This window comes from Manihot esculenta, chromosome 4 (assembly GCF_001659605.2).
Source record: "Manihot esculenta cultivar AM560-2 chromosome 4, M.esculenta_v8, whole genome shotgun sequence".
In the NCBI taxonomy this organism is placed as follows: Eukaryota; Viridiplantae; Streptophyta; class Magnoliopsida; order Malpighiales; family Euphorbiaceae; genus Manihot; species Manihot esculenta.
Genome location: NC_035164.2, coordinates 874,583 through 995,365, shown reverse-complemented (window position 1 = coordinate 995,365; position 120,783 = coordinate 874,583). Strand labels below are relative to the sequence as shown.

The following is a 120,783-nucleotide window of genomic DNA, read 5'->3' as shown; positions in this document are numbered from 1 at the left end:
TCATTATTTTCTTCTATTTTCTTTCTTTTTTTATTTCTCTTTTGTATCTCATTTTTTTCCTTTCTCTCACATTTTTTCATTTTTTTAGATTTTTCTCATGTAATTTTATAATATTTTTCTCACAAAATTAATAAGATTTAAAATATTAATAAGATTTAAAATATTAAAATAAATATTTAATGTAAAATACAATGAAAAAAATAATAGTTACCATAATTAAATTATTATTTAATGTAAAATATAATGAAATAAATTAAAATTTTAATATAATTTTTTAAATATTTTTTAAATATTAACAAAAAATTTAATATGAAATAATTTAATATCTTTTTTATTTCATCAAATTAGTAACGGATTTCTATCCTCTACTAAATTTAGTAACGGATTTAATTTATATATATATTTATATATTTTTTTAAAATTTTATTAAATTAGTAACAGATTTTAAATCCGTTACTAAATTTCATTATAAATCCGTTACTAAATTTCATTATAAATCCATTACTAAATCCGTTACTGAATCCATTACAAAATTAGTAACGGATTGCTAATCGGTTATTATTGCATTAGCAACGAGATTCATAGTAACAGATGTAAATCCGTTACTAATCCATTACTAAACCGGTTAGTAACGGATTTTTCATTGATTAGTAACGAAAAAATCCGTTACTAATCCGGAAAAATCTTGTAGTGTAGTATGAAAACGAAAGAGACTTTATTATTACCAAAATTTTCAAACCAGCCCATTAAAGTCCACAGGATAATTTTAAAAAATTATATGATTGTTTTGAGGTGTTTTAGGGGGTTTTTGGGGGATGTTTTTAGAGTCATGTTATAGTATGTTTGGTCCCTCATTTGAGTCCACCTGTGCAGGTTCGGACCCGAGGAACCGATGACCCCAGCAGTGAGTCAGCTGCTCCAGGTTATCTTCAGAGCTAGCCAGAGGTGAGTAGAATAAACCTTTATGTTTTAAAGCGAATAAAGTATTAAGTTTGAGCATGTTCATGCATATAAATGCCATGTGATATCCTAGGTTGTTTGCATTAGAATTCACGAATATGCTGCATTGCATAATTCTATGATGGATGTGGATGGATGTTGGATGATCCTTAGTCCTCGATATGATGCGATGTGATATGATACGCTATGGTATGGTATGGAAGTCCGGTTGACCCATTCTACGTCCCGGCACTATGTAAGAGAAAGACCGGTTGACCCATTATACGTCCCGGCATCTTGGAATGTTATGCTACGTTATGTTTAAGAGAAACACCGGTTGACCCATTCTACGTCCCGGCACTTTGGAATGTAGAGGACTATAGGTGACAACACTATCCTTGATGTGATTTGTTTGTGATGTGTTGCATTCCATGAAAGCATGAGAATTTAATATATGATTTAAATGTTTTATTATTCTGCTCACTGGGCTCTAGTAGCTTACCCCTTTCCCTAATCCCCCAGGTTTGTAGGTACAGGGTAGACCAGGAGGTCAGCAAGAGTAATGAAGTCATGGTCATATAATAATTAGTGTGGACATGATAAATGTTGATATGTTATGTTGAGTACAGTTATGTATAAGTTTAGTATGAAAATGTAATGTAATGAGATCTATTGAGGTTAATAGTTGTGCTTGACCCTAGTATGTTGTTAATCCCTTTGATTACATGATTTTAATGATACTTATGTAACCAAACTCAATATATGTGATGTCACCCCATTGGGGCACTGTTGAGACTCCAAAGAGGAGTTAATATTTATGATCATGTTATGTATAGTGCATGCACAGGTTGAGTTTGGTGAATGAATGAAAGAATGAATGAATGTAAAGGAAAGTTCAAATTTTTAAGTATGTTATTGATCATATATGGGATTAAACAGGTTTACAGGTTGTATGTTAGGCTTGCTACGGGTCCCGGCGGCCTTATGCCGATCTGGATCCTAACGCCGGTAACGGTCCGATTTTCGGGTCGTTACATTCTTCGACTTCTTTATTTGCTGTAGGCCAATAGTATTCCTATCAGAAAATCTTGTTTACCAATGTAGTTGCTCCCTCATGAATTCTATAAACCTCTTAGTGTATTTCTTGGATTACCTTGGTTGCCTCTTCCGGGCCTACACATTTCAACCACGGGGCTGAACTTCCCCCTCCGATATAGGATTCCTCTTACCTCTTGATAATTGATAGCCTTAGCTGTAATTTTTCGAGCTTCTGCTTTATCTTCGGGCAATCTCCCAGTTTCGAGATACTCTAGGTATAGGGTCATCCAGCTTTATTCTTTATCAATTTGCATGATGGAGGCTGACTTTTCGAAGGTGGGGCTGTTAATTTGCTGCACATACACTTCATTCGAGAACTATTCTAACTCTTCCAAAGACAATTTGTTGAACAAGTCTGCCTCTTCATTCTCTTCTCGAGATATTCTCTAGTATTTCATAATGACTCCTTGCTCACCGAGCTCGGCTTCCAGAGCTTGCACTTTGGCTAAGTTTCTCTGCGTGGCGGGATCCTTTGCTTGATACACTCCTGTTACTTGGTTCACTAATAGTTGAGAATCGTTGTTTATTTTGAGGTCGGTTACCCTACTCATGAGGCTATCTGCATTCTATTCAGAAGAGTTTCATATTCTACCATATTATTAGACGCCGGAAACCCAAAGTGCAGGGTATAGCCTTTTCAGTAGAATTCCTGTCCCACTACCTGTGGAGCTCGATACTCTATCTACAAATATATTCCACAAATTCATGTTGGTGCTGACTCCCCCTCTCTTCCATTGAACTCGGTAGTGCATTATTCTGCTCTTTTTTATCTGAGCTGAAGGAACATTCAACTATAAAATTAGCTAAGATTTGGGCTTTGATTACAGTCTGAGGTCGATAAATGAGGCAGTACGGGCTGATTTCTACTGACCATATTAGCATCCGTCCCGAAATTTTAAGTCTTTGTAAGATCTTTTTCAAGAGCTGATCAGTTATCACTACTCCCTGGTAGGCTTCCAAATACATCATGAATTTCCTCACTGCCAATAATAGTGCAAATGCTAGTTTCTCAATATTCATATACCTGATCTCGGTATCTTTAATTGTATTTGTCATGAAGTTGATATTTGTTTAATTCTATTTGTATTATTAATTATAAAACTCCTATTTAGAATAAAAATTTTTATAAAAATTTAATTCAATTAAATTTTTTTAATAATTTTTGTTTGGAATTGAAAATTTTAATTTTTTTAATTTAAAAAATTTTCATTAAAAAATTAATTTTTTACATAATTTTATAAAAAATTATTTAATGACATTAAACGGAGAGTATGAGAAGTGATATGTTTAATTTGATTCATAATTAATACTCCAAATTGATTTTTTGTCTATATAAAACTAATTAATTTGATTCAAAAAAAAAAACTAATTAATGATAATTTAAAATAAAAATAAATGATTAAATTTTTATTAATTATTAAATCAATATACCATAGTATTTGATATAAAAATAACAAAATTAAACAACAAATATAAGTACGTTGAGAAGATTAAATTTATATAAACATAAATGACCAAATTATGTATTTAATCCTCTTAAATTATACAAGATAAGCCTCTATCATTATATTATCAATTTAAATTATTAAGATCAATTATTTTAATTGGAAAAACAACAAATAATTTAATTTTATAATTTCAAATCATGAAAATTTAAAGAATAAAAATTTTAAAAATTATAAATTATAAATTTTTTAATATAAATTATAATAATTCAATTAAAATAAATTAAATAACTATTGGATCCATATTCCATTATACAACATAATTTAAGGTAAGATTAAACTAAAATTTTAAATGAGAAAGAAAACAACATTATGATGATGGTGAAGTTCTAAAAAAATGATTTTTATAAAATAATTATTTAAAGTAATAATTTCACAATTTTCATAAAAAAATAATTTCCTTCAAAAAGATACTTGTATTTTTTTAAGAAAAAACGTGAAATTCTGATTTTTTTTTTTAAAAAAAAAAATCATATTTTTTACTTAAAAAACATTATCTTCTTACTTTTTAATTCAATTAAAATATAATTTTTCTATTAATGGATGCAAAAATTTAATTCAAGAACTTAATTTAAATAAGTGATCAACGGATAAAACACAATAAATATACATTTCAATATAAATCATCAATCCATCATTTGTTATTTTATCTCTCATTTTATTATAAAGTTTAATTTTAATATTATTTATTATAAAAAAATAACTATACTATTGTAGTTATGACATATAAATTTATATAAAATAATAATATTAAAATGCATAATAATTTAATATATGATTTACTATTAAAAATTATTTTTTTAATTTAAATATTTTAACTTATTACACATAAAAATAATATTTTATTTTTATTTTTTCTAAAATTAAATAGTTTAGTCTATTATTCATAAAAATAATATTTAATTTATATTTGAAATAATTTATTCTATTATCTATTAAAATTATGTATTATAATGGTCCACAAAATCTATTAATAATTCAACTCCTTTTTTTTTTTCCAGAAAAATCTAACTTTACTCATAAAACTTGTCTCTAAAAACTTAAAATTTATTTTTCTAAATTTAAATAATTTAATATATAATTTTGAATCACATAAATAGCTTAATAATAAAAATAAAATATAAAATTAAATTAAATAATAAATGAGTAGCTTAAAAAAATATTACATGGAGACTATAACAAATTTTTTGGATTAAAAAAAATAGAGTTGAAGGAATTAAATTGTATAATATGTATCCACAGTTAAAATTACATAAACTAAATACTATAAATATTTAAAATTGCTAAGAATTTATGGAATAAAAAATTAAAAAAAATTAATTTTGTAAAATATAAAATATTTTAATTAAATAATTTTAAAATAAACACTAATTAATAAATTTTTTAAACATACAGAAATGTTCCTGTAATTGGTAGACAATATAAATTGTATACACGTTAAAAAATTAGTTTCTAATAAATGTATAGAATGAGTTTAAATAACTAGCTATAGTATTTTTTTTTTCATTAAGCTTTTCGTGATTATTTAAAATTAATAAAATATATACTAAAAGAGTAAGGCTAATTATCATTTGATAAAAATATATAATTTATAAATTTTTACAAATTTTAATTATTATATAATTATTTACTAAATTATTTTCTAAGTAATAAATTTAAATAAATATATTAATTTGAATAATATTATTATAAACGTATTATATATAAATTACTATCTAAATAAGTTTTAGATCCATTTTTAAATTCTGTTTTGAGTTGTGCATGGTTTTGTAGAGTTTTAAATAGAATTGAACAATTATATCGAACTGAAAAATTATATTTAATTGAATCAAATCGTAGATGAAAATAAACGAATAGTATACGAATTAAATTATACCCAATTGAATTTATTTAATTATTTAATTTTCATTCTGATTTTATCAAGTACTGTACTAGAATCGAACTTGAACCATACAGTGGTTTTATAATTTAATGTAGTATTCTAATAATATATTTTATATATTATATAATTTCAATAAAATTATACAAATATAATTATAATATTGTTTAATTATTAAATACTTTTTATCATTTTATTTTGATAATTTAATTAATTGATTATAATTTATTCTATTTAAATATGTTACGTGTATATATATATATATAGAATTATAGTATTAGAATATAAATTATTAAAATAATTATATATATAATTATAATGGTTATTATTATTAATATACATATATAAATAATAATAATATAAAATTATTATACCTTTTAATTATTAAATATTTATAGTAATATAATTTAATTAGTTAATTAAAGTTCATTATATTTAAATGGATTATATATACACTAATAGAATATAAATTATTAAAATAATTATATATAAATTGATATGTGTATATTTACTTATAATTGTTATTAATATATATATATATAATTATTATATATTTTAGTCACTAACCAATTCAACTAATTTAATTAGTTAATTATACTTTGTTTTATTTAAATTAATTATATATATACATAAGAATTTATATTAATAGAATATAAATATGTATTTATAATTTTTATTATTATTCCTATATATATAATTATTAACTAGATTATATAAAATAAAATATAATTTAATAAAAATTAAAAATAAATTAAATTAAAATAATTGTAACTATTTAAAAAATATACTATTACATTTATTATAAAATTTTAGATATTACGTAATTTTATCTTAATTTTGTTATAAAAATAAAAAAATTAAATACATTTATAATGTAAAGCTGCTTAGTTAAAATTTATTTCTTGTGGAACATTATAATAAAGTTTTTGGAAACTCTATTTTAAATTTATTATTATTATTTTAAGAATTTAAAAATTATAATAGAAAAAAGTATATGATGTTGGATTATTTAGTATTTTTTTACGCTCATTAATTTCACAAAAATTTTTTACACTCAAATATTATTTATTAATTTTTGCCCAACTGTTATATATTCTTACAACTTTAAAACTCGATGTAGATACCACACTGATAAATTAAAAATATTTTTATGTTTTAAAAAATTAATTTTTAATATAATTATTATATATATAACAATTAAATATTAATTATTAAATATTATAAAATATTGCATAATAATTAATAATTATAATAAAATTCTTATATATATCGGCTCATAAAATTTCACCTATAAAAACATATCATAGACAATGTGCTAAGCAATATCTCTCCCACTTTCTTCTTGGATGCTTTGTAAGTAATGAAACCTTTCTCTATCTTCATTTTTTTTTTTTATTAGTTTAAAAGTTTGCAGTACTATTTATATTAATTATTTTTTATGACATATATTATGTTAATGGAGTGCAGCAGCTTATCAGATCTTAAAATTTCTATGGAGATTAGAAAAATTGTGTTTTTCTTTTTCCAATTATAGTTGAATTTCTTTTTATAGTAGAGATTAAATTATTTAAATTTTATTTATATATTTTTTTAAAAATTATATTTATAAATATTTTAATTATGTTCACATATCAGAGAGATTGTCAAGTAAATCCATTCGATATTATATTTTATTTTCTAGGTCCATTTTCAAAAAAACGTAATATAAACAATATCAATTATAGAGCTAAATTATGGCATATTTCTCTCGAGAGTTCTATCATGATATTTTTCTAATTTTTCTTTTAGTAATATTTTGCTGGTTTAGGGGGAGAAGAATATTTATAATATTGAATAAACGAAAAATAATTTTCATATTTTTTTTTGAAATTTGTAATATTTGATAAAATTAAATAATAAAAAAAATTTTTTTTATTAAAGAAAAATTAAGTTATATTTCTAAAAAAATGACTTCTCTTTTTTTAAAAAATGGAATCTGTTTTCTGAATTTTGATAAATTGCTTACCTTTTCTATATATAAATCTATTAACATCTTTTATTTTTTTTAAAATTACAACTAAATATTAAAAAAATAAATTATTTTGTTGAAATTTTTTTAAATAATGTGTTTTTTGGGAAAAATAAATTAGTTGAGCTATTATCACACATCTGGTATGAGTAGATAGAATTTACGGTGAATCTCGAAAAACAAATAATTTTTGCCTGGACTTTATACTTTTTAAGTTCATTGAAATTTTTATAGGTTGAAATTAAGAAATTTATATTTATTTCCGTCTCACATAAATATTTTTATTTGAAGGCTTGTTTTTAAATTTTCTTTTTTGTCAAATTTAAACTCTTGTTCAATTGTTCTGACAGGAGGAATTTGAACAATATTTTCTACAGTTGATTGGCAATGGAAGCAAACATGAACTTGTGGGTTTTAGTATTAACATGGTTTTGCTGGACTTCTCTATTTGGATGGGCTAGAGATTGCCCCCTAACATCAGATCAACAACATACAACACTTGGGTATCCAGCAGTGAGCTTCTACACTGAATCTGCAACTCCAGAAACCTACTCCCAATTCATAACGAATCTCCGAAGTCAATTGAAAAGTGGAGCTGAGAGCTATTCGATCCCATTGCTGCGTCAAGAATCCAAAGTTACCAGTTCCCAGAGATTTGTTCTGGTGACTCTTTCAAACTCCAAGAATTCTGCAACAATAGCAATAGATGTTGTTAACGTCTATGTGGTGGCTTATCAAGTTGGAGCTAATTCATACTTCTTTGAAGAAGCTTCTACTGCTGCCTTTAATGATCTTTTCAAAGGGACAACAAAAACCAGGTTTAAATTCGGTGGTGGGTATCCTGATCTCAAAAACTTAGGTGCCGACAGAGAGAATGTCGACTTGGGAATCTATCCACTTGATAATGCGATATATTCGCTTAACAAATATAGCACAGATCCTAGAAAGATTGCTGCTCCTTTAGTAGTTATTATCCAAATGCTTTCAGAAGCATCAAGAATCTCACATATTGAGAGGAAGATTGTGGCTAATTTTCACCAAAGATTTCGACCTCTTGCTGATGTTCTTAGCCTCGAAAACCAATGGGGTACTCTTTCATCTGAAATCCAGAGATCTAATAAAGGAGTTTTTAAAAAACCAGTTGTGCTACAGAAATCAGATGGTAGTTTTTTCAACGTGACTGACGTTAAACAGATAAAAGCCTACTTAGCACTGTTGCTGTTCGTATCCCCAAACTCCATATCAAGCCTTGGACATGAAATTAGCAGCTATCTTTCTATTGAAAACCTTCAGAATTGGCTTTGATTGCTTATGCTCTCATGCAGAGACCGGAGCTCAGTGCTTTATATATACGTACCTTAAATAATGGACAAGCTTCGAGAGCTAATGCCCAGCTTTTATTTTCTATGTAAATTTGCTGCTGAAGTGTTTCTCTGTCCCCTATCTTCTCACTGTGTATGATGATGAATCAAGTGAGGAATAAAAATGTTACTATCTTTTCTCTATTTTATAAACTTTCCCTCACCACACTGCAATCCTTGTTGTAAGGCAACAAGTTTCCGATAATCACTAATGAAGGCTAAAATTGGTTCTTGCTATAATTCAGAAGTAAATTTGACCTTTTACTCATCTTAGAATTATCTTTAAAGACACATGAAAATTTTTTAAAAAATATCTTGAATGCAACCTAGTCCTTTCCATCACTAGTGCTTGATGAGACACTGTCTCCTCCTCCTCCTCCACCGCGGGTGCCGCCACCAGCACCACGCAACTCAAACGTTTTAACTTTGAAGAGCTCTAGCTTCAACTTAGACTCTTCATCATTATCGTATTCCATTAGTTCGTATTCAAACGACATTTTAGCATTGGGCAAATCGACAAACTCAACACCTTTGAGAACTTTGAAGAGCTCCGGGTTCAACTCAGACTCTTCATCACCATCGTATGCCATTACTTCGAACTCGAACGACCTTCTAGCATCATTGTTATCGGGTAACTCAATAACTTGGAAGTCCTCGAGCTCCAACTTGGACTCTTCATCATCATGATCAGCACTATCAGACAGTGGAAATGAAGAACATGAGACAACAAATGATCCATAATGTAAGGAGACATTAAGTATCGAAGTATAAAGCCAACGGATTTTCTTCTTAAATAAGTCCTCACTCGAAACTTTTATGAGTAGCTGCGCAAAACATCTTAGCCTGTAATTCTCTTCCTTCTCACTTGGGAATTTCTGGATTGAAATGCTTGGAAATTCCCTGCAGAGTTCCTTTATCAGTGCTTCTTGCTCGTTAATGGGGAGTTTGTGGAACAGATTGATGAGGTATGCATGATCTGTGACGTGATGCGTGGATCCATTGAAGCAGTGTGGACTATGAGATGAAAAAATGGGTTGATTTTTATCAATAACTCTGTTCATCAAATTGCTGTGTTTGTGCTGCAATTTTTTCATTTTGCCTTCTCCTTCTTACAAATCCTGTGGCCTTGTCTTACGCACTAGGCAATGTTGTTATACACACTTGTTTAGTACATGAAAAAAACATTATTTAATAAAGTTTATATGCTTAAGAAATTACCCATGAACATGCTGTCTTCTTGGTGTTTTACAGATGTCAATGAAGAGTCCAAGATCATTAATTTCTTGTTGTGCTGCCATAGGAATTGGCTCTAGATTTAGACTTTTCACTTTGCCTCTTCCTGATAAAAATTTCTGACAACTTTCTAAGAAATTCGTAGTTATATATTATATTATATCTTTTTATTTATCAAGATGTATTTAAAAAAATAAATTTTTATAAAATTATATAAAACTTTAATTTATTTTAAATATTTTTTTAAATTAAAAATATATTTACACTAACAATTAAACATACTTCAAAGTGACAAAGAAGCAATATATTTACACTAACAAAGAGTTACCCTCAAGCAGAATAAGTGAGCAGCGCAGCCTCTACATTTAAGAAGTATTTATATTTAAGTAGAAGGAAAGTATATTTCAACAAGTTTAAATTCAATTTTATGTTAAATTAATTATAATTTAATTAAAATTAGATTTAATAAAAATATAATTTTAACTTATTATTTTTTTAATTAGTCCAATAAAAAAATCAACTTTCTAATTTTTTTTAAAAAAATAAAAAAGTTAAATATAACAATATATTAAAAATAAATTCACATCTAATCTATGTCTATTTAAAAATTAAAATTTCTACCTCCCTAGCTCCACATTTTAAGTGCAAAATCAAAACAATTTTGTCCAATAATCATTTGACTGGATTCATAACAATTAACTATTTCTGTTATTTATTAATTATTTCTGTTAAGAAACCTAAATATACTGCTAGGTTTTACTAATTTTTGAATGCAATAATCAATAAGTTGTGGAATAAATAATTCAACATTTTTCTCCTTAAATAAAGTTAAAGAATTCAATTTTTATAAATAAAATAAATATTTATTGAAATATTTTCCGATGTAAATATGATAATACTAATAGTTGTAAATTAAAAAAAAAAATCTGAGTACAATAAAAAAGTATTTTTTTCATTTAAATATGAAAAAGATTTTTCAAAATTTATAAAAGCTAACACTTTGTTCAATCCCTTTCTCTACATTTTTTTATCTCTCAAATTGTTCTCATTTGCCTCACCAGTTTCGATTCTTTCGCTTCCAAAAATTAACAATTATAACAAAATGAAATTTAATTGGAAAATAAAATAAAAAACTATAATTCATTTTTTAGTCTCTCAAATCTTAAATAATTAAAAATTAAAACAATTTTTTTAATAAAAATTCAATAATTTCAACATCTTTTTTTTCTTTTAAAAGTATTTTTTTTGAAATTGATGCTATCGGAATGAAACTGTACTGTGATTGGTCAATCATGCAATAAAGAGAACGTAAAGTGGTCGGTACTTATAGCAGCCACTCTGATATTTAAGTCAATAAACTGATGAAAAGGGTGAATGTATGGAATTGCTCTGAACTCAAGAGTAATTATATAAGAATTACATACATTTGTCTCTGTGATCAATAGTTTTTATACTGTAAAAGAATGGGGTTAAATATAAGTATCTCCTGAAATTCCGGTAATGATGTGTCCGGCTGTTTGATAAGGGATCTCGCTAGTTAATCAGTCGGTGATCTTGCGATTACCGGCGTAATAGAGATATGCTGGACTGTGCCTGCTAATTATAACTTTATGTGAAGACTTGGCCTCTTCGAGAAAGAGTGAGTCTTTATGAAGAGCTGAATGCTCTGGTATCTGAGTCTTTCTTTCCATAGGTCGAACCGCACCCTATAATTGAGGGGGCGAGTCTTGACGAAGAGCTGACCTGAAGCGTCCAGGTTTTCTCTTCTTTCGGTTGGATCGAGTATCACCTGATCAGATGCTTGCCACGTGACCCTATCTTCGAGTACTAGCACATGGCCCGCTTTGAACTATTATTATATAATATCAAAAGTCCCCCGCCAGTCTTTAATGCTTTAGATTCAAATGTGACAGTTATCTTCACGATTTGTGGCATACGAATTGTTTAGATTGACCTTCCATACTCACATCGTTTTGCTTATTCCTGCCCATAAATAACAATTGCCTTGTGGCCATGAAATAAAATGACAAACTAAACTTAATAACTGACCACGATAATGACTTGAGAATTTTATTAATCAAGACTGACACATGGTCGTTAGCCTTGTGGATACCCTTCTAGTGGTCTAGTCGTGAAATATGTCACAGTCTAGAGTATAAATCATACTAATTGTCCCAAGTGGAACCGTGCAGCCTTCGTTCAATCCGTCAAACTAAGTTAGCTTCCATCTAGGCTGAACGCGCGCTGTCTTTGCTTTTTTCTTACTTGTGCTACTGACTAGTCTGATCCAAGATCTTGTCCATCTTCTGGTCAAAATTGATCCGAGCGATATGGTAATGCCCTAACGAGTTTTCGAGCTTCCCTCTTGCCTCAACTAGCCCTGGCAAGCTTCCAGGCATTTTTCAGCCACAACGAGCCTATGGTTATTTTCATGCCCTGACCATTCCTGACGATCTTTCGGGCATTTTCCAATCCTGGCAAGCTTTCGATCATTTTTCAGCCCTGACGGGCTTCCGTGCATTTTTCAGATCTGACGGGCTTCCGTGCATTTTCCAGATCTGACGGGCTTCCGGGCCTTAACTAGCCCTGGTGAGCTTCTGGTTATTTTCCAGCCCTGATCGGCTTTTGTGCATTTTCTTGCCCTTTCCAGTCCTGATGAGCTTCCGACTTTAAGCCCTATGAGGTGGATTAAAAGTATCCCACATCGGAAAGAGGTAAGGAGGGGGGGAAGCCTTATAAGGGCAAGCCCCAAGAGACCTCAGTGGACGCATTTTGGGAAGACAGGGTAGTAAATCTCTTGACCCAGAAACAAAACCGTGAGGGGAAGGACGCTAGGCGTGAACCCAAAGCGGACAATATTCACTGGTGTGGGCCCATGGGCTGTTAGGACGCTAGGCGTGAACCCAAAGCGGACAATATTCACTGGTGTGGGCCCATGGGCTGTTACAATTTTCCTCTTTGCGGACTTCATTCGCTTGCTTAGCAGTCCGTTGTAAGAGTAGTGACAAATGCCTTAGAGACTTTTTGAGAAATGGGACCTGTAATACCCGGCTAGACTCCGGTATCGGAATTCCTACCGTCCGGTGGAATTTGGGTGTCGGAAACCTCTAGAAGGGTAAAAGCATGTTTTTATAAAATGTTTTCATGTATTTTAATGTTTTAAGTATGATTTTAAATAAGTTTTTGCATGAAAATTCTTTAAGGAAAAACCCAGGTTCGGCCGCCGAAACTCACTTTCGGCCGCCGAACATGCATGGACTTTGGGAGGCACGTTAGGCCCCCGAAAGTCTAAGTGAGGGAAGTGCAGGTTCGGCCGCCGAACCTTATGTTCGGCCGCCGAACATTGCATGGATGCGGAGGCACATTCGGCCCCCGAACGTGGCCTGGCCAGCCACTATAAAAGGGTCCCCTTGGTCCGCACGGGCGAGCTTTTTCTCTCCCATTGTCGGCCAAGGTGAGTCTCCACCGTTCCTCCCTCGATCTTGAGTGTTTCCTCTAGATCTTTCATGGTTTTAACAAGTTTATAACTTTGTTTTGAAGATTTGTGAGTTTTGAACAAGTTTTGAGCTTGGAGGCCCAAGGAGCTAGATTTCTCCCAACTCCAAGTTAGATCGCCTCTACTCTCGATCTTCAAGAGGTAAGGGTCGATCTTGAACTCTTTTTATGCTTGACACAAGTTTTATGAAGATCTTTGGGGGTTAAAGGCATGTTTAGTTCATGTGTAGGTTTATGGGTTTTAAGTTGTGATTTTTGAGCAATGTAGCTTGTTTGTGTGTGAATGAAGTGTTGTAGATGGGGTATATGCATGTTTGAGGCCCCTAGGAACTTGTATGTGTGTTTTAGTTGAGAAATATGCATGATTTATGGTTTTGGGAGGCAGGAGGTTCATTTGAACCAAGTTTCTGCCATTTGGCAGAAACCAGGTTCGGCAGCCGAAGGGAGTTTCGGCCGCCGAACCCCTCTTGTGGAGGCAGCTTTCGGCTGCCGAAGGTGCCCCCGAAAAGAGACTTTCGTCTCTGTCTGGCACTTTCGGCCGCCGAAGGTGCCGCCGAACCTAGCTGAGTTTCGTCTCTGTCCAGGACTTTCGGCCGCCGAAGGTGCCGCCGAAGGTGCCCTGTTCAGCCATTTCATGCATATTTTCTGTGATGTTTTCATGATGTTTTAGGGGGTTTTTGGGGGATATATTAGAGTTGTGTTTACATATGTTTGGTCCCTCATTGGAGTCCACCTGTGTAGGTTCGGACCCGAGGAACCGAGGACCCCAGCAGTGAGTGAGCTGCTTCAGTGTCTGGTCAGAGCTAGCCAGAGGTGAGTGGAAACAAGCTTAATGTTTTAAATCAAGCAATTAAATGTTTTGAGCATGTTTCATGCATCATGATGACATGTAATAGGCTGATTGCATTAGTTCACGAATATGTCGCATTGCATTTTATTTTGTGGTTGTGGGTGAATGCTGTATGATCCAATTAGTCCACGAGACTTTATGTATGTTATGACAGGAAGACCAGGACCCCATGCTACGGCCTGGCACGAGGCTTTATATATGATATGACAGGAAGACCAGGACCCCATGCTACGGCCTGGCACGAGGCTTTATATATGATATGACAGGAAGACCAGGACCCCATGCTACGGCCTGGCACGAGACTTTATGTATGTTATGACAGGAAGACCAGGACCCCATGTTATGGCCTGGCACGAGACTATGTTGGGACTAATTGGTGACAGGTTCACCCTTGATGTGGATTGTCTGTGATATGATGCATTCCATGAAAGCATGACTTTTAATATAATGTTTTTAGTTTCTGCTCACTGGGCTTTTAGCTCACCCCTCTCCCCTAACCCCAGGTTTGCAGGTACGGGATTGATAGAGAAGAAAAGAAGAGAAAAGTCATATGTATGTAATAGCTAGAGTATGTGGACATGACAATGATAAGAATGTAATGTAAAGTTTGAACAGTTATGTTTATGTAACTATGTTATTGAGGATAGAGTTGTGCTTGACCATAGTAGATGTTAATCCCTTGGTACGTACATGATCTTATTTTATGATGTATATGTGAACCAACTCAACACAGAATATATATTGCCCATTGAGGCTTTGATGACGTCCCACAGAGGGATTAATGTTTATGTATATGATGAATACAGTGCATGCACAGGTTGAGTTTGGTGTATGAAGAAAAAGAAAAGTTTTTAATTCTTATGTATGTTTGTTGATCATGTATGGGATTAAACAGGTAAACAGGATGTATGTTAGGCTTGCTACGGGTCCCGGCGGCCTTACGCCGATCTGGATCCTAGCGCCGGTAGCGGTCCGGATTTTCGGGGCGTTACAGAGTGGTATCAGAGCCCTAGGTTCATATGGTCGGACCTAGAGTGTCGGGCTCATAGAAGTTATAGAAGGTCAAGCACAATAGGCAAAAATCATGTCCACTAGGATAGGATGTAGAGTCCTGTCTTGCTATGATTGTATGATATGCTATGTGTGTAATGTAGCTGTGAGGTTCATGCTTGCCGACATGAACCATTTAATGCTAATGTTTATGGGATGTTTACTGTTTCTCAGAAAACAGGATGAGAGGAACCCGTCGATCTGCACGATTGACTGGAATACCACCTCAGGACGAGGGCATTGATGCCCGTCCTTCAACATTGCCTAGGGCAATGTCAAGTAGGTCCAACAGGGACCGAGCAGTGAGAGACCCTAGAAGGTCTTTAGATCTGGGAAGAAGCAGATCAGTCAGAGGAACAGTGCAGGGAGGTATGTCAGAGGATATGGGGGATCAGATGGATGTTGATCAAAGGAGGGATGGCAGTTTGGGCGTCAGTATGTCAGAAGAGGGTATGGGAGAATCCCAAGGAGGCACTCAGGCCTCGGGATTTGTTCAGCCACCTCACTATCCGCCCTACACCCAAAATCCCGGGTATTCGATGGGAGGTACATCGGATTACCCTAGTTTTAACCCCTACCCCACACAGATGCCATACCCACCATACTACCCACCATATCCACAGTACCCAGTGTACCCACCTCCACCATACTATCCAAATCCAGCAAACCCCACTCCGGGGGATGCTGTACCTCCACCACCACCAGCACCTACATGCCCAGATACCCAGATACCTCAGCCTAGCTCATCTGGGGGAAGTAAGGCTAAAATGACAGATTACATGAAGTTGGGTGCTCCCCAGTTTGAGTCAGGTGATGACCCGTTCGTATATTTGGAGAAGGTCAAGATGATCACAGAGGAGATCGGAGCTGATGATAATAGAGCCATTCAGATGGCTGGTTTCACCTTGAAATGCAAAAAGGCCCGTGAGTGGTTCAAAAACTATGTGAAGCCGAGGGTGGATAGCCTATCGTGGGAGGAGTTCGCTAATGAATTTGCAGGATGGGCTTTCCCTGATAGTTCAAGGGAATTAAAGATGATAGAATTCGAACAGTTGAGGCAAACCGATGACATGAGTGTAGACGAATATACTGACAGGTTTATGGAGTTGCTGCCTTTTGCTGGGCAAGACCTTAGCACAGACCAGAAGAAGTCGAGGAGGTATATCATGAAGCTCCATCCCAGGTATTCCTCCTTGGTACAGTCAGCAGATAGAGAGAGTTTTCACGCCATAGTAGACATGGCTAGGAGAATGGAGGCTAGTGCCATCGTTCAGGGGACAGTCAAACAGACAGTGGCACAAGCTTCTGGTTCTAAAACTCCGGGTGGGGGAAGGTTAGATCCCTCTACCTTGAGTGCAGCAGCTTCAGGCAGTAAGAGATGGGGTAAGCCCAAGGGTAAGAAGAATAAGTTCTGGAACAAGGTCAAGTCTAGTCTGGGATTTGGCAGTGGTTCTAGTTCTGGGGCAGATAATGCAGCTTGTGCGAAGTGTGGTAGGCCACACAGGGGTTTATGCCGGTTTGGGACAACGACCTGCTACAGATGTGGGCAAGAGGGGCATATGTCGTGGCAATGTCCTAAAGCAGTTCCTACGGCACAGACACAGCAGACAGCTTCAGGAAGTGTGGCACAGCCAGTAGCTCCAGCTGCTACACAGGCCAGTGGCAGAGGCAGAGGGAGAGGGTCAGCTTCTTCCTCAGCAGGATTCAGAGGTGAAGGTCCATCAGCTCCAGCCAGGATCTTCACCATGACGCAGCAGGAGGCTAACACATCCAACACCGTGGTGTCAGGTAATCTCATCATTGGGTGTTCTGATGTGTATGCATTAATGGACCCGGGTGCATCTCACTCTTTTATTGCACCGAGAGCCGTTCAGAGGTTAGGATTGATGGTCTCTGAGTTAGAGTGTCCCCTATGGGTCAGTGGACCCAAGTGTGACCCGTCAGTTGCAGAGTCAGTCTGCCAGTGTAGTCCAGTTTTTATAGAGGGAAGATGCTTGTCCGCCGACCTTGTGGTTCTAGATTTGACAGACTTTGACGTCATTCTAGGGATGGATTGGCTATCTACCCATGGTGCTACCTTGGACTGCAGGGACAAAGTAGTTAAGTTCAGATGTCAGGATGGGTCAGAGGTCGTCTTCAGAGGAGACAAGAGGGGTACACCTAGAGGTCTAATTTCAGCTCTTCAGGCTCGTAGGTTGCTTAGGAGGGGATGTCAGGGGTTTCTAGCTCATGTGAGGGAGTTGGATAGTCATGTTAGAGAGCCCGCCTCAGTGCCTGTGGTGAGTGAGTTCTTAGATGTTTTACCAGACGAGCTGCCAGGGTTACCACCTGTTAGGGAGATAGAGTTCGAAATTGAGTTAATGCCTGGTACCAGACCAATCTCTATCCCTCCCTACAGGATGGCACCAGCCGAGATGAAAGAGTTAAAAGAACAGTTGCAGGAACTGGTAGACAAGGGTTTCATCCGACCGAGTACCTCACCTTGGGGTGCTCCAGTACTCTTTGTGAAGAAAAAGGATGGATCCCTCAGGCTTTGTATCGACTACAGGCAGTTGAACAAAGCCACCATCAAGAATAAGTACCCATTGCCAAGGATCGACGATCTATTCGACCAGCTAGCAGGAGCGGGTTGTTTCTCCAAAATAGATCTGAGATCCGGGTACCATCAGTTGAGAATCAGGGAAGAGGACGTACCAAAGACAGCATTCAGGACCAGATATGGGCACTATGAGTTCCTTGTAATGCCGTTTGGGTTAACTAACGCCCCTGCAGCATTCATGGACCTCATGAACAGAGTATTCAGACCATACCTGGATCACTTCGTTATTGTCTTCATAGATGATATCCTAGTGTATTCCAGGAATGCAGAGGAGCATGCCCATCATCTGAGGATAGTTCTGCAGACCTTGAGGGAACATGGCTTGTATGCCAAGTTCTCCAAGTGTGAGTTCTGGTTAAGGAGCATATCATTCTTGGGGCATATAGTGTCAGAGAATGGAATAGAGGTAGACCCCAAGAAAGTAGAGGCTGTGACTAACTGGCCCAGACCCACCTCAGTGACAGAGATCAGAAGTTTCTTGGGTTTGGCTGGTTATTACAGGAGGTTCGTACAGGACTTCTCCAAGATTGCAGCTCCTCTAACCAGATTGACCAGAAAGAATCAGAGGTTCGATTGGACCGACCAGTGTGAGGAAAGTTTCGAAGAGCTCAAGAAGAGGTTGACTTCAGCACCAGTGTTAGCTCTGCCAACCAGCAATGAGGACTTCACAGTGTTCTGTGATGCATCCAGAGTAGGCTTGGGTTGTGTGTTGATGCAGAATGGTAGGGTGATCGCTTATGCTTCTAGACAGCTAAAGAGGCATGAGATGAATTACCCCACACACGATCTGGAGATGGCAGCAGTTATCTTTGCCCTCAAGATGTGGAGGCATTACCTCTATGGGGTAAAATGTGAGATCTTCACAGATCATAAGAGCCTGCAGCACATCTTGAGTCAGAGAGATTTGAACTTGAGGCAGAGGAGATGGGTAGAACTGCTCAGTGACTATGATTGTAAGATACAGTACCATCCGGGTAGGGCTAATGTAGTAGCTGATGCCTTAAGCCGGAAATCACTTGGCAGTCTATCCCACGTCACGGCAGAGAGGAGACCGGTGGTGAAGGAATTTTATAAGCTCATTGAGGAAGGTCTACAGATGGAGTTGTCTGGTACAGGTGCTTTGATTGCACAGATGAAAGTAACACCCGTGTTTCTAGAGCAGGTAGCTCAGAAACAGCATGAGGACCCAGAGTTAGTGAAGATTGCCAGGACTGTTCAGTCAGGCAGAGACAGTGAGTTCAGATTCGATAGTAAGGGGATCCTCCGCTATGGGAATAGACTATGTGTACCAGATGACTTCGGGCTAAAAGGAGACATTATGAGAGAGGCTCATAATGCAAGATACAGTGTTCACCCTGGAGCCACCAAGATGTATCAAGATCTGAAGAGAGGGTATTGGTGGCCAGCTATGAAGAGGGAAGTGGCACAATTCGTGTCAGCCTGCGAAATATGTCAGAGGGTGAAGCTGGAACATCAGAAGCCGGCTGGAATGCTTAACCCGCTACCTATTCCAGAATGGAAATGGGAGAACATAGCTATGGACTTTGTAGTGGGGTTACCGGCAACATCCAACAGACTAGACTCCATATGGGTGATTGTGGACAGACTCACCAAATCTGCTCACTTCATTCCAGTTAGGAGCAACTACTCTGTGGATAAGTTAGCGCAGGTGTATGTTGAGGAGATTGTCAGACTACATGGGGTCCCGGTATCTATAGTGTCAGATAGAGGGCCCCAGTTTACCTCCAGGTTTTGGCGGAGTCTGCAGAGTGCTATGGGTACTAGGTTGGATTTTAGCACTGCCTTCCATCCACAGACAGACGGACAGTCAGAGAGGACCATCCAGACCATAGAAGATATGCTCAGAATGTGTGTGCTAGATTTTGGCGGTTCTTGGAAGCAACATCTACCTTTGGTGGAGTTTGCCTACAATAACAGCTATCATGCTAGCATAGGGATGGCTCCATATGAAGCTTTGTATGGGAGGAAGTGCAGGTCACCCGTTTGCTGGGAAGAGGTTGGAGAGAGGTCCTTAGCAGGGCCTGAGCTTGTTGAGATCACCAGCAGGGTGGTGCCCATTATCAGAGAAAGGATAAAGACTGCCACCAGCAGGCAGAAAAGTTATGCAGACATCCGCAGGAAACAGGTAGAGTTTCAGGAGGGGGATCTAGTATTGCTCAAGGTGTCTCCGATGAAAGGGGTGGTTCGATTTGGTAAGAAGGGTAAGCTAGCTCCGCGGTACATTGGACCCTTTGAAGTCCTGCAAAGGATTGGGAATGTATCGTACAAGCTGGACTTGCCTGCTTCTATGGAGAGAATCCATCCGGTTTTCCATGTTTCCATGTTGAGGAAGTTCGTGTCAGATCCGGGCAAGGTTCTTAGCGAGCCTGATGTGGAGATCCAAGAGGATCTCACTTATGTTGAACAGCCAGTGCGGATTCTTGACACTCAGATCAGAAAGTTGAGGAACAAGGAAATCCCGATGGTGAAAGTCCTTTGGAACCACCACAATTTGGAAGAATGCACTTGGGAGACCCGGGAGTCCATACTCCAGCAGTACCCCCACCTCTTCTAAGGTTAGTTGAGATGTGTTCCATGTGCTATATGTGTGTATGTTATGTTTGTTTCGCTATGCATGTACTAGTTGAGGAACATTCGGGGACGAATGTTCTTAAGGGGGGGAGAATGTAATACCCGGCTAGACTCCGGTATCGGAATTCCTACCGTCCGGTGGAATTTGGGTGTCGGAAACCTCTAGAAGGGTAAAAGCATGTTTTTATAAAATGTTTTCATGTATTTTAATGTTTTAAGTATGATTTTAAATAAGTTTTTGCATGAAAATTCTTTAAGGAAAAACCCAGGTTCGGCCGCCGAAACTCACTTTCGGCCGCCGAACATGCATGGACTTTGGGAGGCACGTTAGGCCCCCGAAAGTCTAAGTGAGGGAAGTGCAGGTTCGGCCGCCGAACCTTATGTTCGGCCGCCGAACATTGCATGGATGCGGAGGCACATTCGGCCCCCGAACGTGGCCTGGCCAGCCACTATAAAAGGGTCCCCTTGGTCCGCACGGGCGAGCTTTTTCTCTCCCATTGTCGGCCAAGGTGAGTCTCCACCGTTCCTCCCTCGATCTTGAGTGTTTCCTCTAGATCTTTCATGGTTTTAACAAGTTTATAACTTTGTTTTGAAGATTTGTGAGTTTTGAACAAGTTTTGAGCTTGGAGGCCCAAGGAGCTAGATTTCTCCCAACTCCAAGTTAGATCGCCTCTACTCTCGATCTTCAAGAGGTAAGGGTCGATCTTGAACTCTTTTTATGCTTGACACAAGTTTTATGAAGATCTTTGGGGGTTAAAGGCATGTTTAGTTCATGTGTAGGTTTATGGGTTTTAAGTTGTGATTTTTGAGCAATGTAGCTTGTTTGTGTGTGAATGAAGTGTTGTAGATGGGGTATATGCATGTTTGAGGCCCCTAGGAACTTGTATGTGTGTTTTAGTTGAGAAATATGCATGATTTATGGTTTTGGGAGGCAGGAGGTTCATTTGAACCAAGTTTCTGCCATTTGGCAGAAACCAGGTTCGGCAGCCGAAGGGAGTTTCGGCCGCCGAACCCCTCTTGTGGAGGCAGCTTTCGGCTGCCGAAGGTGCCCCCGAAAAGAGACTTTCGTCTCTGTCTGGCACTTTCGGCCGCCGAAGGTGCCGCCGAACCTAGCTGAGTTTCGTCTCTGTCCAGGACTTTCGGCCGCCGAAGGTGCCGCCGAAGGTGCCCTGTTCAGCCATTTCATGCATATTTTCTGTGATGTTTTCATGATGTTTTAGGGGGTTTTTGGGGGATATATTAGAGTTGTGTTTACATATGTTTGGTCCCTCATTGGAGTCCACCTGTGTAGGTTCGGACCCGAGGAACCGAGGACCCCAGCAGTGAGTGAGCTGCTTCAGTGTCTGGTCAGAGCTAGCCAGAGGTGAGTGGAAACAAGCTTAATGTTTTAAATCAAGCAATTAAATGTTTTGAGCATGTTTCATGCATCATGATGACATGTAATAGGCTGATTGCATTAGTTCACGAATATGTCGCATTGCATTTTATTTTGTGGTTGTGGGTGAATGCTGTATGATCCAATTAGTCCACGAAACTTTATGTATGTTATGACAGGAAGACCAGGACCCCATGCTACGGCCTGGCACGAGGCTTTATATATGATATGACAGGAAGACCAGGACCCCATGCTACGGCCTGGCACGAGGCTTTATATATGATATGACAGGAAGACCAGGACCCCATGCTACGGCCTGGCACGAGACTTTATGTATGTTATGACAGGAAGACCAGGACCCCATGTTACGGCCTGGCACGAGACTATGTTGGGACTAATTGGTGACAGGTTCACCCTTGATGTGGATTGTCTGTGATATGATGCATTCCATGAAAGCATGACTTTTAATATAATGTTTTTAGTTTCTGCTCACTGGGCTTTTAGCTCACCCCTCTCCCCTAACCCCAGGTTTGCAGGTACGGGATTGATAGAGAAGAAAAGAAGAGAAAAGTCATATGTATGTAATAGCTAGAGTATGTGGACATGACAATGATAAGAATGTAATGTAAAGTTTGAACAGTTATGTTTATGTAACTATGTTATTGAGGATAGAGTTGTGCTTGACCATAGTAGATGTTAATCCCTTGGTACGTACATGATCTTATTTTATGATGTATATGTGAACCAACTCAACACAGAATATATATTGCCCATTGAGGCTTTGATGACGTCCCACAGAGGGATTAATGTTTATGTATATGATGAATACAGTGCATGCACAGGTTGAGTTTGGTGTATGAAGAAAAAGAAAAGTTTTTAATTCTTATGTATGTTTGTTGATCATGTATGGGATTAAACAGGTAAACAGGATGTATGTTAGGCTTGCTACGGGTCCCGGCGGCCTTACGCCGATCTGGATCCTAGCGCCGGTAGCGGTCCGGATTTCCGGGGCGTTACAGGACCAATACCTGGTTGGTCTGCTTGGCGTAACTCGCCTTGTGGTCTGGGCATGAAATGCCTTAGAAACTTCTTGTGAAGCGGGACTAACACCCAATTGGTAGGCCTGGCGTGTACCCGCCTTATGGCCTAAGTATGAAATGCCTTAGAAACTTCTTGTGAAGCGAGACTAACACCCGGTTGGTCGGGTTGTTGGGATCTACTTTGCTGACCCTAAAAGGTGTGTTTTGTCTACTGCCAGAAGTGGAAGAAATAATAGCGTTCTCATTGGTAGCAACCTTAGCAGTAGCTTATAAATTATCGGCCAATTTGAGAGAAAAAAGAGATATTTCTTTTTAAGAGAAAAAGGGATAAGAGACCGGTTTTAATCTAAATGAACAGAGAGAATTCAATGGATATCCTAGCAATGGAACCAAACGATGCGGCCAAAATGAAATTATACTATGATTAGTCAATCCTGTAAAAAAGAAAACGTGAGGCGGTCGGCGCCTATGGCAGCTACTCTGACACTCAAGTCAGTAAACTAATGAAAAGGGCAAATGTATGAAATTGCTCTGAACTCAAAAGTGGTTGTGTAAGAATTGCGTACCTTTGTCTCTGTGATCGTTAGCTCTTATACTATAAGAGGATAAAGTTTAATATAGTATCTCCTAAAAATTCGATAATGATATGATTGACTGCTTGATAAGGGATCTTGCCAGCTAATCAATCGGTGATCCTGCTATTACTAGCATAATGGAGATATGTTGGACCGTACCTGCTAATGGTAACTTTATGTGAAGACTCAGGCTCTTTAGAGGAGAGCGAGTCTTGAAGAAGAGCTAGATACTCTAGTGTCTGGGTCTTTCTTTCTATAGGTCAGACCGTATCCTATAGTTAAGGGGGCGAGTCTTGACGAAGAACCGACCTGAAGCGTCCGAGTCTTCTCTTATCTGGTGAGACCGAGTGTCACTTGATCAATTTTTTACTACGTGACCCTATCTTCGAGTGCTAACACATTGTCTTCTTTAAGTTATTATTATATAATATCAAAAATTTATTTTTTAAAAAATATATATATTTTTTAAATTTTTTATTAACCTGTTGGAAGACAATTACATGTCTTCCTTTGAAACACAAGTTTATTCCTGCCTTTCCAAATATTTTAATAGCACATACAAGTTCCGATTTAAGAACTTTGCAGTCTTAATTTTGGTGTGTATTACAAAATCCGAATTATTTATTCTTTGTTTATGATGATTTTGCTGTTGAGAATTACCATATTTCGATGTATTGGCAAAACACAAAGTGACAATACTTGCATCAATTAATGGACTGAGAAACTCATTCAGTTTTAAAAATAATACAATTAAAATGTTTTTATATTTTAAAAAATATATTAATTAATAAAAAAACTTGTTTACTTGATACTTATTATTAATAAAATAAATTAAATATCATTTTTATCCACACTAAAATATATAAATATCTTGTTATAGATTATAGGAAGTAAATATGTTAATATAAGAAATAAATATTGATAAATGGATGAGATTATATAATCATAAATTTGATTTTCCTTCGTGTTTAGATATCGTGTTTTTGTAATTTCTATTATAAATTAAATGCAATAAATATTATCCTTTTAAATATCTAAATAATAATAAATTATCAACTCATTTTTATAAGTGGGATCTATCATAATAACTATTGAATTATTTTTAATAATAATGTATTAATTTTTTTTAAAGTTAAATTTTAATCCAAAAAAAACTTAACAAGTTAGGTCCAAGCTAACCCAAGACCAATAGGTATTCCTATAATCCCAATATAGGATTCAAAATTTTTAGTAAAAAAATTTGGAACAACCTTTTAAATAAAATGTCAACAATAACTAAAAAGAGAGCACTCCACACCCAGAAACTATCTTATAAATAGGCGCCTTAGTCAAAGCATGAGCCACTAAATTACCTTACGTTATAGACCACATAATAGACTAAGAAAGTCCTTGTGAAAATAAAAGTCTATAGTCCTTAATAACCTGTATGAATTCTGAGATCATATCCTCTGAGTGAATGACACAAATATCCTCTCGACAATCCATCTCCACTATCACATTTGTTATATGGGATTCCTTAAGCCAACTAAGAACCTTTCGCAACCTCAATGCTTTTGTTAAATTTGGCGACTAAGCTCTTTCTCTATACCTAGAATATCCAGTCACAAACTGTCTAGAAGCATCTAATAATGGCTCCAAAAGTAGTCTTATTATGAACTCTAGGTGGTGTCTTCCAAACAATAGGATCCTGTCCACTCCCACTCTCTACTTCAGTAGATTCACTAACCTGTAACATCTTCCGAGCAACCAACATTGATTGAGCATAATGGATCAAAATTGCAGCCTGACGTTGCCTATATCGCCATAACATGTTATTCCTCTCATTCCACAATTTTAAGTGGATAGCACAATGATATGCACATATATCATCACCAGTAGACTCTACAAAAAAAGAAAATAACTGAATAAAATGTTTAAACTAACGATTACTGGCTATAACCAACACCCAAACAATCCCAATAATCCTTTGCAAACCGACATCCTATAAATACATGCAACTCATACTCAATAGCACCACACACATGCCATGCAAAATCTACACTTAGCGCGTTTTAATTTTTGGCGGCACATGCAGCTTCCAAATTCACGTCTAATCACCCGACAAGCTCCATTGAGATAAAATGAGAGCATGAATCACATGCCTAACAACCTCGCAACAACCGTCTCCATTTACATGGTGCAAGCTTAGCTAAGATTTGCAACTTGCATAACAGCCTAATAACAACCTTTTCTTAACTAGCTAACTCTTCTTGTAACGACCCGAGAATCGGACCGCTACCGGCGCTAGGATCCAGATCGGCTTAAAGCCGCCGGGACCCGTAGCAAGCCTGACATGTAACCTGTAAACCTGCTTAATCCCATACATGATCAACAAACATACATAAAAATTTAAAACTTTTCTTTCATACATTCTATCATACACCAAACTCAACCTGTGCATGCACTGAACATAGCCATAATCATAAACTTGACCCCTCTGTGGGATCTCATCAATGCCCCCAATGGGTGGTATAACAAGTGTTGAGTTGGCTAAACATAGTCATCAATAAACATTAAGATCATGTATCAAAAAGGGATTACAATATACTATGGTCAAGCACACTTCTAACCTTAATACCGTTACATTACATATCTATACATCATTATACAATTGTCATGTCCATATTCTAACTATTACATACATAAGACTTCATTACTCTTCTTGACTTCTCTGTCTAACCCGTACCTGCAAACCTGGGGAATTTGGGAGAGGGGTGAGCTACTAAAGCCCAGTGAGCAGAATCATAAAGCATTTAAAACACATGCTATCATGGAATACATCACATCACAACTAATCATATCAAGGATGAACTTGTCACCATTCAGCCCTCTACATATTCCAATCATGCCGGGGGCGTAGTGCAGGCCACACCTGGTCTTTCCCTTATATATAACATAATATACATAATCCATGATGCCGGGGCGTAGTGCAGGCCACGTCCGGTCTTTCTCTTTCATAGTGCAAGGGGCGTAGTGCAGGCCACACCTGGACTTCCATATCATATCATCATGTCATAACATATGAGGGCTAATGGATCATTCAACATTCATCCACATCAACAACATATTATGCAATGCAACATATTCGTGATTTCTAATGCAAACAACCTAAAATATCACATGGCATCCGTGATGCATGAATATGCTCAAAACTGATTTATTTATTTATTTAAAAGCATAAGAGTTATTCCACTCACCTCTGGCTAGCTCTGACACTGACTGAAGCAACTGACTCACTGTTGAGGTCCTCGATTCCTCGAGTCCGAACCTACACAGGTGAACTCAAATGAGGGACCAAACAACTAGAACATAACTCTAAAAACATCCCCCAAAAACCCCCTAAAACATCTCAAAACATCCATGCAAGAACATGCAAAGGAGGTCTGGACAGGGCACTTTCAGTGGCAGGTTCGGCGGCCGAAAGTCCCTCCAGAGCCGAAAGTCAGGCAGGTTCGGCGGCACCTTCGGCGGCCGAAACTCCCAGACAGAGGCGAAACTCATGCATGTTCGGCGGCACTTTCGGCTGCCGAAACTCCCAGACAGAGACGAAAGTCTCCTTTCGGGGGCAAGCTTCGGCAGCCGAAGGCTGCCTCCACAAGAGGGTTCGGAGGCCGAAAGTCCCTTCGGCTGCCGAACCTGGTTTCTCCCAAAGGGCAGAAACTTGGTTCAAACATGCACAAATGCCTCCAAACTCAAACCATCATGCATTTAGCTCAACCAAAACATGCATACAAGCTCCTAGGGGTCTCAAACTACCTTAAACCCCAACTACAACACATCAAACACACATTACAAGCCACATTGCTCAAAAACTCATCAAAAACCCATAAACATAACTATAACCTAAACATGCATTCTACCCCCATAGATCTACTTAAAACTTACTTAAAACATACAATGAGCTTAAGATCGGCTCTTACCTCTTGAAGATCGAGAGAGAGACGACCTAAAACTCGGAGGTGGGAGAGATTGGGTTCTTGAACCTCCAAGCTCCAAAACTTTGCTCAAAAGCTCAAATCTTCAAAACAAAGTTAAAACAAATGAAAAACTTGAAAGATCTAGAGGAAAAACATCAAAGATCGGTGAGGGACGGCGGAGAGCTCACCTTGGCCGAAAATGGAGAAAAAGCTCGCCCGTTTTCGGCTAAGGGACCCTTTTGTAGTGGCCGGCCAGGCCACATTCGGGGGCCGAATGTGCCTCCGCATGCATGTCATGTTCGGCGGCCGAACCTGGGCTCCCCTCACTTATGCCTTCGGGGGCCTAAGGCTCACCCGAAATGCATACATGTTCGGCGGCTGAACTTTAAGTTTCGGCGGTCGAACCTGAACTTTCTTCCAAGGTTGTTTTTATTCAAAAACTCATTTCCTCTTTATTTAAAATCATCAAAAACATTAAAACATTTCATGAAAACGTGGTTTTACCCTTCTAGAGGTCTCCGACATCCGAGATTCCACCGGACGGTAGGAATTCCGATACCGGAGTCTAGCCGGGTATTACACTTCTGCTCAATTAAGTTTGATCTAGACATATTACTCACTTAGCTAGATTCGAATCTCCACTTTTTTAATCCATTTCTCAAAAGAATAAAAAATTTAAATAAATGATGATATTATTAATTAAATAATATCAACAAATATTTAGATGAGTAATTTAATATATTGAAATTAAAATGAAGTAAATATCATTGATACGGTGGGAATAGTATTCTTATAATTTAACCAATAAAAAATAGATAAAACCTAAAAAAAATATTATAAAGAAGTCCATTTCGAATGACTCATTATCTTAAATTAATTAATTAATTAAACATTATCTTAATATATACTCCCACGTTCTACGTATGTCACTTTCAAATTTTATTTTTTCTGAAATTATCTATTTCTTTAAAAATTAAGAAGTATTTTTAAAAAAAAGTATTATTTTCTTTTATTTTACCCTTATCTTTATTGATCATAATAAGTATTTATACAATTTATTAATAGAAAGAATTATTAATATTATAATAATACAATGAGATAAAAATATAACTTAATCAAATTAAGAAGTATTTTATTATATTTTAAGTTATTTAAATATTTCTTTAATTAACATACAAAAATCTGAAACTATAATTATTTTCTTTTCGCGGTCGGCCTGCTGCTCACATTTCCTTCATTAATAAAATTTTTTCTTATTAAAAAAATTTTAGCACGAGAAAATTTTTCTTATTAATTATTCCTGACGTAAAGAATTAAAAGACTTGATGGATTTAAAAAAGAAAAATAAATAAATGAATAAATGTTATTTCCCCTATAAAAGCATATCATATGATGTACAATGCTCATCAACATTGCTCTCTCGCTTTCTTGCTGGCTTCTTTGTAAGTAATGAAGCCTTAATTTCTCAATCTTCATTTTGATTTATTCATTTGTTTATATTTTGTAATATTAAACTCATTTTCAATTGTCTTGACAGGTGGAATTTCAATAATTTCTTCAGCTGATTGGCAATGAAAGCAAACAAGAACCTGTGGGTTGTAGCAGCAACATGGTTTTGCTGGACAGTTGCATTTGGATTGGCGAGAGTTTGCCCCATAACTTCAGATGACAAACACACACTTGGGTTTCCCACCGTGAGCTTCACCACCGCCGGTGCAACTCCCGACACCTACTCCCAATTCGTGCAGGCTCTACGAAAAGAGTTGATAAGTGGAGCTGAGAGCTACTCGATACCATTGCTGCGTCAAGAATCCAAAGTTTCCAATGCTCAGAGATTTGTTCTGGTGAAGCTTTCAAATGCCAAGGCTTCTACCACATTAGCAATAGATGTTGTCAACGTCTACCTGGTGGCTTATCAAGTTGAAGCTAGTTCTTACTTCTTTAACGATACTTCTGCTGCTGCATTTTCTGATCTTTTCAAAGGCACAACCAAAACCAGGTTTAAATTCAGTGGTGGGTATCCTGATCTCAAAAACTTGGGAGCCGACAGAGAGAATGTCGACTTGGGAGCCATTTCATTAGACAATGCTATCTTTTCTCTTAACAAATACAGCTCAGATCCTAATAAAATTGCTGCTCCTCTACTGGTTGTTATCCAAATGGTTTCAGAAGCGTCAAGAATCTCACACATTGAGAGAAAGATTATGACTAATTTCTACCAAAGATTTCGCCCTCTTGGCGACGTGATTAGCCTCGAAAACAAGTGGAGTGCACTGTCTTCTGCAATCCAGAAATCTAATGGAGGAGTGTTTCAAGAACCTGTTCAGTTGCAAAAATCAGACTATACTTTTTTCGATGTGACCAACGTTAAACAGATAAGACCTTACTTAGCACTGCTGCTGTTTGATTCCAAGAACTCTGTATCAAGCCTCGGACAAGATATAGATGTGGCTTAAATAATGGGCAAGCATCGAGCTGATTAATGGCCAACTTGTCTGTGTAGTCCCACTTCCCCATCCTAATTCTCAGTGTGTGTGACAATGAATAAAAGAGAGGAATATATATTTTCCTAAAACTCGTTCATGTAGATCCAAGAACGTATAGTTATGGTGAGATCCCCGTAAATATGAACCATGTTTCTTTGTCCTGAATCTCTCATGGATGCAAGAAATTATTCCTTATATATATACATAAAAGCACACAAAGTATAAAAATTGATTTAAAATAATAGTTAAAAATTATTATTCATGATATTAACCGTACCGGTTTAAAATCTACTACTTCTACCTCTGTTGATATAGTATAAAATAATAGTTTTTTTTTTTTTTTTAGAACAGATAAAAATTTTAATTAAAATTATAATTTTATTAAATATAAAATAAATTATTTATTATAATATATTATTATGTATAGTGAAAAATTAAAATTTTTTTAACAATTTTAAATTATTGACACTTTAGTAATATTAAAACAATAATTTTGTAACTGTTGTTATAAAATTACTGTATAAACTATTTTAGTAGAGGCAATAGAAATTATTTTAGAATTAAATAAATTTAAGAAAAACTTAATATATTGCACTAATCTAATCTAAGCTATCATACTTTCTCAATACATCCCACTATATATAGGCACTGCATTTTAAGTCAAAAAATCTTGGATCCAAATGATTCAATGATCAACTATTTCTCCATGTAAACTACTTTCAAGTTAAATTTTATGATATTTTTATTTTGATATTTATATCGGGTGCAAACTGGATTTGATTTTAAATTTCAGTGTAAACTTTGATAGTGTTTGATGACCGCTGGATTCCTTTACCCCTGTCTAAGAGTCGACCCATGAAAGACAGTCCACAATATGAAAACTTCCAAATCTTCCCCAAGAGCCAGACCTGGCCCATTCCGCCGCGAGATCATACTCCACCTAAGCTTTCCTTGCAACCTAGCCCAAACCCTCTAGGCCCACAGTCCAGCCTTCTCCATCTTCGGCCACAACCCCACCTTCTTGTCCAACCTGGAAGACAGAAAGCGGCCAGCCTTTCTTGCTAGCGGATCCCCTTGCATGCGTGTCAGATGCGAATCAAAGATCGTTACGCATGTAGCAGGAGCCTGATATGTTCGTACGTCTGTATCTGTATAGCAGAGACACGTGGCTCAATGACGAGGGCTCCGTTATATGTCACTAGCGGACAAAAGGAAAAGGATAAAAAGGGAGACCCTTCCCTCAGACCTCCAAGTTTTCCATTACCTACAAAACCTCTGTAAAACCTTATTTTCTGGATCTCAGATTATCAATTGGAGCCATCTGTGGGGACGAAGGAGATCTTTTCATCACCGGAGTTCCATTGTGAACATACCCATTGAGATCCACGATGGCTAATCACAACCCATTGAGATCCACGATGGCTAATCACAATGAAAATAATCTTAACACTCCCAACGACCTGAGCTCTGCCCAAGAGGGGCAGCAGTTCTCTTTTTCCAGTCCTACGACTTCCAATAACCAACCACCCATTCCTTTCAACCCCTCGCCAAGCTTGGCAGGGAATGTGCCCGCAGCGGCCCTGTCCAACCAGGACCTCCAGACCATCGCCCTCCAGCTACAAAACACCGCCCACTAGTTGGGGCAGATAATGCAACAAAGGGGCCTATGACGGAGCTGGAAACCCCCGAGAGCATGTCCTCAACTATAAGACTTTCATGGAGCTGTAGACTCTGTCAGATGCCTTGATGTGCAAGGTATTCCCAACGACGCTCTCAGGGCCGGTAAGGGCGTGGTTCAATAACCTTGAGGCCGGGAGTATTGGCAGCTTTGGAGACCTGGCCACTCGCTTCATTAGCCGGTTTATTGCTGGGGTGCCCGCAGATAGGAAAACGAGCTACCTGGAGACAATCAGGCAGAGGAGAGATGAATCGCTCAGGGAGTACGTCGCTCGTTTCAATACGGAGGCCCTGCAGATTCCAGAGCTAGATGAAGGAAGGGCGGTGGAGGCCATGTAGAAGGGGACGACCTCTGCCGAGTTCTTTGGCTCATTGAGCAGGAAGCCTCCGACCTCATTGACCGAGCTGATGAATAGGGTTGAGAAATACATAAGGCAAGATGATGCTTTAACGACAAGCAGATTCGCTAGGGGAATGACGGATAAAGGGAAGGCCCTGGAAGAAAGGAGGCCAGAAAGGCAGGAGAAGAAACAAGGCAGAAGGCTAGAGCCCTATAGGCAGCCCTGGGAGCGAAGGAATCAAAGACCTCTTCCTCTTGGGATCCCAGAACAAAAACCACGGCCCTCGTGGATCCCAGAGAAGCCGACCCCGCTCAATGCCTCAAGAGCAGAAGTGCTAATAGCCATACAGGACAAGGAGTTCCTACAATAGCCCAGACCCCTAAGAACTGAAGCAGACCAACGAAACCCTGACAAATATTGTCAGTACCATCGCACACATAGCTATAACACCAATAACTGCTTTCAGTTGATCACTGAAATTGAGAGGCTAATAAAGAGGGGGCACCTCAAGAACTTCGTGAAGAAGCCGGAGGGGTAGAGGACTCAGCCCAACCCGGCGGTTCAAGCGCCGAGGAAAGCGGGAGCTAACCAAGTGAATGATGGGTCCAGTGGAACCATCAACATGATCGTTGGAGGCACAGGCGGCCGGATGAGCCGAAGGGGAAAAAAGAGGAGTAAAGAGGGAGAAAGTAGCAGTGCCGAGGTTATGCAGGTCGTCGAGCACTCCCCAGTAACCATCACTTTCTCCCCGGAGGATGCTCAGGGCATTCAGATGCCCCATGACGATGCCCTTCTCATTGAAGCTGTTATTCATAATTACAGGGTGAAGAAGATTTTGGTGGATGACGGGAGCAAGGTGAATCTGCTGCCATACCGGGTCTTCCAGCAGATGGGAATTCCCGAGGAACAATTGGTCCGGGACCAGGCCCCGGTCAAAAGGATCGGAGGAGTACCGGTGCCGGTGGAAGGGAAGGTAAAGCTGGCCCTTACTTTAGGAGAAGCACCAAGGACTCGCACCCACTATGCGGTGTTCTTGATAGCTAAACTCCCCCTGAGTTACAACGCGATCCTCGGAAGACCCGCGCTGTTTGACTTTGAGGCCGTCACCATTATCAGATATCTGGCGATGAAGTTCCCAACAGAAGCAGGGGTGGGAGTAGTTCGGGGAAGCCAGGAGGAAGCAAGAGCAGTGTACCTAGCTACGGTAGCAGAGCCGAGCTCAACAGAGGAACGGCTGGATTTAGATGTCATGGAGGTCCGAGACGAGAAAATAGAGGCCAGGACAGAGCCGGTGGGGGAACTGGAGATTTTTCTCTTATCTGAAGCAGAAATAGATAAAGTCTTCAGTCTCAACGCCGGCCTCACCCAAGAGCAGAAAACCAAGGTCATGGCCCTGATCCGAGGTCATGCGTCAAGCTTCGCCTGGAAGCCTTCTGACATGCCCGAGATTGATCCAAAGGTGATGACGCACAAGTTGAATGTCCTCCCCGAGGCCAGACCGGTAAAACAGAAGAAGAGGATAGTCGGAAGGGAGAAGCAACAGGCCACCAAGGAGGAGGTACTAAAGCTAAAAGAGGCAGGCTTTATCAGGGAGGTCATGTACCCGCAGTGGTTAGCAAATCTTGTATTAGTCAAAAAAGCCAATGGCAAATATAGAATGTGCATAGATTTTACTGACCTGAATTAGGCTTGCCCTAAAGATTGTTATCCCCTCCCTGATATTAATAAAATGATCGACTCTACGGCCGGTTTTGAGTATATGTCGTCTTTGGATGCAATGTCTGGTTATCATCAAATCCCAATGGACAGGTCGGACGAAGAAAAGACCTCGTTTATAACAGAGGATGGGACTTACTGCTATAGAGCCATGCCTTTCGGATTGAAAAACGCTGGGGCAACTTACCAAAGACTGATGAATAAAATCTTCAAAAATCAAATCGGCAAAAATGTAGAAGTTTATGTGGACGATATGGTGGTCAAGAGCCCAACTTTCCAACAGCACATGGCAGATTTGAGGGAGGTATTCGGGGTATTAGACCAGTACAGAATGAAGCTGAACCCAACAAAATGTGCCTTCTTCATCAAAGGAGGAAAATTCCTAGGGTACATGGTGAGTGAGAAAGGCATCGAGCCCAACCCGGAGAAGGTAGAGGCCATATTGAATATGCCAGAACCGACTTGTGTAAGGGACGTCCAGAGACTGACCGGGAGAGTAGTGGCACTTAATCGATTCATGTCGAGGTTGGCAGAAAAGTGTTTACCATTCTTCAAGAAGTTGAGGAAAGTGCCAAACTTTGAATGGACAGAAGACTGTCGAGAAGCCTTCAAAGAACTCAAAAGCTATCTCAGCTCGCCTCACGTGCTTAGTAGCCCCTTAGAAGGTGAGGAACTTCTGATATACCTGGCGGCCTCTGAACAAGCAGTCAGCGCCGTATTGGTAAGGGTGGAAGAAGGAGAGGAGAAGCCTATTTTCTACGTCAGCAGGGTGCTTAAAGATACCGAGGTCAGATATTTGAATATTGAGAAGATAGCATATGCTCTACTACTGGCAGTCCGAAAGTTCAGAGTTTATCTGGAAAGCCACTAGGGAGTAGTAATGCCGGATCAACCCTTGAAGAAGATTCTACATAGATCGGAGACCTCAGGCCGGATGCTAGCTTGGTCCATCGAGATTAGTCCTTACTGCCTAGAGTATCGACCTCGGACAGCTATAAAATCTCAGGCCCTTGCTGACTTCATAGCAGAGTGCACATTCAATGAGGAACAAGGAGAATCATCTTCAGCAGTGTCGAGGAAGGAAAACAAGGAAGAACTCTTCCAAAAGTCCAACTGGAAGTTATATGTAGACGGGGCTTCAGGCGCTGGAGGCAGCGGCGCTGGAATAATGCTTAAAGGGCTTGGAAAATTTAAGGTTTGCTACGCCCTACGCTTCGAATTCAAAGCCTCCAATAATATGGCGGAGTATGAAGCCCTAATAAACGGGATGTTGGTGGCAATGGAGGTAGGGGCAACTGACCTCGAAGTGAATAGCGACTCACAACTGGTGATTAATTAGGTAACTGGGGCATATCAGGCCAGAGACCCAACCATGCAGAACTACCTGGCAAAAGTAAAAGCTATAGAGGCTGAGCTCATGGATCGGGGAATTACCACCAAATTTCAAAGAATACCTCGGGAGGAAAATGAGAAAGCAGACCTGCTTAGTCGGTTGTCCAAAGAAGAATTAGAACAGCTCCCCGATGAAGTATACATACAGCACGTCAACACGCCTGCTTTTAATAAAATAAACACGGTATTGCAGGTGGAACGAAGGCAGACTTGGATGACCCCATACCTGGAATATCTAGAAAAAGGAAAGCTCTCCGAAGACAAGGCTGAAGCAAGAAAGATAGCAGCTCGTGCTGCTAATTATCAAGCAGTAAGAGGGACCTTATACAGAAGGGGAAAATCCAGCCCGTGGCTCCGGTGCGTGAGCCCGGAGGAGGCAATAAAGGTGATGGAGGAGATACACAGGGGAACATGCGGAGCTCATGAAGGAACACGAACACTGGCCAATAAGATATTCAGGCAAGGGTATTACTGGCCCACCGTTAAAAAAGAGACAGAAGAGTTCGTCCGGAAATGCGATGTATGCTAGAGGTTTGCCAACGCCATCAATGTCCTAGCCACTCCTCAGTCTAGTATATCCAGCCCGTGGCCATTTTCACAATGGGGAATAGACATCCTGGGACCCTTTCCCAAGACCATGGGGCAGAAAAAATTTGTAGTAGTGGCTGTAGAGTACTTCTCAAAATGGCCAGAGGCGGCGGCAGTTCCCACAATCACAGCCCGGCAAATGATAGATTTTGTATGGGGGCATATCATCATGCAGATTTGGCATACCAAGGGTACTTATCTCAGACAATGGCAGACAGTTTGACTGCAGCACCTTTAGAGCATTTACGGCGAACATGGGCATATGGCACAAGTTTTCCTCAGTGGCCCATCCACAAACTAATGTCCAGACAGAGGTCACCAACCGAGCTATCCTCCAGGGACTGAAAAAACGACTGGATGGGGCAAAGGCGAATTGGGCAGAAGAGCTCAACAGCATCTTGTGGGCACTACGAACTACCCCCAGGACATCCACTAAGGAAACGCCTTTCGTACTCGCATTCGGCACTAAGGCCGTAGTTTCAGTCGAGCTACAAGTCCCCACACATCGAGTCCAATTCGGCAGTAAAAGCACCAACGAAGACAAATTAAGAAGCAATCTGGACGCCCTGGAAGAAATCAGGGAAGAGGCTCAAGTCTGAACTGCCGCTTATCAACAAAGGGCAGCCCATTATTATAATCAAAGGGTCAGGGAAAGAAGCCTGAAGGTGGGGGATCTGGCCCTAAGAAATCTGGAGGCTACGGGAAAGAGAGCGGCGGTAGGCAAGCTAGCACCGACCTGGGAGGGCCCATTCAGAATAGCTAAAGTGGTCAAGCCAGGGTATATCGAATTGAAGATATGCAAGGAAACCCTGAGCCCCACGCCTGGAATATCCAGCACCTTAAAAGGTACTTCCCTTGAGATATTGTTGAATATAAAAGACCGATTGTATTTTAAAACAAGGCAATAAAATAGACGTGGTTATCGTCCAATTTCTTTCTTTTTGTCATAGTTCACAACATTGCTCTCAAAAGAAAAGGAAGGAAAAATAAAACAAGCGTCAGGGCCCAAAATCTCAGGAAGGTAAAAGACCGGGATCCCCAAGATCTCCCGGATGAAGACCGGGATCCCCAAGATCTTCCGGAACTACAAGTCCAGGATCCCCAAGATCTCTTGGCATCAGAAGACCTCCTTGAGACGTAGAGACCTCCTGCAGGTAAAAGACCGGGATCCCCAAGATCTCCTGGATGAAGACCGGGATCCCCAAGATCTCCCGGAACTACAAGTCCAGGATCCCCAAGATCTCCTGGCATCAGAAGACCTCCTTGAGACGTAGAGACCTCCTAGAGGTAAAAGACCGGGATCCCCAAGATCTCCCGGAAGAAAACCTCCTTGAGACGTAGAGACCTCCTGGAGGTAAAAGACTGGGATCCCCAAGATCTCCCGGAACTACAAGTCCAGGATCCCCAAGATCTCCTGGCATCAGAAGACCTCCTTGAGACGTAGAGACCTCCTGGAGGTAAAAGACCGGGATCCCCAAGATCTCTCGGATGAAGACCGGGATCCCCAAGATCTCCTGGATGAAGACCGGGATCCCTAAGATCTCCCGAAACTATAAGTCCAAGATCCCCAAGATCTCCTGGAATCAGAAGACCTCCTTGAGACGTAGAGACCTCCTGGAGGTAAAAGACCGAGTAAAAGATCGGGATCCCCAAGATCTCCCGAATGAAGACCGGGATCCCCAAGATCTCCCGGAACTACAAGTCCAGGATCCCCAAGATCTCCTGGCATCAGAAGACCTCCTTGAGACGTAGAGACCTCCTGGAGGTAAAAGACAGGGATCCCCAAGATCTCCCGGATGAAGATCGGGATCCCCAAGATCCCCCGGAACTACAAGTCTAGGATCCCCAAGATCTCCTGGCATCAGAAGACCTCCTTGAGACGTAGAGACCTCCTGAAGGTAAAAGACCGGGATCCCCAAGATCTCCCGAATGAAGACCGGGATCCCCAAGATCTCCTAGATGAAGACCGGAATCCCTAAGATCTCCCAGAACTACAAGTCCATGATCCCCAAGATCTCCTGGCATCAGAAGACCTCCTTGAGACGTAGAGACCTCCTGGAGGTAAAAGACCGGGATCCCCAAGATCTCCCGGAACTACAAGTCCAGGATCCCCAAGATCTCCTGGCATCAGAAGACCTCCTTGAGACGTAGAGACCTCCTGGAGGTAAAAGACCGGGATCCCCAAGATCTCCCGGATGAAGACCGGAATCCCCAAGATCTCCCGGATGAAGACCAGGATCCCCAAGATCTCCCGGAACTACAAGTCCAGGATCCCCAAGATCTCCTGGCATCAGAAGACCTCCTTGAGACGTAGAGACCTCCTGAAGATAAAAGACCGGGATCCCTAAGATCTCCTAGTGTGAAAAGCCGAACTAAGAAAATAAAGGCAGCAAGAGGCCAAGAAAAGCCGACCGGAAAACACGAGCTCCAAAAACTAAAGAGAACTGAGCTAAAAAAAGCTCAAGAGGCAAACCAAAGCTACAGGCTCCATAAAAGAGCTTGGGGCACCAAAGTAGGGAAGGCGAAATTCCGAACTCCCAAGCCCATAGCACCATAAAATTATGTAAAAACCTATGCAAAGAGCAAAATCCGAGCTCCTTAATCTACTGTGAGAATGGACTCTCAACAAATAAACGACCGAGCTCAATAAAGCCGAGTAAAGAAACAACAAAAAGCCGAGCTCCCCATCCCAATGGAGCGTACAGCCCGGATCACACTCACTGACAAAGGGTCACTTCAACAAGGGACTAGATATCCGAGCTCATAACCGGAAAGAGAGGTAAAATTGTCTAAAAAGAAGCTGCGCAGTTACAAAGTCTAAGGATTTACTCCCTCACCACTCATGTAATAAATGCTGAGGAGGTAAAGGGGCAACTCGAGGAAAAACCTAAGGGCACGAGCAGATAAAACCTCGGTTTCAGTCCCTGCTCATCACCTTAAAACAGAACTCACGGGTACAGTCAATCTAGCTCGGAAAAGGCTCACGGATAAGAATGCCCTAGCGAATGCCCTAACAGAATTCCAGTTCTGACAGGCCTGAAGGCAAAAAGGAAAAACATCACAGTGGATCCCTTAGAAAAAACTACGAGGCACGCAGTTTAAGTGTTTCATTCGTGATAAGCAGAGGTAAGTTCAAGAATGGATGAAAAACAAAAAGTAGTTCAAGTAAAGGAAAGTAAAATTTCATTAAAAGAAAAATGTATTACAATCTATTCTAATTATTTGCTAGGGTCGAAGGAAAAACAGTCCTTAAGGGACCTATACTTCTAGGTACATCATCACCTACATTATCTTTATCTACATTGTCATCTGGGAGAGGTCTAGCATCCTCCGGCTCAGACCCCTCAATGCCAACAAGAGGCATAATCTCCAGCCCCGGAGGCCTAGCACCTTCCTCTCCTAGCTCTACATCCTTCTCTTGAGGCCCAGAGTGATCCCCTTCAGGTCCGAGGACCTCCACATCTTCCCCGTCCAGCTCGGTTTCTTCCTCAGAAGACTCAGCTGCAATACGAGAGGTCCCTCTAGGCAAGGGAAAATCATCCTCCCCGTATAGCACGTTCTCACCATCAGAGTCCACCTCAGCAATTCGGAGCTTCGCTAAAGGGGTATCAGGAGCAAGTCTGGCTTCTCTTAAACCCCGATTGAAGCCAGACATGAACATGCGGAAGCCTTTTTGCCAAATAGCAGTCTTCATCTCATCAGAGGCTTTATACTCCGCAAGTTGTGACTGGCAGGCCTCAGCTATGCTTGCTTTCAGCTCAGAAGAATCCTTGTAATCTTGGAGATGAGCTTCACAGGTCTGTTCAATCTCCCTCTTTAGCTCAGCCGAATCCTTATACTCCATTAAACGCCTCTCACACTCCAGCTGGATTCTGTCCTCAGCATGCCTGGCCTCCTCGAGCAGGGCTGAGCATTTATGCTCCAAAGTCCTGACCTCATGGCTGAGCTTTTGATTATGAAGTTTGGACTCCTCCGCCAATGAAGCCAGGTCTCTGATACGATCAGAACTCCTGCTCAGCTCTTGCTCGAGAACTTCCACCCGAGCTAGGGCCCCTTCCTTTTGAATCCTCACCTTATCAAGATGAGCCTGAATTCCTTCAAAATCAGCCTTCAGGGCCTCATACTGACGATGGATCTCGTCCCTCTGACTTATAGCCTCATCCCTCTCACGAAGGGTCCCCACCATGGAGGACAGCTGCTTCAACACTTCTTCACAGCGAACCTCAGCTGCTTCAACACTTCTTCACAGCGAACCTCAGCTGCAGCTGCCCTCTCGTCAGATTCCTTAAGAACCCCTTGAGTGCGAGACAACTCCGCTTCCAGGGATTTAGCATGTTCCTGCGCCTCAGCCGCCCTCCCATCAGCCCTCTTGAGGGCCTCCAAAGCTGTATGTAGCTCGATCTGGAGGGATTCGGAGTTCTCTCGAATAGCCGCAAGATTGCCTCTGGCGTCACTGGTTGCAGACAAGTTCTCCTCCAGATGCGCCTCCTCAATCTGGCGATTCACGAACTCCCAGAGAGAGTGGTCGCGAGCATCCACCTCCAGGAAGAGGCCTGTCACCTAGTACAAAAAGACAACCATTAGAAGAAAGAAATAAAGAAAGTCAGAAAGGAAACCAAAAGATGACTTACCATCAGGAGCATCTCCCTAATTATATCTCCGAGCTCCCCCCGAGGCCGAGACAGGAACGCTGCCTGCTCCTTAGTGGAACTGGCTAGAAGACCAGTGAGGGCAAGCAAGCGGGGGTCTGAAGCCTCTGTGATGCCACCAAACATCCGCTCTTTGATGATTTCGGCGACCACACTTGCCGGAGATTGGTGGGTGATGTCCTCCGCGTTCAGAATGTCGTTGTCTGGGGCAGACAACGGAGGTGCCACGGGGACACCTTTCTCCTTCCCAATAGGAGGGAGGGCTGGAGCCGATCCCGCAGAAGCCCTGGACTTCTTCCAAGCAGGAGCTGGGGCAGATATCCCAGGAGGGGCTGGACGCTTGTCCCCAGTTTTCTCTAAGATGCCTTCGTCAACAGATTCAGATCCAATCTCCACAGGAGTAGGGGCATTCCCGGTAGAGGCCTCCAGGACATCTTCCTCCACAAGAATAACCTCCGTCCTCTTCTCCGGAGCTTCCTCTTCAACAATGGGGAACTCAAACCTCCCCCCTGGCACCTCCTCGAGAGGAAGAATAGGATCCAACCTCACTTGCTCAATATCTTCCGCCTGCTTCATAATGATGCGAGGAGCTTCCCTCACCTCCTCTATAGAAGCTGGATTGGACCTGGACTCCAAAATAGGTTTAGGGACCGAGATCGACCTGCCACGGCTAGATGGCCGAGAGGATTTGGTACCGCTGGAGCTCGGTTTAGGGGCTCGAGAGGAAGCTTTGGCAGGAGGACGGCTAACCGTCCTAGAGGAAATAACCTGAGCCACCTCTTCAGTGGCTTCAGACACGCGACGTCCAGCTCGAAGGGCATCCAACGCGGCATTCATGCTCTCCCGGGACAAAACTAAGTTCTTCGGGGGCTTAATTTGATCCATCTTGGCGTCAGAAGCTGCAAAAAACACAAAACCAGAAAAGGTTAGCATACTTTCCAGTACCAGTCACAAAGAAAAAAGAACTGCTAGACCAAGTGCAATACCCGCGTCTCGGATATCCCTAAGGTTAGACGCAAACATACACTTCTCGACGTCATACTTTTTGTCTACAGAAGTCAGTCGGAGGAACCCCACCTGCTCGGCAAGGCTCAGCTGGGGCAGGTCATTGCAGCCCAGGGGAACATCCTCCCAGTCGAGCCCCACTCCCCACGACAGGTCAGTCTCTTTCTTCAACTCTGCCACAAGGAAACTCTCTACCCAGCCCTTTATTGAGTCCTTGTAGCCCGTGAAGAGAGACAGCCCTCCACGGGGGGCAAAGTAGTAAAAATTCTGGATCGCCTTAACAAGACGGAAGAAAGTAACGAATAGACACGCCGTGGGCGTAAAACCCCAGCTCAAGCAGATAGATTCAAAGCAGCACATGAACAAAATGGAATTCGGAGACAACATCCGGGGGGTTATCCCGAAGTACTCAAAAACCTCGATGAAGAAAGGGGTAAATAGAAAAGTCAAGCCGAGGTCCCGTTGCTTAAGGAAAAAGACTATACTACGACCCTTTTGGAGATCTCTCAAACCAGGAGGGGAAGGATTTGGAAGAACTATCCTCTCATTCTGGAGGGGAGCTCGAATAAAATAAAGTGGAGTATCTAAATACCTCCGAGAAATGAACTTAGTTATGGAAGAAGGAGTGATGCATGATTTAAGATCAAAAACTTCGGGAAGTTTAGGACCTTCCATGGAGGAATAAGAAAGTGTACCTGAAACACAGTAAAGATGGATAAGCGGAAGATGGCGAAGGAGAACAGAGAGCAGAAGAGAGCAAGCTTTCCAAGAAGACAGAGAGAATTCAAAATGTGAAACAGTAATGAGACGAAAAGTGGTTCTGAACAGTTTTGTCCTGGAGCGGCGCGGTCATTATTACTCACGATGTTTACCCCCTCGTCAGTCGGGCAATAACTGACGAGAAGGTAAAGGGACAATTGATGACCGCTGGGTTCCTTCACCCCTGTCTAAGAGTCGGCCCATGAAAAACAGCCCACGATATGAAGGCTTCCAGATCTTCCCCAAGAGCCAGACCTGGCCCATTCCGCTGTGAGATCATACTCCACCTAAGCTTTCTTTACAAGCTGGCCCAAACCCTCTGGGCCCACAGTCCAGCCTTCTCCATCTTCGGCCACAACCCCACCTTCTTGTCCGACCCGGAAGACAGAAAGCGGCCAGCCTTTCTTGCTAGCGGGTCCCCTTGCATGCGTGTCAGAGGCGAATCAAAGATCGTTACGCATGTAGCAGGAGTCTGATATGTTCGTACGTCCATATCTGTATAGCAGAGACACGTGGCCCAACGACGAGGGCTCCGTTATATGTCACTAGCGGACGAAAGGAAAAGGATAAAAAGAGAGACCCTTCCCTCAGACCTCCAAGTTTTCCATTACCTACAAAACCTCTGTAAAACCTTATTTTCTGAATCTCAGATTATCAGTCTTAATTAGTGGCAGATACATATTTGCATCTTAAATTTTATTAGAAAATTATCGTAACACTTTAAATTTTAAAAATATTTTATTACATATTTAAACTACGTAGTGGCATAATTAAAATAATTTTAGAATTTTAATTAATAGATAGTATAAATTTTTTATAGTAATTTTTTTAAAAAAATAATTACCTACGTTTATCTTTATAATTACAATTTTTTATATTTTTTTATACCGTAACATGTTTTGTAAATTTAATAATAATATAATCAATTCATTGATAAGAAATCACACTATATTAAAGTCTGCTGAATTGTAAATATTGACGAAAAGTCAAAATCTAAATTGTTTGGATTTTTTTTTATCACCTTTAATTTATATGTTGGGACCTGTGAAAGCATTGTAGGGCTATCTGAGCTGACAAAGTTCCTACTTTTTGATTTTAAGTATTTGTTTAATTTTTAGGATTTTAACTGTTAACTTAAAATATTCAATAAATAAATGTAACACACCTTTTAGATTAAGTTTTCAAAAATGTTTTTGAAATTTTCAATAAATATATTTTTTTATTTAATATAATCATTTTAAGTGTTTTTAAGAAAGATATCAGTTTTAAATATGTCGATTAAGAACTTCTAAAATTTCATTTTAAATTTAATTTAACATATTTAATTGTAAGATGTTCATAATAACAATATAAATATGTCAAACAGCTTTTTGTAACAAACATCGTATAAAAGTATATTTTTCCAACATTGCTCTCTCGCTTTCTTCCTCGCTTCTTTGCAAGTAATGAAGCCTTAATTTCTCTATCTTCATTTTCTTTCTCTCAGCAACTTCGTGCTACTTCAACTCGGTCAATATGTTAATTATTTGTTTATATTTTGTAATATTAAACATATTTTCAATTGTCTTGACAGGTGGAATTTCAACAATTTCTTCAGCTGATTGCCAATGAAAGCAAACAAGAACCTGTGGGTTGTAGCAGCAACATGGTTTTGCTGGACAGTTGCATTTGGATTGGCGAGAGTTTGCCCCATAACTTCAGATGACAAACACAAACTTGGGTTTCCCACCGTGAGCTTCACCACCGCCGATGCAACTCCCGACACCTACTCCCAATTCGTGCAGGCTCTACGAAAAGAGTTGATAAGTGGAGCTGAAAGCTACTCGATACCATTGCTGCGTCAGGAATCCAAAGTTTCGAATGCTCAGAGATTTGTTTTGGTGAAGCTTTCAAATGCCAAGGCTTCTACCACATTAGCAATAGATGTTGTCAACGTCTACCTGGTGGCTTATCAAGTTGAAGCTAGTTCATACTTCTTTAACGATACTTCTGCTGCTGCATTTTCTGATCTTTTCGAAGGCACAACAAAAATCAGGTTCAAATTCAGTGGTGGGTATCCTGATCTCAAAAACTTAGGTGCCGACAGAGAGAATGTCGACTTGGGACTCTTTTCACTGGATTCTGCTATCTTTTCACTTAACAAATACAGCTCATCAGATCATAATAAAATTGCTGCTCCTCTGCTTGTTGTTATCCAAATGGTTTCAGAAGCGTCAAGAATCTCACACATTGAGAGGAAGATTATGACTTATTTCTACCAAAGATTTCGCCCTCTTGGCGACGTGATTAGCCTCGAAAACCAGTGGAGTGCACTGTCTTCTGCAATCCAGAAATCTAATGGAGGAGTGTTTCAAGAACCAGTTCAGTTGCAAAAATCTGACTATACTTTTTTCGATGTGACCAACGTTAAACAAATAAGACCTTACTTGGCACTGTTGCTGTTCGATTCTAAGAAGTCCGTATCAAGCCTTCGACAAGATATAGATGTAGCTTAAATAATGGGCAAGCGTTGAGCTAGCTAATGCCCACTTCCCCATCTTAATTCTCAGTGTGTATGACGATATTGAATAAAGTGAGGAATAAAAGTCTCCTTCTTTATTATAAAAATATCTCTATTCTTCTTTCGGAAAATATTCCCCTAGAACTCGTTCATATAGATCCAAGAACACAGATATAATAATACTATAAGAAATTGCAAAATCACTAACGGAAAATATTTCGTTAATCACAGTAACAAAATTACTAATTGAATTAAAAAATTATTTTATATACTAAAAAAGTAAATTTCAGTTAAAAAAATCGTTATTAAAAATACAGATTACTAACTGATTTTTGTATCTGTTATAGATTCAATAATGGATATTAGTTGTTATAAATTCAGGCTACTGTCATCTCTGCTACCATCGTGGCACAAGTTTTTTGTCGGTCTATCTTCGATTGATTGCTATCACCATTGTTACTGTGTCTTCCTTGCTCAACATTGCTCACATGATCGATTGAGAGCTTGTTCCCTATCATCAGTAGCAAGTTATTTCCTCTCTTTCCTTCTCTTTGATAGCCACGTTCTCTGGCCAGTTACCGACGTCGGCACAAGATAAGCTTGTTGGTTTCAATGTTGCTGATGTATTTGCGGGTTATTTCTTCTTTTCTATCGTCAATGTGCCTCATTCAATGACTTGTCAATATTTATGGTTCCACATTTTACTCTTATTGCTAGCTTTCGATTCCTTTGATTTTGCAGTTTCCATTGATTTTATTTTTGCAATATGCCTAATAGGTTGTCTAGTTCACTTTGTATGACTTTTTATGCCAGGAATTCTTATAAGCTTATTATTCAATAGTTATGCAATTAAATTTCTATTTCTAATATTGTTAACTTTGAGGCTATTGATTTTGCTACTGAGTTGTAATTTTACTGAGTTAACTTCAATTCTTTTTTTCATTATCTAAAATAATACTTGAGGGGTGTTGTAGAATGGTAGGAGTCTTTCACAGTAGCTAATGAGCTTCTGCAATCCTCTGCATCTTCTGTAATCTTCTGTAATTTTACTGAGTTAACTTAATTTTTTTTTCGTATTTCTTTATAATTTTTCATACTTTGCCTCTTATGCACTTCTTTTGTTGATTGTGTTCTAATAACTTGTAGATTTTTATCTTTTATATTCCTGTTTTGAACCCTTTATGTATTAATCTTATCAAAACATCTTCATCTTGGGAATGTTGTTGTGCACCACAGCAGGGACTGCTGCTATGCAGGGGAGTGCTGTAATTTTGCATCAGCATAGCAGCACATCACAATAAGAGTAGTTGCAAGCACCTGCTGCTATGTAGCACAAAAGCAGCAGTTGTTGCAAGCACCTTTTTTTACAGAAATATTTTATCTGGGATGAAGCAATTGAAAGATTAGTAAAAACTGTTTGGCAAAAGAAGGCAGCTTAGAAATATAGAGGGTTTATGTGTGAAATCAAAAAATGAAAGAAAAAAAAACTAGCTACTCCAGATTCTGTTTTGAGGAAGTGGCAAGAAGTTTGAAATACTTCTAATTACAAATATAAGTGTGAAAAGTTTTCTTCAAACAGATGCAGTGAGGTTGAAGGTGTAGGGTTTGGTATTTTTAAGCACGCTTGTGGATCTGTTTCACAGTATACCCACCAACAGATGATATTTATAATAAAAATTTTATTTATTTATTTGTTATGCATTGATAATTTTATCCTTGATATAATTGTTAACTGAAAAAAAGTTTGGAAAGAGATCCTCATTCTCATGAGATTTTTGAGCATACGCACAAGAGAAGGGGACAGATGAGTTTGTTGATGCAAGGTCGAAGTCTATTTACGTAAGTTTCTAAGATATTAAATTTATAATCACCTTTTTAATTGTTATATTATCAAATAAATATTATGTTAATATATTTTTATATTGCAGGAGTGCTACATAAAGTTGAAGAAGTTTGCTATGCAGCAATGAGAGGAAATATGTGAGCAGCCAAACATAGATGAGGCCCAGCTGTATTACAAGACATTTGGTGGGCAAAAGAAGAGTCGAATTTATGGATTAAAGTCCTAGGCTTCTTCATATTTCCATAGTTCTTCAAATTATTCTGCCTCATTCTCCTTTGCGTCCCATATGGATGTTGCTGTGAGTGAGCAAATGAATTTTATGATGACTAAAATTGATCGGTTCGAGACAAAAAATGATAAACTAAACTTGATTATGGAGCAGCTGCAACAGTTTATGCATAGGATGATGGCACAGCAGGGCAGCAGGATATCTTCTTAGACATTCGCTCCTACCCCTTTGCTCCACAATAACACTGTGATGATGCCCTATTCGATCCTAACCAGCATGCAGACAGCGATAAAGATACAAATGATGAGCTGGAGAGTTTAGTTTGATGTGTTTTACATATGATAATGCCACTTTTTGTTTCCACATTACTTTTTGTTTAACTTGTGAAACTTAATATATATTATACTTAAATTAGATATTACTAATGCCATGTTTGATATTTTAAAACACTTTTAATTTTAATTATAATTTTAGTGATTAAGTTGGTAGTTGTTTTTATATAATATAATTGATTATGTTTATGTTGAGATCATGAATATTATTAATGTATAGGTGTAGCGTCATGAAAAATAGGTATGTAGTGAAAAAATAAATAGTACTAGATACATAGCTGAATTTCCATATTCACTAACAAATTACTAACGGACCGTCCATTAGTATCAATAACAAAAAAATTATGTTATTGATACAATTAGTTGTACTCTATGGTAACGGAATAGTGACAGAAATTTTATTAGTATCCATAATGGAATAGTGATAAAAATTCCATTAGCATATGTAATAGAATAGTGATTATTATTCAGTTAGTATCTGTGACAGAATAGTGATGGAATTTCCATTAATAATATTTTAAAATCAGTTGACAAGAACGATTGCAGTCAACATCGAATTGGTAATAAAAATTCCATTAGTATTTGTAATAGAATAGTGATTATTATTCAGTTAGTATTTATGACAGAATAATGATGGAATTTCCATTAATAATATTTTAAAATCCGTTGACACGAACGATTGCAGTTACCAACAAATTGATCATCCATTTTAATCACTAACGCAACTGCATGTTGATGATTCGTTGTAAGCACTAACGGATTTTGAAGTACCATTTGAAATAAAATTATCAATGAAATTTTCTACATCGAATAAATTTCGTTAGTGACTCGAATCAGTAATGGAATTATATCATTTACTAACGGATTTATCCATTACTAAAGTGCGAATTTCTTGTAGTTTAAGATCTCATAAAAATTTACTTGTTTTGAACCCATCATGTACACTAGAATTGCTCCCTTATATATTAAAAAAAAACTTAACACTAATCTAATGATATATAAAGACTATAAGAATGAACAAACAACCAAAAATCCAAAATCAAATCGGATTCTATATCATCCAAATGCTAGATACTTAACTATATATGATAGATAAGGACTTGATCCAATGGACTCATTGATAAACTATTTCTCCATCTAACATTTTTCATTTAGTCCTCGTTTAATATCATTTATTTCATAAGAAAAAAAAATTAAGTAAAATCTTATAAAATCATGCAAAATTTTTACTTGTTTTAAAATAAATTTTTTTAAATTAAAAAATTAAATTCCTATATTCTAGATAGAAAAAATTATTAAGAAATTAATTACTTTATCTTTCTTGAGATAGGCATGGGGGTAAATAATTAATTTATTTTTAATTAACTTAATCAATTAATTAAAGCGAAAAGGATTAATTGTTGAGAATATTAAAATTTGTGTCACATCAGATTTGGTAAGAAGTTTACATCAATGAAGTTGAATTTACATGCATATATAATATTAATTAATTATTTTCTCACAAAGAAATAATAATTAAAAAACATAAAAAATAAATAAATAAAACTGGTTGGGGAGGCTTTTTCTGGATTAATGCATTATTTTATTTAAGATTCTGTTTTCGATTGTGATTATAAAAGAGAGAAAAAAAAATTCTATTATAATATCTTTAAAAACATTTAATGAATGGATGATAATTCTATTATAATATGTTTATTTTATTTTTAATTTATTAAATGAGCAAAATTTTTTTAGTTCAATGGTTTTATACTATAGATCCAAATCCAAATTATGCAAGAATTGGCCAAGGATGATGTAATCCAGCTTAAGAGGAAATTATGCAAATGTGCAGCACTCGCCCCCCAGCAGCAGCTCTCACCATCGGCTTCCTCCAGAAGCAGAAAACCAAGCACATGCATGATGCATATAAGCAGCATTCGCCCCCGAGCAGCAGTTCTCAGCGTGGGCGTCCGCCAGAAGCAGCAAAGCAAGCACATGCATATCAATGATGCATTCAAAGACCCACAAGCCAAAGAAGTTAAACTTGGATTTGATTATGATTCGCTTAAGGCTAAATCTCAAATACCTACAAATATCAAATTGCATGAGAGCATGGAGAATGCCATCAGCGATCTCATCGACACAGCAGAAGGTGATAATATCAACATCAAAGAACGCCTTTCATATTATAACATCAAAGTTGAGAAAATCACAAAAACATTGGTCCATTAAAAGAAGCATGGTGGTATATACAATGTCTTTCCTTGAGGGATCAAGCTTCTATGCACAAAAATATTGGACTGAACATAAACAACACGATCAATGCCCATTGCCGAGAGGATGAACATAACCGTACACCGCAAAGAACGCCTGAATGATAGTAAGGATGAGGAGGACAAGTGCAGCTAAGGCAGACATGAATGACCAAGGTGTGTTAAAATAGGTGTACTTGAAGCCTGCCCATCTAACATGCCAATTGTTCCTGTAATATTCATTAACATCCTCAAACAATTTCGCCAGATAACTCCTTTGAATATCAAAAGCAATGTCCTTGCCAATGTTATTAAAGAATTTTGCAACTTCCATATCAGTTCCAAAGTAATTCTCAATGATTCTGTGATCACTCAAGTACCCAGCATCAACAGGGGAGTTGATGAGACAACTCATGAATGTAACATATGTTGTAATATGCTTTGAACAATGGCTGCAACATTGCTCATATGCTACACAATTCAGCAAGAAAGAGCTGGTGAAATCGTCGATTGTTAAAGGAGGTATTTCGAGGATTCCTCGACTGAATTTAATGTCTAAGAAGGTTTCAGTCTCCCTTGGCTTGAATTTGATTCCAGCAAGATGAAGCTTGTTAGCGGATTGAATCAAATGAAGAAATGGACTAATCTTTCGTGGGACTTGATGATCTTGTAATTTTGAGACGAAAGTTAAACGAAAAAAATCAAGCAAATGTTTCCCATTCAGATTTTTGCAGCTGTCTATGACTTCACTTGGTCTCTGAACCACATAATCAAAGAATCCCAGAGTGAGTTCTGTCAAGGAGGGAATGTTTTCCTTCCTGGAATCTGAAAATGATAGCCCAAACAATGTCTGAAGAACAAAGAAAGGAATTTGATTTTCTAGCCTGAGAAAATCCCTCATGAGAAAATACAAAATCCAAGACATATTGAATAATGGGTCATCAAGATTAATCTGAACTAACCTTCCAACTATGCAGAAAAGTTCAATCACAAAACATCCATCAAGCACCATCATTTCAATCAAATCATGGCTACTGAATTCAATAGTTTCAGAATAGCAATCTCTTATCTTCTTCTCCATTGATGCTATGGCTTTAAACAAGTCACTGAGACCAACACCATGCTTTTGTGTTCTTGCAAGAACAGCACCAAGAAATCTCCACTTGTGTTCTTGAATCATGTTAAGGTTGTCTCTTCCATGGTGGTAAGGTCCCATGGAGACTATGTGGGGTTGATAAGCTTTGGTGTTGACTTCAACTAGACTTTGAGGAACTCTAAAAATGCAACAGGAACTTCCACCTGCTGATTTGCTCAACAGCTTTGGAATCTCTTGGATCTTCTTTTCAACTGAAGTTATCCATTCTTGATCTGCTTCTTCTGGGATCCTGATAATCTGATGAGAGATTCCTCCATTTTCTTGGCTGTGGCTGGTGGGAAAATTTGATGTTTCCATGTGTTTTACTTTGGTGAATTTTGGCAACTCTATGCTTCAAAATCTCAAACCCATGATCATAAACACTGCCTATGCAAATATTATTAGATAACAATTGGAAGAAGAAGAAAAACAGAGACTCATAGCTTGCAGGAAAATGTAGCAATTTTCTTAATCGAGCTATTCTTGTTTTCTCCAAACCAGGGCCAAGTCAATTGCTTGTATTCATTGGACACTATGGAATCCTTATTTAATTAAATTTTAAATTTTTTTAATCTATATTAGAAAAAAGTTTCAAACTTATATTTCTTTACTTTATTATTATAAATAAAAAAAAAAACAAATTGTTCAAAATTTTGAGCTAAATTTTTTAATTTTCTGACTTTTTAGATAAATTTGAGTTTAAGTTGAATTTTTTAAACTAATTTAGATAAAAGAAATTGAAAATTTTACTAATTCAACTTCTGGACTAATTTAGAATGAAACTTTTCTTGTGTTTATATATTTTTTATTCAAGTATGATGAAATATGTTATTACTTACCTCAATTTATCTCTTTTATTATTTTTTTTAAAAAAATAAAATCTGGCTCTTTCCATTCTTTTTTTTTTCATTATGATATATAGAGTCCAAATAATTTATTTTCTAAAAAGAATTATTTATTAAACAAATATTTATATATTTTCAAAATATTTAATTAAATTTTTTTTTGAAATTAGTTATATCTTAATAAAATGAATCCAAACAATGTATTATTAGATTTAAAAGCAGATAAAATTCAATAATTTTTACCTGCATAGAAATTGACTTTCGAACTTGGTTTCTTATTAAAGATAATATATTTAATGGCACATTATTTTTTATAATTAATTAAAATATAAAATGATACATAATTTTATTTTATGAAATTTAGTAAAATATTTTAACATTGTTTTTAAATTACTAAATTGAAATTAAAATGTTCAATATCTTAATTGGGAAAAAAAAAGGGCTTGGCCATCATTTTTTTTCCCTAAAATAATGATTCATGATTGATTGAAACAAAGAATATCTTACATTTAAATTCAAGATTAGAAAGAAATCCGAAAGTACCAAACTTGCAGTTTGGTGGGTAATTTCCTTTTTCCTGTATCAGAAAATTAGAATCACTGAAAGAAAAAAGAAAAAATATGCAGAAGGTTCAAACATATGATTCTAATTACATCAAGCTTATATAACAAACATTGGCTATTGCTATTATAAGAATCTTCAAATTAGGGAAGTGTTTCAATGTTCTTGCTCAATTCCTCCAGCTTCTTCAACCTCAGTCTCTCACTTTCACCCACCAGCTGACAACCAATCAAAAGGTTAATTAAACTATGCAGAAAAAATAATTCAATATTATTGAAAAACTTTAGATATTTACCTCCATTAATTTGGAAACTAGTTTAGATTTTTCCTTATTTTTCTCATTAAAACCTTCAAGTGCTTCTCTGTATTCTTTCTCCTGCAAAATCAACACACACACACATATACTTTTTTTAATCCTTCAAGTAAAATTTGCTTCAATGGTTCCAATGAGTTTACCTTCTTCTGGCACGTTTGCCCCAGAGGTTTCAACTCCCGGTTAACCATATCGATCTTTCTTCTCACAAGTGTAACTTCTTTCCTCAAAGGATCTGCGAGAGCTTCAAGCTCCTAAAAAAAAAAAAAAAAATTCTCCCCATGTGAAAAAGCCATATCCATAAGGAATGAAAAAAACTGATCAATAGGTCTATATTCCTTGTCATTGGGGACAGTATCATCAAGGCCAGAGAAACGAAAGACGATGCCTTTAAGAAAAAGAAAAATTGGTTCAGTTTGCAGTGCATCTGAACTTACTTCTCGTATCTCAGCTAAGCGTTTGGTTGCTTCTTCAACTCGAGCCAACTGAGCTTGAACCTTGTTTCTAATCTCCAATTTCTTCTTCTCAATCTCCTCTTCCTTGGCTCGAAACGTAGCCAATGCTGATCTTGATATCTCCTCTTCCTCCTCCTCATTATCATCATCCTTTGCTGGACTTCCAATTGTATTGATAATAGATGGATTCTTAAATCTCTGGCTTTGTGATTGTTGTTTATCCAATATCTGTTTATGGGTTCTCATTGATCTAATCTTTTCTTTCTTTTTCTTTTCTTTTCTTTTCTTTTCTTGCTGTTTCTCTCTGGAATTTGTGGTAATTGTTTTCTTTCTCTTGTTGTAGTTAAGGTTATAAATAAAGCAAAGCTGGCTTTAAAGGGTATGAAGCTAAATCAAATTGCTTACTTTACAACAAAAAAAAATACAGTACATTAAGCTAAATGACCAAATTGCCATCATCACTTTTTTTTAGTACTAGACCAAGCCAAGTTATGCACTTTAATAATGGATTTAGCCAGAAGATTTTACCTTTTGTTGAATGAAGACTTCACTTTAGAACCCTCTTCAGCCTTCTTTTTTTTTTTTTTTCCCTTTGCTTCAAATTAGCATATGCATGGTTCTTCATGTATTTAAGTTTTCACATGAAGCATACAATCTTGGTAAAATACATATACATAATTGATCCTAATTAAGTGTGAACATATTGGTTTAATTTGGTTGAAGGGTCTTTAAAAGCATTGGTGAATCTTCTTTTTCATTAAAGAAGATTGCTCTGAGTGAAAGTTCTGTTTTGTGGAGATGGAAAATAAAGGCTCACCTACAGAAAAAAAGGGAGAAAAAAAAAAAAAAGAGTAATCTCTGAGAGCCTTAGGGGACAAGATAGATTTGGTGAAATTGGAATAGTTACATCATTACTACATCCATCTTGAAAATAGTTCTAAATTCCCATTGATTTAGGGAGTTTTATGGGAAAAGGTTGTATGCATTGAAAACTTAATCTGAGCTGACAAAGTTCCTGTTCCTGATTTTAAGTATTTGTTTAATTTTTAGGATTTTAACTGTTAACTTAAAATATTCAATAAATAAATGTAATACACTTTTTAGATTAAGTTTTCAAAAATGTTTTTGAAATTTTCAATAAATATATTTTTTTATTTAACATAATCATTTTAAGTGTTTTTGAGAAAGATATCGTTTTAAATATGCCCATTAAGAAATTGTAAAATTTCATTTTAAATTTCTATTCAAATTTAACATATTTAATTGTAAGATATTCAAAATAATAAGATAAATATGTCAAACAACCTTTTGAAACAAACATTATATAACAGTATATTTTTCCAATTCCAACTCATTGATGCTAAAATTCTCTTCTTGAATTCAAATCCTAATAAGAGTTAATTGTATAAAAAAAAAATTAAAAAAAAAAAAAAGAAAGAAAAAGATGTTTCTACTTTCCCATAAGCTTGTATATTTTGCTGATATTTGACTCCTCTTATTTTCATTATTGATAATTATTTGAAATCTATGATTTATCCATACCTACTTGAATTTGATGCTACAAGGAAGCAAGACCCCTCAAATTACTTATGTATAAAGATCAGAATTTGCATAAATTTCAGCAAAATCAACACCAAGTTGAGCCCACCTCTAACATCCAAGTAGCAGGATGATAACCTTCCTTGATATTGGGAACACCTAGTACAGACTGAAGCAGAATTTTAGATCTCTTAGAGAACTTCTGATACAAATGCTTCAGTATAAAAGGAAATCGTTAAATCTTTATGATTATACTCACCTCAAAATATTCAACAAGCTTGTGAGAATGGCGGCCAAGAGGTCCAGAATATATCACATGTCCTCCTCTTTCATCAACATGAGCTGCAATAAATGACAAACCATGTTAAAAGCAAATGTAGCACATATAATAGGGATCAGGATTGGAAGGTATCATACAAAGTGATTATAAAATGAGGAGTTTGTTACAGGTTAATAAAATAGAAATTGAAAAATAACTCATCAAAAGCTTCAAAAATATCAATGCTGGGTTGGTGAATTGCGCGTATCAGTTCGTCCTGTATCCACTGTGTTCCTCACAGTATGCATAACAATAGCAGCAGCTCTAGCATCGAGGCCTGATGTGGGCTCATTCATAAAGATAATTGAGGGATTGACAAGCAATTCAACCGCTATAGTTAGCCTCTTTCCCTGTTCAGTTGAAAGGCCATCCACTCCTGGAAGTCCTACTAAAGCATTCCCAATTGGGTTAAGCTCAACCAACTACATGACTTCTTCAACAAATATCTGTTGAGGACAAAGTAGAAGTACAGTCAATATATCTTTCCATGTTTCTCGTAACTGATAATAAAAACAGAGCAATGTAGTTATCTGGAAAGTTAAACAGTAAAAAAAAAGGGTTGACTTGTGGATGGGGAGGAAAAGGTGAATTTGGTGTCTCAGATATAAGGGGATTGGTTCCAAATCCTTAAAAAGCTTTCTTTTACATTTTAAAGATAAACTAATTATTTGTACTCGGACTATTTTCTAGAAAACGCCCTTTTTATTTGTAGCTCTCAGCACAAGATTTTACCATCCTAAAAACTATTAAACTAAAACTTATAATTGGAAACCAATAAGTTTTACAGAGTCAGCTCAAACACTTGGAAATAATTAGAACCAATTGTATAAAGCCTACCATTTAAAATAGTATTAGAAAAACTATTTGACAATTTAACTTTTTCCATTTTGAAATTATGTTTTAAACATTTTAAATTAATTTTTTTTTTTAAAAGAAGGGTGGAAGCTCAGAGAAACCAAACTACCAATTAAACAGTAGCATCAGAAAGCAACAAAACTTTTAGCCTTTTAAACGCAGAATTCCACAGTGTATTGCGGGCTTTTTGCCCTATAAGGATAAAAAAAAAATTTAACTCTAATTTGGAAAAAAAAAATCATTTTTCGTGAATTCAGATTCTACAACACTTTTAATGCAGCAAGATAAAGTGCAGTAAAGTTTTTTTTAAAAAAAATTAAATTTTAAAAATCAAAATATAAATTAACTTTTATATATATATATATATATATATATACATACCTTTTTTTTTTAGATACCTCATTTTAATGTTTTTAATTTTTTTTACTTTTTTTAAACAAATTCTATCGCACCGATGCACTGAATTTATTTTGATCTGAAAATAAGTTTTTTCAATCCAAAATTTAAATTTTTTAACACTTGCTATGCAAAAAGCCCATGTATTGCTGCGGAATTTTAATAGCCAATCCGCAGCACAATTAGCCTGCCTCTCTTAGCACGGGAGCAATGCTGAAATCTAGTTGACATGAAGAGCATTCCGAACAAACTGAACGGTGTATACGCTCATTGGGGGCGGGGATTTGCCTGAAATAATTTCAATAGTCTCCCAACAATCAGTCTCAACCTTAACCTTATGCAACCCAAGGTTAATGGCAAGCTTAATTCCTTCTTGAATTGAGAAGAGTTCCGCTCCTGGCGCTGTCGATCTACCCAAGGAAGCAACAAAGCCAAACAACGTGCATTAATTTTTAACATAATTCAAAATAATAAACTAACTCATCTATTAAGAATCTCCAATACTAAGAATTTTCCTTATGGTATATTTTAATGAGATGTAAAGTTGGTCATCGACTGCATTCCCCCGTGCAATAAAAGCTGATGTCCAAAAAACTGAAAACGCTCCCCCCATTTCAAACGCATAAATGGGATTAGCAGTACAGCAAGATTATATAGCCCTAATCTCCAGAATGCCAAGCAAAATACTTCAATTGAAAAAGGATCTCACAAAGTGCATCAATCTTGCGATTTAATTTTGCAGCATTAAAGACTTGGAAAATAAAGCCATCAACTGTGAAGTGTCAACTTCCATTCGTAGCTAGAAGTCTGCAACTATGCAATTATTAGAGGCACTAAACCCAAAAAAAAAAAAATTATTCAAACACATCTAGTCCACTTCCAAGACCAAATAGTCCTTTAAAATATGAGCAGAAATCAACTTGATGCCCATCAATACAACAAGATGCCTCCTCATTCTTTCTTCCCAATCCCATGAGTCATATTATAGATCCCTCGTCCCTGAGAACACATAATTTTGAAGCTCACATTACATAAACAGTTTTTATGTAGCAAAAGACTAGAAAATTGTTAGCAGTTCGCAAGTAGAAATAGACTCACAATAAGGAATATTGCGCTCCCTGCCAAAGCTACAGGAATGGCAACAGAGGTGACCTTATCAAAAGGTCCTTTCAGATAAGTATGTTTCTGAATGCTTTGGAAATATCTCTGCTTCTCAAACAGCTTCTCCCGTGGGCGAAAAGGGGTTTCTGACATCCTGCATTGGAAGTTGGAAGAAAGGTCCTAAAATGAACAATTTTCTTTTCCATGTTCTTTTATCGAATGAGAGAGATCATTAGAGACAAATAAAGACAGGTTTAAGAACATAAAAGAAGTGGACAAGCATGAGGCAGAGAAAAATAACAGTAGTGTGCTTATAAAAGAAAAATGACCATTCAATCAAATTTCCATTTCACCTAAAGAAATGTTTACATGTTTTCCAATAAGCAAAAGTCTCCCATCTCAACAGCAGTACACCCTCTCCTGAATCCCGTGGGCACAGTTTCATGCTTTCATTCACAAGTATTTCTTTTTCTCGTGACTTAAAAAACCTCTAATTCTATGAGTCCTATTGCATATAGTTACACATATTAGCCTCATTTACAAACTTGTTTAAATCACTCTCTTCTTGACAATAAATGAGGGAACGAGGCACATCATGTTAGAAGGTAACACATTATCATCCTAATGTAGATTCACAAATATCATGTCCTACTTCAGTCTCCTAAACTAACCTCCCCTCCCCCAACCGTAGAAACTCGATTAATAGCTATGCACAAAGTCCAACTCATTTTCCTAAATATTTATAGTTATCATAGAAATGGTAGCAGCTAATGCTTTACAACTGAGAGGAAAATAAGAGTTCACCCAGTTCACACACACACAGACAAACACCTTTATCCCTTCCAACCGGAATAAATAAATAAATAAATAATATTGATCTAAGCCCCAGATACGAGAGTCACAGATCATCTATACCACAAATCTCAAGAATCCCATTGAAAAGGTACCAATATGCGTTAGTTAAGAGTTCCAAAAAGAATCATGGATTTTCTTCGTAACATTCTCCATCCAATCGAGATAGATAATTATCACCATCAGAAGAACAAATAAAACCCTAACGAAGCAAATTCAATCAGTTCAAAACACAATCGGAAATATCACAAATCTCACAAGGATCAAAATCCAGACGAACCCTAGATCTAAAAGCACATAACGTGATGGATCATATGCTCATCGTAAACAAGAAAAGAGATAGAGAAACTAACTTGTGAGATTAAGAAGCTGATAGCGGAGAGAATCTGTCACGAGAGAGAAGGAGAGATCGATGTTTCGGAAAATCGGAGTCTTCTGAGCGACGGGGAGGTAATTGTATTTTAGATTGTGGATGGAGGTCGAAATGAATCGGGTAGGGTTTGGGCCTAATCCGGTAATGCTAGATACAGTGGTGACAGTAATTGCCACGTCATCCATCCGCTTCTTCCATTTCAAGCACAACACGGTGAGTTTTGCTTAAAGGTATTGATTTCAAGTTGCCTGGCTTTTCCAATTATTAGTCAACTTATTCAAAATTTAATTAAAATAAATAAATAATATGAATATTTAAAATTATAAACTTAAATAACGTATATAATTAAAATTATAAAAATTAAATAATATAAATAATTTAATATAATTAATAATTTTTTAAAATAAAATAATTAAAGAGTTAAATTTTATAAAATATAAAAAAGTTTTAAATGAATTTTTTTAATGGAAATAAACTAGACTTGCTCTTTTATTTTTATATTCATGTATTATTAAGCCATAGGCCCATAGTTCTCCGTCGTTTCATCGTCCTCCCCCCTTTTCTCTTCTCGGCCTCTTACAATGGCCGAGTCTGCATAGCCATCTTCCTTGCTCTTCCACTGAAAAGCTTCTCTCCAAAAATGCGCTCCAAGGACAGAATTTCTTACTTCTATGACGGTACGTATCTCTCTCTCTCTCGTTTCCTCTTTAAACCAAAACCCTACCTTCGCCTCTCTTTCTCTAGATATCGTGATGCACTTGTGTGTTTTTGCTCTGTTTTCTTGCAAGGATAAGCTTATAAATTAGTAGGAATTAAAATTCTTAGCTTACAGTTGAAAACCCTCACTTGACTAAGCTTAGCTTACGAAACTGTTTAAATAACAACAGTATTGGTTCTGGAAACAATGAAGTCTTTTAAATAATTATAAATTCTGGGTTTTTCTTATCATTTATTTCTTTCGGTGTTTAGGCAACTAAATAGTCATAATGCGGCCTTCAATTTTGTGCATTTTTGCAGAATTTGTCTGTGAATATTTTGGTATTATTTTTGTTGCATAACTGGAATTATTATTGCAGGGGATGTGGGTAGCGTTTACTTTGGGCCGAATCATCCAATGAAGCCACACCGGCTTTGTATGACTCATCATCTTGTTCTCTCCTATGAGCTCCATAAGAAGATGGAGATTTATGTTAGTTATCTAAATTTCAAATTTCGTATTTTTTCTTGTCTGGTTTCTTTCGCTGTAACTTTAGCAAAACGTGAGATTTTGTTTTTGTAATGCAGCGGCCTCACAAGGCATATCCTGTTGAGCTTGCGCAGTTCCATTCAGCTGACTATGTTGAATTTTTACACCGGATTGCACCAGACACTCAACACTTGTTTGCAAATGAATTGGCAAGATGTATGCCCTGTTTTCTGAAATATAGATCGATTTTCAATTTTATTCTGTGTTATTTTATTATTAAATTTACTTTGAGAATGCATTTTGTGATCTGCTATTGACTGCTGAATTGGTCGTCGTAGACATATAACAATTTCAGTTATGGAAATTTAGTGAGGACATGATTCATCTTTTTCTTGTATGGTGCAGTGTAGTGATGTGAAATTACAGTCTCTCATCAGTAATCCCTAAATTATGTGCTAATTAAGTTTATTGTAGAAAGAAACAATTTGGTATATTGTTTGTTAATGGTCTTCAATTCTTCATTGGTTTAGTGCCTTTTTCTTGTATAATTAAGTGAAAGAAAGTTTATATATATATATATTGGGTGGGGGGGTGGGGAGGGGTCTTAGATGCTTAGATGACATGTTTAGATTACAGGCTCTATCTGTGTGTTAGGTAATGCTACTGGCCAATTGTCGGCACAGTTATTAAAGGTGCAAGGTGTATTAAGGCACAAGAGCTCATTTAATGGAGAAGTTTGTCACGGGAAGCAAACCTTAGCCAGCATCAGCTTGTTCTCCCCTCCTGTATAATTGTTTTGATTTCTCATCTAATGCTGGCTTCTCTCTTTTATTGTTTTAATTTAATTTTCTGAGCATGAGAACATTTTAAGTTCTGATACATGTTTAAATCAATGATGGAGATCTCTTCGTGAAACAACATTTTAGAAAAAAAGAAACAAAGAAATATATGTGCAACCAAATATTAGCAAGGTGCAATCTAACCCTTTGCAGGTGAAGGCTATAGGGTTCCATATCACCTTGACCTTGTGAATCTAACATACCTTTGACAACTGTGACTGCTGGTGAGCTTGTGGCGCTGAGTATACATTATTGAACACTTGGAGAACACCCAACATTTTTAATGATGTGATGAGATTTTCTCCTAGTTTCTGCTTTATATGCAGCGGATGTTTCTTGTTCTTTTTTTCCTCAACTGGTGCAACTTGACATTTAGTTATATATTTTCATGGCTTGCATAGAAGTAATGACATAAATTAGTTTTAGTTACAAGTTTCCCTTACCTTCTTATCATTCTGCCAGATAATCTTGGAGAAGATTGTCCTGTCTTTGAAAACCTGTTCGAATTTTGTCAAATTTATGCTGGTGGAACAATAGGTAATACAGATCATGATGTTGCATAGGTTAAATGTGTTGTTCAACCTTGAAATGCCGAGTGCTGATTGATGAATGCTAACAGATGCTGCACGTAGATTAAACAACCAACTATGTGACATTGCTATAAACTGGGCTGGTGGATTACACCATGCCAAGAAGTGTGAGGCATCTGGATTTTGCTACATCAACGACTTAGTTTTGGGGATTTTGGAGCTTCTGAAATATCATGCACGTGTTTTATATATTGATATAGACGTACATCATGGTGATGGTGTCGAAGAAGCCTTTTATTTCACTGACAGGTACTGGAACTTTCATTTAGTATTATGAGTAAATTGGAAGCAATTTACTAGATGATCTTTGAGTAGATTGATGTAGGAATCTCTAAGATGGAGTTACATAGCATATAATTTTTGAAGGATATTGCTTCTAATATTAGTTATTGTCTATCAGCAATCACTTGGTCTTTGTTTATGCCTGAATTTTTGATACACAAAATTTCCCTCACATATAGCAGTTGTAGTTGGTGAAGGTTGTTGTATTCTTTAGGTTTGTTGAATAAGAGTTATTAAGAAACATGTTTTCCCTTTGATTCCCTTTTCTTCTGTCTTTTATATCACTTGCGTATTTGTATTGGATAAATCAGTTAGTAATTTGATAGCCTTAGCCAAAGAAAGTAAAGGAAATACAGTCTATTTCAGAAAATATACTTGCTTAAACATGATGTTCGTGCAACACTTTTTTTCTTTCTTTCTTTTTCCCCTTAGTTGAGGTTGAACTCTAATCAAGCGAATGAAGTTTGATGTGGCAGGGTGATGACCGTGAGTTTTCACAAGTATGGGGATTTGTTCTTTCCTGGAACCGGAGATGTTAAGGTGATCTTTTTAATGCTTTGTTGTTATATTTGTTGAATCCCACATTGGTTGTGGAAAGAGGTAATGTGCCCTTATATGGGCCACAGGCACTCTTGCCCCTTGAGTTAGCTTTTGGGATGAGTTAGATCTGATTCAAATTTAACATGGTATCAGAGTCTCCCATCCGATGTTGAGCCACCCATAAATATGCCATGTACCAGTAAAATTCTGGGCGTGAGGGGTATGTTGAATCCCACATCGGTCGTGGAAAGGGGTAATGTACTCCTTATATGGGCCACAGGCATTTATTCCCTTGAGCTAGCTTTTGGGGTGAGTTAGGCCCGACCTAAATTTAATAATAATATTAATAATTAGAAGAAGTCATTGTGACAGGCTGACAGGTGCCAGTCTTGGGTTTCTGCAGTTTAAGCCTTAACTTATGAACTGCTTAGTTAATGTTTATGTTGGTGGGGTTCGAAATAGTTCTTACATATGCTGTTTCTAGAAACATTTTTTATTGATTTCTTTTGAGGCTATACAATATAACAATGTTAGTGTTATAGAGTTCTAGCCAAACTGTATATAATAGATACCTTGTTATTGGTGAGACCTTTTACGAACGTAAATGTCCGAGTCTGAAACTCTGTTTCGTATTTATTGCCTGTCCTTTTTCAAGTTAAACTCGGCTAAGCGTTGATATGGTTTGTATTGAAGGATGTAGGAGAAAGAGAAGGAAAGTTTTATGCTATAAATGTCCCCCTGAAGGATGGCATAGATGACACCAGCTTCAATCGACTTTTTAAAACAGTAAGTTCTGGTAGAAAGCTAGTTCAGATCATAATTCTTTTCTTTATTGCTGGATGTTGTCAAATTTAAATGTTTTGTTTTCTTTTACCCACTTTGTAGATTATCTCCAAGGTTGTAGAGACATATCTGCCAGGTGTAATAGTTCTTCAATGTGGAGCAGATTCTTTAGCTAGAGATCGCTTAGGCTGTTTCAATCTCTCCATTGATGGTGCATATCTCCTTGTAATTGAAACACATTCTTTTTCTTCCCTTTCCAGTAGTTGTAATATGAAGTGGTTATGTGCTTGTTCTTTTTTCTTTTGTCAGTTTTGCATGCTTAGAGTTAATTTTATAGCCTAGTTTCAAGTTTGTGGTTTACATTGTGTTGCTATTGTGATATTTTCTCGCAGGGCATGCTGAATGTGTTAGGTTTGTGAAGAAATTCAATTTGCCTTTACTGGTAAACTTTAATCTATTCTAGTACTCGTTGTGCATCTTTTTTTCCAAGTCGAGTCTCAGAGTGAAACTTTTTCCTGTAGGTTACTGGAGGTGGAGGGTACACAAAAGAGAATGTTGCTCGATGTTGGACTGTTGAAACAGGAGTTCTTTTAGATACAGAGCTACCTAATGGTATGCTTAATTATATTTCTGGATATCCTTGTTTTCTTTGCTCGCCCCTTCTCTCTTGCTCTATGTCTACACACTAGCATTTAAAGCAATATTTAAAATGTTTTGGCTGGTGCATGCCAGTATGCTAACCTCTGAACCAATCCTGTTGAGTTTTTTTTTTTTTTAAAAGAAAACTGTCAAACAGCATATTTGCTTTAGGTGCTTTTCTTAGTCTCCATGAAGTATAGTTCCTTGTCTTTTCTTTCCTTTTTTTTTCTTTGACCTAATGCTGGAAGTTTTATTTACAATTTTTTTTTGTCGCAGAGATCCCAGATAATGAGTATATCAAATATTTTGCCCCCGAGTATTCTTTGAAGATTCCAGGTGGACAAATAGTATGTGACCTAATAAAAATTTCATGTGGTTGTTTGTCTTTTGCTTATATTAAGGAGTTGGATTGTTATTTCTGCCAATCTGCTCGACAGATCCATTGTACAATTACATGAAATTAGGCTTTTATGTTGGGAAATAGATTCTTGAAAATTTACACCCTTCCTAATATATCTTTATCCTGTTTTGGTTGATTAATCAGGAGAATTTAAATAGCAAATCTTACCTTAGCACAATAAAAATGCAAGTACTGGAAAATCTTCGATGCATACAACATGCTCCAAGTGTACAAATGCAAGAGGTGAGTATTACGCAAGCATTTGCCAAACCAATTCAAGATTAATTAGCCAATATGAAGTGCTTTATTATTGTTGATGCTATTGGGCCTTGATAGCTATTTTGGTATAAATAGCAGAATCCCAGTTGGTCTATAACACAAATTTGCACTCACATAGTTCTTATGCAGCTTTGAGCTTAACTTATTGAGTTGCCCTTTTACTGGCTTTGCCAGATGTCTGCCTCTGGTTACATAAGTAGGATAAACCTTGACTATGAATTTTTTTCCCCTTTTGTGGTTTCTTCAAAAACTTTTTCTCCTCATGGTTTGCTTCACAGAAATTATATATTCTGTGAATGTTCATTGTATCTCAAGTCATGATCCTGTCTTCAAAAGAGATACGGCTCATGATAAAGAATAACCTGTTATTATGATATAACGGATGACCTGTTATGATAACCGAATTCTTAGTTGATACTCAAATAGCTGCTTGCGCATGGAGAAAAGAAGATAATCATAAAGCTCTAAATGCCATTTTGGTTTCTGGTTAGAGTGGATTTGGAAGAAAATTACATATACAGGAGATTGACAACAGTGATCTATGTTGCAGGTTCCACCCGATTTTTATATTCCTGATTTTGATGAAGACGAGCAAAACCCAGATGAGCGCATGGATCGTAAGTGATTCTCGAAACAGATCCAAGATAGTCATACCATAATTTTTCATATAGTTGCCCCTTGCACACTTTTTGGAGTCCATGAATTTTCCTCTAGTTTCTCATTACTAATTGACCATAAATTTTCATTTCAGAGCATACTCAAGACAAGCATATTCAAAGAGATGATGAATATTATGAAGGGGACAATGACAATGATCATAACATGGATGCTCCTTGAATTGGAGGATTAGAATTTAAAAGGCTAGATGTAACGATTCTAATTTGTTGCCACACCTGAGATATAACTTCTGTGTCCATATTTCTTTTACATTTACTTCAATTGTTTTCAACAGCATTGTATCATAAGATCTTTCTACCTGGTGGAGATTTGCGTTAAAACAAAAAGAAAAGGAAAAAAAAAATGGTTTTGTTCGTAAACAATGAGATAAAATTGATCAAGAATGTCCTTTGTGGAGGAGAATCAGTAAGATTTTGAAGTTTCAAATGACGAGGAAAAAAAATTCTTGTTTCTGGTTTTTTGTTTTTTGTTTTTTTTGTTTTTGGCTTTTTTTAATTTTAATGGACTTCGTGCTTTAATTTTAAGTATTTTGAATGTACATGTATTGACAGTTTCATTTATTTGTGGTGTTATATATGTTGTATAAATATTACGTTTTTAATGTTTTATTTTATAATAAAGTCATTCTCGGCATCGACGAGTGGATCAATTCACGTCGACATTCAGATTCTAGTCCACACGACAGAAATAAGGGTTGGAAAAATAGTGTTGATTTTAAAATCCTTCAAATTTTGATTAGATTCACTTCTTGTCAGATTAATTTGATATAACAATGTCGCCTTTATTTTTTTTTAATCATCATACTTAAAACCTTTTGACGTCATTTAATTTAAAAAAATATTTTTCCAATCTAATAACAGTATCAAATAAAATTTAAAATTAAATTAATTACTTCTTTTATTTTATAATTTCTTTTTATTTTTTTAAAATTATTATTATTATTTTAGATTATATAATATATAAATTAATTATTATAATTTTATTTAATTTTATTTTTATTAAAAATTAAAATATTTTTTAATATTTAATAAAATTTAATATATTTAAAATAAATATAATTAAAAGGTTAATAAAAATTATATTTTTAATATATATAAAAAAATAAAGTGAATAAAAACGGTAAAACGGATTATATTTTTTTTTAATTCAAAAAAAGCGAGAAAACTGTATTTTGTTTTTATTTTTACTAATATAACTTTTGGGATATATATATATTCTATTATAATTTAATTCCCTAAAACAATTTCGACCAAGGCGCCCAATCCAATTTCAGTACTCTGTCTTATGTAATCTCATCGCTTTTACCGAGTTGCTGTTGAAGAGAAAACGGATCATCCCCTAAACGCCGCCGTTTGAAGTGTCATCCATCCGAGTCCCTTCCAGCGGAAATCTTGTTTGGTAATCTAGAAAAAGAAAAGCTTTGCCATAACTGTCCAAAATCCTTCCTTCTTTCCCGAGAAAACTAGTATCTTCCTGCATATAAATTCTGAACTTGAAGAGATAAGAGGTCGGTAAATCTCCCTCAACTTTCCTCGTTACGTTATGTCCATGGTATAAAACTGAGACTTTTGAGCTTAACAAAGTAAAATTCCTGATAAACTGTTTCAATGCTCTTTAGTTCACTATTTTTGAAAGATTTTTTCGTGTTGTTAATGGTGAGCTTTATTTGGTTGCTGACAATTCTGAGGAAATCAAGGCTTAGAAACACACTATTTCCTTATCAAATTATATCTGCAATACAAACAGTGCCTTATTGTAGATATAAACTGTATTGAACGCTTTTGATTTGGAATTTATCATCTAGTTTTTAGTATTTTGAATGAGAATTGCTTCATTTGAATCTGTCTTCCTATAAGCCAATGTTGTTTTTCTATAGAAATTAGTGATTCTTTCATTATTCCGTTGATCTTTTCCCTTTTTAGAAAAGGGTTTATGTGCTTTGCTTTTCCTGCACTTTTGGAATTTATGAAATTGTTTCATATTGAATTTATGTCATAATCGAATTCTCTCTTTCGTTAATCAATTTTGCGCGATAAATTTCATTTATATTTCATCTACATCATTTTGAAATTTTATAACTTATTTCTTGTTAGATCTTTATTTATTGTAAATGGAGAGGTTGTCCTATCCTGTAATCAGTTGAAGAAGTTAACTAGAAGTTTACCGCAACTTCCGGCTTGACGATGGCTGCTTCAGAAGCAGCTTTACGAGTTCTATCCAGCGGTTTACCTCACCTGTATTCTTCTAGTCCATATTTCAACAATTGGAAGCCTGTGTTTTCCTTAAAATCAGTGAACTGCAGGAATAATGGAGGCTCACTGCACCAAAAGTCATCAAGAATGTTATGGAAATACACAAGGGCAAATTCTTGTCAGGGTAAGAATATTGCTTGCTATGTAGAGACTGAACGTGCTAAGAGGCTGGAATCTATCAGATGTGAGTGCCAAAGGGCTGATAGTGTTAGCCGCATAACTGCAAATGAGAATATACCATCTATTTCACTCCCTGTAAATGCAGGGGATGTCAAAGTGAATGGTAATGTAGATTCAGCAAAAACAGTTAGAGATACATCGCACAAGACAAATGAGTGTTCAGTTGTGGAAGAAGCATGGGATCTTCTCCGAGAATCTGTCGTTTACTATTGTGGTAATCCTATTGGGACAATTGCTGCTAATGATCCATCCGATACTAGCATTCTGAACTACGATCAGGTCTTTATTCGAGACTTCATTCCTTCTGGAATAGCTTTTCTATTGAAGGGAGAGTTTGATATTGTACGGAACTTCATCCTTTATACCCTTCAATTGCAGGTAAGGTTAACTTCACTTGATTAAGTTGCTATTCAACTATTTAAAGCATTTGCTTCCCCCTCAGACTTCTTGTGTTACCTTATTCTTATTTTTTAGGGTGATGTTGTTTCTACATTCATAAACAATATTACATCAGTTGCTTTTACTATTTTGTGTATCAGAAATTCTTGTTTGTTTGGATATGTGATTTCTGGAGCTCTATGATTAGATCATCCATCTCGAGCACATCTTAGGCATGTTGTTGAGTTGGTTGATTACTGTTCTAGTAGGGATGATCCTTTTGAAAAACTATTCATCATAAGTATTGGCTTTTGAAGGCACATAAGGTATATGCTGGTCGAGTTATGGTTTTATTTGCAAAAATTTGAGTTAAAGCTGTCTTTGGATTCATGCACACTGATCCCAGCTCCCCATCATGTCTTAAACCTCTTTAGAAATTGTAAATAATGAATTCTTGCTATTTATTCTAGTTCAATCGGTTTCCTGACTAATGCCTTATTAATAGAGTTGGGAGAAAACCATGGATTGTCACAGTCCTGGTCAAGGGTTGATGCCTGCTAGTTTCAAGGTGCGCACTGTACCCCTTGATGGCGATGATTCTGCTACTGAGGACATTTTAGATGCTGACTTTGGTGAAGCAGCAATTGGCCGAGTTGCACCAGTTGATTCTGGTAAGAAAAGTGATCACCTAAAGCTTTTTCCTTGAGAATCTGTCCCATTTACACCTTTAATATTAGAGAACTTTCCTTGTGAATTATCATCTTTCTGTCAGGATTATGGTGGATTATATTGTTACGAGCTTATGGAAAATGCACTGGAGATCTTTCTGTGCAAGAGAGAGTTGATGTGCAGACTGGGATTAAAATGATTTTAAAACTGTGTCTTGCTGATGGTTTTGACATGTTCCCAACTTTATTGGTGACGGATGGCTCTTGCATGATAGATCGTCGCATGGGAATTCATGGACATCCATTGGAGATTCAGGTTCATAACCTTTTTTGTGTTCAAAATTTTAGTTAGCAATTCAATCCGCCACTTTTGCCTTTCTTCAGGATACCTTTGTAAACATTATTATGTTGGTTAAAAGAGTTAAACTGTAAAAGTGTTTTGTTTTGTTTTTTTTTTTCTTTTTTGTGGTGTGTGTTTTTCAGACTCTCAGTCTCAGTGTTCTTCCCTTTTGTCATCAAATTTGATACCATTCACGTTATCTCTGATAGGCAAGTGGTTTGCACTTCTGAAGAATAGAAGAAAGAAATATCTCATCTACACAAGGGAAAAAAATGGTGATTTCTACACAATTGCCAGTCATGTCCTGTTAATCTAAATTAAGATTGTGCTTGATATTTCCGTGGTTAGAGGGCTAGCAATGGTTTTAGCTTGATAGTGATTAGTTATTCACATGTAAACAATTTATGCACTCTGGAACTTTATCTGTTCATGCACTGACCAGATTCAAGAATTGTTTTGGTGCTACCTCAATTTTATCATTGCTTCCTTTAAAATATATGAATTATGATAGGACCGCTGAATGTTACAGTCGTCATCTATTGGGACTTTGCTATAGAAAGTTTTAGTTTGAGTTCCTATATTTGCTTCAATTTTCTTCTAACAGATTGTTGCTTTTGTAAATTCTTTGGCCATATAAAAAAGGGGAACTTCATAGACTTGTCAGTTGATAGCCTTTAGTGGTGCCGAAAAATCAACTAGCTCACAAGTTAAAGCTGCATTTTCAATTTGAAGTATGATGAGCACTCATTATTTCATTGTCTGGAAGGGAAACTGAAATTCATCAGATAGTTGGAAAATTTAAATTTGGCTCATGTATATGTACATAATTCTTGTAGTAAAATTTGCACATAATCTTGCAGGCACTCTTTTATTCGGCATTACTCTGTGCACGTGAAATGCTTGCACCTGAGGATGGATCAGCTGACCTCATTAGAGCTCTTAACAATCGTCTAGTTGCACTATCTTTCCACATTAGGGAATACTATTGGATTGATATGAGAAAAATTAATGAGATCTATCGATATAAGACAGAGGAATACTCATATGATGCCGTTAACAAGTTTAATATCTACCCAGATCAAATCCCTTCTTGGTTGGTGGACTTCATGCCCAATAGAGGAGGTTATTTGATTGGAAACCTGCAGCCTGCTCACATGGACTTCCGTTTCTTCTCTCTTGGAAACTTATGGTCTATAGTGAGTAGTCTTGCAACGGTGGATCAGTCGCATGCCATATTGGATCTTATTGAAGCAAAATGGGCAGATTTAGTGGCTGAGATGCCATTTAAAATATGTTATCCCGCTCTTGAAGGCCAGGAATGGAGAATTATTACGGGCAGTGATCCTAAGAACACGTAAATGCTTTACCTTGATCTGCATGCTGCACTTCTTTGCTTTTCAATGTGTTATTACTAGCTTTCTTCCTCTAATATTTGACTTGCATTTTTGCTGCAGTCCTTGGTCTTACCACAATGGAGGTTCATGGCCAACTTTACTTTGGCAGGTTAGTTTGGCGTCTCTGAATCTCAACTAAAATATCTAGTATCACTGTTTCATTGGATATCCAGGCTGTAATGAACTTTGTATTCTGCCTCTGCCATTGCCATCTAGCATCTTTCCTTTTGCCAATTGTTAGTGTTTAAACCCTTTCATAAAATCTTTATGAGTTTCTGATCTTATGGAAGAATAGAAACTGCACCCAATGACATGCGGCTGCTTAACATGAACAAACTAGAATCCAGTGAGATTTCTGTATAGCATCTCTTTCTTGCTCCCTGTGATACGATATTGTGATTATATGCCGTCTAAAATGAGCATATTTGTGTCAAATTTCTGCATATAATATTTATCCCCTTTGTAAGTCTATGATGCCAGAAAATATGTTCTTTTCATGTGTATTCAATTCAAGATTAATATAAGAATCTCTTGTGGTTTTAGATAAGCCATCGTGTCGACAATGTGAAAGGTTAATCATTTTAAAAGGGATCATTATGGTTGCCAACGCTGCCATGTCCTCTATTTATTTCTCAGAATTTCTATAGAACTAAGCAGAGCTGCATTTCCTTTTGGCATTGGGCATGATCAGATTCCTATTTTATTTTTACGCTGATACCGTCTCCAGTTAAGTTTGTATGTTCAGCAACTTTATATGCCATATGTCATGCTCATAGTGAAAGAATCTGATTGGCTGCCTGTGTTCCAAATATTTTATTCCCTGGGTATTACTGAGGTGCTGCTTCCTGAAAGTTGATTGGTTGAGGCAAGTTCTCAACCACATTGACTAGGCTGTAGCTCATCCAGCAATCCAGGCAACCTTTTATTTTTCAGAGATTATTTATATACACGTATATATATTGACCTGATATTATATGTCCATTCATGTGAATACAATTATACTGCTACAGTTTTCTAACCATATTTGTATTGCTGTATCTTATTATCTTCTATGCATGGGCAATTCATGCTGTATGCTTTAAACTGCCATTTTCTGTTGATTCTTTCTGGGGTTAATTTCATCAGCGTTGCTTGTAATTTAGCTCTTTATTACGGAAAGGGACAAAGCTTTTATTTTCTTCAAAACTGCATGAGTTATTCTTGTTAGATTGCCCCTGAACACTTGATGATTCACTGAGGTGAGAGGCTTAATTCATTGCCAGCATTTCAAAAGCATTGTCAGCATTCTGTTGACGGCTTAAAAAGACAATCCATATTTATTAAAATTGGAAATGTTAGCCTTTGATAAAGCGCTAAATCACATTGTACATTTGTGAAATTGGCCATTTCTGCTTTTTTGTTTTTTGAAACTAACATATTTAAGAGGCTTCTTTCAGCTCACAGTGGCTTGCATAAAGATGAATAGACCTGAGATTGCAGAAAAAGCAGTTAAGCTTGCTGAGAGGCGCATATCTAAAGACAAGTGGCCAGAATACTATGATACTAAGAAAGCAAGGTTTATCGGAAAACAGGCCCGGCTATTTCAAACCTGGTCAATTGCAGGTTATCTCGTCGCGAAGCTGCTTCTTGACAATCCAAGTGCAGCAAAGATCCTTGTGAATGAAGAGGATACAGAACTTCAAAATACCTTTTCTTGTATAATCAATGCCAATCCCAGGAGAAAACGTGGCCGAAGCGGATATAAGCAGCCCTTCATAGTATGATCTCAGCCTGTGAAGTTCCAGAATGGGTTGAGTAGATCGTTCAGATGTCTACATTTTGTAAGATTATAGCTTATACAGCATGATCGTGCTATTCTGTGCCATACCACATTGCAATATGAACACTTTCTGTGAAAATTATATAGCTGTGGGAATATTGGTGATGATTGATATCTCCTTTCTTTGAGCAATGAAGAGCATTGTTATGAGAACTATGAAGTGGATAATAAACTCTTAGGAAGTGAACGAAAAAAAAAAAGTCTAGTTTTGTACATTGGAAGAATCCTTTGGGTCTTCCATGTCAATATATTGATTGCTTTGCATTCGTATCTTCCCCAGGGAAAAAATGAAATAAAAACAAAAAAATTCTACAGGAGCTGGTGCAATATGATCTGTTTTATTCTGTTCTCAACTGTGAAATCAGCTGATTGGTCGAATTTGACAAAGCCTCTAGAAAAATTGTTCTCTTGAGAATGACTAAATTTAAGAAGGATGGTCTGGTTTTGTTGGGGAAAAAAAAAAGGAAAATGTACCATTTACACTAAATATTAGGAGATATACAAAGAAAAAAAATACATCACATATGGCCTGGTTACGAATCAATAACATGGAGATCACACATACTTTGTCCACAACAAGATTCAGTGATTTCAATGAGTAGTAATTCAAGGCATAACATGGAGAAAACAGGTCCATAATGAGACAATCTAGCATGAGTTATGAAATATATTACAAGTAATCTCTTTATTACATTTAATACATGGATTGGAAAAACTCGGTTTTAACCAGAACTCAACCAGGCTTAAGAACTTAGAATATCACTATTTTCTTCCAGGATGCTGTCCAATAATGATTCACAAGCATCTTCAAGTAGATCAAAAACCTGTGATAATAATATAGCATAACCTGTGGTAATAATTTTGGTTGCAGAAACTCGGACATCAAACTACTATAGTATCAGTCAATCTAGATAGATAATCTTTATAGCAATAAAAGAGTCTGAGCTCTCAAGTTCTATGTTGTAGAATGCAAAAAGAAGTTATTGAACGATCACTGCTCCTAAATAAGAAAGGAAATTGAAGTAGGCAAGTTAAAAGTAGAGAAATACACAAGCAATTCAGCTTGCAACTTGTATGTTCATAGAGCTATTAATAAATTTTAATCGGGTTTGGATGGAATTGGGTATTAATAATATTAATTAGGTTCGGATTCCAGTAGAGTGATTTTTGCAGGTACTCTATCTGTTTAGATCCCTTTCATAGCTTGAAGGAAATTGCAGAAAGAGGATTAAGTAGTGCCAAACTTGTAACAATTGAAAAATAGGACTCGCTGAAGGGATCTAATAGGACTTCTAAAGCCTAATATGCAAGAGTCTATAATCATCTGAAACAGGAAGAGCATCAGCTAAAGAAGTTAACTACGGTAAGGGAAGCCTAAATGCCTAAACCATTCTTCTGTTCTCTGCCTAGTCTAAATATAGACCAAAGTAATCTCAGATCACTTTTCTGATTAAAATGATGAATTTCATGTGGATAATATTAGAAAATCATGAAGCCTCAATCTTTGATTACTACATTAAGACTTTTACAAATGCTGTAACTTTCACTTCATGTAACTCATGGAATCCAAGGATCCATAAAGAAGTCCAAGTAAGAGGTTATCCGTGTAGGTTCCACGATTTTAATTTAAATATCAACACTTTACCTTCTCAAAACCCTGTGGTCCGCCATAGTAAGGATCTGGGACTTCAGTCTCATCACGGTTCTTGCAGTAGGAGCACATTAACTTAACCTGTTAAAACAAAAAAATAAAAATAAAAATAAATAAACATTCAACACTTAACAAAAGAAACCAAAATTAAGTTCACATCATGCACCTCTAAAACATTTGCTCACCTTCTTGTGTGCATCGTCAGGTAGTGTCTCTCTAAATCTCCATCTATTAAAAGCCTCCATTATATCCTCTGCATACAATATCAACAAGCAGACGGCACAAATTCTTGAAAATCAGCACAAATGTTTTGAAGAAGCTGAAAATTCATGAACATTCCATAAATTTCTTCTACCTCTGTTTTGCTTGTCCATTGCAAGAATGATATCGAAATCCCTAAAATCAGAGGGTCTTAATGGCCTGGATAAGGATGTTATCTCAACCCCACGCCTTTTAGAGACTGCCCTCATTCTTGTGTCTGCTAGATTACCCTTTATTAACCAAGAAAATTTGAATAAAGGAACTGAAACAAATCCATCATAATTCATAACTGCTAGATAATGAACTCTCTCTTTCTCCACCCGTTTCTTTTCCTTCAATTTTCTCAGTAGCAAGAAGGGGTTGATTTTTCCAGGAAACTTATCGATGATTATACTTTAAAGAAATAATACACGTTCATACCTCGTGGTAACCAATGGTGCCAGCAGAATCAATCTTGAACTTGGAGTCGAGGCCTCTTTTCTTCACAATGTCTCTGAATATCCCCTCAGCAGCTGGGCTTCTGCAAATGTTACCCAAGCATACAAAGAGGACAGAGAAGGGTTTGGTCTCTGTGTCAGCGGAGGATGCCACTGATGAGGCTTTGATCACAAAGGACCTAAACGGGTAAGAGAAAGCGACTCTACTCGTGGATACTGTTTCTGTGATGATGGGAATCGACTTGAGAATCCAGTTTTGGACAAGTGGGTAGCTAAGAAATGAAACTTTTAGAGGGATGTGGCAAAGTTGTAAATTTAAAGATCGGGTTGGCAACCTGGTATTAGCACCGTACGCGGATGGTGATGATGATGCTGCCCTCATCATCCTCTTCTGTGATTATGGAGGTTCGGTAGTGGGTTTTTTGGATTGGTCTTAAACTGAAAGTAGAAATTGTGGACAGCATTCACTTACTTCAAATGGTAGCAATAGATTACGTCTGATGTCCTCAATATTCTGCTAAAATAGATGAAATCTCCATGTTTGTAATAAATCAAACATACCTGCCCAGAGAAGATGGGATCGAGATTTTCCAGGGAGAAAAGATGATTACTTTCAAGCCAGAGAGAGGCTGCTAATTTCCGAATTTCAGATTTTCTAAACTTCAACTGGTGTTAAGGTATACATATATCTCATAATAAGTTGCCGCCAATTTTTCAGAATTACATTTACACTATATGCTATAGATACATATCAGTTACAACAAGGATGAGAAATCTCATTTTTGAAAAAAGAAAATCAAACATCCTCTCCCACTCTAAAACATCTCAAACTCTGTATACTCTTCTGTACCCTTAGATTCCTTACATTTTGCACTGTCCTTGTTCTGAGGAAATGTGGCGGGTGTGCCGCTTCCAGCATCACCGAACTTGGGCATCTCTGGTGGGATTGCACATCGTATCAGCGCCCAGTTAAGGCCTTCGAAGAAGGGGTGCTGTTTGATCTCTGCAGCTCCTTTAGCAGATCCTAATCGATTTTCAGGTTCCTTTATCAACAAACCTCTGATCAAATCGCGTGCATGAAATCCTACTATAGGGCTACTCGGAAACTTGAGGCTTCGTGACACCACATTGGACAATGTTTCCTCATTTCCTGAACCTTTGAAGGGTGTCTTGCCATACAAAAGCTCAAACAGGAAGATCCCAAATGTCCACCAATCAACAGCACTGCCGTGACCCTCGGCTTTAATGATCTCTGGAGCAAGGTATTCATGAGTTCCAACAAAGGAATTAGATCGGGCATTAGTTGGCTCCACTACCAGCTGTGGCAGGGGACTGACTTGAGCAGCCAGGTCAGATTTTAATTTTCGAGATTTTGCAGCTACTGATAGAAGTCGAGGAGTAAAACATGACACTTGCCAGGCCGGGTGGAGGCAGAAAGGGTCTATACAGCTAGCTTCAGAGCAAGGACTTGACATCTTTTTTGTGGGCTCTTCAACCGGTGAAGATGACTGAACCACGATTGGATTAACAGTACACCTTAGTGACAAGTCAAAATCTGATAGCATGATGTGCCCATCTTCTCGGACCAGGATATTTTCCGGTTTTAAATCACGATAAACAACTCCAAGCATGTGCAAGTACTCTAGAGCAAGAAGGACTTCAGCAACATAAAACCTGCATGTGATTAACATTTGAATTAAAATGACAAAAAGCATTTGTAAATTATATATAATCAACATCAAAGTAAATGTCTTCTAATACATTTGATTTTCTTCTATCAAAGAGATCTATTTTAAAGGGATTTCTTCTTCACAAAAGACTAGTTTGACTCAATTTGGCTAACAAAAAATTCATCTTTCTTTTCTTCAAAAAATAGTAACTGTCACAACCACATCAAAACAGTTAGTGACAGAAGGATGCTGGATAAATTCTTGCCAGCAGTTCATTCCACTTCTTGTTTATCTATTCAGGACATCAAAAACATACAACACATAAAAAAGCTACATATATACCTACTGCAAACAACCACCTTCAAAAAGAGACCTCAGAAAGACAAAAGAACAATTCTTTTGACAGAGAGATAAAAACGTTCACAAGAATCAGGTTATAGAAAAGCCTAACACCAGCAAAACATAACACCTCAAAAGAGGAAGTACCTTGTTGCTTGTTCAGAGAAACTCCTGCTAGGTTGCTTCTGCCTTAGCACATGTAGATCTCCACCTGGACAATACTCCATAACCAAGCATGAGAACCTATCGGACACAAAATGGGCATATAGCGTGGGGAGAAAAGGATGATCCAGCATCTGCAAAATCTCCCTTTCAGTTTCAGCCCTAGACATCTTCTTCCTGCTAGCTAAAAATTCATTGTCCATCACTTTCAAAGCAAACAGACAATTTGTACCAGTGAGCTCAGCAAGATAAACAGATCCAATATCCCCACAGCCAAGCTTCTTGATTAGCTTGAAGTGCTTCAAACCTAAACTTCCATGTTGCCTCTGAAAATGACGAATAGCTTCCCACCTCAAGTCCTTGGACATATGAGGTCTATTGCCACAACGACTAGACCCACTTAGATTGCTATCTTCACTAACACTTGTGCTACTACTATAATCACCGATGCTACTTTTTGAGCTTTGGGAGAACTCACCCTTTTCTCTTGATCTTGATTTTTCATCAACTTTAATCAATATAGACTTAGCTGCGCTACTGGAATTATACAACCCTTGTTTGCTTGAACTTGTATCTTCAATGCCTGAATTGCATTCAACACTACGATTTGTAGCACTAGATGCTGGAGAAGCTTTCACACTTTCCTCCCTTCCATGCTCTGGAGTACACTCACAAATGTCTGAACAGCTTGTACTAGGACCCAGATCGTTATTGACTTTACCGTTACACTGATTGCTGAAGACAACAGTTGAATCCTGCTTTACTTTCTTTTTCACAAAGCTCTTGTTCCTGAAGATTGGTTTCATAAATCGTGGACTATTACATGCAGGATTGTTTGCCACAGTACCAGGGCGGCAATTAGGAGGTAAAGACGAAGCATGTGACTGGTTTTTCTGCCCTTCTGGTGCTGATACTTTCATCGATGCTAGAAAAGAGGCTGAAGTTTTTTCATCCACCTCTGGCAGTTTCTCAGTAGCATGATTGATAGATGAAAAATCTGTAGATTTAATCCTTTCAACTTCCATCTTTGGTTTTTCACTACTACACCCTGTAAGCAAAGGAACAACTTGATGTGGTAAAGAATGAGCATTTTGACATGATAACGCTTCTTTATCCATTTGAGAGGATTCACACAACTTCTCAGTGGAGGCTGTTGTTATTCTTTCTGGTACAAGGGATATTTCCACCAAATCACCATTACCTTCACTTAAGGGAAGGCCAGATCCATTTGCCTCAACTACAACTGCCCTGTACAACCTTTTGATAGTACCTGCTTCTGAGGCCCCTGAAGGAACTGATGGTCTTGATAATCGCTTCATAGCAGCCATCTCCGATGCCTGAGAGATGCATAATCCCCTCAATGCCTGTTTCAAACTCACTGGCTCAGAAATTCCAATACCTGACATTTGTGGTGAACCAACTCGCATTGGTCTCTTCATTGCTTTCTTCCGTAAACTATCTTTACTGCTTTCATGGGATAGACCAAGACCCTTGACTGAAATTCTACCATCAATTGCTTCAAAAAGGCGATTAATGTCATCCTCTATAGAATACCTATTTCCTGATTTCAGAACAGAATGCTTTCCATCGTTCTCATCAGTTTTCAAATCGAAATCTAATTCTTCAGTTGCTTCAACAATTTCAGAAGTACTAGCCAAAGTATCCATCTCTATAAGATTCACTCAAATGCTAAAAGGAACTGATATCTATATTACAATATCACATTAGCCCATTTCTGAAGAAGCTTTCCGAAGGTATCGTAGAACAGGAATCAGAAAGAACACCACGTATTCTTTGAAATTCTGTTCGATCATATTGATTCCCAAAGTTGAATTGCCTATTAAAATCCCACTACTGATCGCACAATGACACATTCAACTCCTGCCACAATCAACATGCGTTGGTTAAACACAAGCAAGATAGAGAAAATTACTCATCCATAACACCATAAAAGGGCATTATGAATAACGCTTATTACCCAAGCGAAATTCAGTTAGAATTTGCAAGTTAAACATGACACTGGAAGTTGTTTTCCGATAAGCTGTGAAAGTGAATCCCCATTAAGAGAAAGAATGAAAATTTACTAACTTCTTTACTGCAAGAGAAAAGGCTTAACGTTTTTTCAAGACAATATTCATTATTTAAAAAAAAAATGCTCAACTGTGTATATCAACTGGACACTTAGATAACTACAAAACTAAACATTTTTCAAATTCTATCAATCAGCAATCATACAACAGAATTATTCAGAACTCTTTTGCAACCTTTAACGATGAATACAAGATAGCCAACAACGTAATATCTTTTTTTTTCTCCTTATCTCTACCCTCATTGGCCATAATAAAGCAAGTTGAAAGACCAATTGACAAAAGGGAAAAGGTTTCTGGATCTCTGAGGTTTCAGAAATGATGTTAAAAAATAAAACTTTCAATAACAACATTACAAAATATGCCGTTATATCAAAGTTGAAACCAAACCAGCCAAGCTTGTTACATCGTCAAATCAAGCAAGAAGCAACCTGTTCTAATACCATGTCTTGTGCCTGAGCTGATTTTCATTATTTTTCTTTATCGTAAATAACAAAAACAGAAGAAAAGCTGAAAATTGAAAGTTACCTGAAACGGGATCAAAGCCGACGATCAAAACGGCAGCAGCGGAGGCTATAGGGTGATAGATAAACAGAGAGAAGGAGCGGTGCTGAAGAATGAAAAGGGAGAGAGAGGTAGGTGGTGGAGTTAGGGTTAGGGCACGAGAGAGAGAAGTGGGAGAGTGAATGAAGAAAGAGAAAGAAGAAAAGTGAGAAATGGAAATCACGAGAAGAGAAGGTGAGAGGTGAGAAGTGTGAGTCACTCGCCTCGTCGTCTACACTACGGCTACTTGCTTTCTCTTTCACACAGCTACTGTTTCTTTCTCTAATGGAGGGAGCTAAGCTTCTCCTGTATTCTCTCTCTCTCTCTCTCTCTCCTCGCCTATGTTTCCGCCTCTTGGCTGCTATCCCCTACATCGTATCTATGCTACTCCCCTCTTCTATTTTTATAATAAATAATGTGTTTTAATTTTTTAAAAAATTATTACTTCATTCTCTTAATTTTTAAGTTCAATGAATTTTTTTATCATTTTAAAATGAAACTATTAATTATTTTATTATTATTTAATTGTTTTCATTACTCGAAAAATTAAATAATTTATAATAATGAAATGTTTGATTTTATGGTAATTTGTTTACCATATTAGAAATTAAATTTAAAAATACACTTGTGACGTTTATTGAATGTCTAACGGTATTTGTCAATATACATATAAAATGATTAAATAGTCAAATTTAAAAGGATTAAGAATTTTTTATTTGAAATTATAAGACATAAATTTTCATTAATTTATAGTATAAAAAAATAGTATGATAAAGAAAATACAGAGACATGAGTTGAAGCTTTTTAGTGATTTTTCATAATTGTTGTCCCATTATGTTTCTAGTGAAGAGCATGTTTCTTTTTCATTAATTATTTATGTATGATAAGTAATCCACCCACCGATTGAAATTAATGAGGAGTTGTTTGGGTGAAAAAATTATATTTTAAAGTATTTAAAAATAAATAGGTTATTCAGTTATTCTAATTCAAATATATTAAATTTAAATATATTTTCCTTAATAATTTACCATTTTATTTTATTTTAAACTAATAATAATAATAATGTATTTATAATTAGCAACGAACAATGGTAAGTACACACGTTTTAAACTAAATAAATTGTCAAACAAAGATTTAGTCTCGATAATTTAGAGTTCTGCAATTGGTCGGTTTAATTTTAAATTGAATCAAATCAAAAAAATTGAAAATTAAATTATAAAAATATTAAAAATCGAAAAAATTGATTATAAAAATATAATCAAATCGAATCGAACTGATAAAAATCGGTTCGGTTCAGTTCAGTTCGATTCAAACTGAAATCTGTAATTTTTTTTAATTTTCTGTTTTTAATTTCAGTAGAATAATTTAATAAATATTTCACATAAATTTATCAATAAATATTGTTTGAATACATAATAATAATACTTAAAAAATCTATAAAAATCCATATAAAATTTAAAAATATATATAAAATCAGTATTTCTATGTATAAAATTAATTTTTTAATTTTTCGGTTATTTAATACGTTTAAACCGAATCGAATCGAAAACCGAATAAATTGAAAATTACTAACGGAATTGAACCGAACCTTTCGATTAACCGAACCATTAAATCGAAATTGATCGGTTCAGTTTGATTTTTCGATTCAGACCGATTTATACTCTCCCCTACTCGACATAGAAGTTTTAGGAAAAAAAATCACTAAACTAGTCGAACTAAGTTAAATTTCAATCAAATTTTTATTAAAGAAATAAATTTATGCATAGAGAGAGTAATGATTCAAATGATAAATTGGAGCCAAATGAAAGGAAATGTTGAAGACATGTCTTTTGTTAAAATGATGACATGTTTTGAAACTTCTAATTAAACTGTAAATGTCTGTAATCTAAAGTGAAATGAGGTAATTTTGATATTTGATATTGATATTAGATGTAACACTCCACCTTCCACAATGCTTACAATTGCTGTCCTTCTAAGCCAATGTGTGAGATATTTTCTTTACCTAGGTTGGTCTACTGCCTGTACTACAAGGACCCTTTAAGCTATTACATTAATTAATGGATGCCTATGATTAACCTTTTCTTGATCATCTTTTTTTCTTAATTAACAACACCCATCACCAACCTAACCAAAAAGATTGTTATCAAAATTGCTTGCTTCTTCTTGCTCTTTCGCGAAGGAAAATATATAATAATAAAGTTAATTGAATTATTCTTTAAAAAAATAGATAAAATTCATTAAAAGATTAAATAGATCGAAGAGGAGAGTATAGTTTATGTTAAATGATAATTTAAGAGTGAATTTAGACAAAATATGAAATTTAATATATTTTAATGCCGAACAATTAGTATTGAACTTAATAAAAGCTTTTAATCTCATCATACGATTAGTATTAAACTTAATAAATGTTTTTTTTCATCTCAAATTCAGATAGAGCACACTCATTCAGAACAAAAATAGACTATTTAATGAATCATGACAATTTTATTCGGATACACTAATCTATATAAGCTAAATATATATCTTACAAACGATGAGAAACTCGAATGACCAATTTATCAAAAAACTTATGAATTATATCATATTCACACACATCGATCCACTCTTTAGTACTTTAATTTTTCTAAGCAAATAGGACACACTCAAAATAAAACATACAATACATGTACAAGTGAATAATGGAACATGCTTTTTGAAAAAGAGAAATGTCATAGACTGATATTTTTCAAGTGATTATACGATTTTCTCTATTCTATTAGTGTAAAAATATAATCATTAAATAAAAATAAAAATAAAATTTTTTTTTTCAATTAATAGGATGGAGAAGGATAAATCTTATCTCCCCATGCTCCATATGTGATAGATTTGATTTTCTCTTACCCCATATTATATAGATCTGATTTCTTTTTGGTCTATCATATGGGTCTCTCAAATGGATCTCTCAATATTCTATTCGATGAAAGAACCTGCAAAATAAGAAAAAACCATCAGGGGTCTACCGGGGATACCCGATGGAGACCCTCCGATGTTCAAGTCAGATTTTATGAATTAAAATAGTATATTTAGGCAAGAGTTGTAGAAGAAAAAATAAAAATAGAGTCTTCGAATGAGAAGGAAGAAGAGAGAGCTCCCTTTGGAAGAAGGTCCCTTATCCCTTTTACCTACCCCTGCACGCACGCGGACCCGGTTGCAAAGTGACTGGACTGGCTATTATTCCTCACATCATCTCACTGGGCTGAATTTCTTCTCATTGAACCCGGGCTCATGGTGGACCCGATCATATAGTGAACTCAGCCTACCCTGCGCATCCGGATCGGGCTTGAGAGGCTGTATCGATCTTGCTTAAGAAGGGTTTCATGGGTTTTGGGTCATTATTCTCCTCTTGGGCCTGGTCTCGCCTAAAGTAGAGAAAGTTCGACGGTTATCAGATAATATTTAACTTTTAAGTTGATTATCTTTCGTATTATTTTTTTAATAAAAACTATATCGATTATAATTCGGATGCTTCCTAAACTATTATCTACGTGAAATTTCGAATGATCAATTGAATAAAGTTGAATGCCAAACAAGATGTTAAAAAAAACTAAAGATAGTTGTGCATTGCACAAGAGTAGAGGAAACAACTACAGATTTCCCGCTCATAAAGTTTGAGACCCATAAATATAAACAAAAAGTTGACCCATAAAAGTGAATAATAAAAAAAGGGTTTAAGTACACGAGAAATTAGCATATATTGTCTCCTTTTTATGCCACATTTGGCCAATAAAAAAATATTAAATTAAATTAAATGGATCTTTCTCTGTCTCTCTCATCATAACTTGGAAAGCAAAAGGGTATTTGATTTAATCCTATTAATCATGATAACCCTACAAAAAATAATCAAACCCAAGGATTAAAGACTTGCCCTTTTTCTTTGTTGGTGGAGACTCTTCATTCTTTTTATTATTTTCACCTTCATCATGCACATTAAGGGTAAATTTCTTCCCATCTTTGAATTTGCTTTTCTTCTCTTGCTCCACATTTCATACTTAATTACTATTACTTACTCTAATCTTCTTCTTTTTTAAATCATGTATATGAGTTTTATCAAAATTTTATTATATATTATACATTAAGAATTCACAAATAAAAATTATAATTTGATTAATTGATTTGTTAAAAAAATATAATTTTAAAAATATTTTAATTAATAAAATAATTATTTTGTTAAATCTAATATTAATAATTAAGCCATAATCATGGAATAATTAAAGCCTAAACCATTTTTTGCTTTTGTGCTCAGTCTCTATATAAACTCGGTTGGGTATATAAATCGGGCCGAGATCTTATTGTCTGGGTTTGGGCTTTGTCTTACTGGAAAATTGGATCCAAATGTTTTTTTTTTTTTTGGAATTTAGTATATTATCAAAGTAAAATATAAATGCGTTGTAAATATTTTATTAATAAAATATTTGATTAGCTCAAAGCTTAAAATTTTATTTTCTTTTTTATTTTTTTTTTAAACATAAATGAGGCTAAAGTTAAGGTTAAACACATAAAGTAATTGTTTTGAGCGTAGGATAGGAGAAACTGTTGATATTGTGAAGCCAAAAAAAAAAAAACATTTAAATTTTTTAAAAAAATTACTTTTAAATATAACTTATATTTAAAGATAATAATTTTTTAAGTGTTTAAAAATAATTTTTTTAAAAAAATAAATATCTAAAAAGTATTTTTTTTATAATTTTGATATTTATTAAATTACAATTAAAATTGAATTACCTTATAAATAAAAATACTAAAATAGAAATATGCAAGTACGTAATTGGCCATTAAAAAGAAAATTTTAAGATTAATATTAGTTTGGATTTACTGAAAAATAGTCCTATAAGGAAGTACAATATAGTAAATCTGTTAGAAAGGAAACCTGATCCGTTAGTATCTTACAATGGGATTTCATTATCTTTTAGTAATTTATCAACAGATATACAATTTATTGAAAAATTACTAATTGGTTATAAAATTTATTATTAAATTGTAAAAAATAGGTTGCATGATTTATGTTAATAGCATTTTATTTATTAGTAAATCATTGAAAAGAAAAAGATTTATGCGCTCTAATCCATAAATAAAGCATTTAATTCAATAAATCCATTTTCATTTATTTCACATAGTCCAAATATTAATCATGTTATATAAATAAATTAAAATTATATATTTACCGTCTAGATTTATCTTAGAATTGCAGAAATTCGTTGCTTTTTAAAGTAAAGAGTTTTGTGTATTGTGAGAGTATACACTTATGCTTTCTTGCTCTATATTGTCTTCTTCGCTTTGCAGCTTAATAATATATATGTAAAGAATATTGAAGAGAATTGAAAAAATATTTTTCTTTTCTCTAAATATATAGGTTTATCATCTAGTGATGAACTAAGATTTAACGGGTGATTGTATACCTAAACAGTGGTTCAATTCGATGGGTTAATCATTGATCGAGACGGATTTGATGAGTGATAAATACTTTCAAGATTTCATATTGATCCCTTCGTACTCAATCTTGAAGAAAAGGATCTACAAAATATAAGAGAACGATTATGGATCTATCGGGAATACCTTGATAAAAATTCTCTGACACTCAAGTTAAATAAAAAATTACTTGAGGTATATCAACACAAAGAGAAAATAAATAATAATGGAGCTTTAAAGAGAATGAAAAAGTTCGGAGAGTGTGCGTGAGAGCATGAGGAGAGAGAGTATGAGAGAGAGAGTGTGTGTGTGTGAGAGCTCTCTTTTTGGACTAAATCCATGATATATATATTAGTTAGTCGTTCTAATGGCCTCCAGCGCCAAATTCTATCAGATCGGACGTGAACATTCTTTGACAGGTGCATCAGGCAGCTCATAAATAGTGGATAATTGACCAATAAATACTGAGTCGATTGGTTCATACCTATTCATTATATACATCATGTCAATCAGCCCTACCACATGCGCAATCATGATCTTAGAGATGTATCAAGATGATGACTGATACGTGGGAGGTCGACTCTCTTCCCTAATCTTATTAAATTGTGCTCAGCTCATATAGTTCACATTAAGGTGGGTCCTCTCGATCACTTAGATTAGTTGTTCGAACTTTGAATCGCTTCGGGTTTTGAAAAAATCGACCTATCAGTTTTGGATATCGATAAAGTCAGGAGTGCTAATAGTCTGATTTTTATACTCTATAAGTCCGATTCTCTATTGCCTGATTAGATCGGATGAAAAGTTTATAAAACTCTATTGAATTCTGTATATATTGAATCTTGTGTATATATGTTATGGTATTATGATTTTAACGAATCAAATTATTATTATTACTATTATCGCCTAGGAAGAGAAAGAATGACAATTTTATGTTAACTTGCAAGTTAACGTTGGATTTTCCTTTTGCTTTTCTAAAATCACTAAATAGATTCTAGATTGGATCAACACGAGTAATTCGAACCCAAACTCTTTCGACCGCTAATACGTAAACTCCTTGTAGTATAATATCTAAGTTTAGTATCTTCAATGGAATTAATGGAGTGTCATGACGAAGCGGTGATGTTAGGTCCACTTGGTACAAATTAAGCTTACAGTGAAGGACATATCTCACTTAATACAATGTCTTCTTGCACAACTCATGAGAAAAAGAAGGCATCTTACATTTAATGGATAAAAAAACATATGTGTAAATGCCATTGAAAACAGACAAGTATAAACTCTCTCAACTCTCCCAAGGTTCCATATTTGTCCATTTCTCTCTTTATTTTTTAATTTAATAAATTAATAGTCTTTATTATTATTTTTCTTATTATTATGTCTTTTCTTTAATTGATATGACAAATAAAGAGATAAGGAGAATATGACAAAGGGATTATGTCTTTTTCTTATTATTTTAATAGTGTTTGATGGTAGAAAAACCAGCTAAGTGTATGCATGAGAAAGACTTATTGCAATCAAGTCTCTTTAATTGATATGGACTAATCATTCCTTTTAATCCACAATTATTTTTTGTCCTCACATTATTGTAATTACTTCCCTTTTGCTTAAATGTCAATAGTAATTTGACAGTGATGTTACCTAATTATATGTCATGATTTTGGTATTAGTCACTAATTGTTTCTTGGGTTGACTGCAATTTTTTAAATTTAGAATTTTATATTAAACTTAATAATATAATAATTTATCTTATAATCTAACATAATGATGGAGAAATAAGGTTTATTAATATAAGAAATTAAAAATTTTGGTCTTTTCTAGTAATTTACTATATAGTTTATGAGATTCACTAAAGATCATAACTTAGTCTCTATTTTTTTAAATCCTTTTGAGATTTTATTATATTAAAGTTAAATGCATATTTATCCATTACTTTTCATTAAAATTTATTTACTCTTTTAAAAAAATTAATTATGCCCACTTGACTTTTTTTATTCTATTTATTCATTTAAATTTTTAATTATAGAATAATTTAATTTATGTGAATTGAACATGATATTCGGATTTTTTATCACATAAATTAAATTATTTCATAATTTAAAGATATAGCTATTATATATTTTAAATTTTATATTATATTATTATGTTATTTATAATTTAAAAATTGAAATGATAAATAAGAGGAGGATAGTTAAATGAGTAAAATAATTTTTTATAAAAGAGTAGAGGCAAATTAAATGATAAGCCTTCATTACAATAAAGTGATATTTATGTTATATTCACTATTAGTTGATCATAAAACTACTGAGATTAAAATGTTACAAAAGTGAAATGTGGTTAGATTATGAATTATAATTTAATAGTAAATATTAATTAAAAAAACCATTTCATTAATAGAATGGAATCCTAATAATTGAAATGTTTGTTGTTAAAAGTGTAAGGTATAAAATTATGATTTTAGCTAAATGTTTGACTCTACATTGTAAATTATCCCTTTACTCTTTTAAGTCATCATATATTCATTTTATAAAAAAAAAAATGAAATGATGGATCGAAAAATAGAAATGTGTTGTGATTGGTTAAATTTACAATAAAGAGATTGTGAGGTGGTTAGCGCCTACTACTGCAGACACTCTGATGTTCAAGTAAATTGGAGATAAGTGCGAATGTAATGTAATTGCGTAGAACTCATGAGTAGTTGTGTAAGAAATGTACATTTTTATTTTTGTGATCGTTATTTTTTATATTGTAAGAAAGTGGAGTTAATTATGGTATTTTATGAAAATTCGACGATGATGTGACTGGCTAATTAATAAGGAATTTTACCGGCTAATTGATCGGTGATTCTACGATTACAGACGCAACAAAAGTCCGCTGGATGATATCTACTAATGGTAACTTTATACCAAGACTCGACCTATCTAAGAGAAAGTGAATTTTGATAATAAACCGGGTGTTACAGTATCTGAGTCTTTTTTTTATCAGGTGGAGTACCAGCTTATCAGATCCTTGCCATGTAATCCTATTTTGTGGTAACAACTCATTTCTTACTTTGGGCGATCATTGTATAACATTAGAGGTCCCTCCACTGTTCTTCGATTATTCAAATTTGAAGGTAACAGTTGTTCTCACGATCTGGGGCACGTGACTCATTGAGATTGGTCTTTTCTTATTCATGTCGCTTTATCTATCTAGCCCTTTAATGATGGCTGTCCCGTTTCTTGAATCTCATTTAAAGCCTGCAGTCAAAATCGTCTTATAAGAACCATTATTCTTCTCCAAATATCACTTTTGCTCGCAACTGTGATCTTTATTTCTAGAAAGATTCTGTCACTCTTTCTTTCTCATTTATACTCCATTGCTTTCACAGTAATTCCTGCTATCTTTTTTCTTTTAAAATAGATAGGGATACTTCCTCTTCTTCTCTTGGTGGAATCTCCATCTTAAGCTCCTCCTCCGACGACCCCATCTACGTCTCGGCTCCTATCGTTTTACTAAGGGTGGCTAATGAGAGCAAAGGTGGCCTGATTAGTGACATCCCTTCTATACCGACAGAGCAAAATGTAAATCACCTTCATGATAAATACCAAATTTCTCGAAAGACCTTATGCGTCTTTGCTCCCTCTTTGAGTATTTGCGTGGAGGACTAGATCACTGCAGATGATACAATCATAGTCTATAAAGAGTAGTTGAATGCGGGTCTTCGATTTCCTATGGACCCTTTTTTTACTGAAGTCCTTCAATTTCAGAAGCTTTCAGTCGTCTAACTGTACTCTAACAGCTGGAGGATCCTAGTGGCTTTCCAGTTCGTTTATTTGAACAACAATATTGAACCGAGTGTCGCGCTGTTTTCCCATAGAGCAGTTGAAGGCGGGTCTTCGGTTCTCCATGTACCCTTTTTATTCTTTGAGGTCCTCTGATTTCATAAGTTTTCAGTCATCCAGCTGCACCCTAACAACTAGAGGATCCTGGTAGCTTTCTAGTTCGTTTGTTTGAACAATAATATTGAGCTGAGTGTTGCACTATTCTCCTAACTGTACCAGTTCGGTACTCGAAAGAACGAATAATTCTGGTATTTCAGCGGGAGAAAACGTCAGATACTCTTTGATCAGATTCCCTCATCTTTGAAATGTTGAAAAAATAAAATTTTCATTCTCCACCACCTGGTATTTGTGGGTTTTAATCGTCTTCGAACGAGCTGGAATATATAGGTGGAGCTATGAAATGATGGAGTCCTACTTCGAAGGAATGAGGACGAGACTTTGGCCTTCCTCTGGAAGATGGTCACGTCTCAAAAAGTAGACATTACCTAGGTGGTGAGCAATAGAACTAAATGACGCGGTTGGAAAACAAAACTGTGCTGCTATTGGTTAAACCTGCAAGAAAAATATCATGAGGTGGTTGACATCCACGACAGTCATTCCGATGCTCAAGTCAATAAACTAGATATAAGGGCAAATGTAATGTAATTGCTTAGAATTCAAGAGTATTTGTGTAAGAACTGTGTACTTTTATTTCTATGATCATTAACTTTTATACTATAAAAAAATGGAGTTAATTATAGTATTTTCTGTAAATCTGACAATGATGTAGTTGGCTAGTTAATAAGAAATTCTTCCGGTTAATTCATTGGTAATTCTGTGATTACAGGCATAACGGAGTCCGCTGAATAATATCTACTAATGATAATTTTATACAAAAACTCGACCTGTTCAGAGGATGACGAGTTTTAATGATGAATTGGGTATTACGGTGTTCAGAATTTTGCTCGAGTAGAACCGTATATCAACTTATCAAATTCTTACTATATTACTTTATTTTATAGTGACAATATAATTTATTTTGAAAGATGGTTGTATAACATAAAAAAATAAAATTATAAATATGAAATTATAAATTCCATTCAATAAATACTATGGTTCTTTGATATATATATATAAAGAAACTCTCTAACAGAAAAAAAAATTAAAGAGTCTAATAATTTAGTAACCTCAACCACTAGCAATACTATTGATTTATATATATATATTTTTATTATATTTGATGTTTGCATAGAAAGATTTAAGAATTTGGAAAGACTATAACTAAGAGATTTGATATTTTTATTCTCTTATTCCATTTCCATTTAGGGTTAAAGGCCGCTAGATATCCTTTTCCACTTTTTAGTAAAAAAATAAAAAATAAATATATCTATATTTTTTAATTTTTAATTTTAGTTTATCTTTTTAATTTTTTCAATTTTATTCTAGATTAGTGATGATGATAAAAACCCATTTAATAAGGGTAAAAATGATTTTTTTCAAAGTAGGGGTGCAAAAAGATTTTAATAAAAAAAATTCTATTTTCTAATTAGAGAAATTCAAGAAAATTATTTTAAAAGGCAAAAAAGGTTTATAATTGTTAATATTAATATAAATAAAAATATCTTTATACACACATCAATCTTGACGACTTATTACACTGGAAGAGACTAAGAACTATAGACACATATTATACATGTGATAAGAAAAAAAAATCATCGTCTTCATATTTTACTCGTGTTCTTAAAAAATAAAATAAAATAAAATAATTTAGTTTGATATTGAAATTATTTTCACAATTTAAAGTTTTGAATTTAATCCAATCGTAAAAAAAAATCAAATAAAACAAAATATCAAACAAGAATCAAATATTAGACATAATCCCTTGATTAGATCCCATAATCTCCATGTAATTAGGGGAAGTTTGTCTCCGCATCTACGGCCCACCATTTCACCCATTTTCCGGCCCATACCCGGCCCATTTTCCTCCCTACATCCCTCTTCAAAAATTAAATCTCGCGACCTCTCCTCACTGCGTCTCTCTACAGTCTGCACTCTCTCTCTGCCTTCTCTGTCTAAAATTGTTCAATGGAGCCATGTCCCGACGACTTGGCCGACGACCTCCAAAGCCTGAGTTTCGCCTCCACCGCTACTACCACTATTACAACCACCACCCTCCACCGTAGCACAAGCTCTGGGTCCTCCTCCGCTACACTCACTCCAGCTCCCTCCACTCACACATCCTTCTCTTCTAAGTCCGTGAAACACCAACCGGCCCTTTCTCTCTCTGATCTTCGCTTCTCCGTCCGTCTCGGCTCCGGGGACATTGGCTCCGTCTACCTGGCTGAACTGAAGAAACCTGACTCTACCGTGACGACTACTGATTGTCTACTTTTTGCGGCGAAGGTTATGGATAAGAAGGAGTTGGTGAGTAGAAGCAAGGAAGGCAGGGCTAGGACAGAGAGGGAAATTTTGGAAATGTTGGATCATCCTTTCTTGCCCGCGCTCTACGCGAGTATTGACTCACAGAGGTGGCTTTGTTTGCTCACTGAGTTCTGTCCCGGAGGCGACCTTCACGTCCTCCGCCAACGTCAGCCACTAAAACGGTTCGAAGAAACCGCCGTCAGGTGCGCTCGTTAGCCATTCGTCCGCTTTTTTTTAAAAAACATTTTTTAAATAAGTATTTTTGGGTTGATGTGCGTAACGATGAACAACCGTTAAGAGAGAAACACCGACGAGGAGAGTAATTGATCGGAGAGTGGGGCCCACCACCTGAGGGAAGCCACGGTAGCTGTCAGGTGTGGACCCAGGTGATTGGTCACATCTCGAGTGAAATAGAATATACAATGGACTGACCTACACCGAATCATCTCCGTTTGGGGGAGGGGTAGATGTGCTTCGTGGTTCTGCAGTTGACTTATTTTTCAAATGAGTTAAATAATGTTTTACGGGGAAATTCATTTTTACGATTGCGTTTTATATATTCAATTTCTAGAAAGAAAGGGGAATTTATTATGATTTTAGTTAATGAAGGATTTATTATATTATATTATACTATATACATACACGTCCAGGTGTGAAAAAAGTTTTTATTATTATTATATATTAATATAAAGAATGAAGTCTTTTCTTGTTTTACGAGAAACATGTGAAAATGAACTGGGCATTGTAGATTAAAATTACTAAGAAATGACATAGGGTCTCGATTATGTTAATATTTCTTTAATAACACTGCTTTATTAATGGTGGTGGTGCCTTGGTGATAATGGTGGTTATTGGCTGCTAGCCCAAACAATGCTCTCCCTGCTGCCAATTTGCACTTTCCAATTAATAGGTAAATTAGAGCAAAAGTGTTATTCCAACCACATTAATAATTAGCTACCAATTTGGATACCAATTTATAAAAATGTATGAATTTGTCACCTAACACTTAGCATGGAGAAAAGCAATATATATATATATATATATGTTCTACAGTACATAATTATCGATTGAATGGATAGTGGGAGCTGGACCTATTCACTTTAATATATATGGAAAACCTACTTGTTGGTTTTGTATCTTACTAGCTAGCACCTTTTAGAGATTCTAGGTGAAGCAACTTTCAAGTTGTTTAATGTTCATGTTTGAATGAATATGCATGTGCAAAAACTAAAATGGGTCCATCTTATTTAATAAATATGATCAGTGAAATAATTAAATTGTTGTGTAACCTGACAAGTTCGTTATTGAGGATGAATGAATTTATTTAGTATTATATTTTCAGGAATTATGGTTATAGTTTCTAATTGTTGCTTGAGTATTCAGGGATTTCCGGTTTTTTGGTTTTCCGCTGGATTTCTGGGCATTCTTTTGGAAATTGCATCTCTGGCTGGTGAAGTGTGGCCCCAAATTCATCTCGTTTCTTTTTGGCCCTATTAACATGCACCTTCTGTTTCTTGCTCCTTTTTCCAATTGAGAAACATACATCCTATCCTTATCCACTCGGGTCAATTTGTGGTTCTTTGGAATCCTTTTTCCTTTGTCAGTAAAGAATATAAAGTAGACACACGAGAGATTAGTGAAAGTTTTTAGATTACAAAGTTTACTTCCAATAGTTAATCCGCAATTTGTAAGATCTTGCTTTCTAATCCTCATTAATTAGATTCAACCAAAAATACCAGTTCTGAAAAAAAGCTAGTACGAAAAAGCGAATATGCATATACCAGAGGATACAAGTTCAGACACTTTATATGCTTTACTTCTCCACCTCTCATGTCAAGATATATTTTTCTATACCTTTTTCCCATTTATTTTTATTATATTTGATCTGCTGATCTATAGTATATAGATATTGATGGCAGCTTCGTGTATAAAACACAGAAAAAGAAGTGGGCTTGTCTTAGTTTAATCATATGATGGGGGGAGAAAACACAAACCCACGTTGCCAATGAACAAATATCAATTGCAGTAGGTCCCTTTGCCCCATGTTTAGGACTCTTGCAGCATCTCAATTATTTTCTTGCTCAAATACATGATTACATTAGCACCAAAATATTCTATGCAGCTATCTTTATTTTTTCTTCCGCGCACCTAACTGGACCCTCACTCTGCTCTGTTTTTTTCTAATCACAAGTAGGAAATTAAATAAATGACAAATGCTATTATGATTGGAATTTATTAGTCATAAGTACTCATTCTTAGTGTTAATCTTTTCCTTTTTCTTTTTAACAGGTTTTATGCCTCAGAAGTAGTGGTAGCTTTGGAGTATCTTCACATGATGGGAATTGTTTACCGTGATCTTAAGCCAGAAAACGTATTGGTTCGATCGGACGGTCACATAATGCTCACTGATTTTGACCTCTCACTAAAATGTGATGATTCTACATCAACTCCTCTGATCATCACTAACCAAAACCCACATATTTCATTACCAAAAAGTGACTACCCCATTGATCAGCCTCCCTTCACTTCCTCTTCCTGCATTATCCCTAACTGTATAGTTCCAGCTGTATCTTGCTTCCATCCAAGACGCAAACGCAAAAAGAAGACAGGCAACAGAGGTGGACCTGAGTTTGTAGCTGAACCCATTGATGTCAGATCCATGTCGTTTGTGGGGACCCATGAGTACTTAGCACCGGAGATTGTCTCCGGAGAAGGCCATGGTAGTCCTGTGGATTGGTGGACACTAGGGATATTTATGTTTGAACTATTCTATGGCGTCACGCCCTTCAGAGGTGTGGACCACGAGTTAACCTTAGCTAATATTGTAGCTAGAGCTTTGGAGTTTCCTAAAGAACCTGCCATCCCTGCTGCAGCCAAGGACTTAATTTCACAACTATTAGTTAAAGATCCTGCTAGGAGATTGGGCTCTACCATGGGGGCATCTGCTATTAAGCATCATCCTTTCTTTCAAGGAGTGAACTGGGCGTTATTGAGATGTACACGCCCACCTTATATTCCTCCTCCATTTACCAAAGAAATTGTATCAGATGAAAGTTGTCCTGAGACACCAGTGGAATATTATTAGTAAAAAAATTATATAAATAAAAAAAAATTCTAAGCATAGTTAATAAATTAATCAGTCTCCCTATACTTATTTTGCTTTTTATTTTATTTTTAACTAAAAACTCATAATTTCATATTAAAGTCGAATGAGTGATTCAATATTTTTTTTAATTCAAAATTTCAGTTTAAAATTTCATTCTCATACATCAAGTAAATATTTATTGAGAGTATTTTATTCTTTTAATGATTTAATTTAGTAGTTATAAAAAAAATTTTATGAATTATGCCAAAATTATAAAATGTTATAAATTGAAAATAATTTAGTGGAAAATGTAAGCTATTTTTCGTCTAGTAGCCAGTGATGTTAGCAACTCTAAAAGAATAAGTAGGTTCGAGTATCTTAATTTCATGTGAAGATAACAAGTAGTTTATAAAATTTGATGGTCAATGGTGGTGTTGGAAACATTGAATCCCGACATTATGTTTATAAAACAAGGAAATTGACTCGGGAGAAGAAGCCGGTGGCGCAACGCGTGATAGGCTGTCCACCAGTGGCGGGGGGCCCTATGGGGCGTGGGGATGCCATGAGGATGAGTGAATTGCTACTTGTTTGTTGTGTGTGTTTGGAATTGGCTGTGCTTGTGAAGACCAAGCCGGCAAGCCCTCCCACTCCATGTGCCTTGTTTTTCGGCTAAGTCTAGATCTTGGGGGTTGCTTCGGTGATGGAGTTTTGCCATTGAAATCGCATAAAATTAATTAAATATGAATTGATCAATATTAATTTTCAATTTAATCGGAATTGATAGATAAGTCTGATTCCGGCTGATGTTTATAACTTTTTATTTAGAAAAAATTACTTATTAATTTTGATGGTATAATAAAATTACCGTCTGTAAAGCTTTTATTTTAAAAAATTATAATAAAACAATTTTCACGTTTTAAAAAATTTATTAATTAATTAATTATTAAATATTTTATTATTTAATTTCTAAAATTTTAAAAAATTTATTAATTAATTTTTTATATTTTTAAAATATTTATTAATTACTCTTTTAGCATTAAAAATATTTTAAAAATATCTATTAATTAAACCATACATATCACCCTATTTTAATTTTTTTTATTATATTTAATGATTAAAATTAATAAACAATTAATTACCAGATTTTTTAAAATATTAAAAATATTTGAATATATTTTTAAAATAAAAGAATAAATTAATAAATTTTATTATATTATAAAAATTAAATAATTAATTTTTTTATTTAAAAAATAAAATAAATTAAAAAATAATACACATCGAATTGAATTAATCTAAAAGCGAAACTAAATAAAAAAAAAGCCAAATAAATTTTTAGTTGGATTGAATTATTCGTAGCTCTTGAATTGAAGTCAAAACACTAATCTGGTCTAACAAAATCAGTGTAAAAACCAATGATTTCAAAACTGAAAACAAAATCAGGCCGTCCATTATGAGTTTGCACGGAAGAACACAATGATCCTTGTTTTAATGTCCTCACACATTCATTGCATGTAATTCTTCTTAAGCTAACAAGCTCCAACCTCCAAGCAGCAGTGTGTGCATTATGATTAGTTATTAAATGATGCCGTTTTGACTGCAGTAAAAGTGAAGAAAAAGAAGTGTTAAAAAGACAATTCTCAAAACACGCACACGCTTAATATAATAATAAATACATATGACTAAATATTCGCAGGTTAATGCGATAATAAATATATTTTAATAAATTTAATAATTTTTTTATTTTTTAATATTAAAAAAATAATAAATTTAATTAAATGGTACCAAAATATCTATAATATAGGATATTTCTATTTGTATGAAATTCAAAATTATTCTTTTTTTTTTTCAGACACTAAGGCTAAAAACACATCACCAATGCTATAATATAAAAGCCTTTAAGGCCCAGAAGAAAACAACAAGCTAAACCATCCATATTGGCCCAAGTCCTAAAGCTCACAAATCTCTTCACTGCCAGTTGGAGGAGTCTATCTGAAAGAGGACAAACACCTGCTGAAGCACAAAATCCATCAAGTTTACAGCCTTTTTAAAACTTTGTATGAATTGCAAAAGCCAACTAAATCAAGGAGAGCACAATAAGCCTTCATTTAGCCTCTATGTGGAAAATAAAATATTTCATCTAAATAATATTTTTAGATGAAATAATTTATTTTTTATTATTTAATTTTAATTTTAAAAATAAAATTATTTAAATATTTTAAATATTTTTTTATTATTTATTATGTTTTATTACATTTTTTATTAAATGAATTTTAAATAATAATTGATAAAAATATAATGATTTATAATTTAAGTGATTGATTTATAAAATTGAATCATAATCTTAATAAATAAATGAATTTTAATATAAATTGAACTTATAAATTTAATAAATAGACTAACTAAATATTAATCGAGTTTAATTTTAATTTTTTAAAAGGAATGAGCTCTAAGCTTAGCTGACCGGCATGACCCTGGTTGGGCTCCTTTACACCTAAACCCAAACCTGAAATTTCCAGTTTCATCTCTCTGAACCCTAAAGATCAGCGACAAATGGAGGAACCAGGGAACGGCAACGGGAACGCAAATGCGAACTCCGCGCCTGTGGAGAGCGAGGAAGAACCCGTAATAGGACCCGGCCCCGCTCCAAAGGCTCGCGCCAAGCGTCCTCTTCAGTTTGAGCAAGCTTACCTCGATGCCCTTCCATCTGCAAATATGTATGCACGCTCACTTTAGTGTATATTTCCAGCTTGCTCATCCATTTGATTGTATTTTAAGGTTTTACTGTTTAGACTTTCGTTCGGGTTTATGAGTTACTAAGTTTGGCTTTGTTAGATGTTATGAGTTATGCTTCTGTTAGAATAATTCTTCTCTCTCTCTGGAGAATTTATATATTGCTGAGTTCAGTTTTAAGCGCCACTTCGTTAAGTTTTTGGTTACAATAGTTGTAGCTCATTTGTTTTTGCAGCAATAGGGTGTTCAAATTGAAAGCGCCCTGTTTCAGTTTTTGATTTTAATCTGCTTGTTCAAGGTGGATAGTAGTGGGTGTTAGCTAAATTAGATGGAGCTTTGTCGGAATGTTATATGTATATTACTATTGTTGTTGTTGTGTTTTTTTTTTTTTTTCTTTTTTTTTGAGAGGGTGGGGGTGGTGTTAAATCAGCATGATGTCTGTTTGCAAGTGTTAAAATCCACCTATCACAATTATCTGAATTTTTGTTAAATCTGCATGCTTGATGTTGTCTGTTTAGAGCGCATTTCTTTTTCTTTCAAGTAATGTTTCAGTTGTTCACCTAGAGCAAAATTTTGGTTTGATTTGAAGTTATATTTTCTAATCATAACTTGTTTTTATAGGTATGAGAGAAGTTATATGCACCGAGATGTGGTTTCCCATGTTGCAGTTTCTGCTGCAGATTTTTTCATAACTGGAAGTCTTGACGGTATGGTGTCTTACAATTATTGCATTATGTCTTCTGATCCTGTCATATTTTGCTCTGCATTTTCTTATCCATTATTTATGGTTCTTCACGTAGTTAGGTCCTTGATAGGGTAACACGGGAATTTTCATTACATGCAGCTGTCCAGTATGTGCTGGCTACATTGCAGTTGGTCTGAACCTATTTTAGGGATTTTGGCCAAAATATGGTTGCATTCCAGGCTACCTATTGATATTAGAGATCTCATCTTTGCTTCTGCATCTCTCTAACTTGTCATATGCTAAGAAGTTTCAAGTATTGGGCAGGTTGCCCGGGTCCCTGAAAGTGGCCACTATGCCATGTTCTTTTACATGCATTAATTCTCTCTATCTCTCTATCTCTCAAATTTTTAACCTTGTTGTCCGTATAATTTACCTCATATTATGTCAGAAATAGAGTCTATGTCTGAAATCATTCTAGCTCATCTCAACTGCTATTTTTTCATGAGGTAGCAATTAGATCTCGCATCCTTTGAGATGATTTTTGCACCTAAACCAAGGATCATTGGTATTTGGTAATGTTTTTTAGTTGAAATGGCTAACAATTGACAGCAAGTGCAACCCTGCATCAGATTTCATATTTTTTGTCAGAAGAATGATGCTTTTTAAGGATATAGACATGTAGTATATTGCTCTAAAAATTGGATTACTCTTCTTGCTTCTGCTTGGGCATATGGTGGAGTTCTTAAGATTATTATTTTTGTTAATGGCTTGTTTTGATTACCTTTAACATTTAATCACCATTAATTTTAATCAGGACATTTGAAATTTTGGAAGAAAAAAGCTGTTGGCATTGAGTTTGCTAAACATTTTAGATCCCACCTTGGTCCTATAGAAGGTTTAGCGGTAAGCTTTTCCTCCTTGCCTGATTTTACATATATCATGTAATATAGTTTTGAATTGATCTCTTTTTTTTTAAAAAAAAAAACTTTGTGGATCTGCCTTTTGGTGTTTGTAGTATGTTAATTAGTACACTAATGTTTTTCCTACAGAGGTAGCATTTGATTGCGTCTGTTTTTATTTAGTTGATTCTTCTTCATTACTTGTTGGTACTTAGTACAGGCATCAACCATGACTTTGTTCAGCCATGCAGGTTAGTGTGGATGGTCTACTTTGTTGCACAATTTCCGATGATCAATCTGTGAAGGTATATGATGTTGTCAATTATGACATGATGGTCATGATTCGACTAACATTCATACCGGGTTGTGTTGAGTGGGTGTATAAACAAGGTGATGTCAGAGCTAGGCTTGCCATTAGTGATCGGAACTCCTCATTTGTGTACATATATGATGCAAGAGCTGGTTCAAATGAACCTATCATCTCAAAAGAGGTACATGCTGCTGCACTAGTTACATGATTTTCCAGTGCTCTATCTTTTTCCTTTTGTTTGCAGTGCAAAGTATGTTTATGCATCCTCTTTCAACTTATGTTTCTCTAGATACACTTGGGCCCAATTAAAGTTATGAAATACAACCCTGTATTTGACACTGTGATATCTGCCGATTCAAAGGGAATTATAGAATATTGGAGTCCTGCATCGCTTCAGTTTCCAGAGAACGAGTATGTCTTTATTATTTCATGCTCTTCGTAGTTTGTTTTGTGATTCCAATGTGGCTAACATCTTGCCTGGGGTACCGTTGACTTATTTATGTTGAGAAATTTATTTTGGGTCCATATATGTCTCTTCTGGGTGAGAGGGTAGTTTTAGTATAATGGTAGAACTACTCCATTTGTCACTTGGAGATCGTGGGTTTGAGCCGCTGAAACAATCTCTTTGCGGAGCAGGGGGCTGCACACATCATCCCTTTCTAGAGACCACAAATATGGAATGCTGTGCACTCAGTCACCCTTTTCTGTATTTGTTTTCTAATTACCATGAATGCCTAATGATGCTCTTTCCTTTTTCTTTTAATAATTATCTGATATGTGCAGGGTGAGCTTTAGGCTGAAAAGTGATACCAATCTATTTGAAATTGTGAAATGCAAGACAAGTGTTTCCACCATGGAGGTAATCTACTTGATTTTATGGAACTGTGAAGCTATCCTTGACTTAGATGCTCCATCATCCATATAGTTTTTTTTCCCTGACTGCTCAATCTTTTAATTGGTTCATTGTAAAAGCTTGATTTGAAAGGCAGCAGGGGAAAAAAAACCTCTAAACATTACAATGTTTGCTATCAGGTGAGTCCAGATGGCAAGCAGTTTTCTATTACATCACCTGATCGTAGGATTCGTGTGTTTTGGTTCAGAACGGGTAAACTAAGACGGGTTTATGACGAATCCCTTGAGGTAATAACAATTTTGATTAGACGTGGGAAGTTATTTGCTTCTGGAGTCATAATATCCAATTGCATCTTTCTTGGGTAGGTGGCTCAAGATCTTCAGAGAAGTGATGCCCCCTTGTACAGGCTGGAAGCTATTGATTTTGGACGAAGAATGGCTGTTGAGCGAGAAATTGAAAAAACAGAAACTGCACCCCAGCCAAATGCTGTTTTTGATGAAAGTTCTAATTTTCTGATATATGCAACTCTTCTTGGGATAAAAGTATGGATACTGCCATAAGATTTTACAATAAACAAATAATAAAATATTTGATTGCACCACATTTATGAAGCCAGCAATTGTCACATTTGGTTGAGTGCACCCCTTTGCTTCTTGACAAGTTATTCATTCTTCTTTCTTTAGGTTGCTAATTTTTACCTTCTGCACCACATTTCTGTTGTTTGTAATGAGCATAACCTCTGTTTTTATGTTTAGTTTTTACTTACTAACATGTAATCATTCTCTTTCCTTCGTAGATAGTAAATTTACATACCAATAAAGTTGCCCGCATTCTTGGAAAGGTGGAGAACAATGACAGATTTTTGCAGATTGCTTTGTATCAAGGTGATCGAAGTAGTAAGAAAGTTAGAAAAATTCCTGCAGCTGCAGCAAATGCCAATGAGAGTAGAGAGCCTTTAACAGATCCCACTCTCTTGTGTTGTGCTTTCAAGAAACATAGGATCTATTTATTCAGGTACTAGTACATGTACATCACTGATTATGTAAAATTTCACTTTGTCTAAAATTTGTGTTTTTCATAATGCATTTGCTAGTTATGCTAGCATGGTGGGCACTATCCGGTTAAATTTGGTGCATGGCTGATCATTAGAAAGAAATGTTGCTATAGTATGAGAAGCAATTATACTTATATGAATCAGAATGCATATAAATCATTTGTAATGTTGTTGCCAAATAAATGAGATATGACTTTTGGGGGTTGAATGAATCGTTTATATTGTCCTTGGTAAAAGAATGAGACAAGACTGTTAATTTTTATTGCCAAGTGCCCGATTTGAATGATTTTTTTCGTAGAGATGTTCTTTGCGCATGAGAATTAACTGAGTTTTACGTTGGCCAAACCCTTCTCCTCTCCCCAGGCTTGGGGACTAGGTATACTTTGCTGAGCTCACACAGGTTGGAGTTACTATGAAAGTAGAGAATATCTGTATATAAGTCACTTGCACCTCTTGCTTTGAAAAGAAAAATGAATATGCTAGGAAATGGGATATGGTATCTGTAACACAAGTTTTTCCTCAGTAGTGGTTTACATAAAGGAAAAATGTTTATATTGTATATGATAATTGAGTTTAGTTTTACCTTTTCCATATAAAAGTTCTAGAAATCACAAATTCAGCAATGTAACTTGGAAAGGGCAAACTTTAGGTTAAACTGTTTATATATAATGCATTTCAATAGGTCTCATGGCCTCTGATTTCTTTATTATGTTTAATCGACTGTTTTTGGTGCTTGTTTACGTTCAATTTAGCCGGAGAGAACCAGAAGAACCTGAGGATGCAACCAAAGGAAGGGATGTGTTCAACGAAAAACCTCCTGCAGATGAACTTCTGGCAGTATCTGATATAGGAAAATCAGTCACCACATCTCTTCCTGACAATGTGGTGAGTTCTCTTTGTATTTGCCTCATATCCTGTCCAGTTAGGACTGTGTTTTAACTGTCTCTCTCAGCTCAATGGCGAAACTTTTATTCATTGATTGATTATGTGTGCATGAGTGCATGACTGTGTGATTCCACATGTGTGGTTGTGATATTATTGGAAATTTGGAATTTGTATTGAATGCTTTTGTCTGGTAACTTTGGTTTGCTTCCAAAGTCAAGAGAGGTGATAGGTTTCTTATGATTTTGCTTTTAACATCAATAAGCTAGTTGGAGAATCTACTGAGCTTTTTGGTTTTCAAAATTATAGGATTTAGAATATGCAGCAGTTGCTTGCAAGTTCACTCATAGCATGCTGCGGCTGATATAACATCCAAATAAAGTTATATATGGAAACAGTATATTAGTCGTTTGTAGACTTCTTTTGTAGTACTGGCAAAGTACTCTTCTTTTTCCCTTGTCTCTTCTTTCATTGAACAATCGTTTTTAAGTCTACTTTACTTGCTGATTCTTTGACCAAATTATTCATGTTTGTGCAATCAATTCTGATCATGATGTTTGGTGCATTGTGGGGTATGTTTCTCCATCTTGTATGACCTACTTATTATTATTTAAAAAATCTGCGTTGCTTTTGTGGGCTGCTGTTATTGTGTATTTTGTTTGAACTTGTATTTCTTATGTCAGGCTTCTAGTTACACCATTTATATGTTATCTCATCAGTTATAATTTATACTGCTTCTTTCTAGATTCTTCATACTACAATGGGTGACATTCACATGCGACTGTACCCTGAAGAATGTCCAAAAACAGTGGAGAATTTTACGACACACTGTCGAAATGGCTATTATGATAATCTTATCTTTCATCGTGTGATCAAAGGCTTCATGATACAGACTGGAGATCCCTTGGGGGATGGCACTGGTGGGCAGTCTATCTGGGGAAGGGAGTTTGAGGATGAGTTTCATAAAAGGTAATCTTGTTAGTTCTATTTCATTATTGTTTTTATCCACTTTCTGGCCTTGTATTTGGTGCTTTTTTATCCGTTGACTTGGTGAATGGATGAATGTAGTGCCCCTAACTTGTTGGTTGAAAGTTTCATTTAAGGGTCTCTCCTCCGTTGCTTGGCAAAAGACTTGATATTTATTCATTTAGTGATGTCCTGGGCTCTCATACTCCCACACTAATAACGTTTACTTTTTTCCCTTTTCTATTGGCATCTCTTCCACTAATTGGCAAAAGAAATGATGCTTATTCATTTAATACTGTCCTGAGTTCTCATCCTCCCACTTGGCTTGTATGACTGTTCATTTCCTTGTTGCTCAAACAAGGATAAACTTGATAGGACACTGATATAGAACCAGACTATAGATTTCCTAATTTTTCAATTAACAAAATCCCTAATTCTAATCTTCAACCCAATGCTGTATCAGATATTTTAGTTGGTGATTACTTGTTCACAAGATTAGAATGTGGCTTGGCAAGTTACTATGTTGCTTTAAACTCGGTTGTATGTGGTGTTACTTCAAATACATTCCACGATATGAACTAACTAGTTGATATGTTCATCTCTACAGTTTACGGCATGATAGGCCTTTCACAGTGTCGATGGCCAATGCTGGCCCAAACACTAATGGCTCTCAGTTCTTTATCACCACAGTGGCCACACCATGGCTGGACAACAAGCACACAGTTTTTGGTAGAGTTGCAAAGGGAATGGATGTTGTCCAGGTAATGTTGATTCCCTGTTTGTCTGCCCACTACTCTACAAGTAACCTTTCTTCTTTGCTCTTGCTTGCTCATGCCTGTGAGAGAGAGAGAGTGGGGATGAAAGTGAAAATCTTATGTATCCATACAATATGATGTGGAATTACTTCACATGCGTGCTGTTTGGCACTGCACTGTGTTGTACAAATTGCAACTTTAAGCCAGCCTTCAGGCGTTCTCATACTACAGAGCCTAGATAAATGGATGAAATAAGCTAACCCTTACATCACCTGTTTTTGTTATACTTCTTGTTTCACAAGATGAAATAAGCACACTGTGTGTTATACATGTCTTATTTTCATGTAAGCCATTAAATACATTATTCTGCAATTGGAATTAACATACATTGTTGGCAGGCAATTGAGAAGGTGAAGACAGACAAAGCAGACAAGCCATACCAAGATGTAAAAATCCTGAATGTGACTGTTCCCAAGTCTTAGTAGAATCACTCTCATATCAGGGGATCTGTCTTGACATTGTTGGCGTCTTAGCTGAGAATTACTTGTCAAGTAAGCCAATCTCAGCAGCAGCTTTTCTCATTCTCTTCTCTCTTCTTTTACCACTTTCATGTGTTTCTTCAATAACTTTGTTGCTTTATCAGGTTTTTTTTGCATTTACTGGAAAGGATAGCGAGGAATCTTGCTTTTGTTGCTTTGTTGCTTTTATCATTCTGTAGCCTAAGGTTGCCATTTACTCAGGAGGTCTTGTCCTTCTTTGGATTTCTTACCCTTTCTAGATTTATGACGATGTATGAGTAGTTAATGTACACAAACTGGTCTGAACTTAATGATATTGCTAATGAATACCCATTTAAAATGATTTTACCTTTTCATGGTATTTCCACTCCTTTGATTGCTTTAATTTTGAAGAGAAAGTTAAGAAATATTGTCATACACGGTTCTTAATTCATATTTTCTTGAATCCAGAACACCACCCATATGAATAGGCAAAATATTTGTATAGATCGGCTCACATGAACTCATAGTGTAAGTATAAGTATATGGAATTTCATGTGGATTTCACTAAGCATTTATATTACGGATTCACGAGGATTCGGTTTAGAAAAGACTTGCCTTATGAACAGTGCTTTTTTTTTTTCTTCTGAATTTTAGCGTTTGTCTGTAAAAATACCTGAGCCATGTCTAAAAATAGGTGTGCATATGTTAATAATATTGCTATATACTTATCAGCTAAAATTCAAAATCTAGAGGTAGTTCACAAAAAATAAATAAATAAATGTCTAGAATTAGAATGCAAATGTTATTTCTTTATAAATCAGCTATCTCAGCATCAATGATTTATCATTATTTTTTAAGAATGTTCAAAATTTTAATTTAATTTAATTGTTTTTCAATAATTTTATACATAAAATAAATGAATTTTTTTTTATATAAAATTATCATCATCTAACCCCAAGTATTGTTTAAAAAAAAAAAGATTTTGTTGACTTTAATTTTATAAAAAAATATAATTAGAAGTTTTCATTATCAGCTTATTTAGTCCAAGGTAGTGCCAAAGTCAAGGCATCACAAACAATTTGTGCAGCCAAAAAAAATCCTCACCAAATATTCTTGAAGATATACTCAATAATATATGTGCATAATTGAAAAATCATATGATTTAATATTTTTTTTTTTTGAAAAAAAATAATGAGTTGATGATTTGTTCCCATTTTAGAATTGCAATTAAACATTAAACTTTTGCTACTTTTGACAATCATTACATTGCATTGTCTGCCATTTCAAAGAAAAAAAAAGATGCTACTGCTTCACTTCAAGTACACATACCAACGGTAAGAGTTTGAATCTCCATTAAAAAATTTCAAGTCCAATTATATGTTTTGTTTTATATTCTTGGAAGGTATTTTAAAATCAGGCTTCAGTCTTTTTATAAAAATTTTCTAAAACTCGATATAGTTCATTCTAAAATTATTTAAAATCAAAATTTATATCTAAAACTTAAACATTAAAATCGAAAGATATTCTAAATTGAAAGTTCTCATCCTTTATGATTCGCTTTATTATGTTTTAAACATGATTTTAAATGATTCTACCATATAAAAATTATGAACCTAATTGGGTTCTTGTTGAAAAATAAATCCAATATTTCACTCAGATTATGTTTTGTATTTACAATGAAACTACAAAATATGTTAAAATTCATGTCTTCTAATACAAACAAAATTCAAACAAAGGAAATCCTAAATCTAATAAGCATTTGTATTCATTGCTTACAAATAGACAATTTCCAAGTATGATCACCCATAAGAATTATTTTTTTCGAATATCATATCAAAGTCATTATTAATTTAGATTTTGAAAATTTTATTTAGTTCAAATCAATTATGTCCCTTTTTGTTTTGTAGATTTATAATCATTGTCGAGAGTTAAAATAACATCATGGGTATATTTTTTGCAATTTTACATATTTAAACACTAAAACAATTAATTAAAAAAATATTTTTTCTAATGAAAAAGATAACTAAGTTTATTTTTGAACGAAAATTGTTTTTTTCAAAAGATAATTATTTTTAAAACTTTAAAAGCTTATAAATGTCACTAGACTTACATAAATTTTATGCTTTTTTTTAAAGTATTGCTGGCAAACAATAAAAATAAATTATTTTATTAAAAAATTTCCTTAAATTTTTTTTTCATGTATAAATTGTTTTTTCCAAAACAAACTGAGTCTTAATTTTTGGAATATAATAAATCACAAATTTAGTCCTTTTTAATAAGAAATAAGTTCATTTTGTTAAAATTTATTGTTGATAAATCATAATTTAAAATTATGACTATCAACTCAAATCCAAAAATTAAATTATTATATTATTAAAATTGCAGTAACTACATTATTGAAAAAAAAATGTAAAATGTAATTTAATTTGAACATAATGAGTTTTGTTAACATAAAATATTATTGGGTGATTAATTTATTCATATTTATTTCTGGGTAAATAAAATAATTCTCTTCACTTCAAAAAAAATAACTTTTTTTAGTTCAGTTCTTAGAAAGTTAAAAAAAAAAAAATCGAGCCAAACAAATTGAATATACCATCTTTTGAAAACTTAAAATTTTTTACTTAATTTAACCTCAACTAAATAAGATTTAAATTATAATTCTATTATACTTTTTAAAATTATCTTAAAAATAAACTATCATAAAGATATTATTGTAAATGATGTGATTTAAACATCGGCTCTCATTATTTGATATATGTAGAAATCACATAAATTAATAATTTGATATGTTGTTCACTTTGTTCTTGAAATTAACAATTTTTTCAATTTTACAATAATTTTATTTTACCATTGGCATATATTCGAAATCGGTAGAGTTAAGTCCAAGTTTTCTATCTTTCAATCTTATATAATCATTGACAAAAATAAAAATCTTAAAAGGGTATTCAATTATTGCACTGAACAATTATTTTTATGAGATCATTGAGTCTGTGTAAGATCATTTTAATCCTAATCAAAATTCTTGCGTATTCCTCTATTCTAAATAGTCGTGGTTTCCACTAAATATTAAAGAAGGAAAATAGTTATAGGCATCAACCTACCAAACTCACAAGCTTGACCTTTTAATTTTCTTATAAACAAATCTGTGATCCTTAGTGGGAAACCACTGATTTCAATTTAAAAAATAATAATAGTTATTTTTTTATTAGGTTTTATTAATACATTAAATAAATATATAATCTTGTCAAAAAAAAATTGAAGAGACCTCTATATAAAGAGTTTGCTTCTCTTAACCAAGCAAAACACACACATCCAACACTTCTCTCATTAAGGATGGAAATCCATAGGCCTCCGGGGCTTTTGTCTAGAATGATTTATGGAATAGTTTTCTGTCTTGTAGCCATTAGTGTGGCCGCTGATAAATTTTATGTTTATGCTTCCCCTCCTCCACCGTACTATTATAAGTCTCCTTCTTTGCGGTCTCCTTCTTTGCCATCATATCACTATGCATCACCTCCTTCTCTAAAAAAATCTCTTCCTCCTCCATATTATTATAAGTCCCCTCCTTCACCATCTCCCTCCCCGCCACCTCCATACCATTATACATCACCTTCTCCTCCAAAAAAGTCTCCACCTCCTTTGTACTATTATAAGTCTCCTCCTCCACCATCTCCCTTTCCACCTCCTCCGTACTACTATAAGTCCCCTCCTCCACCATCTCCCTCCCCGCCACCTCCATACCATTATACATCACCTCCTCCCCCAAAGAAGTCTCCACCTCCTCCGTACTATTATAAGTATCCTCCTCCACCATCTCCCTCTCCACATCCTCTGTACTACTATAAGTCCCCTCCTCCACCATATCCCTCCCCGCCACCTCCATACCATTATACATCACCTCCTCCCCCAAAAAAGTCTCCACCTCCTCCGTACTACTATAAGTCTCCTCCTCCACCATCTCCCTCTCCACCTCCACCATATCACTACACATCCCCTCCTCCCCCAAAGAAGTCTCCACCTCCTCCATACTACTATAAGTCCCCTCCTCCACCGTCTCCCTCTCTACCACCACCATATCACTATACATCACCTCCTCCTCCAAAAAAGTCTCCACCTCCCCCCTATTACTATAAATCCCCACCTCCACCATCTCCTTCACCACCACCACCATACTATTACACATCACCCCCTCCTCCAGTGAAGTCTCCACCTCCTCCATATTATTACAAGTCTCCACCACCACCCTCTCCTTCACCACCACCTCCCTACCATTATACATCACCCCCTCCTCCAAAAAAGTCCCCACCTCTCCCCTATTACTATAAATCCCCACCTCCACCATCTCCTTCACCTCCACCACCATACTACTACACATCACCCCCTCCTCCAGTGAAGTCTCCACCTCCTCCATATTACTACAAGTCCCCACTACCACCTTCTCCTTCACCACCACCACCATATCACTATACATCACCTCCTCCTCCAAAAAAGTCCCCACCTCCCTCCTATTACTATAAATCCCCACCTCCACCATCTCCTTCACCACCACCACCATACCACTACACATCACCCCCTCCTCCAGTGAAGTCTCCACCTCCTCCATACTACTATAAGTCCCCTCCTTCACCATCTCCCTCTCCACCACCACCATATCACTACACATCACCTCCTTCTCCAAAAAAGTCCCCACCTCCCCCCTATTACTATAAATCCCCTCCTCCACCATCTCCTTCACCACCACCACCATACTACTACACATCACCCCCTCCTCCAGTGAAGTCTCCACCTCCTCCATATTATTACAAGTCTCCACCACCACCCTCTCCTTCACCACCACCTCCCTACCATTATACATCACCCCCTCCTCCAAAAAAGTCCCCACCTCCCCCCTATTACTATAAATCCCCACCTCCACCATCTCCTTCACCTCCACTACCATACCACTACACATCACTCCCTCCTCCAGTGAAGTCTCCACCTCCTCCATATTACTACAAGTCCCCACCACCTCCCTCTCCCTCACCACCACCTCCTTATCATTATACATCTCCTCCTCCTCTAAAAAAGTCTCCACCTCCCCCTTATTACTATAAATCCCCACCTCCACCATCTCCTTCACCACTACCACCATACCACTACATATCACCCCCTCCTCCAGTGAAGTCTCCACCTCCTCCATATTACTACAAGTCCCCACCTCCACCATCTCCTTCACCACCCCCTCCATACCACTACACATCACTCCCTCGCCCAAAAAAGTCTCCACCTCCTCCATACCATTACACCTCACCTCCTCATCCATTAAAATCTTCGCCTCCTCCAAACTATTATAAACCTCCACCTCCACCAACTCCCTCACCACCACCACCTTATTACTATAAATCCCCACCACCCCCAAGTCATTCTCCTCCTCTATACTACTACACATCTCCTCCACCTCTTAAACATTACTAATTAAACCTATCATTGAATCAATTTGGAGCATCTAAAGGATAACTTCTTTGTACTGTCATTGAATTGAAGTGATGATTTCCCATTATTCTTATTTGCAATAAAAAGAAAAAAAAACTTGTGTACAATAAGGGTTTATAGAGATCCTCAAGTGCTTTTTCATTGTTTCTTTGTATGAAATTTTCCTATGGGATAGAGCATTTGTACTAAGCTTTTATAGAATTATTTTGATATTTTTGAATAAAAATCCACGATATTGTTTATATTTTCCAATAAATAAATGGGCTTGAATCAAATATATTCCAATATATAAAGAGAACCATAGAATATTTAAATTTTAACTTTAATTTTCTTCTTTCAAAATTGTAATTACCACACTATAAGAACCCGAGTGATGCAAAGAATAACAAAATAGTATGAGAATTGCATTTGTTAGAATTTATTGCCACTGAAAGACAACATTACTTTACGAGAATATTAATTGTCAAAGAGTAGTAATGACTTTGATAATGTGCAAAAAGTAAGGATTGCTGAGATCGTGACACGTGTACACATGATTTGGAAGGGACGTGCGAACCTCTCCACTTAATCCAACTGGGCTATAGGAAGCCTGACCTATAGAGCATAAAGATCAGACCTTTAGCATCCTCGATTTCCCTAACCACCGGAACGAGCAGACTAATCACTTCAGTGCTCATACCTCATACAGAAACTTAATATGGGGATCACCGACCTTTATAAAGGCCATGCAAACTAAATACGACCTAATGAAACCAGGATGAGGCACCAACCTCCTACATAAGGGATGACCTCTCTAGTCTCCTCCGAAGAATTAAATGAGCGTACGGAAAGCCTGACTAATGTGACGTACACGGTAGACAAGGTATAGGCTGAACTTGCACCTCATTTATTACTTGCCAAACACACCTAGCAAAGGCTTATCAAATTAATATATATACCCCTGTTTTGTATCTAGGGGGGATATTAAATTTTTCTCTCTCACACACACTCACAAGAGCTCTCAGAGTACATACCCACAGGAATTTTCTTTTGAATGCTTTTGTTATTATTTACCTTTTTTTCATATTAATGAATCTCAGATAATTTTTTATCTAACTTGAACATCGGATGGTCTCCATCGGGGACATCTCCGGTAGACTCCTGACCTTTTTCTCTATTTTGCAGATCTCTTTCTCAAGATTGAGTATGTAGGGACTCACGCGAAACCTCCGAAACATCTACCTCTCATCAAACGAATTTCGAATCAACGACCAACCCATCAAATTGAGCCACTATCTTTGTGTTTGCATCTAACCATCTAGCCGGATCTCAAACTATCAAGTGGCGTCATCTGCAGTGTGAACGTTGGAGGGTCTCTACCGAAAATATCTCTGATAGACTCCTGACTTTTTTCTCTATTTCGCAGATCTCTTTCTCGAGATCGAATATATAGGGACTCACGCGAAACCTTCGAAGCATCTATCTCTCATCAAACTAATTTTGAATCAGTTAAAAGCTATGCTATGTCGTTTTACTAATTGTAATTGTTATTTTATGTTGGTTATCTAAACTGCGTCGTTTTGTTTAGGGTGAGTCCTTTGTATGCACATGTTGTGCGTGTGATTCAATCTGGTATAAACAGGAAGCGTTGCTTCCAGAACTGATATGTAACGTCATTTTCTGATTTTAAATAAAGTTCTGGATTTTTCTTCCTCTCTTCTGTTTCTGCACATGGTATCAGAGCGTCGGTTCCTAACTCACGCCGGCGCGTCGCCGGTTGCATAGGAGAGATCCTTGGTCCGTTCGATAGATCTGGTCATGGCGAGCAGTAGCAAGGAACAGAGAGGGACTGGAGCTCCAGAAAAATTGCAGATCGCGAGTGCGGGGATGGGAGACCCACTGAGCCTTCAAACCTCCGACCATCCAGGTATGAGTCTCGTTTCCGCACCTCTTATAGGAACTAATTTCAGATCTTGGAGTAGGGCCATTAGAATAGCCTTAGGAGCCAAGATGAAATTAGGTTTTGTCGAAGGCACTACTTCGGCACCTAGTAAAGACAGTGAAGGTTATGAACAATGGAAAAGATGTGACTTCATGGTCACATCTTGGATTCTCAACTCCATATCTAAGGAGTTAGTCGATGGTTTCATATACACCGCCTCTGCCAGAGATCTCTGGCAAGAGATCTGTGAGAGATTTGGAGAGTGCAATGGTCCTATGATCTATGAGTTACACAGGAAGATGTCTCTCATCTCCCAAGAAAACCAGTCTGTCTCTGTCTACTTCACTAAGCTGAAGAGGCTGTGGGATGAACTTGGGTCAGTAGAACCCCTTCCAACCTGCACCTGTGGAGCCTCTAAGGACATAGCTGAAATAACAAATAGGAATAGACTCATGCAATTCCTAATGGGCTTGAATGAAGCTTTTGGGTCTGTGAGAGATCAGGTATTGGGGATGGACCCTTTACCTACAGTAAACAAGGCATACTCCATGGTTGTAAAATTTGAGTCTCAAAGGGAGATTCTGGGGGCAATGAATGACAATTCAGAATCTCTTGCCTTATTAAATAAGGCTCAAGCTCAGAATCTGTCCAGACCAAGGAGGTCTGAGGTCAAGAAGGGCCACTGCACCTTCTGCAACATGGATGGTCACACTCGAGAAGGGTGTTTTAAGTTGATTGGGTATCCTGACTGGTTCAAGGGTAAGAACAAGGCAGGAACCCAATCTTTCAAAGGAAATAGAAGCACCAGAATTATGGCTGCTTTTGAGGGCAACAAGTCAGAAGAGGATAATCCTCTGGAATACCTGGACACATCAGGTAAAATACATGAATTGACATCCATGCTGAGCTCTTTAAAACAAGAAGTCTCCCAGCTTGTAAAAGGAAAAGGAACTCTTGCCCCAAGCACATCTCATGGATCTGAGGCACATTTCATGGACTTTGCAGGTAAGTCTACTGTCTATAACACTTGCAATGCACATATGCAAAATATATCTAATTGGATTCTTGACACTGGAGCCACAAATCACATGTGCTCAGACAGCAATTTATTCACCACCTTACACCCACTACACAAGCACATCTGTGTGTGCTTTCCAGATGGGAAAACAACTCAAGTTACTCAATCTGGAAAGCTAAATCTCTTTGGAAAATTGATTTTAGATGATGTTCTTTACATTCCACATTTTCAATATAACTTGATTTCTGTTGGTCAATTAATGAATAGCCATGGATACTGCATTGTAATGTGGAAGGATTACTGTCTTATACAGGACCCACTGAATAAGAAGGTGGTGGCCATAGGCAAGAAAGAAAGAGGCCTCTTCAGGCTGAACCAAATGAGCTTTTCTCATTCTGATGTAAGGAATTGTTTGTTTGATATCATGAACTCTAATGCTGATCTTCACAGCTTTGTAAATAGCACTTTTTCCCAAATGGATTTGAATAAAGAACATTCCATGCAACTTGAGCAGACACATAAGCATGTAGTGACCATGAATGACATGCATGATAGACTAGGGCATGCATCAGTAGGTAAGCTCAAACATGTTAAAGGCATGAACATCAGTAATGAGGCTATGAGATGCTGTCCTGTTTGCCCCTTAGCTAAACAAGCCAGATTGCCTTTTCCCAGAAGCCACACCTTAGCCTCAAAACCTTTTGAATTGGTTCATATTGACATATGGGGGCCATATAAGACTAGCTCTATCACTGGAGCTAAGTTCTTCCTCACCATTGTTGATGACTATAGTAGGGCTGTGTGGACCTTCATGATGCACTTAAAGAGTCAGGCATTTAGCTTAACTAGAAACTTTATACACATGGTAGAAAATCAGTTTAATACTACCATTAAAGTCATTAGAAGTGACAATGGAAGGGAGTTTCTAAGCCATGATTATAGTTCTCTGCTTATGAGCAAGGGAATTAAGCACCAAAGATCCTGCCCCTACACTCCACAACAGAATGGAGTTGTAGAGAGGAAACACAGACACATACTTGACACTGCTAGAGCTTTGAAAATACAATCACAAGCCCCTATTCATTTTTGGTCAGAATGCATTTTAACTGCTACCTACCTCATTAACAGAATGCCTATGGAGCATTTTGGTTGGTCCACGCCTTATGAGAGGCTCTATGGGACCCCACCTGACTATTCTCACTTGAGAAAATTTGGTTGCTTGTGTTTTGCTACTTCTGTGGGAATTCAGAAGGATAAATTTCAAGAAAGAGCCATTAAGGCTGTGATGATAGGCTATGCCAGCACACACAAAGCCTATAAGCTTTACAACATCAATGGTAAAACCTTCTTTATTAGTAGGGATGTTATCTTTCATGAAAATATTTTTCCCTTCCGAGATAGCAATCAGATTGAAAATCATGTGCTTCCCATTCCTGTGATTGAGAATGATTATCCTGTTGTTGAACCCTATCCATCTGGTCACACCAGTGATGACCTACAGAAACATCCTTCGGTTAGAAGGACACAAAGGCATAGACAAGCCCCTGTCTGGATGCATGACTATGTTGATTCTCAGCAAATATCCTTTATGACCTTCCATCCTATACATCAATCTTACATTTGCAATGTCAACAAGGCTTCTGAACCTAGTACTTATAATCAAGCATCTAAGGATGCACATTGGGTTGAAGCCATGAAGCAAGAGCTTCAGGCCCTGGAAAATAACAGCACTTGGGTGCTCACTAATTTACCTAAGGGAAAAAAGGCAATAGGCTGTAAATGGGTGTATAAAGTGAAATTTAAGTCAAATGGGGATATAGAGAGATATAAGGCCTGGCTGGTGGCCAAGGGCTACAACCAGATTGAGGGGTTGGATTATAAGGATAGATTTTCCCCTGTGGCCAAACTTACAACTGTAAGAGTTTTGATTGCTCTTGCTACCTCCAAACAGTGGCCTATTTTTCAATTGGATATAAATAATGCTTTTTTACATGGTAATCTTGATGAAGAGGTGTACATGACACCTCCCCAAGGGTATCACAAAGCTCAGCCAGGGCAAGTTTGCTTGCTTAAACGATCCTTATATGGGCTTAAACAAGCCTCCAGACAGTGGAACATTGAATTTACCACTTTTCTGAAGGGTTTAGGCTTTGTGCAGTCCCCCCATGATCATTGTCTCTTTACACAGCACACTGATGCTTTAACTTTGATATTACTTATATATGTTGATGATGTTATTTTGACTGGAAACTCCATTGAGGCCATTACTGAATGCAAACTTGTTTTAGATTCAAAATTTACTATCAAGGATTTGGGACCCCTGAAATATTTTTTGGGACTGGAGGTTGCTAGATCCTCTCAAGCAACTTTGCTCAGTCAAACTAAGTATATTTCAGACATATTAAAAGATGCAGGCATGTTTCATTGTAAACCTGCCTCTTGTCCTTTACCTCAAGGATTGCATTTATCTCCTGATTCAGGAGAGGTTTTTGATAAACCTGATCTGTATAGGAGACTGATTGGGAGGCTTCTTTATGTTAATCTCACAAGGCCTGACATATGTTATGCTGTGCAACACTTGAGTCAATTTATGAGCATGCCCCGCAAGCCTCATTGGGAGGCTGCTTTACATGTGCTTCGCTATCTTAAGGGTTCTTTACATCAGGGGCTTTATTTTCCTGTAAGTACTGATTTATCTCTGAATGCCTACTGTGACTCTGACTGGGCAGCTTGCACTTACTCCAGAAAATCACTCTCTGGATATTGCATATACTTGGGCCCTTGCCTTGTCTCTTGGAAAACAAAGAAACAGCCTACTGTTTCTAAGTCCTCAGCTGAGGCTGAGTATCGTGCAATGGCTAACACTGTGTGTGAACTTCTCTGGATTAGCTATATTTTGCAGGATTTGCAGGTTAACATCCAATTGCCCATTCCACTACACTGTGATAACAAAGCTGCCATCCACATTGCTGCCAATCCGGTTTTCCATGAGCGCACGAAGCATATCGAGATAGATTGCCACCTGGTGAGAGATCAACTTCAACGGGGATTCATACTACCTCACCATGTCGCTACTGACGAACAGCTGGCTGACTTATTCACCAAGGCCCTACCAGCCTCACGCCATAGCACATTAACCAGCAAGTTGAATCTTCTGCCTCTCCCAGCTTCACCTTGAGGAGGGGGTGTTAAAAGCTATGCTATGTCGTTTTACTAATTGTAATTGTTATTTTATGTTGGTTATCTAAACTGCGTCGTTTTGTTTAGGGTGAGTCCTTTGTATGCACATGTTGTGCGTGTGATTCAATCTGGTATAAACAGGAAGCGTTGCTTCCAGAACTGATATGTAACGTCATTTTCTGATTTTAAATAAAGTTCTGGATTTTTCTTCCTCTCTTCTGTTTCTGCACAACAACCAACCCATCAAATCGAGCCATTATCTAGGTATCTGCATCTAACCATCTAACCGGATCTCAGACTATCAAACTTAATCATATTGGCTAACAATAATTCATATTAATTAGCTGAATTAAAAAAATCATATACCATCTTAATAATCTCAAATAAATAAATTTTTATTTTGTTAAACTAATTTCATATATGCACCTTAATAATCTCAGTCAAATAAATAAAAAACTTAATTTTGTTAAACTAACCTAGCATAATATGGTTTAGCATTATTCATTCACACAACTAGCATATATATATATATATTAAAAAAATTATATTATATATTAAAAAAATATATAAAATATATATCGGTAAAAATAATTCAAAAAAATCATATTTCAGTCCTAGGGAAAATAGAAATAGAAATAGTGAAGCTAAAATTTTAATATTAGGACATTTCAATTTAGATGGACAAGAAAGTCATTTAAACTATGACCAACTTACATTATTATTATTGAAAGTTGGTTTCAGAGTGATAGGCGATATTAAAACAATAAGATTTTTTATTGTATTAAGCAAGAGGCAAGAAACAAGAAACGAGAGGTGAAAGGCGAGATGATACTTTTTTGAAGTGAGACGCTATACTTATATAGATATAATGTATAAATATTGTATATGTATAAACATTGTATTGATTCATTTTAATTAGTTAATTAATTAGTATAATTATAACGCCTGATTGCTGAAGTATATTTATATTTAAATATGTAATCTTTTTCAATATTAAAATATATTTGAATATTAAAAGTGAACTACATAGGTATTATAGTATTTCTTTTCTAATTAACTAGAATATATATATTCTCTAAATTAGTTGGCACAATTATAAGAATTACTTAATCTAATTATATTATATAAATCTCTAATTAATTAATATAATTATGTGGATATATCCTTTAATTAATATTTAAAATTTAATTCTCCAATCAATTATTTTAAAAAGAAACATGAATTAAGGTTTAGTTTTTCAAAAAAAAAGAAAAAAATAATATGTATGTTACTTTCTAGAGGCAAGCCTCATGTCGCTTTTGATAGTACCAGTTGCATTTAAATTTGATACCACCACCTTATTGTTGTACATAGCTTTTTTTATTTTAATCTAGCAAGTAGATTGCATTAATTATTTTCCTTTCTCTATATTTTTAGAGAGAGTTTTCCCTTTGTTTTTTAGGTTTTTTCTCGATAAGAAGCGCTAGTTGTCTGCCTGATTCGAGACTTCCCCTGCTCCTTCCGGGTAGGGGAGCTCTTCCCTGGCCAGTCCTGTGAGTTTTCTCCGTGAGTTTTCTCCCTCACTGAGATGGGTTTAAATGTAGCTTTTGTTGTTTATTTTCTGTGTTTTTGGTCTTTCTCGCAAGTTGTGCTTAACGGTGGAGGGTTTTAGTTGTTTTTTCCTGTTTGTTTCATGGTGGTTAGTCCCTGATCGATGACAGGGCTTAGTTTTTTTGCGGAAAAACTCTTGGAGTTGGTACCAAGCTTGCATGCCATTTGGTAACTCTCAAAAGTATAGATTTGCTAAAGAGGCTCTACCCATCACCCTCTTTAGACTGGCGAATCTGTAAGGAAATCTTCAGCTCGATCTTGCCTTCTAGGTCTTGGCTACCTGGCTCTCTCCCTAGGTCTATCGGCTCTGGACCTTTCAATTTGAGAAGGTTTCCACTGCTTGGGACTTCATCCTTTTTCTTGCATGTTTAGAGGAGCTTGCGAGAGATGGTACGGCAGCCTTGGTTTTTGAAGCCTGAGAAGGACTTAAGAGAGAGGAGCACTCTATTTTCTAATGGCTTTCTTTTATTTTATTCCCTCCTTTGTGGTTTGTTTATCTTTCTTTGATTGTTATGGAGAATACTCTTTCTCGGTGTCCGATTATCAGAAATTAGGATCAGCAAGGAGACAACATGTTCGGCTTGGAAGAAGGCTGCAATTTTTCCTCTTTTCCTTTGTCTTGGTGGGCCTTGGGCCTTCTAAAGGTGGTTTTCTTGAGCTTCTGCAACCTTGCACCCTGTTTTTATGGTTTGTATTTTTTAGGCTTGCGCCTTTTAATGAAGCTGTAACATATTTGGACACATAAAAAAAAGGTAGATTGTGTTAAACAGTCCTGTGGTATAAAAAAATACATGCAGCTGTAAGGAACTGAGGGAGACTTTACAGTCAATAACTCGGGAGAGCGTTGGAAAACATGAATTTGGCCATGCAATGAGCTGCACAAGTACCATCTCGTCTAACAAATACAAACGGAGAATCAGCAAAATCACGGAAACATACACGCAGTATGAAGAAGCGCTCCTATATTTCATGGCATGTATTGAGCCGACACAGAACCACCATTTAACAGATTCACAGCGTAAATCAGCGACTAAGAATCGTCTTGCAGGCAACAGATTTACAAATTTCTGCTTTTATTGCTATTATTGCTAATATTGCTGAATTACGGCGCAGTATAATGACTGCATAATTAGGGTATGGGAATGTAGGCAACAGATTGGCCATTACATCCCTGTTAATAAGGACCCATTTCAAGCATATCGTCATAGTTGACAAAAAGCTCTATTTTGCGATAGTGCTTCAAAGATGATCTCAATTTGCCACAAGCCACTACCTTTTACAAGATATAACTTTCTGCAAACAGATTCGTGCAAAAGGGCAAGCAATTCAGTAATGGAATCCCATAATTAACAAATATATGTGAAATATCTGATCTCTGTTATCTAACTCAAAATTCCAGAATGCAAACTTCTAATAACATATCCAACTACAGACCAAAAAACTTGTAATTTTTAACTAAAACAATAGCATGAAACCCAAATGAAGGCAGTAACCAAATCTTAGTCAAAGAGGCTGAAACCCATATCCTGCAAAAAAATTGAGAAGGTAAGGCAACACAAACAAGAAGGTAAAAGAAGTAAAAGGATTAACAGGGCAGCGTTGGCACAATAAATATTAAATTAATATCCATCAAAATAGCTATTTCACACAAAAGTTTACCTCATCGGACTCTTCTTTCTCCTCAACCTTCTCTTCCTTTTTGGCCTCAGCAGCAGGAGCTGCGGCACCACCTCCAGCAGCAGGTGCAGCAGCAGCGGCAACAGCAACACCACCACCAGAAGGCACTGAAGCCAATTTCTCCCTACCAGCAGCAATCAACTCTGTAACATCCTTTCCTTTAACTTGAGACAGCAACAACTCAATCCTATCCTCATCAGCATCAGCTCCAACTGCAACTCCAAAACAAATATCAAACACAGTTAATTTTTGAACAAACATCCTCACGAAAACCTTCCATTCTGGAAATCATCATCAATCCAGATTCACACACAAATAGATGCATAAATACTCTTACGGACTAGAAAACAGACGCAGCAAAGTGGAATAGGATCAATTTCTTAGCAGAAACATAAAGCTGACAAGAAACTTGGTTATACACTGCTCAGCTGGGAAAAAAATCAACTGCTACAACTACAACAACACAATAAGCAGTTGTTGCAGTAGACGGCTAGCAACCCGCATCCTACAATATGTAGAACACAGAATTTGGCAAAACAATAGCAATAGTATCTGATGTTGTATCTGATGTTGTCAGCTTCAAGAAGGAATTTAACCCAATCAGAAACTGCCCATATAAATTATTCCAATATTATTAAATATTAAGTTCACATGAAAAAATGCGTCAACAATTAAAAGAATTTGACAAATTAACCAAGAAAATTCAGCAATATACTTCAACTAACCAATTCAAAATACATCTATCGTCACTAAGATGCCGTAATAGCAAATCAAGCTACACGAAGAGGAAAATAATAGATGGTTTTCTAATGAACATGTTGCTAAAAACAAAATTAATTAAGATAATCGACGGCAGCTAAAATATAGTCATCAAATAAAATCTCATTAATGGGTAAACTATAAATATAAAAGTTGAAATAACCTCTGTCGTCGAAATACAGATCCATGAAGGATGAGAATGAGAGTTAGAAAGTACCAGATGCGAGGATTTCCTTCAAGTCCTCGGCGGAGGGGCTGGTGTTGCCTCCCAAGACGGCGAGCAAATATGCAGCAACAACCTTCATTTCTGCCCAAACACAATATTATTCATGTCAAAATGAGCATCACTATCATGTATAACATGAAAATACAGAGAGTAAGGGATATTACTTGGATGTGTTTTGATCGGCCCTGTGAAATTGCCTCTCTTTGGAATATGTAATGACGCTGAGGCTAGGGTTTTGTCTCCGAAACGAGGCTATGAAGAATATATAAAGCTAGGGTTTTGTTTCTGAGTCGGATTGAGATTCATGATTAGATCGTGTCCGTTAATTTTCAGATGTCAGTATTGTCCCCGTGATGTAGGACTCCTTGTTTGGTTGCAGCTCTAACTAAGTCACTGAGGCTTTTATCTTCTATATTTCATATTGAATATTTTTTTAAAAAAAAATTAAAAATTAGAATTAGAAGAGTAAAATATAAAATTTTTTAAAATTTATTTAGATATATTTATTATTAAATTAAATTTAAGTGCATTGAATAATTATTTTTTAAATGTGATTTAATATTTTATGAAATTGTAACGTTATATTTTAATTCTTTATTTAAAGTATCAAGCTATTTTATGATTAATGAGAAGGAAAAAAAATTTATGATTATTTTATATTAAGAACTTATGATTGTTTTATAAATTAATATAATATAAATTTCTTATAAATGATTTATCTTATTGATAATATATATTTAATTTTATTATATTTTATTTTATCAACCAAATAATTTTTTTAGTTGATTACTTTTGCATTGAGTGTAAGTGACCGTTTTGCATTAAGCTTCAGTGTCAAAGTCGTTTTTAGGGGGGAAAAAATTGTGAATACCGTTAAAAAAATATTATTTTAGAATTTCTATAATTATATTTATTTTTAAATTAAATTTAAGATTAAATAATATATATTTTTATAACATCATGCCTAGCGGCAATGCTAAATAATTCTTAAACTTTTATTATAGTGTAATTTGAAGTAAACTCATATATTAAACACAAATTTACTATTTAATTTTTATATTATAATCGATAACCATTGGCTCTTTCACTCTTTCCTGGGCCGAGCCAGGTCCGCAAGAATAAATCGAGCCCAGAACTCAGAATGACCTTAGGCAGGCCTGCCCGTCAGTCCAGACTTGGGCCACCAAGTGCTCAGGGGGCCAAGTCGCATTTGAGCCCAGGACTAGACATGATGATAAATAAATCGGCCCAGTCCTTTCGCAGCCCTTTTTCGCATGCGCACTGAAGAAAATTAAATAGCTACCTGACGTAAGTGGAAAAACTGACACTTCTGCACGTACGGACCTGTCTGACAGGGATGGGCGTCACTATAGTGGAAAAGCCGTTAGGCGTCACTAGCAAGCAAGAGAAAGGGAATAAGAGGAAGAAGGAAGCCTTCGACAAGAGGCAAGCTCACTCAACTATTGTAAACCCTATTTTCTCTGGATCTCAAAATATCAATTGGGAGATCTTTCCGTCACCGGAGTTCCACTCTCATTACACCCACTGAGATCCACAATGGCAAACCGCAGCAAAAACCACACTATTAACACCCCAAACGATCCAAATCCTACCCAAGAAGGGCAGCAGTTCTCTTTTTCCAGCCCTACAACCCTCACCAGCCAACCACCAACACTATTCAATCCCTCGCCGAGCTCGGCAGGGAACATACCCGTGGCCACCATATCTAACCAAGATCTTCAAACCATGGCCCTTCAACTACAGAACACCGCCCAATGGCTGGGGCAAGTAATGCAACAGAGACGTCACGATACCCCGTCAAACGCACCTCCTATAGCCGAAGGAGTTCAAACCAATGAACCTCAGCCAACCTTCAACCAGCCAATCCCCCAGCAGAATAGTAGAGAGACAGGAGAGAGAAGCAGAAGAATCGGTAAGGAAGAAGAACCGGTGGTCAGAGCTCACGGAAGGAGGATAAGGGAGCTTATAGAGAACGACGAAGTGGAAAGCCACTCCATGGGAACAATAGGAAGATCAGAAAATGAAGAATGGAGAGAAGAATACCGCCCGAAGAAGAAGCCTAGACAGGAGGAGGAAGGCATAGATCA

General features: G+C 36.2%; 15 protein-coding genes across 22 annotated transcripts; 8 read left to right on the top strand and 7 right to left on the bottom strand.

Moving 5' to 3' along the window:
* The first annotated feature begins 6,702 nt into the window (after positions 1-6,702).
* On the top strand, positions 6,703-8,934 carry LOC110613267 (ribosome-inactivating protein gelonin). Of its 2 annotated transcripts, none has more exons than XM_021754314.2 (2): positions 6,703-6,774; positions 7,780-8,934. In XM_021754314.2, exon 2 carries the CDS (start codon positions 7,817-7,819, stop codon positions 8,732-8,734), a length of 918 nt encoding a protein of 305 aa, XP_021610006.1. In that variant the 5' UTR covers positions 6,703-6,774; positions 7,780-7,816; the 3' UTR covers positions 8,735-8,934. The 2 variants fall into 2 exon arrangements, with proteins under 2 accessions (XP_021610006.1, XP_021610007.1); XM_021754315.2 differs by having other exon boundaries at positions 6,726-6,774; positions 7,807-8,934.
* A 20,145-nt stretch (positions 8,935-29,079) lies between these two features.
* Positions 29,080-30,011, top strand: LOC110613615 (ribosome-inactivating protein gelonin). Its single transcript, XM_021754838.2, has one exon. The coding sequence runs from the start codon at positions 29,127-29,129 to the stop codon at positions 30,009-30,011; it is 885 nt and encodes a 294-aa protein (XP_021610530.1). The 5' UTR covers positions 29,080-29,126.
* Positions 30,012-43,502: 13,491 nt separating this feature from the next.
* LOC110613931 (ribosome-inactivating protein gelonin) lies at positions 43,503-44,775 on the top strand. The gene is made up of 2 exons (XM_021755350.2): positions 43,503-43,610; positions 43,742-44,775. Exon 2 carries the CDS (start codon positions 43,776-43,778, stop codon positions 44,661-44,663), a length of 888 nt encoding a protein of 295 aa, XP_021611042.1. The 5' UTR covers positions 43,503-43,610; positions 43,742-43,775; the 3' UTR covers positions 44,664-44,775.
* A 4,432-nt stretch (positions 44,776-49,207) lies between these two features.
* LOC110613345 (UPF0481 protein At3g47200) lies at positions 49,208-50,966 on the bottom strand. The gene has a single exon (XM_021754419.2). It carries the CDS (start codon positions 50,754-50,756, stop codon positions 49,371-49,373), a length of 1,386 nt encoding a protein of 461 aa, XP_021610111.1. The 5' UTR covers positions 50,757-50,966; the 3' UTR covers positions 49,208-49,370.
* An 838-nt stretch (positions 50,967-51,804) lies between these two features.
* On the bottom strand, positions 51,805-53,669 carry LOC110613416 (RNA polymerase sigma factor RpoD). The gene is made up of 4 exons (XM_021754519.2): positions 52,595-53,669; positions 52,301-52,411; positions 52,140-52,220; positions 51,805-52,062 (listed from the first exon to the last, which is right to left on the bottom strand). Exons 1-4 carry the CDS (start codon positions 52,856-52,858, stop codon positions 51,988-51,990), a joined length of 531 nt encoding a protein of 176 aa, XP_021610211.1. The 5' UTR covers positions 52,859-53,669; the 3' UTR covers positions 51,805-51,987.
* A 468-nt stretch (positions 53,670-54,137) lies between these two features.
* On the bottom strand, positions 54,138-54,959 carry LOC122723543 (ABC transporter G family member 35-like). Its single transcript, XM_043956035.1, has 5 exons — positions 54,941-54,959; positions 54,673-54,858; positions 54,411-54,493; positions 54,261-54,365; positions 54,138-54,170 (listed from the first exon to the last, which is right to left on the bottom strand). Exons 1-5 carry the CDS (start codon positions 54,957-54,959, stop codon positions 54,138-54,140), a joined length of 426 nt encoding a protein of 141 aa, XP_043811970.1.
* A 1,427-nt stretch (positions 54,960-56,386) lies between these two features.
* Positions 56,387-58,214, bottom strand: LOC110613417. Its single transcript, XM_021754520.1, has 3 exons — positions 58,028-58,214; positions 56,820-56,976; positions 56,387-56,720 (listed from the first exon to the last, which is right to left on the bottom strand). Exons 2-3 carry the CDS (start codon positions 56,973-56,975, stop codon positions 56,673-56,675), a joined length of 204 nt encoding a protein of 67 aa, XP_021610212.1. The 5' UTR covers position 56,976; positions 58,028-58,214; the 3' UTR covers positions 56,387-56,672.
* A 339-nt stretch (positions 58,215-58,553) lies between these two features.
* LOC110613414 (histone deacetylase 9) lies at positions 58,554-64,550 on the top strand. Of its 3 annotated transcripts, XM_021754516.2 has the most exons (14): positions 58,554-58,724; positions 59,124-59,236; positions 59,332-59,449; positions 60,535-60,609; positions 60,692-60,911; positions 61,421-61,484; positions 62,178-62,270; positions 62,370-62,478; positions 62,660-62,709; positions 62,789-62,879; positions 63,183-63,253; positions 63,451-63,549; positions 64,136-64,202; positions 64,337-64,550. In XM_021754516.2, the coding sequence occupies exons 1-14, from the start codon at positions 58,688-58,690 to the stop codon at positions 64,420-64,422; spliced, it is 1,293 nt and encodes a 430-aa protein (XP_021610208.1). In that variant the 5' UTR covers positions 58,554-58,687; the 3' UTR covers positions 64,423-64,550. The 3 variants fall into 3 exon arrangements, with proteins under 3 accessions (XP_021610208.1, XP_021610209.1, XP_021610210.1); XM_021754517.2 differs by lacking the exon at positions 63,451-63,549; XM_021754518.2 differs by lacking the exons at positions 58,554-58,724; positions 59,124-59,236; positions 59,332-59,449; positions 60,535-60,609 and having other exon boundaries at positions 60,773-60,911; positions 61,408-61,484.
* Positions 64,551-65,509: 959 nt separating this feature from the next.
* On the top strand, positions 65,510-71,447 carry LOC110613464 (alkaline/neutral invertase E, chloroplastic). 2 transcript variants are annotated; one of them, XM_021754614.2, is made up of 7 exons: positions 65,510-65,770; positions 66,357-67,073; positions 67,579-67,744; positions 67,846-68,057; positions 68,942-69,435; positions 69,536-69,584; positions 70,912-71,447. In XM_021754614.2, the coding sequence occupies exons 2-7, from the start codon at positions 66,447-66,449 to the stop codon at positions 71,236-71,238; spliced, it is 1,875 nt and encodes a 624-aa protein (XP_021610306.1). In that variant the 5' UTR covers positions 65,510-65,770; positions 66,357-66,446; the 3' UTR covers positions 71,239-71,447. The 2 variants fall into 2 exon arrangements, with proteins under 2 accessions (XP_021610306.1, XP_021610307.1); XM_021754615.2 differs by having other exon boundaries at positions 65,510-65,814.
* LOC110613465 (putative low molecular weight protein-tyrosine-phosphatase slr0328) lies at positions 71,397-74,157 on the bottom strand. Of its 2 annotated transcripts, none has more exons than XM_021754616.2 (5): positions 73,627-74,157; positions 73,301-73,436; positions 73,131-73,198; positions 72,940-73,026; positions 71,397-72,141 (listed from the first exon to the last, which is right to left on the bottom strand). In XM_021754616.2, exons 1-5 carry the CDS (start codon positions 74,026-74,028, stop codon positions 72,046-72,048), a joined length of 789 nt encoding a protein of 262 aa, XP_021610308.1. In that variant the 5' UTR covers positions 74,029-74,157; the 3' UTR covers positions 71,397-72,045. The 2 variants fall into 2 exon arrangements, with proteins under 2 accessions (XP_021610308.1, XP_021610309.1); XM_021754617.2 differs by having other exon boundaries at positions 71,397-72,118.
* A 153-nt stretch (positions 74,158-74,310) lies between these two features.
* LOC110613463 (serine/threonine-protein kinase D6PKL1) lies at positions 74,311-78,804 on the bottom strand. The gene is made up of 3 exons (XM_021754613.2): positions 78,430-78,804; positions 75,800-77,695; positions 74,311-75,317 (listed from the first exon to the last, which is right to left on the bottom strand). The coding sequence occupies exons 2-3, from the start codon at positions 77,479-77,481 to the stop codon at positions 74,459-74,461; spliced, it is 2,541 nt and encodes an 846-aa protein (XP_021610305.1). The 5' UTR covers positions 77,482-77,695; positions 78,430-78,804; the 3' UTR covers positions 74,311-74,458.
* Positions 78,805-89,703: 10,899 nt separating this feature from the next.
* Positions 89,704-93,357, top strand: LOC110613067 (serine/threonine-protein kinase D6PKL2). The gene is made up of 2 exons (XM_021753991.2): positions 89,704-90,313; positions 92,400-93,357. Exons 1-2 carry the CDS (start codon positions 89,775-89,777, stop codon positions 93,193-93,195), a joined length of 1,335 nt encoding a protein of 444 aa, XP_021609683.1. The 5' UTR covers positions 89,704-89,774; the 3' UTR covers positions 93,196-93,357.
* Positions 93,358-95,649: 2,292 nt separating this feature from the next.
* Positions 95,650-103,203, top strand: LOC110613725 (peptidyl-prolyl cis-trans isomerase CYP71). Of its 3 annotated transcripts, none has more exons than XR_006350525.1 (14): positions 95,650-95,909; positions 96,547-96,632; positions 97,425-97,513; positions 97,761-98,000; positions 98,109-98,230; positions 98,603-98,678; positions 98,852-98,959; positions 99,038-99,214; positions 99,469-99,686; positions 100,479-100,611; positions 101,354-101,577; positions 102,182-102,335; positions 102,728-102,880; positions 102,973-103,203. XR_006350525.1 is itself a non-coding variant. In XM_021754985.2 (13 exons), exons 1-13 carry the CDS (start codon positions 95,746-95,748, stop codon positions 102,809-102,811), a joined length of 1,875 nt encoding a protein of 624 aa, XP_021610677.1. In that variant the 5' UTR covers positions 95,650-95,745; the 3' UTR covers positions 102,812-103,203. The 3 variants fall into 3 exon arrangements, 1 of the variants encoding a protein (XP_021610677.1); XR_002487655.2 differs by having other exon boundaries at positions 95,701-95,909; positions 97,753-98,000; XM_021754985.2 differs by having other exon boundaries at positions 102,728-103,203.
* Positions 103,204-106,143: 2,940 nt separating this feature from the next.
* Positions 106,144-108,409, top strand: LOC122723573 (extensin-2-like). The gene has a single exon (XM_043956276.1). The coding sequence runs from the start codon at positions 106,166-106,168 to the stop codon at positions 108,284-108,286; it is 2,121 nt and encodes a 706-aa protein (XP_043812211.1). The 5' UTR covers positions 106,144-106,165; the 3' UTR covers positions 108,287-108,409.
* Positions 108,410-117,317: 8,908 nt separating this feature from the next.
* On the bottom strand, positions 117,318-118,999 carry LOC110612864 (60S acidic ribosomal protein P2A). The gene is made up of 4 exons (XM_021753699.2): positions 118,840-118,999; positions 118,667-118,756; positions 117,673-117,902; positions 117,318-117,539 (listed from the first exon to the last, which is right to left on the bottom strand). Exons 2-4 carry the CDS (start codon positions 118,752-118,754, stop codon positions 117,513-117,515), a joined length of 345 nt encoding a protein of 114 aa, XP_021609391.1. The 5' UTR covers positions 118,755-118,756; positions 118,840-118,999; the 3' UTR covers positions 117,318-117,512.
* Positions 119,000-120,783: the final 1,784 nt, after the last annotated feature.

What these genes read in the sequence shown, in the direction of transcription:
- LOC110613417 (XM_021754520.1), bottom strand. Translation starts at nt 56,975, where the DNA reads ATGTCAGAAACCCCTTTTCGCCCACGGGAGAAGCTGTTTGAGAAGCAG. An exon ending in GGAGCGCAATATTCCTTATT is followed by an intron (nt 56,721 to 56,819) that starts GTGAGTCTATTT and finishes ATGTGTTCTCAG; the next exon opens with GGACGAGGGATCTATAATAT.
- LOC110613416 (XM_021754519.2), bottom strand. Translation starts at nt 52,858, where the DNA reads ATGAGAACCCATAAACAGATATTGGATAAACAACAATCACAAAGCCAG. An exon ending in GCTTAGCTGAGATACGAGAA is followed by an intron (nt 52,412 to 52,594) that starts GTAAGTTCAGAT and finishes TTTTTTTTTTAG; the next exon opens with GAGCTTGAAGCTCTCGCAGA. An exon ending in TAGTTTCCAAATTAATGGAG is followed by an intron (nt 52,063 to 52,139) that starts GTAAATATCTAA and finishes ATTGGTTGTCAG; the next exon opens with CTGGTGGGTGAAAGTGAGAG.
- LOC110613267 (XM_021754314.2), top strand. Translation starts at nt 7,817, where the DNA reads ATGGAAGCAAACATGAACTTGTGGGTTTTAGTATTAACATGGTTTTGC.
- LOC110613345 (XM_021754419.2), bottom strand. Translation starts at nt 50,756, where the DNA reads ATGGAAACATCAAATTTTCCCACCAGCCACAGCCAAGAAAATGGAGGA.
- LOC122723543 (XM_043956035.1), bottom strand. An exon ending in TACAGGACGAACTGATACGC is followed by an intron (nt 54,494 to 54,672) that starts GCAATTCACCAA and finishes CATTTATTGCAG; the next exon opens with CTCATGTTGATGAAAGAGGA. An exon ending in CTGCTACTTGGATGTTAGAG is followed by an intron (nt 54,171 to 54,260) that starts GTGGGCTCAACT and finishes GCTTCCTTGTAG; the next exon opens with CATCAAATTCAAGTAGGTAT.
- LOC110613464 (XM_021754614.2), top strand. Translation starts at nt 66,447, where the DNA reads ATGGCTGCTTCAGAAGCAGCTTTACGAGTTCTATCCAGCGGTTTACCT. An exon ending in AGTTGCACCAGTTGATTCTG is followed by an intron (nt 67,745 to 67,845) that starts GTAAGAAAAGTG and finishes TCTTTCTGTCAG; the next exon opens with GATTATGGTGGATTATATTG. An exon ending in GACATCCATTGGAGATTCAG is followed by an intron (nt 68,058 to 68,941) that starts GTTCATAACCTT and finishes ATAATCTTGCAG; the next exon opens with GCACTCTTTTATTCGGCATT.
- LOC110613725 (XM_021754985.2), top strand. Translation starts at nt 95,746, where the DNA reads ATGGAGGAACCAGGGAACGGCAACGGGAACGCAAATGCGAACTCCGCG. An exon ending in CTTCAGTTTCCAGAGAACGA is followed by an intron (nt 98,231 to 98,602) that starts GTATGTCTTTAT and finishes TGATATGTGCAG; the next exon opens with GGTGAGCTTTAGGCTGAAAA. An exon ending in TTTATGACGAATCCCTTGAG is followed by an intron (nt 98,960 to 99,037) that starts GTAATAACAATT and finishes TTTCTTGGGTAG; the next exon opens with GTGGCTCAAGATCTTCAGAG.
- LOC122723573 (XM_043956276.1), top strand. Translation starts at nt 106,166, where the DNA reads ATGGAAATCCATAGGCCTCCGGGGCTTTTGTCTAGAATGATTTATGGA.
- LOC110613067 (XM_021753991.2), top strand. Translation starts at nt 89,775, where the DNA reads ATGGAGCCATGTCCCGACGACTTGGCCGACGACCTCCAAAGCCTGAGT. An exon ending in TTCGAAGAAACCGCCGTCAG is followed by an intron (nt 90,314 to 92,399) that starts GTGCGCTCGTTA and finishes TCTTTTTAACAG; the next exon opens with GTTTTATGCCTCAGAAGTAG.
- LOC110613615 (XM_021754838.2), top strand. Translation starts at nt 29,127, where the DNA reads ATGAAAGCAAACAAGAACCTGTGGGTTGTAGCAGCAACATGGTTTTGC.
- LOC110613463 (XM_021754613.2), bottom strand. Translation starts at nt 77,481, where the DNA reads ATGGATACTTTGGCTAGTACTTCTGAAATTGTTGAAGCAACTGAAGAA. An exon ending in TTCTCTGAACAAGCAACAAG is followed by an intron (nt 75,318 to 75,799) that starts GTACTTCCTCTT and finishes AATCACATGCAG; the next exon opens with GTTTTATGTTGCTGAAGTCC.
- LOC110613414 (XM_021754516.2), top strand. Translation starts at nt 58,688, where the DNA reads ATGCGCTCCAAGGACAGAATTTCTTACTTCTATGACG. An exon ending in TGCAAATGAATTGGCAAGAT is followed by an intron (nt 59,450 to 60,534) that starts GTATGCCCTGTT and finishes TCATTCTGCCAG; the next exon opens with ATAATCTTGGAGAAGATTGT. An exon ending in AGATTCCAGGTGGACAAATA is followed by an intron (nt 63,254 to 63,450) that starts GTATGTGACCTA and finishes TTGATTAATCAG; the next exon opens with GAGAATTTAAATAGCAAATC.
- LOC110613465 (XM_021754616.2), bottom strand. Translation starts at nt 74,028, where the DNA reads ATGATGAGGGCAGCATCATCATCACCATCCGCGTACGGTGCTAATACC. An exon ending in GCACCATTGGTTACCACGAG is followed by an intron (nt 73,437 to 73,626) that starts GTATGAACGTGT and finishes TGGTTAATAAAG; the next exon opens with GGTAATCTAGCAGACACAAG. An exon ending in GACCACAGGGTTTTGAGAAG is followed by an intron (nt 72,142 to 72,939) that starts GTAAAGTGTTGA and finishes TTATTACCACAG; the next exon opens with GTTATGCTATATTATTATCA.
- LOC110612864 (XM_021753699.2), bottom strand. Translation starts at nt 118,754, where the DNA reads ATGAAGGTTGTTGCTGCATATTTGCTCGCCGTCTTGGGAGGCAACACC. An exon ending in GAAGGAAATCCTCGCATCTG is followed by an intron (nt 117,903 to 118,666) that starts GTACTTTCTAAC and finishes TTGGAGTTGCAG; the next exon opens with TTGGAGCTGATGCTGATGAG. An exon ending in AGAAAGAAGAGTCCGATGAG is followed by an intron (nt 117,540 to 117,672) that starts GTAAACTTTTGT and finishes ATTTTTTTGCAG; the next exon opens with GATATGGGTTTCAGCCTCTT.
- LOC110613931 (XM_021755350.2), top strand. Translation starts at nt 43,776, where the DNA reads ATGAAAGCAAACAAGAACCTGTGGGTTGTAGCAGCAACATGGTTTTGC.